The sequence below is a fragment of the Lygodium microphyllum genome, chromosome 18, assembly GCF_053477565.2.
Source record: "Lygodium microphyllum isolate KBCC chromosome 18, Lygodium_microphyllum_v1.1.10, whole genome shotgun sequence".
NCBI classification, from domain to species: domain Eukaryota; kingdom Viridiplantae; phylum Streptophyta; class Polypodiopsida; order Schizaeales; family Lygodiaceae; genus Lygodium; species Lygodium microphyllum.
Genome location: NC_141152.1, coordinates 65,511,811 through 65,655,989, shown reverse-complemented (window position 1 = coordinate 65,655,989; position 144,179 = coordinate 65,511,811). Strand labels below are relative to the sequence as shown.

Below are 144,179 nucleotides of genomic sequence, written 5' to 3'. Positions count from 1 at the left end.
CTGCTCTCCATACATCCTTAGTGGCTTGATCTGAGATTTCTGGACCAATATCTACCAAACTTGACTCTTCCAATAGGCATAATTCGTACCATCAAGCTTAGTGATGTTGAAGATAGTACTGTCAGTGGAAGAAGAAGCCATACTGCAATCCAAAACAGTACAGACAATTCAAAACTGCTTGTTGTTTTCTGTTGTAAAAAATCAAAATATCACTAAAACCAAGGCAAAATGACCACGAACTGATAGCTAATGATGCTACCCACTAAGTACCATCAAAAATACATAAAATCAAGATGATTCAACATGAAAATTTCACGTCAGTCCATGCATAACTGCTTGCTGTAATAAATAACAGCCAAGTACAATGACAACAAACTGTAGGCAAAATGAATGCACCAAGTCAACCACTAACTGTCAAAGCATAACCGATATCAAGCGAGCATAAATAAACATGTGGCAATCATATGAACATCGAGCAAACACCCAAACATGTCAAATGAATCCATCAGTAAGCCGAAACACTCCTTATGTAATAGGACAGAGTGTATACAACATTGGCAAGACCTGACACAAATAGGTGTATGCTCAAGAAGTGCAAAGCCCAAATCAGCCCAAATACATTTGTAAGGACCACGGCATATCAACCATGCAACATCCAGGTGAAGATCCCACTCTCAAGTATCCGAATGCTCAAGTAGCATAAACCCACCTGCTCTATGTCTCTCAAGCGTATCAAGACACTCCCACTGGCACAAAATCCATAAATATCAAGCAAAGAAGCTCAACAAGGGCATATGATAGCACCAGCGCCAGAAGATCCAAGATCAAGCATCAATAAGACCTCATGAGCATATAGGTCGTGTAGCATCCGTACATAGCATCCATAGACATCAAGTACATCCAAACTATAACTCTGACAACCTGAGAAATAACCAAAGTAAGCTCTGTGCAATCAAATGTCAAGCCAAAGCAAGGCTCAGTAGCATCCAACTCCAAACAATGTAATGGGCCTGTAGTAGTGGCATAGGCCAAGCATGTCAAGACCGGTCAGACATAAGCAACGTACATGCCATAAGTGCATCAGAGATGACTATCCAAATGCTATGTGAAGCGAGCTCAGGCTCAACCAATGATTCGAGAACAAATCCAAGCTCTATGTTGATCCCCGAGAGTCACTACATCAATGTATACATCCAAGACATAGCCCGAATCCAATTTTCATATCCAAACATAAGCAAAAGAGCTTCAGCCTTGAACATTCTAGTAGCAAATAAACATCCAAAATTGAGCAAAAAATGGATCAATCCAAGCTCAAAACCATAGACAAACCATAAGCATACTTTCCCATATGTATAGGCACCAACTGGGCATAATCAGGCATCAAATGACTATGTAGCATGAGCAAAAAGTGTAATGACAGGGGGACTGCCCTATTTTGGGTTGCCTATGGATTGTGTAGTAAGATAGTCAATGACTGAGAAAATTCAGCCCCAAAGTATCTCATATCATAGGCATACATTCCCCTAGTATTCAAGGAGCATTCAAGACCAATCGAGCAACCAATGTCAATGCCAAAGTGGTCCAGACATAAAATACTAATGTAGCACTATTGTGGGCAGCCTATAAACTATGTATTATAGTCCCAAACCTGAAGTGAATCACATCAATGCTCAATGTCAAGGCTCGGAATCAAATGCCAAGCATAAACCAAGTATATAGTGCCCAAATGAGGCTGCCAATGACTAGAATGAGCTGGGGAAGATCAAACAATTGATCATGTACTATAAATGCACCTGGAATAATGGTGCAAATCTGCCTGAGATTGTTGCTCACGTTTTTGTACTGGGCAAAGTGGTAGGAAGCTCAAGTGGGTGCCAAAGAATGCACCCAACAAGCCTGAGGTGCCCTAGTAAATCCTATATCAAGATATGGAGCACCGCTTCAATGGTGACTTGTAACCAACATAAAACCCTGAAGCAAATGAATGAATACCTTTGTTGGAATGCCTTGAGAGTGCCCAAAGGAGCCGGGAAGGTGCTCGGGAAGCTGGGGGGTGACGGGAGCTCGAGAGAGTTGGCTATGGCTACCGAGAAGGAGACCCAATGAGTGAAGGGATTCAATAGGAAGCTAAAGATACATGAACCAAGCTCGAGTAATCATGAATCCATGCTCTGATACCAGTTGAAAGGTGAGAAGGAATGAAGCTTTTTTAGAAGAGCTATGGCGGAAGAGCAAGAGGAAAAGAGAGAGAGAGAGATCAAATGAGAAATCCAATAGTCACAATGTGTGACCGGGCCTTCCTTTATTTAAACTGTCACTAAAAGAATAAAGAATAAAGTGACAGTGATGGGTGCCCACCACCTACAATGTACAGTGGCGAGTACTGTCAGTGTAGTAATACACGGGCACCTAAGCAGAGGCACCTTTACCCCCAACACAAACTAGGACAAGGAATTGTATTACTTGACATTTCACAATGCTTATCTTTCCTAGTAAAGTTCCCAGAACTCCTTGATACTTATGCTACACTAGAGTATAATCTTGAGTCCTATATTTGGCTTCTAATATCTCAATATATAGTTGTAAATATGCATATAAAATTGACTATATTCTCAATGATTGTATACAGATCAAACAAAACCTTTTTTTATGTTTTTTATTTATCTTTTTTTTTAAACTCCACATATCCTACAAGCAATGATTGTCAAGAAGAGATAATCACAATCAAGGTCAACACAATTAGACTCAAGCAAGTGGCACTATTTTAATAGAGTCCTATCAATGGATTTTGAAGCACATCGACTACATATACTCTTGTTTTTTTATGAAGTGAATGCAAGATAGTTAGGTGATCATGTGCCCAAATCAAATGTTTGAATCCACCAAGGACTGCATCCCTCGAAAGAATTACAAAGATTACGACCAAGCAATGTAGGCCTACCTGAAACGTATCACCATCAGAAACTACAAAGACCCATCTACAAGGATCATGGTCCATATACAAGTGTGCCTCCATAAGCATCCTCTTAGCTATTCTCTCTACCAACAAAAAAGGCACAATATTGATACGAAGACAAGATTCTATGAATGGCAAAATCTCCTTCATCAATTAAACCATGATTTTAGCAAACCCTGCCTCAAGTCCAGTGAACCACTTCATCACTACTGCTTTGACATAAACTAGGTTATCCCATCTTAATGGCCTTCTTAAGTCTCTTAATCTTATTGTATTCTTCTCATCGAGACTAGAAACTCCTTCTGTACTATATTGTATTTCAACAAAAAAAAGTAAGAAAAAAAATAAAAATATGCACACACAAACATGGCACCACACCTAGGGGTCCTTAAATTAGGTATGCCTAGTGGCCTTGGTTGGCTGACTTCATCCCTAACCCCCTAGCCCCGCTTCCTAGTCCCCCATATAAACTCATGGCACATCAAGGGTGAGACACAACCATGGAACCTCAGCTCGTTGCCTATGGTTAGACTTGTCTCCCTAAGTCATTTGCACAAGTTCTTTCAATATTTTCTATTCCCTCATGGCTACAGAAACAATACAAGAAGCACGACAACTAGCAAGTCATCTCGGCATTGCCCAATGTTGCACTCCTACTGATGAGCATTGTAATTCTATCATTAAAAGAAACTTTTTGGTCACGTCCATGAATGTAAGCCCCATTGGCCACATGATACTTCGAGGTTTTTGATGCCCCATTGATTCCTCTATCCATCATCAATAACAATAATACTTCCCACCATGCCTATCAACAACGTGCTCTACTTCATTGAGGATCGACAAACTAAAGCCATCATGTTGTCTTCTAACTATATAATAGCCTATGTAAACACTACTGACATAATAATTGTATCATAACCTATATACATATTAGGTCCTCAAGTGTGGGACAACACTCTGGCTTTTGCCTTGAGTTCAACCCATCTCCCATTTCATACATACATCATGTGCACACAACCAAACTAGCACTTCCCTAGAAAGAGAGCATGAGAGGTTTGCCCTTGCAGGTACAAGCAAATGTAGTGGCTTGCAACTTCTACCTCGAGCCAACATCCTTTGTGGTGCCTAGTCCCATTGATCCCAAACATCCTCCCACCAGGAGATCCTAATTCCATGAGCTACATTCAAACCACATTACCATTTTTTTATTGGCATCCAAAGCACAAAACAACTCTATTTCCCAAAAAGACCTTCCAACAACTTCAACATCCACACCTCCAGCAACAAGTATCACTCTTCTCCTAATGATCCCCCAATTTTCCCCAACATTCTTCATCTTCAATGCAAGCTAAAGCATGCTACTCTCTAACAAAGAGTGCCATGGAGCTTGCACTCGCCTAGGAAGGGGGTAATGTTAACTGTAGAATGGAAGGCAAAATAATAGCAAAGCAAATAGGAAAAGATGCACAAAGCATTTAAGTTTTTCTCAAATCCTACAATCATATAATTATTTATCATATTATTTTGAAAGCCCCCAGCATATTGTTTGTGCAAGTTGTAATACTTTTCGCCAAATAAAACAACATGTAGCTCAACAAGGGTGTGGGCACTAGATTTCATTCACTTTTGTGAAGGTCAATGTAATCTAATATGTATACATAAATCAAAAAAGGCTAAAGATCCAAATAGGAGAGACATACGCCCAACTTAAGTGGAAGCCCAAACTCAAAACCCCATGTATAAAAACAAAAAAGTGAATGGATAAGCTCATTCTTGTAGTGTGTAAACTTGGGAGCATACTTCTTCTCGCTTCTATTCTATCTACTTGTGCTCCACCCTGAGAGTGAGGGAGAGTGTGAGAGTAAGGGACTTTAGAGGTGAAGCGTTGCACATGTTTTTCTTCATGGGTAAGAGGTAGATTAGAGAAGGGATCTAATTATCTTTCTTCATATTCACATTTTCTCTTGTAGATCAAATCAAGAGCTATGGAGTAGAGGAGGCGGATCAAGTGTGCCACCGCACAAATCATGGAGCCACTTCGAGCCTTTGCTTTGCAATATTGAGGAGAAAGTAAGATGATGAGTTCACTGCACCCTCTTTGGTTTGTTCATTCTTGCTTTCGTGTGGTTTGGGAGAAGAATGGATAGATCGATGAGTTTGGAAGATGTGCATGTTATGTGAGAGGTAGTCATTACCAAATCAAATAAAGTGCTTGCCTCACTGACTCAACAATATGCTACCACTAATAGTGATGCAAAAAGTAATTCAACATTGTTAAGAGTAGGAAAGAAATTACCAGAGCAGAAAACTCAAAACTATGGACTCTGGTAATAAGAATTAACAAATTATTGGTAGGACAAAATAATTAAGGTACCAAAGACCATAAAGGACTATGAATCTCAACCAACTTGGAGAGAGAGTGTCTTAGATGACAACATGGAAGAATGGGTAGCTTTCTACATCTCACTACCTTTTGAGCAAGGGAACTCCACCTATACACCTTACCCTAGGAGGCACAAATTTATTTAGGACTTCCCAAAACATGGAAGGTATGATTTCCCCCTTATTTTCAATGTCAACACAAACATGTAAGAGAATAGCCTTAGGTTCTAAGAAAATGACTTGATTCCAAACAATTCGTGGAGGATTTCTCAACCAGTTTAGACCCCACTTTCATTACACAATGCACTCTTCTTTGATGTGAATACACGCATAGATAGGTATGCTATGGTAAGGTTACTCCATGATACACTATTGCCAACATACTATTTTGAATTGCTAGAGGATATAAATGTCAACTAGTTCACTAGTTGTAGCCACCCCTTCCTCACATCAACACCCATGGCTACAAGACCCAAACTAAAAACCTATATCTTTAGCAAAGCATGCTTGGAAAGATTGTTGGAACCACTTTTCCAACTAACATTGAGAAATAGGGAGCCACAATGAAGTCCTCATCATACACACAATAAAGGAAAAAAGAAAGAACAAAAAGATAGCCTCATACACAATCAAAGCACCTAGGGGACCCTAACCCCTAGACCTTCCCCATCTCGGGGCATCTCAAGGCCAAGACATCTCGAAAACATCAATAGACCTGTCACCCTGAGATTTACATAACACCTCCCCTAGCACCAACTAGGTCCTCAAGTGTGGAACACCACTCTAAGTTTGCTTGGGGCTCTACCCATCTCCCAATTGCACTCACATGTGCACACAGTAGTCACAATACAATAAGGTAGACACACCCTTAGTGAGTACGCATATTTTTCTACAATGAAAACTCAGCTTGAAGATCAGCTCGACTAAACTAGCATCGATGATCCAATCATCTTGTTCCCTCTCTTCTTTCCCTTCATGACAATTCAATCCCTAAACACTAAGCAAGAGCAATCCCATTCCCACCAATGGTGCCTAAAATTGCAATGTTACTAATTGATACCCTCTACACCACCAACCAACACCGACTACACATACATCTCACCAAACTACAAAGTGCCATGGGACTAGTACAACTCTAGGAGGGGGATAATGTTAATCCCTTGTAGAAAGGTGCAACAAAGAAAGCCCACAAAAGAAGGTAAATTTTTTTAAAATGTAAGACAAGAGAAGCAAAAACAAAGTAACTATTCCATGTTTGCAATTTTTTGATGAAAAATTTATTTGCAATTGTTTTTATAAAAAAGATCTAGGCTCACTCATGTAAATTGTAAATTCCAAGTGAGATGTGTGCTCAAAGGGTTTCAACCTAACGTCAAAAATAGTTGTAAAATGTAAAATAGTATGTGTAAGATGAGAAAATGTTAGTCTAAGCTAGTGCAATGGGAGGGTGGGAGGGTACCCAAGAAAACTAAGGCCATCTATAAAAAATGAAAATTGAATGGATAAGCTCATTCTTATAGTGTGCAATCTTAAGAGCTCTCTTCTTGCTTCTTGCTTTTGAGAGAGAGAGAGAGAGAGAGAGAGAGAGAGAGAGAGAGAGAGAGAGAGAGAGAGAGAGTGTGTGTGTGTGTGTGTGTGTGTGTGTGTGTGAGGTAGAGTGAGGAACCAATGTGAAGAAGTTCTTGCTTCTTCTTCTTTGCAAAGCTTACATTGAGGCAAAGGAGGTGAAGCTCATTTGATGCGTTTTGTAAGGATCATGGAGCCATTAACTGCCCTTTTGCAGATAGATTACAAGAAAAGGTAAATCAATGAGCTGTTTGGAAAGTAGAAGAATAAGACTCCCCCTAAAGACACCTAAGGGGATGGTGAAGGAGTGGAAATACTCCATGAAAAAGTAAAAGAAGCCATCAAGATGGAAAGGGGAGTAGAAGGTGCCAAAGGGAAGGAAGGAATCACAAACGAAAATGGAATATCGATAGGTAACTTGGAAGGAAGGGAAGGCGCTAATGGTGGGGCGGATCAATTGATGAGGAGAACCACCTACAATATAAGCATCATCAATTGAAACATCCGAGGCTGCAACTCATCAAATACCACATCCTTGCCCACCTCTATCTTTCGTTTCTTCAAGTCATAGAGCCTATAGCCCTTCGTGGTCATGCTATAACTAGCAAGAGAAGCTTCTTCCATGTTAGATCAAGCTTGCTCCATTTCTTCTTGTCTACAGGGACATATGCATTACAACCAAAGATGCAAAAATGAGACACATAAGGCTTCTTTCTTCCCAAAGAAAATATCATAGGGAGTCGTGTCTTGTAAAATCAAAGTTGAAGACCTATTGCTGATATGCACCATTGTACCAACCGCATTACCCCAAAGAAGACACAATATTCCAACATTGATCATGCCATCTCAAGCATGGTGTTGTTCACATGCTCCATCATCTCATTCACAAATGGTGTGTTGCGAATGGGCATACTCCATCCCAAATGTCGAGCTCCTTACAAAACCTATCAAAAGCCTTGGAGCAAAAACTCCACCATGATCAACTCTTACACTCTAGAAAATAAGGGCATACGTACCTACTAAAACCTTCCCAAAGAAGACCGTACTTATAGGTCTACACATACCAAATATAGCAAAGTAGTAGTCCTACGAGAAGCAATTTGTAGATGAGGCTACCTATGGTACTTGCCATGTAAGCAACTAGGACATAATGTGTAAATGGGTTATCAACTAATAGTCCCTCTAGTACTTCCCAAAAGTCTATTTGATGGAGTCAAAGTTCAAGTGTCCATAATAGGCATGCCAAAGAAGCTGAAGCTCATGAGAAGTCCATGCAACAAGGGTAGTAAGCTTGTAAAGCCCACCCTCCTGTGTATCTATTCAAGAATATACCCTATAGAAGAATCCCCAACAATGACAACATCATGAGTGAAGGCCACACACGTACCTAATTGTGTCAAAACATAGACAAAAAAAAGGTGAAAACCTAAAGCTAGTACATAAAGAACTAGATCTAAAGAAGCATGTCTATCTAGAAAAAGAAGAATAGTCCCCCACTCCATGAATAAGTACCAAAGCATTATCACCGATGATGACAAAACCCCCTGTGGAACAAAGATCTTCAAGGCAATCCTATCAATAGGTCATAAATAAAGAGGGTCCACTCTCAACGTGCCATGGCTTCTCCTCAATGGAAGAAGAAAGTATTGTATCTTTAACTACAAATCAACAAATATTGACTCACTAGTACAAAGGATAGTCTTTGAATCGTTGGAACCTTCCTTTAACTTCAAATGGGGATACTTCTACCAACACTTCTCCAAATGAGTGCCCTTCTTACAATGTGGACGCTTGGGCTTGAACTTCTTCTCATCCTTCTTGTCATCCTACTTCTTAATGTTTGCCTCCTCGTTTCCCCCTCCTACACTTGTGATAAAAGTCTTGGTAAAGCTAGATCCACTAGCTCCTAAGTACTCAAGAGGTATGTAGACTTGTGTAGAAAACATTATACTTTGGAGAAAGCAACTGGGAAAGAACCATTGCCAACAATCACAACATCACGAGTGAAGGCCATACAAGTACCTGACTGTCAAAACATAGACAAAAAGAAGGTGAAAACCTAAAGCTAGTACATAAAGAACTAGATCTAAAGAAGCATGTCTATGTAGGAAAAGAAGAATAGTCCCCCATTCCATGAACAAGTACCAAAGCATTATCACCAATCATGACAAAACCCCCTGTGGAACAAAGATCTTCAAGGAAATCCTATCAATAGGTCATAAATAAAGAGGCTCCACTATCAACATGCCATGGCTTCTCCTCAATGGAAGAACTCTAACTAGGTGAAAGATAGATTGACAATAGCTTTGGAGGAGTCTTTATTTTATAGCCTGGGAAGGCAGTTTGGTCGTGCAATCTGACCATATTATGGACCTTCCTGAGTCGACCAAGAATATTCCATTTACCGTTTGGCTAGGGGCATTGCCCCTGGACTCCCGTCGAGGGGGCCATTGACGCCCTTGAGACTCCCAACCATTTCCATGGCCCTTGGACCCCAAAAATAGGGGTCCTTGATCATTTCCACACCCTACAACTCAATGTATTGTGCCTCGAGTTGCTACCAGCATAAGTACTCTATCTAATTCAATGGTTAGTGACAACACCTAGAAACAATACCTAACATTGCAAAAAAAATTAGCGACATTGTACACAATTGGCACATTGTTACCAACTTTTCACATCAATTTAATGCAAATGCGATCGAGATTTCGTCTTTGGAGGATGTGTCTCTGCAATCCGGCAAGTGGAAAATTCTGGTTTGAATGAGTTTTGTGCTAGAGGGTGGACTTGAGAAATACCAAGTAGAATTCGATAGTTTTATCTAATCAAAAGGGATTGGAATTTTGGCTTGGATGATCATTTGACCTTTCTTCCCATAAAGCTTTGGAGATAGCAACTAGAAAAGACCCCTCATGTGAGTCATCAAACTCATTGAATCAATGGCACTACATCTCTAAAATAGACCTACAATCACACCATGAAATTTGTGCTTTGGTATTGAGATGCCCAAAACAGAGAAGGAAAATCAAGTACACCCTGCAAGAAGTTGTAGATGTTATATACACTTCGTAGAAGGCCCGAAAATAGTAGCAAGCTCCTATTCTTTGAGAAATTCGCTCCAAACAACCTAGATGTGGCTCTTTTAGAATAGTCCACCTTCTCAATTGAGCTATGATATCATGAGAGTGCAAAATGGGATAGGTATGCAAAGGAGAGGAAAGAGAATAGATATGACAAAGTGATTGGTCCATACATGCAACCTAAGACATCAATAAGGACACTCAATCAGACTATGACAAGGGCAACACCAAAGAAGGAGAAGGATTGAACACAAAGTGTGTTAAATCTACAAGAAGATAATGTGATCAACCAAGTGTGGGGAAAGAGGGGGATATACATAGCTAAAATCTATCCAAATTGACCAACCAACCACAATCAACCAATAAAATGCTAGCCAACATGTACAAAATAATAAAATAACACTGGGTAAAAATATGCAAAATAAGCCACCTTATTAAATGCTAGCAACCCCCCCCCCCCCCCCCCCCCCTTGGCCACTTAAAAGGAAATGTTGAGACTAGTATATTAAACTCATTGAAAAGAAAAATACACACAAATAATAGATTGGAACAATTAGAGCTCCTATATCTCTATCAATCTCTAACGAAGTTCACAACCAAAAGATGAAAAATTTAAAAAAATACAATCAAACAATACTTTGGGATGCCTTTGAAACAAATAAAAGAAAACACGAATGTTAAAGAAACAAGTTACTAAATGCAACATGACTATAAAGCAACTTAATGGTTAGGCTCTTCAAACTCGTCTATGATGGCTTTGATGCCTTGATAAATTGCATATTTTCTCTCTTTTCTAGACACCTTCATCTTGGTACTTCACAGCCATGCTTTGAGATGTGATATATCAACTCATCTGTGATCCACATTTTGGTCCCCTTGGAACATTTTGATTGCTTTGATTATATGATACATCACAAACTCAAAGATGCATAATTATTTCCTCCCTTAATGACACATCATGGTACCACCCAATCAAACTTTGCTTTTTCAACATGAACCTTAGTGTGATCTCTAGCCTATTCAACTCTAAACATGCTTGGCAACTCTCATTATCTAGCTCCCTTGTGTTTCTTCTTGACATCCAACTAGAAGGCCTCCTAGATGTGCATGGAAAGCAATCTTATTTTGCAGTTCAACTTCATTGACCACTAAAAGATAGTGCATGTGATACCTTACTTATCTACCTACTTATTTGACTTCATTGACCACTAAAAGATCAAGCATGTGAAACCTTATCTACCTACTTGTTTCAATTTTCTTTTGTACCTCCTTTGTATCTTTAATCTTTCTATTAACAATAGCCGATCGACTTTTCCTCAAGCTTCACATGCCTATGCCCTTTGGCAAATGAGTCCTTCATGTTGCCTCCTTCCAAGTTGCACAGTTCTTGACATGGATACTCATCCCATGGGCTTGACTCTTAGATTGCCTACAACAATGCTACAAAGACTATTGAGAAAGTCTTTGGGTACACCTTACTCTTAGGGTAAGATCTTGCTCAAGTGCAACCCTCTCCCCTAGGTGTTTTGCTTGCACTATAAGAGGAGGTGATAACAAGAGGATTGGAAAAAACTCAAGCTTGTGTGAACACACCCTATAAAGGGACAAAGAACTAGAAATAAGGTTCTACAAAAAGAGACTACTCATAGAGAGAGAGAGAGAGAGAGAGAGAGAGAGAATTGTCTACTGAGGAGATGGGACATGGACTACAGTAGAAATAGGTCATCAAGACTAAACAAAGTTCGACTCAACTTCTCTATCAACACAGCCTTAATCCTAGATCGAACTGTCGCGTGTCCATTTGCTTAATCGCATAACTGCTAACCTTCATGGATTAGATTTTGGCTACAAACTTCCAGGATGTAGCACAGAGCATGTGTGGCTCCAAATAAATCACTAATGTCCATGACGATTCAAAAGCACTCTTAGCAGTACCGTCCTACCTCCAAAAGAATCCAGTAGACAGTCCATTAACAGCAGAAAAGCTGCTCTACTCCACAACACAAACACAAGACCCAATTGCATGCTGCTGTCCTACCTCCAAAAGGATCCAGCAGGCCCTAGATAGCCCTAGCTTTAGAGCATGAGAGCTGTAACCAGTTGGCAACGACTAGCAACACAAATACCTGTAACATTACATGAGGTCCTAGTCCAACATACATGTGGGTAGAAGGCCAACAGCATTCCACGCTACACATTCACAAGTGGATTCCTGGATAAAATATTCTGTTGCTTCATTTACTCCTACCTAGTACTTTGCCATCCTTAACCTGCCCGATCAAAAAGGACTAGACAATGAAAACAGCTAGCAATTTTGGAAATTTGAAAACAATACTTGATGAATACATGACTCTTGATAAAGTTCGTCTATAAACTGCCTTTGGGTGAGCACTATGCCCAAGCTAAGAGCAACAAAATGGTAGTAAGTCATTTTGTTGCTCATTTACAACCATTGACCTGCTGACTTGCACATGCCAATCTCAGTAACTTGGCAGGTCAAGGGTTTTGGGCAGTGATGAGACAGGACATACTAGAAGTTGGGCAGTCACACATGGGAGGCAGCTCAGGCAAGAGTGATAATTAGTACCATCAAGACAGTCACAATGGTTATACAAGTAGTAGTGCAAGCCAGTCGGTTGGTCAGTCAGTGAATATCCAACTTTCCAAATCTTAATAGCTCTAAAGTTACCTTACAATCCTCAGCCTGTGTTCATAATGAAACACTTGTACCAACATACAATATACAATACCAAATTCTCAACCACCCCAAGAACTCAACATCTACTGGACATTCTGATTAGTTTGAAGGAGTCTTACAAAAAGAGAAAGCAAGGCATCCCATTTAATATCAACATAAAAATACCCACTCAAAGCTGTCAACGCTCCTTTTTAGTAACAAAGCAGCAAGTGCAAACTTTTACAGTGCAGTTACAACAAGCTTCTAGATCCACGATCACTGCTGCCTGGTACGTGCTAACTTGTGCAGATAGTGCATATAGCTACAACAAATTCTCTTGTATTACTTTCAAAAATATGATCTAGCACCTGGGACTTCAAACGGCTTGTTGTAGACCCCAACATGCTGATACTGCAATATCATATCACATTCACCCTAATGAGAGCCACACAAAAGCACAGCTGTTCCCTTTGTTCTTTCATAGATGCTTTCAGATGCTGCCCTTTCAAAGTTAAATCCTGAAGAAGCTTGAACAAGATAGCGAGCACAAAATGTGCATACAAAAATCTCCCATTGAAACTTAACCATAAGCCTCATCATGTGCCATGTCCATGTTGACCGAAGTCTGTGCACTCAATCCTGGCATAGCATGCACAATTTGCACCTACAAAAGTCTGCCTTTGATTAACGAGAAGCATTGTGAAGTGGCATGTCCAAGTTTATCAAAGCCTGTGTGCTCAACCCCTGAACCACCTCACTTTTTCTCCCCTCATATCCATGTATATAAAATCTTACAAACATCACCATATGTTAGATACTCATTTCTAACTTCCAAAATACAAGCCTTGGTTAGTAAATGATCATTGCATTGCAGCTTTGAAGAAAATCTAGAGATGGCCACTACAAGCTAGAAAACTGTGTAACAAAATGGGAGCTCTCAAGCTTGAGAATCCAATTTTCTTCCCATGTGATCACTTTCTTCACTTCCTTCTCCTGTTTGATCAAGCAACCTTCCAGCTTCCTCATCAACTTCTGCAGCCTTTTTCTGTGCCTCCCTTGCCTTGAGGGTTTGAAGTTTAGAGTGATTGTAATAGCACACCCCAAGAAAGGCCAATCCATATCCCACTAAATTCACAGGAGTGACCCTATCCTTTATCACAGACCATGAGAAAGCAATAAGCAGCCAGTCTTTCACTACCCCAGCAACATTCATAGTCAAGGCAGATGTCTTGCCAACCAGGAGGAAAACAGCAAGGTTGAGAGCAAAAGCACACGCAGAGTTGGTCCCAAATACCATGTAGTCAGGCTTGAAAGAAGAAGAAACCTTCAGGACAGGGTATTCAACAATGAACCAAGGGACAGAGAGAAAAACCAGGCAGCAGGGAGCTATGTAATACAAGGAGGTGATAGGGTTCAAAGTAATCCCTTTGGAGGTGAGCAGTATCTGGATCAAGACAAGGCGAGTAGCTTCGAATACAACAGCACCAAGTTGGAGAAAGACACCCCATGCATTAAACATGGCCTCGCCGTATGCAGCAATGGCAACACCAACTGATATGCCGACCATGTTGAACATAGTATCTGACTTAAATCCTTCCTTCTTCATGAAGACACCGATGGAGTAGACTGCAACAGGCATCAAGGCCTTCAACATTTGAATGAATGATACAGACAGGTAGATGTATGCAGAATTGGAAAGCCACAGGCTTAGCGAATACAAAGCACCAATGGGAACCACAGACGAGAGGTACATGTCTTTGGTCATGCCAATTGGCTCCACAAACTTGAAGATGCGCACAAGGGCGAAAGCCAGGCTCGAGCAGAACGCCATGTGAATCATTGTGAGACTGATAGGGTAAGGCCAGTCGTACATCTTTCTGTCGAGGATATACTTGTTGAAGATAATAACGGTGAAGCTCAAAAAGATCCAGATCGCCACGTACAGGTAGCTAAGTAAGATCTTCTGGATGAGGCTGGAGTTACCTACCTGCTGAACAAGTCCAACGCCCTTCCCCATGGCTGGCTGGCTTGCTTGATAAGGAAGAAGACGAAGGACGACAGGGAAACAGGCTGTTTCCGTCTTGCCCGTGTTTCGTCCTCTTCCTCTTCTACTTCTTCTTGCTTGTACTTGCTGCTGCTGCTGCTGCTGATTCTTCTTCTTCTTCTTCTTCTTCTTCTCTCTCTCTCTCTCTCTCTCTCTCTCTCTCTCTCTCTCTCTCTCTCTCTCTCTCTCTCTCTCTCTGTGTTGAAGCTTCCCGGTAGAGCGTAGAGCTGTTGACCCTTATCAGAAGAGATTCGGTGCTGCGACTGTTTTTGGGGGCCTTAAATGGCTTCCTTTCACTCTCCACAGACAAAGATCTCTTCTGCCATGGTGAACGATCAAAAATCGTGAGACGGCCGAAGGTGGAAGAAAGGACAAAAGGAAGGGGTGTGAGCCTTGAGGCGAGAGGGCTCACACAGGAAGAACGGATCAACACAAAAGGAAAAGGCCTTCACGCAGCCCGCGCCCCGCTGAAGCTTTTCTTGTCGCCTTTTGTGGGCATGTCGTTAGTATGAACGTGCTTTTGGACAGAAGAGTGGATGTATGGGCTTGGGTGGAAATTTTAAACCTTCGTAGAGCTGTTTACAACACTTTCGGTTTTGGATCTCTTTTTTTATCCCTTTTTTTTTTTTACTGGGGCCTTATTTTCTTTTAAATGGGGTCTCCTTTGCGTATCCTTTTTTTTAAATGGGATCTCTTTTTCTTTTTTTTCAAATGGGGTGAAAAATGGATTAAATCGTCGAATAAACTCACCCAAATGGCAATTCTAAGCAATGCATTAAAAAAAACAAGAAAAGTATTGTATTGATTGGGGCTTCATGATTTGAATTTTTCTTCTCCTTATAAAAAGAAGCTCAAAAGAAACCACATTTTCTTCCCTCAGCAGCCCACATTTGAATGTTTCCATTCTTTCTCTCATGCTCATTGTTGAGTCATACCCAAAAGTCTTTTTTTCAAAATATGACCAATAACATATTACCAAAGATGTAAAAGAAAAAGGACTTACAACATTGTAAAGGACAATGCATCAAGGCAATGCCTAACAACAACTAGCTCTATCAAGCTTTTCACAAAATACATTGTACACCCAAATTGTGGGGATGAGCTTCCCACTAACTAGCAACATGTCTCCATACAAAGCACTAATATGATCCATAGCTACTAGATATATCAATCTACCAAAGGCTGCTGAATTACAAGACTTCCAAACAAACTTAAGTGTTAGGGCTCTCATAGCTTTTCATCCTCTTAATCCTTCTCTTCAATGTAGCCATACTCGCTAACATGAATTGTTTCTTCCAAGTGGATAGTGCATGCCTTAACACTCTAAGCAAGAGTGCCTTCTAGTCCTTTCTTTACTTACAATACTATAATCTTTTGCCACTATATATAGCCAGCACCTCTCGTAAGTACTAAAATGGGCCAAGTCCCTTTAAGTCATTGTGAGACCCTAATAATCCAATCATTTTCTCTATTGTTAAGTCTAAACTACTATTGAAGCCAAGCTAAGTCTTTGAAGCAAAACCCTTAGGGTGTTTCAACCTCACTCGACAATCATTGCCAACCATGTCCTACCATCTAACATTGCACCACCTTCCGCCTTTAGTAGGGGCCTCTTTAGTCCAATGTTAGAATAGCTCAGCCCAAGGTTGGGGGGTCCTTAATCTACTTGTACACATCTACACAAATTCTATTAGATTTCTTGTGCAAGTGCTCAAGACCAACACTCCCATTTGTTTTATCTACAATCAAAGTCATCCGATTGACTTGATGCAACGCCTTCCTTTCATTATGCAACCAAAGAAAATTTCTAAATGATTTTTCGAACTTATCCCATGAGCTTCTATTAAAGCTCAAAATCAAGCCCACAAAAGTCATGACAACCATCAAGATAGTCTTTAGCATCACTATCTCAACAAATGAGAGGGGGGCTAGCCACCTTACCTTGCACTTAGTGAAAAACTAGTCAAAGCACCACTTCATTGAGATACCAATTCCTAGCGGGCAATTGAGGTACCTAAAGACCTCGCTAGACATAACCACTCTGAATCCATATTCCAACACCCATGCCTACAAGTTCTCCCAACTAAATACGGCGATGATAGGCATAGAGCACAATGGGTACAAGCAAGCACCCTTGTCTAATAGGCCTCCTCAGTGCAAAGGAAGATCAAACCAACCCATTGAATTGTACACGAGTGAATGTATTGCTAAAGAGGATCCCTTGTACATGTAAATAGTGATTTGAAGCCATATGCCTGGAGGGCGCCTAGAATAAAGGGCTAGCTTATTATGTGGTGGACCTCATCAAGGTTCATGTCGATCAAAAGCCTAGTAAGCATATGCTTGATTCTTAGGGTTAATGCCTTAGCCAACATTATGTAGGAGAGACCCAACATACTTAACAACCTCCAATGTGCTAGCTTACTTCTATTGACAATTCTAAGCACCAATTTATTAAATCATTTATTAAATTCATCTAGCATGTAACTAGATTTTCTTACCCAATTAAGCATCTCAACTAAGGAGTGAGCACATACTTCCTAGAATTACTAAAAGGCTTTAGGTGCCATGTCATCCAACTGCAAGGGCTTGCCATGCTTAATAGAGTCAATCACCATCTTGGCATGCTCCAATGAAAAGGACTACCCTAAGGTTTCAAAAATAGAGATCAAGTACTCTTTTGAAGACAGCAATTATATCTTCATAAATATTTCCTCTCTCATCTTCTACAAAGGCTACCACCTTTTTTTTGTGCCTAATCTTGCGGACACTAAAATATCACATTTGTGGGGTTGTCTCCAAACATCTCCCAATCTCCTCTTGGTTGGACTTTAGTGGCTTGAATACAAAGCTTTTCTTGATTGTTAAGGAATACTTCAATCTTCTACAGTGGCCCTCAATCACTAGGACAAGCCATAGTTCTCCTCTCTCTCTCTCTCTCTCTCTCTCTCTCTCTCTCTCTCTCTCTCCCTCCCTCCCTCCCTCCCTCCCTCCCTCCCTCCCTCCCTCCCTCCCTCCCTCCCTCCCTCCCTCTCTCTCTCTCTCTCTCTCTCTCTCTCTCTCTCTCTCTCTCTCTCTCTCTCTCTCTCTCTCTCTCTCTCTCTCTCTCTCTCTCTCTCTCTCATGCATGCACTACTCTTTGAGCTATTGCATCTACGCTCCTTGGCATCCTTTTGTGTAGCTCCAATTCCAAGAGGAGAAGAAGAATAAGAAGAGGATGGAGAAAAGCTTCCCTCGATTGGTCCATCTCTCTCTCTCACTCTCCCTCACATGCCTCTAACTCAATCTCTTACCCTTCAAGATATGGAGCAAGAGGAGAAGAAGAGATGGAAGAAATAGATAAAGATAAGCTTCACCCTCGGTCTCTCACTTAATTCATACTCTGTCTCCCTTACTCTCAAGAAATGATTGCAATAAGACAACAAACACAAAGATAGGAGAGTATAAACTCAAAGATTGCATGCGCAAGAATGAGCTCTCTATTCACTTTTACACATTATATACATAAGGGTTAGGGTTCCACTTTAACCTTTTCCATTGGGCTCATAATGAGTCCTCCTCCTTAGTGCATTCACTTTGCCTTTTGTGGACACAATTTATGAGCAATTAGAGATTGCCTACAACCTCCTCATCATTGTGGGTCTTCTAGTTTTACTTTGAGTGATAATACAATTTACATAGGAGTCAACCCTGCTCTCACTTTGTTTCTATGAAAATATAAGAGTCCCATATTTTCAAGTAATGAATGGAAAAAAATTATGTATTCTTCTTGCATATATACTATGTACAAAGTAACATATTAAAGCTCTCAAAAATTAAAACTCTTTCCAAAATTTACTTGCAACACATTGATTGACCTTTTTCACTTGTGGACCTTACACTGCTATATTTAGTAGTTATTATTTTTTGCCATTATAAAAATTATGTTAGCATTTCTCCCCTCACATATGAGAGCCAACCCCCTAGTTCTTTATTGAAGGTAGTATGCTTGGGAGTTAGAAGGTTATTAAAGAAGCAAAGGGTTGTCAATGGTGAAGATTTATATTGCTAGAGGATGAGCAATATGATTGGCCTTGCTCTTGGATGGGTGTGGAATGGTTGATTGGTTTTCAAAGCCATTAAGGAGTATAGGTGTTGTATTCATTGGTATGCTTGGCTAGTACTTCTTCCCTTTTGAGTGAAACTTGAAGGGTTAGGGAGGATTGATTATGAGATGTAGAGTAGAGACAATGGTATAGGGTTCTGCATGAACTTCTATATTAAAAACCCGACATGTGTTTGCTTTTCTAATAGGGGTGTTTGTCATTTGTTGTCATGCACAAGACACAAGGGTTGAACTCCAAGTGAGCTTATAGTGTTGTCTTACACGTGAGGATCCAATCTATGCCTCGAATATGGTGCAAATATTATGTGAGTGCATATGCTTACATATGCTGATACTTAATAAGAAGATAGCTTCAATAGGATTCATCTTGTTGGTGGTGATCAATGTAGCAAGGACATTTTTGTGGTTGAGAGATAGAAAAAACCATTGTTGAGGAAAAGCTTCTATGAAGAAGAACATAGGGGGGCATATGAAGTATGATGGACAAACTTTGAGTCCAATCCAAGTAGTACTTAAAGGATAGGATCTACATTGGACTAACCACCAACTCAAAGGGTAGTTGGTATGAGTAGTATCTCTCTTCTTGTAGTGCCTCCTCCACCTTGCTTTGGATAGATCTGTTGGCACTATAGTCAATGGGTTCAAAAGAAGGAAATGCAAGTGACTTAGGATGACAAGTTTCTAGGTGAGTCAAGACTCCCTAAGTATGTATTTCCCTTAATATGCCTTGAGTATATGAGGGAAATTTTGAAAAGAGGCTAGGGTTTAGAGAAAAAGCCAGTCTCGGTAGAAGCCATTGGGCATACCTAACTTGAGAATCCGTAGGTGCTATGTATCACCCATGGGCAGTTTTTTTCTTCATGTTTCCCCTATTTTTTGTGAATTTGAACAAGTATAAAGCCATACAATCATCTTACATTAGACCTTTTAACCTTGCATGAATAAAGATGGTAGTATAATAGAATATAAGGGTTGATTGAAAATAGTAGACTTGGCTCTTAATCCATAAGGGATCTCGTGATCAATTCACTAGGAGCTTGTTCCCTAGCTCAATTGATGGGATTAATTGCAATTAGGAGGTGTGAGTGTTTTGATTCCACTCTTGATTCAGAAATAGTAGCTATGGGTTCAGTGGATTAGACAATATTAGCAATCAAGGATGATTGCTTGCTTGGATCCTTGGATGCATTTGAGCTAGACATCTATTTAGAAGTCTTGAATGTGGATTTGATAATAATCTTGAATTGAAATTTTGGTATCTCCATTGCTTTCCCTTTAGGATCCAATTTATCAATTTGAGTAATAGTAAGGGGCTATTATTGTTGTGCTTCCTATTTCTACTTTGGTAATGTGGATTTGTTAAATACATGTGGGTGGCTATTCAGATGAACTCACAACTATCATGGGCTATTACTCTTTTGTGTTGAATGGTTTTGCTATTTCTCCTTGTAAAGTGGCCTTTTGAATTTACCAACAACAATCTAATGTTGTTCCATTTCTTGCTTCCAAAATGATGGTGGTGGTTTCATAGGCACCTTTATATTGCTTAATTGGATAGGCATCTACCTTGGACTATTGTGCTTTGATGTTGGGATGTTCTAGCAAATTACTTTTTTGTTCTTAGATTTTGAAGGAGTTTTGATAAGGTTGAGATTAGAATTGGTGTGGATGTCATGTAGTCAATATAGATCTAGGAAACTAGATCCATTGTTTTCAAGCATAGCAACCTTCAATGCACAATAGGGCTTTAGGAACCATCATGGCATGGAGCAGACTATTCGACTTCCAAAATTCTCAGGTGTGCTATTTGGTGTTTCCCTTTGAGAGGCTTGGGAGGTGCCAATTTATTATTAGTGGCCTTAGGGCTCTACTTAGTGCTCACTTTTGCATTGTCTACTAGAAGCCTTGATTGAGTTTCTCCTTTTTCTCCTTCTAAGCCTTGATTAGCTCTTCAAGCACTTTCTTACTTGCCTAACAAAAGTGTCAATCTTGATATAGTTTCCTTGCCTTCCCATCGACGATCCACAATATTACATTTGCTCAAAGTTGTGATGATCCTAGAAGACTAAAATGCATGTATTACATATCAAAATAAATATTACACTTAGCCACTTGCTTGAAGGTTCTTCCAAGTAGCATTTTCTTCCCAATGTCCTCGAGTTTTGAGAGTGAAGGGAATGCAATGGCAGTGGAGAAGGAGAAGAGGAAGATGCGGTAGAGAAGAGCACACACAATGTAGGTGTTGTCAAGAATGATATGACAGCCTTATTGCACTATCTCATATATATGAATAAAGAATATGGGCGGTTACTATACACGGGTAGGCCCAAGGGCCTTTTTCCCCAACAACCTCCTACTAAAAGGCCAATGGGCTAGGGAGTGAAAAAACAAAGAAAAAGGAAAAGAGACAAGGTGAGGAATCAAGACATCTCACCCAACACCCAATCGGAAAGCGAACTGTGCAATAAGCGGGAACCTCTGCGAAAGAAGAGTCAAGCACCCCTGAGTCCATGACATCCAGGAGACAAGCAATCCCGTAGCTCCATATAGCAGAGCAATCCAAGAATGATTCTCATGAAGCAAGCACAACTCATGAGTGCAAGGCTGTAATGCATACACATCAGAGTAGCACATAGCATTAGTGTGGCGCATAGGAGACAGTTGAGAGCACATAGACTCTCCAAATTCAATCATAAAAGAAGGACCAACATCTCGGACACATGTCAGATAGGGTCTCAAGATAGTATGCGGCCTCAGTGAAGCAGAAGACTAACATATGACTATAGCATCAACCATAAAGCGCACTGAACGTGCATCAAGAGGCTTGAGAGATGCCTGCGTCTCATAAAAGATAGCATGAAGGCTGCATATAACCTGCTAGGCATCCAAATCCTAGAACCTATGAGCCTGAAAGTCACCATCTCCATAACCAAGGAGGATACATTTGCGTGACATAGGCATATCTGGCATACATACAAATGCATGGCAGCCAAACATCCTCAAGTAATCATAGGAGGGTCTCATGCCACACCATGCCTCGTGTGGTTTAATACCATCCAAATTCAGACACAGCGTCCTATTAAGCAAGTAGATAAGCAAGTAGACTGCCATCATAAGGGCCTCAACCCAAAAGCCATAAGATAACCCAGGTGTGGTAAGCATAGAAGCAACCTTTGCCTGTAAGGTCAAGCACATGCCATGAGAAATCCCATAATACCGTGGGCACAAGAAATCAATGCCATATTACTATCAAGACATCTGAAAGTTGGGAGAGAGAGCATGACTCTCATAATCCATCTGCAAGCCCCTAGGCCGGCTTACGAGCAGAATCCATAAACTTGTCAAGCATAACTACAGCATCCTCAATCTGCACCAAGGGAAAAGCCCAAACACGGTGGGTAGCATGATCAACAAAGGTCACAAAGTACGGCGCTTCACCAAGTGACTAGGAAGGCATAGGTCCATATACTGCACAATGGACAAGATCTAGAGGAGCATAAGGGGGCTCTGCAGACCAAGAGTACATTCAGGGCAAGCATCAAGATCTGTAAGTGACATAGGAGGCAACAATGAGTCTGAATGAGACAAGATCTCCATCTCTCTGTGGTGCATATGGCCTAAGTGATAATGCCATAACAATGCATGTGGTATCCGGATAATTTCAACCATAGAATCTCCCACATGAGAGACATGCACTAGGTAATGAGAACCAACTCTAGAACCTCTGGCCAAAACTAAGCAACCACGATAGATCTTCGATGACCTATCCTGAAGAGAAATAGAGTAACCTACATCATGCAACTAACTGACAAAAATCAAGTTCTTACTGAGCATGGGAACATGTAAAACATCCCTAAGCATAAGAGAAGTCCCATTAGGTAAAGCTAGGTGTATGTCCCCTATACCAAGAATAGCATAAGTCTGCTCAAGGCCCAAAGAAATGCATCCATCAAACTCCCTGTAAGTAGAGAGACATGCTCTATGTGGAGTAACATGACAAGATGCCATAGAGTCCAAAAGCCAATCAAATGCATAGGCCTGATCACTGAGCAAGTAAGCTGTAGGGAAACAAGATGACAGGAGTACATGCTCAATTGCATCCTCATGGGTAACAACATGTACCTCACCACTAGTAACAGTGGTAACACCCTCTACATCTCCTATATCTCTGACTCTTTGCTCATGTCGAGTCTGTCTCTGTCTCTATTGCTCTCTAATCCATCTAAAACATTTTCTTTTAACATGCCCAAGATTTCCACAATGGAAGCATACAACATCTGCAACTGAAGAACTTGTAGAAGATGACAAGGAATCCAAGTCATCATGAATAGGGCTATCCATAGCATCCACGGAGCTCAAGGAGTCGAGGGCTGTCCCAACAAAGGGAGCCTGCTCATGAAGACAATCATCTGCAAGTACATTAGTGGTAGAAGCATGCTGCAAGGGCTCATGAAACCTCAATGGATGGGAGGACATAAAGGCATCAACCAAGGATGCAAAAGCTCCCACATGAAGAAGAGGCATAACCAATTGCATGACATAACCAACCACAATACGGTCAAGCATAAGATATCTATCATAAGAGCATACAGTATTCAGTCATGAAATCAGCCCATAACCATACGCATACGTATAGCTCTGCAATACATCATGCCACCTAAGAACATCCAAGTCAAGTAAAGACCGACAAGTGGTAAAGCATCCTACAAGAATCAAGCTCCAGGAGAAGCCCAAACATCTGTACAACAACATCCAAATAAGTGGCTTTGTAAGGTATACAACAGTAGACCATGTGCATAGATGGGTAAGCATACATAGCATCTGCTCTCTAACATGGACGGGCAACACTAACCCAACTAGCATAAAAGCTGGACAACAGAGGAGCAAGAAAGCCATAATTGTAGCCCAAGAACTGTAAAGTCCACTAATCAACCAAAATAACCTGCAATAAATCCAAGCACCAATGAGCATACAAAGCTCAATAAAACTCTACCAAGACAATGAAGCAACTCTGCTCAATACATGTCTTCATCAACCAAACATCCAGGGATCCATAACATCGGAGCATAAAGCCAAGTAGCATCCAAGGTCGTAACGGAAAAAGCCAAATAAATGTCCAATTGCTCCACAAAAGTCCTCAAATGCAAGTCTTGTCAAGCCCAAACATCTGCCATACTGCAAAGCCGAACCCAGAAGCATCCACCAAGACATAAATCCACATGGGTAGCCTAAGCATAAGTAGTCATAAGTGGAATGCCAATTGCAAATAAAAAATTGACAATGAACCATATAGTTGAGCTCTACTTCTTGCTAAAAAGCATTCTGGGAGCAAAAAGAACCATGTGGCATCATCCAAATACTTCAGTACATATCGCAAGGAGCACCCCATGACCAATAGGCATAACCAAACTCGAGGTAAAATAATCTGTCAACCAAGGTAGCATAAATCCCAACCAACAATGAAGTGTTCACATCCAAATCAAGTCTCAATAGCTCTCAAATAGCATATCTGGGCATAAACCATGATGACCAAGCATCCATACATCCAACAGGACACTCAAATGTCAACAAAGAGCATTATGCATAAGCCGTCCTTGATAAAACCTTGCTGCCAAAACAACGTACAGCAAGAAATCCTTGCATAAATTGAGCTATGAGAGCTCAAACCAAGACACAAAGCATCTTAAAACATTGGGCAAACATCCCCAAAGCATTTGGGCATCAAATACCAAGCCTCGGGAGCATCACATAAGCTAAGAGCATAACATTTTCTTGTTGTAAATCAACTCATATCTGTTACAAAAAATTTTGTGATCATAATTTGGTAAATTTGACATCACCATTGCATCCGAAGCATGCCAAAAACCCAAGTTAGACTCTTACCTTGCCTAAATCGGGTTCCAAATGCTCGAGATATGAGAAAAAATAGGATTTTTTAGCCAAATTTTGAAATAGGAGCAAAAAACCGTGAGTTGCTACTGTCGGGCCTGTTGGTTATGCCGAGCATAAGGGGGCAAATGGGGGCATACAAGGTGCCCAATGAAACCAAGGAACACCTACAAAGAGCCTATGAGGGCCGAGGAGAGGCAGGAGATGAAATCTTACCTCGTGGGGAAGAAGCCATGGCTGGCATTGAAGCTCCAAGCTCTAGGTCTTCAATCAGGGCTAAAGTAATGCCGGGCCAAGCTCCACGATCAAGCTCGGATCCAAAGCTCTGATACCAGTTGAAGGGGATGCAATGGCAGTGGAGAAGGAGAATAGGAATATGCGGGAGAGAAGAGCACACACAATGTAGGTGCTATCGAGAATGATATGACAGCCTTATTGCACTATCTCATATATATGAATAAAGAATATGGGTGGTCACTATACACGCGCAAGCCCAAGGGCCTTTTACCCCAACAGAGAGTACATGAAATATTATTGGTATGATTTTAGTTTCTATTGACATTAGAATCCTTCAAGTTCCTAGTAAGGAGTATGTAGTTCCCCCATATGGGTTGATAGTTTCATTTGTTGGCACATGTTTAGGTTACAGTCATGGGCAATAAATTGTGAGCAAGCAAACTCACTCTTTGTTAAAAAATTGTGGACTTAAACAATCATCATATCCACCTCTAAGCTCTATTAAATATCTCAAGAAAAATTTCTTTTCTTAAATACTCAATGATTCTTGATCTACTCTAATCTATGCTACTAAACTCTCATGTTTTGAAGTGAGCAAGGATTAAGAGTGAGAGATTAGTTTCTTAGCATTCCATCCCTGTAGAGCACACAATGCCTCCTATTTTGTCACATGGTAAGAACATGCCACCTTTCTTGAAAATGGAACCAAAATGTTAGGCTCTATGAGAGCTCAACAATGGACATTTAATGGAGGCTCTTATTATCTCAAAATCTCGATACACCTATGACTCGACTACTTGACCTAAGAGACTTTCTTGAGGTGATCCAACAAATGGTGAGCAAATATGACACTCAAACCCATTTGAAACACCGCGGCAGACCTATGGAGGACATCATAGCGGATCCTGAGGAGGAGAGGAAGCTAGCATGCAAGGCTTTGCAAGGCATAGTCACGTACAACCAAGATTAGCAAACTAGGAGCTTACGCTAGAGCATGGAAATGTGAGAGATCTAGAGAGCACTAGCCCTAGTAGGCAGAAATTGGACAGAGAGTGGGAGAGTGCTAGATGAAGACCTTACACTAAGCAAGCTTCTGATAAAGCATCTACTAGATAACATGGCAGCGGAGCAGAGTGCTACAGTATTAGCAACATCGCTACTGGCAGGGTTAGGAGTCAAGCAAGGCTCTAAGAGCCAATTGAAAATTCCCATGGTGGTGGAAAAATAGTTGAACAAATAGACAAATACCAAGCGAACGATGACCCTTACAGTTTTTTGGAGTTGTTCGAGCAGGTTTGCGAGGCCAACGGCCTCACTGACCCCACTCAATGCTCACAAGCTTTTGGTCTGTGCTTAGATGACAAGGATTGACCTGGTACATGAGTTTGGATGCTGCGGAGTGAGCCAATTTCAATGGCTTGAAAAATATCTTCATTAAGATTTTTTCCAAACCCAGATACTTTGATACCCTGCTAGTGAGACTTATGAATGTCAAGTAGAGAGAGAAAGAGGACATCCGAGATTACATGACCCGTGTGAGGAACCTCTTCAAGAGAATTCCTATGGGCGAGAGACCAATCGAAAGAGTGGTGTCCATGGTATTCATTAACGGAATATGAAGTGAAGAGCTCTACAAAGCCTTGGCCGGCAACTCGAGCTTCTAGCAAGATGCACTTGCAAGGGTCTTTGAAGAAGCTATTAGAGTGGACAACCAGGTCTAGGAAAGAAGCTCCAAGAGCTTGAATCGAGAAGAGTCCAGCACCAAGAATTTTGAGAGGGCTTCAATGCCAAGTGAGAGATCAGGCCCAAGCGCTCAGGATAAAGGGAAGGGCATTGATCCAGGACAAGAGCTAGCAAAGATGAAGATAAAAATAGCCAAACTGTAGGAGATGATGAGATGACCAATGCGCCCATACATCCAACGCATGCATTGTGGCAAAAACCACCTGCCATTCAAGTGTCAGGACCTTAGGTCATGACCTTGTGCTAATTGTGGTAGGTTCGACAATGATGCCATACATTTTCGACTACCCCAAAGACTTCCATATTCACAGCCTTTTGATCAACCCTACCTTGCGAATAGGCCAACAAACTTCTTTGGAAGGGGAGCCCCATTGGCCCTCCCGGCACCTAATGATGCTAAGCCGACCATCCCTAGGATGGAGATAAATCCTACAGGTATCCCTAGACCACATGGACCCTACGTAACCCATCCACTGAGTGATACTCCAGTCGACTACGTGGAGGAGCCGAATAGCGATGAGCCTTATGTATTGTACGATGACAAAGGCAACACATTCCTTATGGACTAACGACCAGTACCGGTGATGGTGTTAGGTAGAGGGAGAGGCAGAGGCCTAGGGGGGCAGACACAACAGTCAATCGTGTGTTGGACTTGCAGTCACCTAGGACACGTTTCTTCGCGCTACCTCGAGAGGGAGCAAGCAAATAAAGATAAGGCTAACCTAAGATGCATTGAGTGTGGAATCATTAATCTCTTTGTCAATTGCCCTAGACAGAAGCCATCCTCTAGTTTGACAAACAAGCCAGTGGTTCTATTGGGGTTGTTCGGTGTCGAGATGCTCAATGGGGAGACCATGCATATCCCATTGCATGTCATGACCCATGTGCAGACAATGCATGCCAGCATATTGTTGCCAGGGCCTAGCAATCTCGATGCAGCCTCAATCGGAAAGAAGAGTCAGAGATGGAGTAAGAAAAGACCAGACGCTAAGGTCATGCTCAAAACTGAAAGTGCCACGACACTACCTGTTGTAGAAGGTCACTGACGCAAAGGTAGAAATGTCAGATCCGAAGGCGATGAGAAGTGCTAGGGTCGGGGAGTACCCCAACCTGAAGCGCTAGCTCGAAGCCATCAAGAAGGTGAAGGAGTGGGTGAAATAAGCCCAAGAGTACCTCAAAGACGCTGAGCCCATAGTAGAAGACGAGATCGATGATCTCTTAAGCATAAGTATGCTAGTCCCACCCCCACAACTAAAATAGAGGGATGCAACTGTATCATAAGCATTGCCATGCTATAGGCCAGTGAATTAGTCAAGGCCATTGGCTAGGAATTGCGGGGTTAGGAGAGAGGCAAGCAGCTAGCAACCTCCTTAATGCATTGGTGACCACCCCTTGACTCTAAGCTTAAGATACTTGCTTAGGCAGCATCCAATGCTATGGCAAGAACTAAAACAGTGGATCGAAGAATCAAATGAGTAAGCTATCGCAAACTTGCATGAGCATGATGCGGAAATGCAAATACCTAGCTTGACGCTGCACTCCATTGCCTAAGTCTTTGCACGTGAATGCCTTTTGGGAGGGCACAGAGATGCATGCAATCCTGCTCTTGGAGATGTCACAAGAAAGGGAATCGTAGAAATGGGAGCCGGAGTTAGTGTGCTAAGCCATACAGTACTCCAAACTTGGGGTAACCCGCTGGTCGAGACTACTAAGTTTAACATCACGTTGGCCAACGAATGAAGGTGAAACCATTTGGTGTGTTAAAAGATTGGCCAGTGAAGATCTTAGGAGTCCAATTCTCTGTTGACTTTATAGTCATGAAGAGAGTAGACTATGACATCTTGCTAGGCCCGACCCTAGATGTGCAACATAAGAGTCATAGAAGATTGGCAATTGAACGAAGGCTGTAAGAGTAGAGATGGACACCTGGAAGACTACATCGGTTGACCTAGATGCCATCTCCACCATGTTGAAGGGTGATGACTAGATTAGGAAATCTTATGGGGCCTTAACCAAGTATATCTAGCTACCCATGCACTAATATGCAAGAAGGCAAGATGCAAAAGCTAGTTTGACAAGCATGTCAAGCAGCGAGACTTTGAATAGAGTGACTTAGTACTATTGTACTCAATCAAGGGACATAAACAGAAAATGAAGTTTCAGGGGCTAGGTCCTTTCAGAGTTCGAACCATTAGCTGAACTAGTAACGTAGAACTCGAAACCCTAGAAGGTGAGGGCATAGGCTTCTTTAATGGCAGTTGCATAAAGAAGTACTTCCCTCCTAGGCACCCACTACATGAGCCTCCAATGCTAGCATCCTCTATCAAAGTACGAGTAGCCACTACGAGGATGAGGAAGCCGTAGAACCAGCTTACCTAAGCATAATGGTCACTGCCAAGCACACATGCACCATCAATGCATTGATCGATGAGGGAGTTGACTTTAATGTATTAACTCATGATCATTGGACCCAAATTGGCAAACCTCAGGTATATCCCACTAATGCTAAGCTCAGCTCGTATGGGGACCAATCATATGCACACTTGGGAAAGTGCAAGGATGTAGTTTCTATCCAGTCTAAAAGCATGCCAATGATCTTCTATGTGTTGCCCAACACTAAAGATGCAGGCACAGAGTCGTTGTTAGGACAAACCTTTAAAAAGAAAGCTCGTTGCAATGTCGACTACGAGTTGTAGCATATCCACCTAGCCGTGGGCAACGTCCACATAGTTATAGCTTTCAGCAAGGGCAGCGTGACTCCTTCCAAGTTCGCAAAGCCGCCAGTAAAGAAACCCACTGTCAAGTCTAAGGAGGGGGGTCATGACTCGTCACAACTTGCCAAGCCGCCTCGATGCCAGAAACTCGTTGAACCCAATGTTGAAGCCCATGAACCCCAATTCAAATGGGTACCTAAACATCAAAGGTCTACCACCTAGGAATAGAAATCCACAGCCTCACAAGGCTAATGACCCACACTCGAAACCTAGGAAGCCAAGACAAAACTATAAACATCGACGTATGGTTAAGCCACAATGGGTATCCAAGACCTTATTGCAAGTGCAAGGCTACTATGTGGGTAACACCTGGATTTGGCTACCTAAAGCCAAAAAACCAAAGGCCCTACTCAAATGCCACCCTCAATCTTGACCACACGAAACATCAAGCTAGAGACACTCAAACCATAAGAGAATTGGTCCGCTAAGTCCATAAAACCTCCAAAGCCTAGCTCAATAGGGCCTAAACCAATCTATCACCCAAAACTGCAAAGCTTGCCACTAACAAACCACCCAATTCTAGTCTCAATGGTGTCCCTCAGACCTCAGAAGCACTTAGTAGCATGTCAACCATAGCTACAACCAAACCCATCGAACATGAGGCCAAGCTACAACCTCAGGAGCAAACTAAGCAACAAACCATTAGCTATTGAACTCTCTAGTTATGTCAAACCTCAACCACCTATCGGCCTTAGACCCTCTTATGAGTGGCGATCAATTCTAACCTTGGCCATAGACTTAGCTAATAATACAAGGGATGACTTGGTTGCTTGCCTTAGATGCTTGGATGCGACTTTGATGACACTGGCTAAAAGCTATGATCAACTGGACTTAGGTCTCTTGGAGGAACCTATAGCAACAGAAGTACAAACACTCCCTTGCTCTTGAGAGGAGTCGGAATTTGCATTCGTTAAGGCTTTTGAAGTAGGTGAGGAGTTAATTGCAATTGAGATATACAAGGAACATACAATCAAACAATGTCTCATTACATCGTATAGCAAGAATACGATCACAACCACAAACTAAAAAGTCGAGAAGTTGAAACATATTCCTAACAATTACTCCTCCTTCTTGCGAAAATGGTACGCTCTATGATTGCAATGGGAGCTAGAGGGATGCCAAATAATGACCAACACTGAGCAACGATGCACAATCAAGGCATCAAAGTATGACCCAACCTATGTAGCTCCAACTTCATATAGGGTGTTGACTACTCTCCGTAATCGACCCCTCGAAGAACACATTAAGGGACATCCTGATTTAGATTGCATCCTCACTGAGGAGGAGCTGCTTGTTGTTAGCTGAGTGGACTCCAATGACTTCTTGCTTGATGTCCTCACTTATGTTACGCATATAGGCATTTGCCCTTTGGACATGGACAACTATGCTACTTTAGAATATAACCCGAATTTCTATGCTTGGCTCATGCGAAAGTAAAACACTAAGATTATGTGTTGAAGGCCCTTCATCCTCTAACCCTTTAATCCTAGGAAGGATTCTTCTCAATTCAAAATAAGGTGAATCAAACCAAACACATAAGGAAAACAATAAAGGAAAAGCACACATGGGAGACCTCAATGGTAGGATAAAACAACTTGTGGTTGAGGAAAATGTTAATAAAATTTGAAATCAATTGACTACAAAGATATGATGTTATTTATTTGCATGAAGTCATGCATGTTGCTACTAAGGATGGCCTTAGCAAGACTGCACCAAAGGAACAGTATGTCAAAAATGTCGAATAGCAATCCTAGACTAAAGGCAGCAATAACAATATGATTTTTATTTTGTTACTTTTTATTTTTCAACCCTAGGAAAAAGAGTGTTTTGCGGGTTAAAGGTTGCTAACTACAAATCACACACACACACACACACACACACACACACACACACACACACACACACACACACACACACACACACACACACACACACACACACACACACACACACACACACACACACACACACACACACACACACACACACACACACACACATAGAGAGAGACCAGTGCAAGTCCCTCCAACATGAGCAGCATGCTTGCATCAAGAATAGTGGAGCTACCGATGTGCTTGAGGGAGGAGGCAACTCATTCGGGCATCAAGGTAAGCTCACTACACCCTGGTAGGATTGAAGGCATGTCGGCTAGGTGAGAGATAGCCATAGGTGCTCGCTTGAAACACTTGAAGGAATAAGCGGTCTATGGGTCTTGGCGGTTGAGCGTGAGCTCCCTCTACACACAAGAACGAGCTCTCTACTCCCTTTTACATACTATGTATAGTAGGGTTTGAGCTTTCACTTTTGGTTGTACACCCTACACTTTTCCACTATGTATAGTAGGGTTTGGACTTCCACTTTTGGTTGGACACCCTACACTTTTCCATTGGGCTTGTGATAGTCCTCCTCTTTAGTGCATATGCTTTGTAGTTTGTGGATATGTTGTACGCAAAAGCAAATAGAGATTTCCCACAATCTCATCCTTCATTTCAAGTTTTCTAGTTTTATTATGAGTGATAGTATAATTTGCATAGGACTCTTGCATTGCTATATTGGTAGATGTTCTTTTTGGAAGTTCCCAAATTAGTTTAACACACATTATTGTCCCTTCTTTGAACAACCACTTGAACCCTTCCATTCTTCTTAACTACTTTGGTAATGAAAAACATACAAATATGCCACGTAAAGTCAAGAGTTATGTTAACATTTCTTACCATAGTCCATGTCATTTTAAAGGTGCAAACAAACTTGTGGTTTATTTTTCCCCAATGCTTCTTAGCCACTTTGGTAATGTCAAAAATACAAATATGCCACTTAAAGTCAAGAGTTAGATTAATGTTTCTTCCCGTAGCCCATGCCTTTTTAAGGGTGCAAACAAACTCATGGCAGTTCAAAACAAAAACTTGAAACCTAAAAAATTGCAAGCCATTTATGGTCTTACTTAAGACAAGATTCCTAAAGATACCGAGGAAAGCTATATGGTCTGATGCCATGACATCATATAATGCCCTCAACTTCACTCCATCACTTGAGCATTAAGCACTGATTGACATAGCTTCTATCAATTTGGCTTACCCTCCATGTATTTCTTATACTATGCAAGTATAGAACATTCCAACACCATCTTGTCCCATCAAGGCCAACACAAAGAGATCACGTGTGCAAAAAAGGTCATCCCAACCATTTCTTTCCTCAATTAGTATACAACCACCACCATGCAAGTGGTCCCATCCACACATGTCATATTCCAATCATTGGCTAAGATAGTAGGTTGCACTTAGATCTTCCCCATGAGTTTAACCCATTGATCAACTCTGATCATTGATGTGTTGAAGGTATCTCTAATCTTCACCATGAGTTTAACCCATTGATCAACTTTAATCATCGATGTATTGGAGGCATAAATAGAGATGATATTGAGGGCTTCAACATTGTTATTATATTTGCCACAACACAATTTCCATCACCCATCTTCCATGCAAAGTCATGATTATAGTATGCCTTGATCAATAGTAGGGAGCCACCCTTACCTCTTTAGTATGTATCTAAAAACAAAGCATATCTAGTAGAGATATCCCCTTGACAATGTCCTCATCTACCATAATCTCTTATAGTGCTACGATGCCAAAGGCTTGTCTCTAGTAATAATCCCATAGCACATGCTTTCTCATTGCTATACCAAATACCCTATCATTCCAAGTCACAATGTTAATCTTGGGGGACACTTTAGGTCTATCAATAATGATTGATAGTCCCATCCACACCTTTGAGAAAGTCCATCTCCCCATCTATTGATGCATAAAAATTTCAGACCATAAAAGGAGTTCTAGCTAGTTTTTTGTGAGAGATTTTTCCTTAGCATTTTTTTGTTTTTCAATTTTACATGCCACCCTTTGGCTCAAGATTTTCCTAATGCATGTCACTCTTTGAGACAAAGTTTTCTTTGCCTTCACCCTTCTATTGGCTTTACATTCATTGCACCCCTTTTGTCTTACATTTGCTACCTTCATTTTATTATTGCTTGCCCTTTTTCAAGGAAGTCTCCTTAGAATCCTTGTTGTTATTCTACATTTCCTTTGTAACCACCTCTCTCCAAGTCCCTATTTACCTCAGTCTTATTTGGAGTTTTTGATTGAGGGGTTTTCTTTGGGCATGATCTTTACAAAATGGCTATTTTCCCTACAATGATAAAAAGCATCATAAAATAGTGAGAAGAAAACTTCAACAATAATCTCAAATCCATTGGGATCCTTGATCTCGAGTAACATTAGGGACTCATTTTGCTTATCCCACAATATGCATGCTTTGCACTCTAGCTTGAGGATGTCCAATGGAGTAAAGATATCAGGCACATAAAGTACATTGCCAAGAGTCTCAATCAATTTGGCCACCTCTCCATCCATCTATATAGGAAAATTTGTAAATGGAATGCAAATGATGTTTTTGAGTTGCAAAACCCCATCAAGGAGAAAGACAAGCACTAGGGAAAAGTATATATAATATTAGTTCCATGTCCCATTGTAAATGCAAAGATCCAATCACACTTTGCTCTCGAGCCAACCAAGATCTTATAAAATCCTTTCCCAATGAACTTCAATTTCACCTAGGTTGCCTTGCTTTGAAATGTTGCATCTAATTAGTTATTTAACTAGTGATCTAACCTTAAGAAATTTTACAACCTAGATGCCTATATAGAGAACTTGTCCTCCTCTCATTCATTGCGCATAGTCACCACTTTGTCTCTTCTTGCCCCAAAAGCTACAAGCATGCATGCATGAAATAGTGCCACATGTGACACTTCATGCACTTAACTATGCATGTGCCATAGTTAGTGGTAGAAAGGGTGTGCATAGCTAGAGAGTCCACTTGTGCATCACCAACACACCATGTTGCACCCTCCTCTCTCCAAAAGAAAAATGTTTTGCCCACCCAAGAGTGAAGATAGTGGCTTAGCCTTTGGTATTTAAAGTCTTCATATGACAAATATCTCCAAGGGAAAATATCTCGGATTGAGATTTCTAGATTTTAAGTACGAGACCTTTTAGTTCATCAATGAGTGGCTGTTCAATGAACAAGATAACTGCATGATTAATGCAACGTTAAGAGCTCAAAATATGTGATTGGGTAACTCTACAATGCCTTACCCTCAGGGGTACAGAGATTGGGATGAAGTGGGATGGAGTCCAATCACAAATAATTCAAAAACTAATGCATTTAAAAAGAAAATATTTTGATGCACTTAAGTTCTTTATTTTCAAAATCCAACCATTTGAACCCAATAAAAATGATAGCTATAGTCATGCACACTTGAAAATGGTAATGAAGATGGGAAGTTAATGATTACCTTCACAAAATTTATGATGACTTGTATGAGAGATTAGAGCACTTTTGTCCCTTGTAGTTCAACATTTGGGGATGTGAGTAATGTTATAATTCTAGCCTTCAAATTTTTGACACCACAACACTAGTAATAGTTAAGACTCAAAGCCTCACAACCTTAAAGCATCCTTACCCCATGCAAATGTGATATAAGCATAAGTTTTATCATCTAAATGTGAAGGAAATTATACTAAAAAGAAGAAGACTAATCAAAATAATAGTCAAGTGGTGGTGCAATGCCTTGTAGTTACTATACTTTGTTGTTATTCATTAATCTTTATTCTCCATTAAATCTCCATAAGCTTATGCATGTATGGTAGCATACTTGTTATTCATGACCAACCTCATGCTGTCACATGTCCTAGTTAGGGAAAGGGATAGACTCAAGAAAAATACACGGATCATAGGAGGAGGCAAAAATCAAGTAAGTGAAAGAAGCAACAAATTGCACAAGTCTTGCACAAGAAGAGAATCCATAACAAAAAGCCAAGTTGGACCTAGAGTATTCAACAAATTCCCTAGAACCTATCAAGAAGATGTAGCATCTAAGATTGATTGTAAACAAACTAAAGGCCAAACCCTTAGTGTATCCTTGAGATCCTATGAAGTAGAAGGTTGAATGTAGTAGTAAGAAGGTTATATTGAATTCCTCCAGAGTAGATAACAACATCCTTATTCCAACTTTAGATCCATTCAAGTTCTCTTGACAAGTAAGTTCACTCAAACCATTAATATTGTCTAGGATATTGATATTGTGGATCGAATGAATCATGGTGGCCAAGGTTTTCTAAAACCATCAATATTGTCTAGGATATTGATGTTGTAGATCGAATTTGTCATGGTGGCCAAGGTTCCCTAAAACTATCAATATGGTCTAGGATATTGATGTTGTGGATTGAATCTACCATCATGGACAAGGTTCCTTTAAGGTGGCTTTTGTGTAGAGCAATTGCAAAACAAATCATGTCAATGCAACCCATTCAAGTGGGAAGAAATAGGCTTTCTAAGGAATGCTGAGTGTGGGTTGAAGTTATGCATCCTCCTTTATATCTTTATGACATGCTACCTCACATCCAAAGGGGCTTACGAAGGTTGTACAAGCTCCTTGACTTGTTATCCCTAGTAGAAATAAGGTATGTATATTGCAAGTAACATATGAGGCAAGGTCAAAATATGTGACATTGAAGCACTTTACGTTCAAAAGCTACGATACAAACTTAAGTAGAGAAATTTCTTCGGTGCTTGCTTCAATTGCAATGCTTCAATTGCAAGGAATGGGAATGCTAATTTAGAGAATGCATCAAATTCACTACCAATGGAAACCTTGGGTGAGATAGATACTCTTAATGATTGTTGGTGATAGTGTTAATGGAAAACTAGACTCTAAAGGATGATAGGCTACTAAACATGCCAAAGACACAAATGAATTTACCCATGTTAAGTTGAGCTTGCTTACTAGCACTAACAATAAAATTCACTAATTAGAAAACTTTAGGATAAACTGGTAATTTCTAACAAAAGCAAGAACAGAGCAAACCCATTCACATCACTCAAAAAAGAATTAATCAAAAAATTCACTTAGGGAGGAACGAGATGGAGGCTTTGACAACAAAAAATAGGGGTTGATACTTCTCCTAATTCTTAAGATGCTATATCGCATTAAGTTGACTTTGGTCCATATCAAGGATGTATGCCTGAACAACAAAAGGATTTAATCTTCTTTAATGATGGTTTCCACAAAAATCTAGTTCATTAGCACAAGTGACATGGAAAAAATGGTCTAAAGTTCTCACAAGTATCTCTTCAACTATTGTTAAAACCTCTAAGAACCATTAGCTATATCACACCTTTGCTTGATATGCCTCTTATGGGATTGAATATATGCACTTTGCATAGATAATCTAGGATCATAAGGAAGATGTCAAGCTTACAAAGGAATCTATAAGAATGGTCAAAACAAATTGGAAACCTTTACTTGATATAGTCTTAAACATCTCTATTAGCTCCCACCTTTTTCTCTTTCTTCTATTTCTAGATGCCAATTGTCATTTATTATTTTTAGTAGTAGTTACCACTTTTAGTAGATTCTAAAATGGTGCTTTTGATGGATCTTGATGTTGTTTGTAGCTTCTTTAACGTTTTGGACTTCAGTATTTGCTATCTTTTACCATTACTAGTTTTTGTAGTTATCACTTTTTATAGTTATTATTTTTTGCAATTACGGAAAACTTGTTGACATTTATCCCCTCCTAGATGAGGACCACTCCTTAAGCGGTATACGTTGAAGGTAGTGTATCATAGCGTGCACCATAGACATGGAATGTTAGAACTTGAGTGGTTAGTTTGCATGTCTTTCTTTCACTATAGATAGTACAAATTGAAAGGTAGTGGAATTGGAAGTTTGGGGCCATAGACACATCAAGCATAATAATTACTAACCATGATTATGGTTTTGAAGGGTAGTGATGGTATGCATAAGGGCAAGAAAAAGAGGTGAAACATGGATGGCATCTTGCCAAGTTTGAGAGGCTAGCTAGAGACCATCTTCCACCACATGATATAATTATTGTTACATTTCTAACATCATATTGAATGTGCATGACTAAGATGGAGGAATTGGAAGAAGTTAAGAAGGCCATTCGAGAGTAGGATAGGCCCAAATAAAGAAGATTTAGCTAGGAGGGGGAAGAATCTAGGAGGAAGCAATATGCATCTTACTAGGCAGACATGGGTAACATATCACAAAGTAAGTGGCAACACCAAAAATGTCAAATCAGCAATAAATGTGAATGTTATAGTGGTAGGCTAGTATTTTACCTAACTCAAAAAATTTTGAGAAAACACTATATGAATCCTATTGTAGAGGATTTTATGATAAGACAATGTGGTAATGCTGGCATAAATGTTCTCTTTATATTTTTTTCTCATAGCATTCAATTACAACTTGGTGAATTGTAGGAGAGGATAAGTATTTGTAGATTGTTTTGTGTATTGTTGTCTAAGTATTGATATAAAAATGCAATTAACTATAGGTTAGCAAATGTTTTGGAGCACAGCAGGGGATACATGTAATTGCAATTACATAAATTACCTTGTATTAGTAGGCGTGGTAAGAACCACTTTCTCATCTTCACCTCTTTCTACTTGCATTCATGCATCTTTACATGGGCACTCTTCCTACATTTCTTTTTCTACAACTACAACTCTCAAATCATGTCTCATAGATGAAGCTCCACCAATTATATATATACTTGATTGTGGTTTGTGACCTTTGGAAGCTCCAAGAAAATGATGAAAAAACTTGGTTGCACCTTCCCTCTTAGTTCTGCCATGCAACCGGTTTCCCCACATTTGAAATTTTCATTAACTTTAACTACATATTTCCATTCTAAGCCCACTTATTTCTATTGGACCCACCGACTCTATAAAACTAAGGCATATCCACCAAGGTAGGAATACATCAATTATACTGATTTGTAACCTAGCAATGTGAGATAATAGAGAGCTAAAATTTGAAACCTTAAACCGTAAAAGTTAAAAGTTTTACATAAGGAATAGGATCATAAGAACCCTAGATATTACACTTAAAAACATGATCATAGAAATACTTTAAAAGAAAAAACACTATAACTCTAAGAAATAAGTTCGCCCAACCCATAGAATAATTGAATAGTTCATTCTGTACATATATTTCTAAATGTTCTTTCTTACACTTTGTGAGGATAGTGAATTTGCAATTATATCACTTATGAATGAGAACGAGTGTCATTCTCGTATTGGCAATATCAGACTATGGATAAAACAAGGGAGGGTGTCCGACAATGACATGCACTATGAAAAACTGTTCAACACCATGTGTTAACTCATACTTACTAGATGGTACACATAGTTTTTATAATGTGGTGCCTTTCAACATATTTTATTAAGATGTGGGACGTTGCCCACAACCCCAAAGTTAGTATCAACATAGTACCAAAAATTAGTGCCATATTTAGGTATGATCTAGACATTTAAGTGCTCTATTCTAAGTTAATTGATAAGATAAAATTTTACATATTTAAGTCAAAGAATTAGAAAACAATATCAATCTTTAATATTATTGTAGAAAAACAAAACAAGCAATACTATTACACAATGAGCTTTAATATAGCAAGTCCAAGTAGATTGACTTGATTGAAAATAGATCTAAACAAATAAGCATATAAACAAAACAATCAAATAGCAATGATACATGACAAGTTCAATAAAGAAATTGTCCCACTTTTAGATTGTCATTCACCTTTAACAAGCACATCTACTACAAGCATTGTTAGATGACACATCCAATAGCATAACAAGTATGCATGAAATACTTATTTGATAATGCATTTATCTTCAATAAGGAGCTCCATGCCAATAGTCAAACATATCACATGCACTTTGTGTATGACATTTTCCATTGAAATTAATCAAGTAAGTATGTCACTTTTCATTGAAATTAGTCAAGTACCAAACTTTTGTTGTCCTATCCTACACAATTATCTTGATTGATTATTTATTTATATTTTAAATTAATAGAAAACTAAAGTATTCACAAAAATAATAAATTAATTAGTTTATATATTTCTAATAGATTACCTTATATAATAAAAATGTTAGTTAATCATTACAACTTAAAATTTATACATAAGTTTCTTATTAACACTTAAAAACTTAATTCTTAAACTAATTACTTATTTATCCATGACTAATTTGGCTCTAAAGATAGAATGATGTCGCAAATAACCAAGTTTAATATACCTAAGGTATACCAATTAGGGAAAATTTATTCCCTGATGTGTGCTATGGATTATATAATCCTCCACAGTACTCTAAATACACCACTAAGAATTGTAAGTTTCGTGATGATGCCCCAATTAGTACATAAAACCAACCTAATTTAGGAAACTTGGAGTGAGATTAAGTTGGTGTGATTCATCTGATTTCAAGAGTGCCATCATGTCACTAAAAACCTTGCCTATGAAGAATGGACATCACAACATTGGCCCACAACATTCACCTTGTCCAACTTTGCAAAGAAATTTTTAGAGCAAGACAAATCACCCATTTCTCATCATCTAAGTATTATCGTTCCCTTATGACACAAGGGAGAAGGAAAATTTTAACTTTCTCAATCTATATCAATAGCTAGTACAAAAATACCAATTTGTTCTAAGCCTCTTTATCGAGTAAAGTAAAGCTTCATACCTTCTGCAATAAACTTTAGCTATGCATAGGCATGATATCATTTAATGCCTTAATGATTATAAATCCTTAACATTCATCGATTTTCTCATTATAATATTAACAATACTAGCCAAATGGATGGAATGATATATGACCAACAATCTATGGAAAATTGCTAATATGTTTGAATCAATAGATTATAATTGTATTTCCAATGCTTCAAACTATGCATAATGTGACTATAAACAATTAAATCTCTAGAACTTCATGTAGTGCCCAAGAGGGCATGAGAGTGTATAGAACTTGATTTACTTTCAAAATGGTACTCATTATTTCCTCTAATATGCTTTAGACAAATATTTAATTATTAGCAAGCACATTGAAGTTTTAGTATATGCCCCATTGAGCGTCTTAAATGGGCCCTTGATCTCAATTTTGTTAGCAACTAATGAACAAGTGTGCATCTTATAAACATTAGTGGCAAAAGAGACATGGCATTTCAATGGAAGAAATGCAAGTTTGAAGGCATTATTGAATAAGTGGAGAAGAAGGGAACCCTTGTAGCTAACTTAGTGGTGCATCAAAATTTTTTAATAGGAGCGAGTCTCTATGCACCTTGTAGGGTTATCTTAAGCCAACCTAATAAGAGACCTTATCCAACACTAAGGCACTCAACCTCAAGTCATTGCTCTTTAGCTTGTTTTTATCCTTCTTAATTGTTTATAACCTATCTTACTTACTTGCCAATTGACCTACTTCCTCATTCCATTTCTTATACTGCCTCGCTCAAGTTCTGATAGCTTAGTTAAAAGTGGACCCTTCCCCTTTCTTACCTACTACAGGAAGGAAACATGCATTGAGAAAACCATGTTTAACTTGTGTATTAGTGCATGTCCATGTAGATGTGTAGACGTTCATCAATTGAATTAAGCCAAATTACACTCTTCTCACCTATCTTTGGGTAAGGTAGTAAGAAGATCCACTCATACCATCATCTATTAATAATCATCTATGAGATATAGTTGGATCAATCCTCCATGTTAGTAAATGTGTAGTGTGAATAGATCCTTCACAGCCCTCTTATGAATGCATCTACTAAAATTTAAATGAAACTTGCCCCAAAAAGTAAATGCCTACCACGAAGTTCCAATGCAATAGATAATGTTTGTGCAATGAGGCATATGTATACACACAAACAATATGGATGTAGTGAGAAGTGTGCCAAAGATTGAGCTAGCAACTTCAGTTTCCAATGCAAGTGTGAACATAGGTTCCTTGATTAGTTTAGGTTCCTTAGGTAACTAGGCAAATGTGAATAAGAAAAAGGTGCACATGGTATTGAATGCAAATTCTCATCAATGCTTTATGAAATGAAGTGCCTCTTAGAATGATGGATCATCGACTATAGTTTTTATAGTTTCCATCACCCCCCCATTTAGAGACATCTCTAAGAGGGGTGCAAATGTATGCCTTCCAACTTGGTCCTTGATTTGCAAATTTTTGTATACCTTGTGTTAATGATGGTAGTGAATAGACCCGATCAAATGCTAGCACACATGAATTGATGGATGTGATGAGCACTTTATAAACTAGTGATAAAACAAATGAGTGCTCTTGAGTGCAAAGGAAACCTATTAGTGATGTGCATGATAATCCAAATATATGATAATTTAAAAATCATTAGACAATAGTGGCAAAAGTAGGCGGCATGAATAGGGTAATGACTTCAAGTGATGAGGGCTTCAAAGGTGATTCGAAGGCTGCTAGTGGTGGTGCAGTGAATAGGAGAGGTGACAAAAATGGCAATAATTGAGGTAGAGCAGCAGCAGCTACCTAGGCAGCTTCTTCTAGCTATGGTGCCGGAGATGGCAACAACAATTTCAGGTTTCACACAAGCAAGCAATGGAAAAAGGTGGCACACAACAGGGTGATGATCAATTAATGGTGTGCAAAATCTATGAGAGAATGCATGAAATAGCATGAAGGCCATGGCTAGACTGGCATTGACTATGTGTGGAGCTCGACATCAATGGCTACAAGGGCAAAAGTAAGATAGCAATGGCTGGTTGTCATACCACTCTTTGCCTAGATATGGAATAACCATGTGAAAGAAAGAAAGAGAGAAAGCACAAGAATACTCAAATTTCAATGATAAATAAATGTAGTTGGTTGAATGAATTAACTTACCATGAATGAATAATGATCCACATGATGTACTAAAGTGCACCAAATGTCTCTAAATAGAAAACTCTGGGAACAAAGCATCCTTAATAGCTCACTCCAAAAGGAGATTACTATGAGAAATTTAAACAAGTTGAGCTAATAGTCAATAATGTTAAAGAGAGAACACAATATTATAATATTTTGATTAATCAAGTCAAGTTTATGAGATATTTATTATGTGTTTAGATGTTTGTTAGACATGCGTTTTAATGGCTACTAGTGCTAAGGTATGTGTATGGTAGTTTGGATACCACCTTACATGGCATCAAAGCTTTCCTAACTTCAAGGTTTCATGTATAGATAAACCCACTCCTTGTGATGCTAGATAAGATTACAAGCCATATATCAACATTAAAAAAAAATCCACCATTTGGAATCTCTGGTTAACTACTCTTTAATAACAATTAGTTTCAAATAGGTTATTTGAACTACTTTCCTTGGCTTTGGGTTACTTGGCAAACTTCTCTTAGAACTATGGTTAAAGTTAAAGCCTTTATGATTAGATCCTTAAAAAAATCACATTTTAAAGGTTATATTTAGGTTTCTCAAGAAACTAGTTTTAGTCCTTTTCGAAAGAGATACATATTATATTCTCTTTTACCATGATATATCTCCATTCTCATTTTAGAAAAGGTGCTTTATTGGCAAATAGCTTACTAAACATTTTTGGATTTTGGATGGACATTCATGTCAAAATCTAAGACCCAAATAGCTAATTATGATAAACGTTATATGCACCAATGCGATGGAAATCCTTCATAGCTGTATGTAATACATCTATTTTAAACAACTACATGAAGAAAATCCATTAGTTCAAATAATGAAGCCAAATATGGAGCTCTCAAATGTACGCATCACCAACTTTCTCCTCATATGTGTGACTATGAATTCATGGTAACCAAACAAACCTCAATTTGTATTACACATAATCAAAGTCTTTTCATGTTTTCCTCCACTCACATGCAACTCCTCATGAAAGGCAAAGGATTATGAAAAATTTCATGTGGTATTGGAAGTATAAAGTTCTTTACAAATCATTGAACATAAAAAGACATGAGGTCGGAGACTCTAGGCAAAATAAGGTTTGTACACTATTGCATCCAAATCAAAGATATCTGTATGTTTACTCCCACGTGCAATTTAACTTGAATACTATTATTATTTTTAAACAGACAATTCTAATGATAAGTGCATGTGCTGATGACAAGCAATTCATAGACCTTCATGTGCCAAATGTTTAGAGGCTAAACTATGAAGAATTTCAAGTTCATGTTAATGAGAGTGGAGAGGATCAAAATCTTTGATTAAAACCATGATCTCCTTGCTATGTTGGTAACATGTGGTGCATTTAGTAATGCAATGCACTATGATTATCATGTTCACCTTATTGGAAGCCCTTTGGTTAAACAATGTGATTATTGTTTGGAATTTTTCTTAATTATCTAAATAATAATGCAACTTGACAATGGATTTTTGTATCAATTAATATCTTCAAATGAGCATCTTTAAAATATTGTGAAAATATGAGATGTATTAAGCAAGGTGAAAATGATCGAGTATTTTGATTATTATCAAAAGCATTTGCTCGATCATGCTAATGATCTTCTACTGAAAGGTAATGAAGATGTGTGCTTCTTATATTAAATAATCTATTTAAATGAATATATGCAAAATGTTATGAAAAAATGAGATACATTATTCTAAATAAGGTGAAAAATAATTTAGGCATACCAAGGATGAGATAAAGAGAAAAGAGAGGAGCACTAGAAAAGAAAAGGATAACTAAAGAGAGGAGCACTAGGGAAAAAAGGGGAGTACTAGAAAGGAAACGAAAGAGGATAATCAAAAGTATAATTAACATATGCTAAGCACTCATAACAATCCAATTATAAAATTTTTGCATCTTTTCTTAGCCATTAATGCAAAAATGCACACAGAATTTGAATTCTTTAAATCTTACATTTGATACTATAATTTTTATCAAGAAATAATACACGTATGATTTTCCTAAAAATTGGTAGAGATGGTAGAAATATTAAGGGGGCAAATGTTTGTTACACTAATTGATGTGTTGCTCAAGTGAACACGCAAAATTGAGATAACTCTTTCATGGGTATAGTTGTTTGCTTAAGATTGTAAGGAAATGATCTAGAGAGGAGAGATATTGATGGTGTAAGAGAGAGAAATAGGAGAGAGAAAGAGTATAAGAGGTGAGAGAATAGGAGACTAGGAAGGGACTAGGAAAGATAAGCACCCATGAAACTACAAGAGACAACCATATTGCAAGAGTTGAAAATCCAATGTTGTCTTACATATATGTCACTTTGGTCATTACAGCTCCATAGGACATGTTCCATCGAAAATTATAATAGTTGAAATTACTTTGCTACAATCCATCACATTCAAGCTCTATAAAAAGCCTAAGATCCATTTATTGATAGTGACATAGATAAGACACCTTGTACTACCCATGAATGAAGAACTTAAATCTCCAAACACCTAAAAAAGAATAAATGGACTTTAGGTTGAGAAGAAAGTATTATATTAGTTTGCTACAATCCATCACCCTTCAAACTCTAGAAAAAGCTTAAGATCCATTGAGTGTTGATAGTGATATAGATAAGACACCTTCCACTACCCCATAAATGAAGAGCTTGAATCTCCAAACACCTAAAAGATAATTACAAAAATAATTGTTGGACTTAAGGTTGAGAAGAAATTATTATATTAGTATTCTAACTTTGACTTAGGAAGGTGGAAAGCTAATGGATGTTCATTAAAGAAAACATACTTATGACAAAATGTAAGCTTGGCTATATGAAAATCTAAATAACCTTGAATAGCATAAGACAAATGAGATATATGAGTGCTTTAAAAAATTGTTGGATGTAGGATTGCAAAAATGTGCACACACAACTTGGAGAGGAAGAAGTTTAAGAGGCACACAACACAAAGTGTCTTGAGAAGTATCAACTTAGAAAATTCACACAACTAAGTTTGCCTTAGAGTGAATGAGCATATATACAAAGATGGGGGAAATAAACCTCCCATAGGGAAAATAGTTCCCCAATGGTTGTAAATTATCGAAATTGATAATCAATCCCTCTTGAGAGTGATATCGTAATTGAATAAGAGTTGACACTCACGTGTAAGGAAGTGCATGGCCTAATGGACTATGATTAGTAAGCCCAAAATTTTATGAAAAGGTTCCAACTTCTCATGAGGCAAAGCCTTTTTGAAGATATCAGCAAGGTTTCTTGTATTGGCATTGACCAAGCCAATCTCTCTTGTCGAGAGTCTCCTAGACATTAATTATAATGGACTTCAATGTGCTTAGTGTGAGCATGTGATACTTAGTTCTATGAAATTGCCAATGTGCTCTAACTGTTAGGGAAGATGGTCGTGCAAATGGCTATCTAATAGCCAAAATAAACCAAAAGTGGAAGTTGTCCTCATGTACTTAGCTTTACAATTAGAAGTGGCCATAGTGGGATGCTTTTTACTCTACCATGGTATGCAAGATTCGTTGAGTATGAAGCAAAACCATAGGAGTATCATCACAATCAACCTAGTAAGAATTTGTAAAAGCATGCAAATCTAGTGGGAAGGATCCATTCTTTGAGAACATCCCAAAAAGGGAAACAAGAGTTTTCCATGTGTGCAAGAATATGATATTCTTGTCTCCTCTACTTTGGAGATAGTAGAGTCCATTTTGTGGATTTCTCCTCCTTTTTAGCTAAAATTTCTAGAATGTGACATCTTTTGGTACTCCCAAAGCTCATAAAGCTAAAAAAAGATGTAACGAAAACAAGATGCAATTAATGCTATTGGTTTTGTAACTTGTGAGGCATTTGAATATTCTTTTTTGTGCCAATTGTATTTTCATGGTGCTAAGTATTACACAAATAGTGAAATATACTTGTCATTGCCTACCAATGCTTGATGCTTAGGCTATGCATAATCTTGCTTATACTCAAATTGCTAACAACCATCCAATTTTTTGCATTTTGTTTCTTTTTAAAAAAAACCAAGCTCATCCTTATCACATATACTAGAAATAGCTAGTGTATAGTAATTGATGCATAAGATGCACTATGAGAACTAGAACAATTATGACTAGATAAAGATGAATCCAATTTACAATCATGTGCTATCCAGCTCCACCATTTTGACATGATTTTAGAATTCTTGATAACTACTCAAAAATCAATAATTGCATTATTCAAATCTACACCATAAATAAGCTAAACTATGACTTCATTAGAAACCTATGTTGGGTGAAATTTTGTCTCGTTTGATGGTGAATTTGTTTACCCACCACTAAAAATAGATAAAAAAGTGTTGCACATGACTTGTTAGTGCACCTCTATCTCCTTAATACATGAAAGCAAATTTCCCTCCAAGTAGTCACATACAATAATAATTGACCGTGACTTGTAAAATAAATGTCTTCAAGGTATGAATCTTTGCTCTGGCTATGGCATCATTCTTTTGAGTATGTTTAATGAAGTCAATTGCCCACTTTTGAAAGGATTGATGGGCTATCAATATTGTTAATTTTATCTTATGCTTTTGGATTGGCACCTTCGTATGTTGACACTTATCTTAATGTTTTACAGATGTAGCTACATCTTTGGATAAAGTCAACCATCACAACCTAGATTGTAATTGGTCTTGAAATACTTTTCTTATAGTTGTATCTCCATTGAAGTTACTACTTACTATCCCTCTTTGTGCTTCTTGAAGTACATCAAGCATCTCACATTCACATATACATCTTTTCAATTGACCATCTTGTCCAAAAGTTATATCATGCAATCATTTGCTAGGTTGAGTCTTGAATGAGGAGACATGTGACTCTTGCCTCCTCCATTAGGCGACTAAGAAATTCATGCTCCAAGATTTATACAATGTCATGAGTCCAATAAGGGTGAGACTATTATGCCTCTTACAAAATGCAAAACAAGTGGGCATTTGGGAGATGATTTATGATTCCTTGTGTTGGTTCCCGCTTGCAACTCTGACAACTCGTTTACCGTATAATGCATATGTAGCAGTAGAAGTCATCTACCTATGTGTTCTATTGTGCATGGCTTGTTTACTGAATAAAGAAAATCTTGATGGTCTACAAAGAAAGTGAATGGAATTGCCAAATGATAATACCTAAAATTCTTCACAGCATAAACCATCCCGTCGATTGATAGAAATATTCAATGAGTTATCTACTTATGAAGCTAACACAAAACTACTTTTATAGGAAATTTTGAAGCATACGTGTGAACATGAAACTTAACTGTATAGTTTGGTCCATTCAAAGATTACAAGCAATTTCCATAAAGGTCTAGTTATGATTATATAGCTTAGAACAAACCACCTATATCAACTTGTACGACTAAGAAAGCACTAAAGGCCTTGGTATTGGTTGGAGATGAAAGGTTAATAGTAATCTATCTTTAAAATTTCATTGCAATTCTCATTCTTGATACCACATGCCATTGAATATAACCATTTTTACCCAAAGCTACATTTCAAAGAATTCAATTAGAGTCTATATTACTTGCTTCGTTTAAAGGCATACCCTAGTCTATCTAGGATTCAACTAGATATAAGAAATACCTATATTGTGGAAGGGATCCAAAATTGGATGCCAAACTGAGAGCAAATGTGCAAAATACCCAAACTTAAGCCAAAACCTACAAATTTTAGCCAATATCAAAGTCACCAATAAAAATGTAAACTATGTGGAAGTCAAAGGTAGTAGACATTAACTAGCAGGGCTAGAGATAGCAAGAGTAGTTGTTGGTTGAGCAAAAAAACCATTAGACAATACTGGCAAAAGCAAGCAGCATGAATAGGGTAACAACTTTAAGTGATGAGGGCTTCAAAGGTGCTTCAAAGGCTGCTAGTGGCGGTGCAATGAATAGAAGAGGTGACAAAAATAGCAACAATTGAGGTGGAGTTGCAACAGCTACCTAGGGAGCTATGATGCCAGAGATGGCAACAACAATTGTAGGTTTCACACAAGCAAGCCGTGGCAAAAGGTGGCACACAACAAGGTGATGATCAATTAATGGTGTGCACAATCTATGAGAGAGAATGTGTGAACTCGCATGAAGGCCATGGCTAGAATGGCATTGACCATGTGTGGAGCTTGACAATAATAGCTACAAGGGAAAAGGTAAGACAACAATGGCTTTTGGTTGTCATACCACTCTTTGCCTAGATATGAAATAACCATGTGAAAGAAAGAGAGAAAGCATAAGAATACTCAAATCACAATGATAAACAAATGTAGTTGGTTGAACGAATTAACGTATCACGAATGAATAATGATCCACATGATGTACTAAAGTGCACAAAATGTCTTTAAATAGAGAACCCTAGGAGTAAAGCAGGCTAGAAAGTCCTCACCCTAGGCATACTAGGTATATTGTCTTACCTACCAAATAATATGCACAAGGCATACATTGTACATATTCATGACCTTCAATTGGACCAATGCATCGACAATTTTTCAAGGTCAACATATACTATATTGAAGGTAACACCCTACCAGTGAAAGCAACACCCAAGATGTGGTTAGTTCACTTGAGATATTGTGGCAAAGACTCAATCAAAGCATTGTTATGCTAAGTAGTCAAGACTCCAGGTATTTTGTGACTTTGCCAAGGTATTATGTGAAACCTTAATGATGACAAGGGATTCTACTCTTGAGGTATTATCCTCAATCAAGGTATTGATGGTTTGAGAGTCTTGAGTATCATCATGGCATGTAGTCAAGGTATATGATCACAATCAAGGAATCACATTTGAGAGAAACATTGTTGCTAGTTACAATATTATATCTAAAGGAATTGTGAATAACATGTAAAGCTATGCTCAAGGTATTGATGGGCTTCAATCCAAGATGGGCTTAAGGTAATGAGAAAGGTTGAGCATTAAAATATTGCACTTGAAGCACTCTAGGTCACAATTAAGGAATTGGAGGTTGAGAGTCAAAGTATTATGGAGGTTGACAAATTGAGATGGTATGTGACATGCAATCGTAGTATCAAGTCAAGCAAAAAACCCCTAGTCAAGATGGTATCACAACATGTAGTGAAGATGTTATGTAGAGGAAACAAGGCAATGCAAGTTGGTTGAGGTAATGAGCCCTTAGAATCATTGAGCTCCAAAATGCTTGAAATACCAAAAGCTAAAATGCTCTTCCCTATGGCTTCAAATCCTATACTCGAGATATTGGTTCCATCCCCTTCACTTGAGGTATTATTGCATGCGTGTTACCACTAGTATTGGCCCTATGGAGGGCCCTCAAGATACAGTGCCTCCTACACTCAGCCATGGTATTGAGCCTTTAGATAGTCACCTAAGGTTTTAACCTTGTTGTAACTAGTTGAGTTTTTTACGTTGATATTCAAGGTAATGGGCCTTGAGAGACTTAAGTATTAAGCCACATAATACCCTAGTGTGTCTCTTTTGATTATAGGTCTAAAAAGCATGCCAATAGAGGAAATCATTACTTTTTCCACTAGTTCACAAGTGATGTGCAAGCAATTAGTACATTGAGCATTTAAAGTCTCCCAATTTTGCCACAAGCTAAAGCTCCATAAACCTTCCTATAGAAGGTCCAAAAATGCCAAACTTTGCATTGATCATTCTTCACAATCATAAAATGCAATTCATATTATACCAATGATCATGAATCATGGAACCACCATGCCACGAAAGCAAGTATGACTATGTATTATGCTTCCAACATCGCTCTCTAAGAAAATGAATCAAGATTATCCTTTGTTTTTGTTTTTAAGCTATTTCTTCTCAATAAATTATAAACATAAATGACTCTAATTTGCATGAACTCCTTTCTAGTTTCTATTCATCATATTCCGTCAAAACACTTCCATTCAAATTTTACCTTCTAATCTAGATATTATGTTTGGATTAACATTTTTTTTAAAAGGAAGAGCAAGTAATCACTCCCTACTCTTCAAGTACTCATGTCTCTTATTTTGACATTGTGGCACAAATATGAGCAAACTAAGAGAGTATATAGATTTTGAAGCTCAAGGAGCTCAACGTAATGGTTAGGCCAATATGGAACTCGTTCTAGGCAAAGTCTAATTTCTAATACACAGTCCAATAGCCAAAAGTTGATTTATGAAACTTGTAATCAAGCACCAAACCAAGTATGCTCTCTTCACTCTATCCCAAGAATTGAATGAAGTAATATAATAGGACACTTGAAGCTTGGTGTAGTAGAATCACCAAACCTTGTCTCCCTACCATTTTAATTTGATCTATTAAGAGGAGCCCTAATAGTCTCACAATTCAATTGTGTGCGTGTGCGGGGACAAGGATGGCTTTCTATCGGAGACAGCCTCTACACATCACCTGATGGGTTTGTTGTTCGCCTAAGGTACATGGATACACACTTGTCTCATGGTGTACGATGCACCATTGGACAGCTCGATGCACACTAGCTCCAAATTAAGACAGACAGACAACACAAACTCCCTCCCCCTCGAGGATAGGATTTGGCAACTTTGATAGCTCAAGTGAGAGACCAAGAAACACTACTTGTGTAGATACCTAATGTACTACAAGTTCGTAGGGCACTTCCATTGCTTGTTCAAAGAGGGATTTGGGACACTATCCAAGGTTATAGGAAAAGCTACTTGAATCCGATAGGCATAGTGAAAAAAGGGCCTACAACCTCAAGGAAGTTACTATATGTATATCCTCTACATCACATGCGTTCAAGGCCTATTTATAAATATCCTTATCTATGATTTTTTTTGGATAAAACGTAACCCTTTTTTATTCAATCTATAAATAGCTTCTCGGATTAGAGATGTCTTGGGCTCTTCTTACTTGACCTACACCACTACAAAGAGCCCCTCTTACAAACCCAATGTCAAACACATGAAGCCCCACACTAGCATGCACTCATGGAGTTCTACAAAGCATATGGACTACTCCCTCCACTATAGAGTCCTCATTGGTTCGAATGACACCCCCACCACAAGGAACCACCCTAAACATAGCCGTAGAGAGCTACAAAGCCTGTTGCCAATGCCCAACTAGTGCGCACCCTCACAGGAGGTATGCAAGACATCTTGGGATAAGTACCTCCTAAGCAAGCCTACATTGTACCTCACTTAGACATAAATTTGTACTCATCAACTATGTATTGTTTCGTGTTTATTCTCCACTTAGCTAGTCATAGCATTAGATGACAGCTTTTTGGGACATGGAAAATTCTCACACTTCTAAGATGTGACATTTTGGTCTCATAGACCGATTTGGCCTTTTGAAGATGTTAATATAACTTTCTTTCTTCTTTGTTTTCTCTCTCATTGTAGCTTTCCATCCTTCCATCCATTCTCCATCACAATCACAAGCAAAGAAGAAAGAGAAGAATAAAATTTGAAGAGATCTTTCCCCAAGCTCCCACACATAACCTCTCTCTTCACTCTATCAATCAAGCGATTTGCAATGGATCCCATGTAGTATGCATGATTCTTACTTTCAATTATTAACTGCAATGTGGCAAAAATTTGGACTCAGAGTACTTGATTTGGCTTTCAGCATGTAACTATTCGTATCTGCACAGTGCACCAGCACACAATAATATAGCCAAAACAGCCTCCATCACATAAAAGATCACTTTCTTTTCTTGAAGATTGTGATGGCATCATCTCACATTCTCATCATGACATTGGAAGTGCATCTTCTCACACAACAGAATGTTTCTCATGGAGTCATTATCCACCCCTTCATCACTCACCAACTCAAATTGTTTACTATGCTTGCAAAAACTAGGGGTTTTCAAAATAGCAGGACTCAGAGTACTTGATTTGGCTTTCAGCATGTAACTATTCGTATCTGCACAGTGCACCAGCACACAATAATATAGCCAAAACAGCCTCCATCACATAAAAGATCACTTTCTTTTCTTGAAGATTGTGATGGCATCATCTCACATTCTCATCATGACATTGGAAGTGCATCTTCTCACACAACAGAATGTTTCTCATGGAGTCATTATCCACCCCTTCATCACTCACCAACTCAAATTGTTTACTATGCTTGCAAAAACTAGGGGTTTTCAAAATAGCAGTTCTACTAGTTGGGAAAACAAAAATGCTAATAAGAGGTTTATTTAGAGATCGTTCATATGTCATTTTCACAATTATTTTTAACTAAGAATGGATCACAGATCATTTTTGCTCAAATCTCTCAAAACAGTATTACAAATATTAGCAAGCAAATATGAGCTAGATTGTCAATATGTCCAATCATCATTAGAATAGTGACTCCATAATCAAAAGAACAATGAGTCCTGCTCATCAGTATCAGACATTCCCTACATATTGTCAAACTCCAAACATGTTACAAATATAGTTCCACCAATGAAAGGGAGCAGAGCATGAAATGAACAATGAATGTACTAAAAGATCAGGGAATGTGACAATGAGATAAATTCAAGTACAATTCTGTAGTGGTGAGTAGTGTGAAGGGATTAGTAGTGTTGGGATTGAAGGTGATAGTGCATACATGAATAATTCATGTGTTGAGGAGGTTAGAAGAGGCTGCCTAAAATCTGTCAGAACAAATAAAGATCTCCTGTCAACAAAGCAGAGAAAGGAGAAGAGAACTAACCAAAAAGGAGAGAGCTCACCATCAGGTGATGGAAAGAGAAAGTGGGGAAAACTCAAGGTGGTGGGGCAAAGCAGCGGAAAGCACAGAAAGAAGGATCTTGTCTGTTAAAAAAAGGAAAAGCTGCAAGTAGGCTTGAAATAAGCCCACAATATCCCACCCAGAAATCTGCCTATAACTAAATCCTACCCTACTAACAACATAAGCAGCAGTAGAAGACATGAACAGCATGCATGATGAAGCACCTGATAGCATTCTATGGTGTTTAAATCTAAATAAAGCTCTAAGCCACACTGTGTGCAACTGGAAACTGGAATTTTGTGTCCGTGTCTGAAGTCAATGTAACTTGCCAAGCATTTGAGTGTTTCTTCCTCAGGTAAGCAGACACGTTGCACATGCTTCCTGCACTACTCCAAAGGTGATTGAATGATAACAGTAAACAAGACCGACGACATCCAAACAAGTTTAAGTATGTGACAGTACAGTTGATTATTTGAATGGCTGGCGAGTCTGTTCTTAATGATAGAGAGAAGCCAACCAGATTTCAAAGTTTCCACTTGCCATGAAAAATAAAACAACCAAACTTCTTTAAACTGCTTTTTGTTACATCTGGATGTACCTGTTACTGGGCATTCAATGGAAAAAATGGTACACTTGAGCTGATGAGACATGCCTATGTATACACCATATGAGTTACTGTGGCTTCATCCCGAAGGCATCATTACAGTCCCACTTCAGAGCCCAAGTAAAGAATCATGGGTGTGCTGCAGATTTTCCTTCTTTTTCACTTCTTTTCAGTTGACTCTTCTGAGTTCCATTGCATGTACTTACAGCATTGTCTAAACCATTCAGTGTCATATGCCTAATTATATCGATTCCTTGTGCTATTGAAATATCCATCTGCATTCCACTTTCAACATTAAACAAACCCAACAAAATACTATACATCACACTAAACACATATATCTAACATTATAGAATACACGTGCATGTGTGCGCACTATGAATCAATGATTTAAAATATTTACAAAGGACTCTCTCTCTCTCTCTCTCTCTCTCTCTCTCCCCCCCCCCCCCCGCCCGCCCCCTGAGTAAAGGGTAATTGTATTCATGACTGGAAAAGTACAAATGCCACAAATAAACTAAACAGGAAGCCGAGGAACTGAAGAAATTGTCATGTGCCAAGAGACCAAATCATCCCTATGGAGAATGCCCACATACTGCATGATACCAAACTGCCAGTGAAGAGGACCTCTCGGTCAAGCAATGTGACTTTGCACTCCAGAATGGGAATCACAAGGGCATGCATTCCTGGTAGTCCAGTTATACCAACCACCCCAGAAGGGTAGGAAGTGAAACACAATCTTCATCTGTAGCTGCAAAGCATCTGAAAATTTAGGCTTTCCAAATACCCAATCATGGAGAGGCATTTAGTTCCAACCGTATGACACCAGATCTCAGATAAAAGGGACCAAATCTTCTTGCCACCAGGCAGGAGATAAACTGATAATGGCATGTCTCCACAACTCTAGTCCAGAAGCAGCACAAACTATTGGAGATATTGCATCTAGAAAGCGCAAAAGCAAGAGGGAGACCACCCACCAACATTCACCAAATAAATACTTTGTATTTGAAGGGGTTTTGTTGAGCCAACCTGCTGTCACTGTTCATTTCCACCATTTCATGCTTTTATGAAGGCCCCAAATGGAGTTTCCCTTGTATGTTAGCAAATCACGATCCCTAATAAGAAAATGATAAACCTAATTTACCTATGCATGCTCCAAGCGCAACCATCCCTTAATTCTCTAATCTTGCCAGGGACTATTCAGAAGAAGTCTAAGGAATGGTTGTCAACGATGAAATAGTTTCCCATAAATCATGGCATCCTGTGGAAACATGAAATATCCTTCAGAGCAACGAAAAGGACATCAAGTTTTGTCTTGCCATTTGATTTAACATGGGTCTATCTTGTTGCTTCCCTTCCCATGAAACAGTCCTAGAGATAGCTAGCAATTCAGCTTGCATAGAGTTGGCTTGCAAAGGATCATCACTTGGATGCCAATCAAATTTCTGAAGCACCACTTTCCATGAGCGGACCAAGAGTCAGTAAAACAACAAATTTGAGATTAACAAGCTGGTTAGAATGACTATATGCCACCATGAGCTCTGTATTCTGGTATTTCCATGCATGATGCCCCTATCTTCAAGGAACATTCATGCAATGGAGACCCAAGGCTCCTGACCAAGGCATGCAGCTTCAAACAATGACCATCTGAGTGCCACCATGTGAGTTTCCACATCCAAGACTGCACTACCCCCATTCTTTCTGGTGTACAAATGTGATTCCAGGATATCTAAGAAATGCATAAATGCATAGAATCCATTTTCCACAGCATAAAACAAATAGACATTCACCCCCAAAGGATAGCCCGAGTGCCTTGTAATACTTCCTGTAGTTACCATCTCCCCTTGATGCCCCAAAGCCTGCTAGTCTCATTCTGTAATACAACTTGTGAGGGCAGATTTGGTGGTATTAATATGCAGCCCTGAAACTTGTGCGAGCAAATTCCATATGTCTAAAGCTTTGCGAAAGGTAACTCAATCAGCCTTCAAGATCGTAAAGATATCATCAACCAAGGCTTGGCCAATAAATTGTTGGTGTTATATCTTCTCTCTCTCTCTCTCTCTCTCTCTCTCTCTCGTGAAGATAATTGAATTAAGTAGTAAATATTTACATCAGACCATCACGTCAGCATTCTCTCTATATCTCTTACTTTCTGTTACATCAGACCATCAGGTCATCAAACAAACTGACGAAAGACTATCAGGACTTTAATACAAAGAGCGAACAATATCCAGCCAGGGAGCAGCAATGTTAGGAAGAACCAAGTCAGCTGATATCAGAGAAGAAATCTGCCATAGCACTAAACCTCAAACACGGGCCACATGACCATGGATGCCCGAAGCTGAATAAAAAATAAAAGCATTCCGAGTACGCCAAATATGCCATAGGGCCGATCATCTAAGGAAATGGAAAAGGCAAGAATAATCAGAATGCGAAGAAGGCACAGAGGGAAGCTTTCCCATGATCCACGAATAGGGGCTGTTATCCGAAGCTGTCGCCGTGAACCACACGTGAGAGATAAAACTCCAAATCTATCATGCTATCGGAGAAGAGACAAAAAAATGAAGCAGTGTTTCATCACATGTAGTGCAGAATACACAACGACCAGCAAAGATCTTTCGAGCACGCAACACCTCTCCAGTTGGAAGACCACCAATCAACAGTCTCCACAAGAAGACTTTACCCTGATAGGGAACCTTAAACTTCCAAAGCTGAATGAATCTTTCTTGCCACTTCTTTTCGCCATCCCTAATATACCATAATTTATTCACCTTTGTAGTGACCCATCTCTTGGCCTCCACCGTCTGATGATATATTTGATTAGCGGACCTCTTCTCGAAATCATCCGGAAGCACAAACATCCAGTCACGCCATGGATACAATGGCTATAGCATTGGCAAAGGAGAGAACCTTTGAAGTCTGAGATGTATGGATGACCAGATGTCACAATATCCACGGGGTACCCAAAAGTGCTGACGAATATGCCAAAAAGAATAAAGAAGGGACTACCCAAGAATAACACCATCAAAAACTGTCTGCAACCCCAAATGAGCCATCCAGTTAAAGTTGACTTTGCAAATCTTTATTTGGCCAATCCAACAACCTAGAGGATGTCAATACTTCTCCTTGCAACGAATCCACTTCCTTTACGAATATCAGGGGGGTGTTAAATTGAAAAACCTAAGATCTCCTACCAGGATGCAATCAAATAAAAAATGAGAAAAGACTGGGAGATCTTAATAGGCCTCGAGAAATTAAGCACATGTCACCAAGAAACATGAATAACCGTGTTACCATGAGAGATGCCAGTCTTTTCAATGAAAAATTTAGCAATCTCTAACCAAGGATGAGTTTATACACGTAAAGCTTGCAAAAGGGCCAACCTCAAGGCTGTCATATGCAAATAAACATCCAACAAAGCTGCACCTCCCATCCGCTTAGGCGTAGTCACATGCTCCCACGAAATCCAAACCTGTCCCAAACAATTGTCTTTCTTTTTCCACAACATGAATCTGATAGGTTGAACCAATTCCAAGACAGACTTCTTAGTCCAGGAAAGCAGTGGCTGAAAGAACGATATCATACTAATCATAATACATTGAGCAACTTTCAATCTGACATGTAAAGGCCAACCTTGAGATTTCTAGTACATGAACCTATCATGAATCCGGGAGGCCATCCAATCCAGTAAGGCCCGGGGTTCTACCTCCACACCAATAGGATATCCCAAGTGTCTAGTTATATTTCCCTTTGAGATCACAAATCCATACCAGCCCAAAGCTTGCAGATTAGTCTCCGTACAGGAGAGTAGTTTAAAAGTTAATCACATGTGCTAATGTGACTACATATGTGAGCTGCAAGTTAATTATTTCACACTATGGGACCCAGGACTTTAAAATATCAATTGGTGCTAAAGAAAAAAGTTGTAATAAGTTATGTCTAACATGTACTTGGTGGTACCCAATGTCAAATTTTGGCCAAGTCTAGCCACTAATGTTCATGGTGACATTAGAGACTAGGCATTAATTAATTAATCAATGGCCTAAGTATCAATAACTACTCAGGGATACTTGGAAAATAAATTGGCCTAGCCAATTTAATTGTTATCTCGGTATTTTTCAACAATTTGAGCCATAAGAGTAAGAGATTTCAGTCAATCTCTACTATAAACCCTAATTTACAGTAAATTTTAGGGTTTGATATCCACCTCGAGATACGTGTTCAAAATTGAGAGTCTAGGACTAGAATTCCAACAGTTGCAATTGAGGAATTTCAAAGAGATTCAAGAGACCAACTAGCTAGCCAATATCAGATTTGGGGCTGAATTTATCTCTGTAAAGGCCAATCCCCGAGCAAACCAAGGGGCAATTTGGTTTGGAGACTTGCTAGTCAGTTTTGACAACGAAAGACACTTGGATTAGCAGAGGAGATCATAGGATCTCAATTGTACTCCTTTCATTTGCAATAACAGATAAAGAAATATCACAAAGGATACTAGTTTTGAGGTTAACAAGGTGTCCAAGATTAAAGTGGTAAAGTATGCATTTTCAATTTATGTGAATTTTATGCTTATTGTAATTAGTGCTTAATTAGATTATTTACCACCCTATCCAACGAGAAAGACTAGTTTCAACTTTCCTAAAGGGAAGCATGCCATCGGTTCTAAGTAGATATTTAAGCTTAGATGTCATGCAAATAGTAGCATTGATTCCTTCAAAGATAGACTTGTGACAAAGGATTCTATCAGGGCATTGATTACAAAGAGAACTTTGTATCCATGTCATACATGATGATTATCCGTACAGTCATTGCTTTGCCCGCACATCATGGCTAAAATGTACATCAGCTTGGCATTAAGACAGCTTCCACAAGCCGTCATCGAACCACCTTAGCTGTGGCCAATTCTTGTCTATTGAGTTGTTCATTCAATCCAACACCCATGGCAATTACAAAGGCCCTAAAGTTACCCACATCCTTGTCTAGATAGACCATTGTGTCATCAACAAACTCCCCAGTAAAAAACTCTACCCAAACTCAAGGATGGGTAACCTAATGCATTTGATACCTATAGATTCATCTTTCAAGCAGGAGATCGTGGTCTTTACTACAAATAAAACCGAGAAGAAGGCTAGTGGAGAGTCTTGTCTAACTAATCTCTAAATGTTGAATCAATCTCCTCTCACTCCACTGGTTATAAGTTTGCTATATGTTGAGGAGTGGAGAGCCACTATTTCCCTAACAATTTGCTTTGGAAAGCCCATCCTCAATATCGTGCTCTCCAAGAAATCCCAATCCACATGGTCGTATTCCTTCTCAAAGTTGTCCTACTTCCTAGATTGAGCCAAAGTGGTGGACTCCCCAAAAGTGAAGATATTGTCAAGATGCTATGATCTCGGACAAAAAATATTTGGTGGGTTATGTATTCAAGACTTGATTCTTATCTTCTACAAATAACTGTTTTTCCTTAAAAAGTTTCATCCAACTCTCCATATTTCACACAAAGAAAATATTATATTTTTTCTCATCTATGTGGATTATATGATAACCACTACATTAATGGATAGCATATTCAACAAACTAAAGCAGCCTTATCAAAGGAATTTGATATGAAAGATTTAGGTTATTTGCATTATTGCTTGGGTATTGAAATGGAGAGAATGATACTAGTATATTTCTAATGCAAGCAAAGTATATAAAAGAACCTATGTCTACTTCTATTGAGCCTAATCAAAAGATGTAAGTTCTCTCACATGATGTGTGCATTGATGTAACACTTCATAGGCAGCCCAGGGGCAATTTGTGGACAACTTGATACACCTAACCATAACTTCACAATATGGAACTTGTGCAATGAATCCTCTCAAACAATATAGGATTGATTCAAAGACGTCACAGTCAAAGGCAACAAAGCATATAGTTAGATACCTCAAAGGCACCTTCAAATCAGGTATTGAATATCTCCCTGCATATGAGGTAGTATTATCTAGATTTTCTGATGCAGATTATGTAGCAAATATTGATGATAAGATTTCGTACAATACCTTGGAAAAGTAAGAAGCGATCTTCAATGGCATTGTTATCCATAGGGAAAATGTGCAATGCAACAAAGAATGCACTTTATGAATTTGTTTGGTTAAGGAGATTGTTACTTGAGATTGTTGATGTTTCTCAGATCTTGTGTGATAATCAAAGTTGTATTCACTCCTCAGATTTTTCTTGCAAAAATACACAAAGAATCCACATGTGCAAGTACCCATAACTGTTGGCCAAGGTTTTCAATCAGGATTCACAAAATAGAACCAATTATAAGCATATGTAAGATAATAATGTGCACCTCTTCTCTTTCAGGCTTGGTGAACTTCTGAAGAACAAAATACGCTGGATCCATTTTACCTGGCGGTCGACCTATGCCTGAGAATAGCATGAAAGTTTCTTAGATACTCAGCTCCTTATGTGACAAAAGAACAGACAAAGAATGAACTTTAAGCTACCAACCGATCCTAAGCCTTGGAAAGTCTCGACTCCCTTTGAGATGTTGAATAACACTTTTCATTCTGAATCAGTACACTTGAGCACATAATATCAATCAGTGAAATCATACATAAAAGTTCCAAATTTTATAGCAACAAGTCATTTGAATATGAGGAAGAAATGAGGCTCATGTTGCTTACTTGCATAAGCAATTAGAAAGTGAACATATGGATGGATGTTAACTTGATAGATAGTTTTTTCAATAAATGTCAAAGATCTTAAGAAGCAGTTGATTATTGCATATGAGATTTTGCCAAACAATTCACCTATGTAGATTGTTCTCAATGGTCTTCCTAATATTGATAAAAGAAGGCAAACATGCATGTGTATAGAAAGACAGCAATCAATAACAAATAGAGAACCTGAAGAGGAGAGGAGAGATTCCCATTTGATCCTTTAATCCAGCCAGCTTTACATCTTGTTTTTTGATGCATACAAGAAGACCTATAGATGAAAACAGCTCTACAGCAAGGATACTCTGCGCGATTTCATGTCTCATGGACCAGCATCCCCTCCCCATCTCATGGTACAAAGCATTAACTCTGACCAACCTCTTTCTCAGCTCCTTGCTTCCCCATCTCATTCTGAAAGACAAAATACCTAGCGGTGTCACTCCACACATAAAAGAACTAATGAAAGTATCAATATGAATAGCCTGAGCCATACAGATCATTGAAGGATCCCCAGCATTATAGCCCCATTTCTGGCACATCTTTCCATAAGACACAAGTATCACCTCCATTACAAATCCACTGACACCATGGATCCAGGGAACAAACGTTTTGTAGCCAAGATATACAGATCAGAACTGGAGGCAGAGCTTAGCACCCTAGCTGATAAAGCAGATTGTAATGCTAAACCATGTGTGACTCCAAGTAGAAGGTCTCCAAATCCGAAGTACAACGAAAAGTGTCTCCTTCTCTCATGTGTTGCTCAAAGTTTGCATGTCATCTCTTCCATCTCTCAATTCCTAAACAATCTTAGCAATATGTATATGCAAACATATGGCATGACTACATCTCATAGCCTAAATGAGCAAGGTAATATTATGAGCAATTAGCTCCCATCTATGAGAATGTTCCTTGGCCCACTCTTTCTGCGTACTCAAGTATTGACCAGAGATGAGAACTGATTAACTTCCTTGAAAATTCTTAATTCACAAGTTGGGTCTCTATCTGTGGCCCAAGTTACTATCCCCCAAGCCACTATCATCTATCAATTGCCACCCAATCTTGGTATAATGAATCCCTACATTCTCACTCCCTTCACTTCCACTATAATCTTTGTGGAAATCTCCTTTGATAGGTTCAATGTCTCCATGTATCTTGCTCATAATCAAGTCTATGCCTATATATCATCTCTTATCACAATGTTGAGTAAACCACTACTCCAATCCCTGAACAAAAGCAACATGTGAATTTGATTAATCCAAGTCCTCTCATAAGTGAGAATTCTCTCTATATTGGTAGCAATTACTCCAAGAAGAATATCCATTTTTGAAAAGCAAAAGACCAGTCCATGTCTAAGAGGTATTTGTAGCTCTCCTCCACTTGGGAGCATTCCCTTGTACATCAAATTCTTCTTCAATTAAGTTAAATAAATACCGAAAGAGGCGCCAGTTTTGGGGCCAACAAGGTATCCAATGTCCAAGATTATATGGTAAAGTATGCATTTCAGTTTTGTGAATTTGTTAATTGCTGTAAATAGTACTTAATCAGGTTATTTACCACCCTATCCAAGAAGGAGGACTGGTTACATCCACTCTAAAAGCAACCTATGTGGAAAACCTTCCCCAACTAAGATATATCCTTTGTCCTAGGGGCCTAGCCAAGTCGGACTCCAATCTCAAGTGGCCACTAAAGAGAAGCAACTATCTTCTTTTCTCTTCAATTATGGCCAGGGTTCATTGTGAAGGCCAGAGCTACAAATCTCCATGCTCGTATAATGGCAATTGCAAATCTAACCTCAAATTCTCACCCAAAATCCTTGGCCCTAATCAAAAGATCCACTATACCATGGCCCTCTTGGAGCTTTTAATAGCCTTGCTCTCACAATCCATGCCTATTATCCTTAAGGGCCAAGCTACACCTACATATGGATTGAATTATGCTATCCCAAGCTAACTTCGCCCTGGTTGTGCTTCGATCTCCTCATAACCAAATAACATTCCCAATGAGTAGCACCTAGCTAATGCACAATTTGGAGGATGCCCAAAAAGAAGCCATACACCACATGGTCGCTAGCAAGATATGATTAGCCAATACCACCACCTCCACAAGAAAGTCTCATCATACTCGAATCAAGAGTATTCTATCTAATGCTCCAACGGAATGTTGTCATGGCTTGTGAATGCACCAATATTGTCATAACATAGCAGAAAAAAAAATTGTATCATTTTTATTGTTTTGTATATTTAATTTTCTATTAAAAATTTTTCTTTGCACTTACTAGATATTTTAAAAAAGTGCATTAGAGCTGGCCATTGATGAGTGATCACAAGTTATGGTAGACCCATGCAATGGATTAAAGAAAAGATAATACATACTTCCACCTGTATGACCAGATCGGTGTCTGTGACCGGAACTTAAGTATATCAGGGTTAAGCTTGTACGCATACATACACATATATAAAAGGATTAGTGTCTTTAAGTGCGGACTAAATCTGCCAAAATAAACATTTGTAATCAGTAAGATGCCATGATCATGAAATGTTTGTGTGTTGTACATATGTAAAGATTAAAATGCACATATCCTTGCATGGAAAACTCATACAAAGATTTCAACACTATTTCTATAATATACTTGAAAAGAAAATTTCAGATGACATCCATATTGAGGGATCCCTAAATTTTAGGAGCCTCGAATTAGTCTAAAAATCTTAGTCCTAAAAAATAGGGATGCTACTCTAAAAATAGTAAGTTTTGTATTTTAGCAATGCTTACTAAATTTGATTGTTTTTATTCTTGATAGTACTCGACCCAAAAAATAAGGCCATAGAGAAGAGACAAGTGTTATCAACCCTACATCAAATACCTACCTTTTTTTGTTTTCCTCACTCTTGGGAATAGCATTTCACTCCCTACATTGTTGTCCTTCATCTTTCAATATGTACTTTAATATTCTACTGCCCAAAGTATTGCCCTTCACTCCATTCACTGTGCAAACTCCACTCATGTGATACTACCTAATCAACCAAGACATGCAGTCATCTCAAAGCATTGCTTCATTGTATCAGCTTGATTCATTCAGCATGATTCGGTGATTCATTATTCATCATCTTCTTCACTCTTCTTCTTTTGAGTTTCCGAGTTTTTCTTCTCTTAGTGTTTGTCATACACTCTATGTTTCACCCTCCAAAACTTATTCTCTCTCTCATATGGTATGATTGCATTACCTTCTGTCACTTTTCTTAACTTGATCACCTATTGCTTAGGTATTCATAGTCCTCTATAACTGTCATCATTGTATGTACAAGGCTATATGATTCTAGTAGATCATGTTAGCGGTCTAGTCAACTCATGTGTGAGTATAGGCTATGCATGACATTACTAGGATATTTAAGCATTTTATTTTGGTCATCATGATGATTATTTATGCATCTTATATTGGCTGGCCTACTGCCATTTATGGCATTGTTTTGTCCTTTATATTCAAGCTTCTCCTCCTTAGTCAATCATTCATAACCTAAGGTTTTGTTGGAGAGAGGGAGCCGGTGCCAACACCCATGCAACCAATGACTCACTGTTACGCAATTGTCTCATGTTTGGTATATGGATTCCATTTCCCAAGCATTCTTTTGAGTTCTCTTCTTTGCAATATTCTTCTATGTTTTTCTCTTTTGTCCTTGTGTTCAGCAGTTTATTACAGCATCTAATTATGCTTCCATTGCTCCATCCTCTTCTGACATGGTATCAGATTGCACGTCTTCTACTGTTGATTATTGATCCTCTTTGTCTACTGCAAATGCCATTGCTGCCTGCCTTTTTTTAATTTCTGCATTATATTGCTGCTGGCGACTGCATTTAATGTCTCTTCTGTCTATGTTTTGACGTGCAGCCTTTGCATTTTCATCCTCTTGGGCTCTTGAAGGCTTGGCAATACCATTTTCAGCTTCTATCTATATTCTCTTGGCTGATTCTTCCTGGTTTTCGCAGATTTTGTGATCAAACACTGTCTAGTGTAGTCTGTGTTGTGTTTTGGCTATACTCTCTCTCCCTTCCTCTTCTTTCCTTTATTTTCTCTTCGTATTCTCTCCAAATGGCTCCTCCTGCTATTCTACTGATGACAAATTACATGGCCCCGATCACCTAACATGGAGTGTTGTTATGAAAGTATGGTTTGTGCAAAAGCAATTATGGTATGTTGTGTCTGGAGCTTGTGAGTGTCCTAAGCGTCCTACTCCTCTTCCAGCTGATTTTGACAAGGAAATTTATAAAGCAACTATGCTCACAAGGGATACAAATGATGCACGTACATATTCAACTCTTCTTCGATGCATCTCTAAAAAAGTCCTTTTGGTAGTCACCTCTGGTGGGACTTCCCCAACCATTTGGACTAAGCTTCAGATGTTGAACAAGGTTCCTTCGCCTTTCTTTATGGCCAGCTCCAGCAAATGGAGTTCGAGCCAAAGGACACTATCCAGTTTTTCTTACTTCATGTCACACAGGTATAGAATCAGCTTCGACACATACAATTCACCCTTCCATGCTTTGAGGGGCTCAAACGTCATTGATGCCCGTTAGTTTTCTGCAGATGTCCTCGATGCTACTTGAGCATGAGGCATCTTTCCAGTCACAAGGAAGGCTTCCATCACAGCCTGGTGGCTCTAGTGAGGCCTTTACAACTTCAGAGAGGGGTGATAGGAAGAAGAAGTCGCAGACCTAGTATTGTCGTTGTGGTAATAAGGGCCATATGCGCAAGGATTACAAAGAGTTAGTGGCTTCCGAGGAAGAAGGAGGAGATAAAGAAGAAGCAAGATATGGACTCCTCCGCTGAGTCATCCTCTTCCTCAAACTCTGACTTGGATCCTCCAGCCAAGACCAAGACGCGGGATGGATCATCTTCTTTAGATCGAGGGAAGGGCTTGGCAACCCCTCTTGCTTTCTAGTGCAGAGGATGCGGTCATCCCTCACAACTCTCCGATGCCAAAGAGGGAGTGTGAGAGGGTGGTGAGATAGTATATAGATGCACATGTTCCAGAGAGGGACATCCCTGATGCATCAACCGAAGTCTATGGCATGTTCAAATCCTGGAGTTGGGATTGACATCCAGGTTTATGATGCGTTGTTACTTGACAAAGAGCGGGATTGGCCCGTAGTCTTAGCTCACATGAGGGGACACTTTGGCAGTCTTGGCCGAGGCGAAGAATCCATGGTCACGTATGCCCAGAGGCATTTTAGACAAGTGTGAGACATTGTTGACAAACACAGAGATTTGTTATGATTCCCCTCTCTTTTTTTCGACACTCAGGTTCTCTTTGAGGCACCTTGGTGGTAGCTTGATCACCCACTACTTGGTTATCCATGCTTCTATTTTGGTGGTGGTTATTGTATGGACTATGATGAGTCCATATCATCGTATCATTGTATTGTATCAGATCACCCATGATCTAAGAGAGGGTATTAGTAGTCCAATTAGCTCATGTATGAGTCTAGGCTATGCCTAACATTATAGGGTATTTAGGCATTTTATTTTGGTCATCTTGATGATTATTTAGACATTTCAGTGCCCATGCAACCAATGACTCATTGTTGTATGCAATTGTCTCATGTTTGGTTACTAGTATATGGATTCCATTTCTCGAGCATTCTTTGGAGTTCTCTTCTTTGCAGTGTTCTTTTGTGTTTTTCTTTTCTGTCCTTGTGTTCAGCAGTTTACTACAACATCTGATTATACTTCCATTGTTGCATCCATTTCTAATAGATCATTGTTGTTGTATAGGACATGGTGATGGTTCCTAGGGGATTGTTATTCTCCCATCATTGTATACTTCATTGTACTTGTCACCCATGATGTGAAAGAGGGTGTTAGAATTGTACATATCATGGGTTTACGCACTATGTTTATGGGCACATTAGCGGGCAGCTACATGGGCATTTTAGCTAGCATGGGTAGTGCATTTATCTTAGTGAACGGCCTATTTTAGACAAGCTGACCTGACATTTTTAGGTACTTTTATTTGGCCAATTTGATGTCATTCTTGGCTCTCCTTTGCCTCCTCCACTATATTAAATTTAGGATGCATGCATCTTGTTGGAGAGAGGGAGACTAGGAGCACTTTGGTGGTCTTCCACTACCCATGTGGTTTGTACTAATTATACTCACGCTTTCATATATGGATTCCATGGCTTGCTATCTTATTCTCTAAGTTTAGGTGTTCTTGTTTTCTTGTTCATTTCTTTTAGTATTCAGCAGTCCCTTTCTTTTGCTCCCATTGTCTATCTCATCACACAAGCTCAAGGGTCTTGAAGTGTAAATGGCTTCAAGGCACATTAGGTTTTGGGCACAAGGTTCTATAATTTCAATGTAGGGTTCAGTTTGTAGAATACTTTTCGTACAATGGCTCTTGGACCCCAGACCCTAGGTGGTTCCATCCACACACCAAGATGGTGTGGGTTGGTGATATGGGACATCAGCCCTTGAGATGGCTAAAAGGTGAGCTTCATGTCCGGCCTCTATGATTCATGTGTGCTTGTATGGCTCATGTCATTGTGCAAGGTGAAGGCGTATTTGTCTCCGAGCAATTTTTCCATTTCACCAAATACTCAGGATAATGGTCCGACGGGATCATTTAGTCCTAAGGTCAAGAACCAATTCAAATTCAAGTGGAAGATAACAATAGTATCTTCAAGCCACATGACTTCCTCAATCAAAACAATCAATTCACCTTGTCCTAATCATTCTTTCAAACAACTTATGTGGAGCACAAGATGAACTAGGATTTCTGAAGGTAAATCTAGCGGGTAGGATACGCTACTTATCTTCCTAGTATTCTTACTATCTATTGAAAAGTTGTGAGAGCATTGGTCAATCCAAAAAGTAGGACTAACAATTAATAACATCCATACCATGTTCAAAATACAATTGTCATGCCAAAGAAAGTACCTCAATAAGCCAAGGTCCTTGGTGTCAAACTCCTTGTGAAACCTATGCTTTACTTCAGCAATGTCTCTCTCTAGAGTACCTCTAATGATAAGATCATCGACGTAGATGACCACAACCATTCCATCTTCTGTATGTCTAACATAAAGTGAATAATCAGCCATGCTTTGTTGAAATCCCATTGTTGAAATCCCATGCTACATAAGAACTTAGTGATCCCCTCACACCAAGCTCTTGGTGCTTGCTTCAATCCATACAATGTCTTCCTCAACTTGCACATATAATGCGGATTTTTATGGTGTACATACCCTTCTAGCTGATCCATGTATACTTTCTCTTTCAATATACCATTCAAGAAAGTATTCTTCGCATCAATTTGGTACAATTTCCAACCATAGATAGAAGCTAATGCAATGACCGATTTCAGTGCAATCATCTTAACCACTCAACTAAATGTCTCTTCATAATCTAAACCATATATTTGAGCATAACCTTTTGTAACTAACCTTGCATTGTATCTCTCCAATGAACCATCAGATTTGCACTTAGACTCTATACACCCACTTGCAAGCAATTGTCTTCTTGCCAGAAGGCAACTCAACTAAATCCCATGTCTTGTTCTTTTTTAGTGCATCCATTTCTTCATCCATAGCATTTCTCCAATCTTTGTTTTCACTTGCCTCTTCAAAACAAGTAGGCTCAACATGCTAAACATACTATGCATTTATATATAATGCATCTTCATGAAGCCATTATATGTCGATCTATCCACTAAATAACTCACTATATCTTATCTCCTCAATTGAGGTACACTACACAGTGTCTCAATTGTTCTTGCATGTGGTGGAACATATGTTCTTGCACTCTTTATCCCTAGAGTTCTAACATGCAGTAGACCAAACTCATCATCCATAGACTCATCCTCAAAATTTTCACCCATAGGCTTCTTTCCTTGTGCAATTTGTACCCTCTTTTGTGCACTCCTCAACCTACCACTCCATGGACTACAACTACCACTGCTTTCTTCATGGTCTTGAGATCTAGATATATCCTCAACATGCTGATTTATTCGACCATTATTTGCTACAATTTTCTTTACATACCCATCATCATCACTACACTCATAGACATCCATGTCAACTATAACTTTTGGTCAATACCAAGACTCATTGAATCTCACATTCCTACTTATGTAAACTTCTTTAGTGACACGACCATAACATTTGTAACCCTTCTTCTCATCTGGATATCCAAGAAAAATGTATTTAACAACTTTCAGTTCCTTCTTTTTCCTCAAATCACCATGGACATGCACATAACATACACAACCAAACACCCTAAGGTATGCAATTGTAGGTGTCCTGCCATACATCTTCTCATATGGAGACATATGATGAGTCAATGTTATAGGTGTCATGTTCATGATATGGACTGCAATATGCACTGCCTCAATCCAATAGGTCAAGGGCATGTGCATCTGATTCATCATTGTCCTTGCTACTTCCACAATAATCCTATTCTTCCTTTCTGCCACACCATTCTATTGTAATGTATATCTGCAAAAGTAACCTATCTTTTGATCCCATGGTTTCTCAAATGGTAAGAGAACTCATTTGACATATATTCTCCACCATTATCTGATCTCAAGCATTTTATGTACCCCCAAATTGCTTTTCTGTCATAGCCTTAAACTCCAATAACTTTTCAAATGCTTCACTTTATGTTGCAAAAAATACACCCATGTCATCCTGTTAAAGTCATCAATAAAAGTGATATAGAATTTGCATTTCCCCCCTCAAAGAGACGTTTTGACATGAACCCTAAATATCAAAATGTATCATTTCCAAATGATAGTTGCTCACCCTCACTCTCTTGGAGATGGGATCCTAGACTACTTGCCAAACTGACAAGCCTCATATACATGATCATAATTTATATATTCAATTTGCAGAAGTTCACAAGCCACTTGTCTAGACTGCATCTGTTTAAGCCTTTGCAAATTCACATGTCCAACCCTTCTATGTTATAGTTCTACATCTCTATCTTATCCATGCCTTGTTTCAACATACATAGAGCTTTGAAAGATGGGAGTTCTTGTATCCAAAGCAAATAACCTGCTTTTCCTTTTACCACAAGCAGTAAGTCTACCAAGTTTTTCATTCCTAAACTTCTCAATGAAGCAACTATACTTGTTAAATCTCACTTGAAATCCTTAATCGACCACGACCATTTGAACAAATGAAGCCAAATTTTCACTGATAATGGGCACATATAAGACATCCCAAGCTTATTTTCTATTCAATCTCTGGTAACCAAAGATACACTCCCAATATGAGTTATCTTATGCAATGTGTCATCTCTTGTAGCCCCATATTGTTCAGTTTGCATTTGTTATTTTCTATCAAACCATTCTACATGGTGAGAAGTATGGTTTGTAGCACCTGAATCCAAAAACCAATCATCCTCTCTATAAGGGAGAGATGACCTCTAGGTGATGAACCACCTCCAGAACCATAACCACCACCACTATATCCACCTATGTGCCCAAATGGGATCCTTCCTTGACCCCTAAACATAGCATTTTACTTATGAAAGCACTCTCTCTAAAAGTGACCAATTTGCCCACAATAATGACATGTACCATTTCTCTATGGACTACAACATCCTCTACCTCTAGAATAGGATCCCCCCCTCCCTCTAGGCATAAAATCACTACACCCAAAAGTACTATGATATCATGCAAAGTATCTCCACGGCCATAAGATGATCCTCTAGCTCTAGAGGAGCTACCACGGCCTCGCTAATGATAAAACACACTATCCTGATTTGCATTATTTCCACTGCTAGATACATTGAGATCCAACTTAATCTCTTCCATAAGAAGCAAAGCTATCAACTCTTAAAAATTAGACGTAGAGCCTCCTCTCACAAAAATGGAGGTATCAAGGGACTTGTATGCATATCTAAGTCCATTTAGAGTGATAGATACCAAATTATCATCATCAACTGGTGCATTTATTGAAGCAAAATCTTCTACAATCTATTTTATTTCTGCCACATAGTCATTGATGCTTCTATTTCCTCGCCATGCACCATAAAACCTCTGCTTTAGTTATATCTTTCTGGCCTCTATACAAGTATCATACATCTTCTCAATGATTTTCCAAGCATCTTTACATGTATTTGCCTTTTTCTGTTCTTCAGTAGGCTCATCGGGTAGTTCTTATGAAAGTACACAACGGAAAGAGAAAAGTGAACATGGAGAGGAGACAAAGAGAGAATGCAAGAGAGAGAAGAAACAATGTGACTACAATGGCTAAACGTACAAGGCTACAACAATCAGCCCCAATACGCAACTCTACGCATCAGTGTCGGCGCTAGATGGTAGCAGGGGGATGAGAGAATCAGGAGTGCTAGTTGTTCACAAAGGATCAATGATGGATAATGAAAATGGAAGGGCAAGCTATCTATACAATGGCTAAACGTACAAGGCTACAACAATCAGCCCCAATACACAACTCCACACGTCAGTGTCGGCGCTAGATGGTAGTAGGGGGATGAGAGAATCAGGAGTGCTAGTTGTTCACAAAGGATCAATGATGGATGATGAAAATGGAAGGGCAAGCTATCCATATATAGGCGAAAAAGAGAAAAAACCCTAAATGTAGTCAAACCCCTCAAAAATAGCCAAAAGTGTAAAAAAAGGAATCCACTAATATGCCCTCCATCTAAAGTGTCTAAAACATATAAAATGATAGACAAAGACAATGGCAGAGCTCCTAATGTCCTTATCTAACTCAAACTAAGTTTCACAAGCAAGAGATGACCACACAAGACACACGACTGCTAATACCCCCTCTCAAATCTTGGATGTAGCGGAAGGCCAAAGGAGATGCGAATCCAATGCTAATACCCCCTCTCAAATCTTGGGTGTCAATGTTGATCTAGTCCGTCGATGAAGAAATCCAGCCAAGGAGCAAGACCCCCTCTCCAAACAAACATCCAATCAAATGGAAGACCGCCAAAGGGCAGTGGAAACGGAGAGGCCTCGAACACATCACTCCAGAAAACTCCAATTGATGATAGGTGAACCAAGCCCCTAACCCAACAAGGAGACAATAGTGAGGAACTATCGAAGGTACCATAAGCAGCATAGAAACAATAGGGACCAAGGACCAAGTGGCAAGGGATGGTGGCTCAATGACGAAGAAAAGGGGTAGCCGCATTAGCCCAAAGTAGATTGGAAACCCTAAAGAAACTCCTCACGATCCTGGGAAGCCCCCTCTACGACACAAAGGGCCAGGAAATCCACAACTGCATCACCAAGATTGTCCCCCTGTGAAAGGCATGGGAGATATGAGGAAACTACCAAATAAGATAGTGGGGGATGGGAGGGAACCCATGGAATAGATGGTGCACAATTGCGAACACGTGTAGCAAGAGACAACTGTCTCGGACGGCCTCCCTCAATGGAAGGGGAATGGACCATAGATAGCCCCCGCTCCTGCCAACCTATCTCGAACGGCCTCACACAATGGAAGGAGAATGGACCACAGATAGCCCCCGCTCCTGTCAACCTATCATAAAAGGGGCTCCTATAGAAGAATCCTCAACAAAGACGGTCAACTAGATAAAGACAACACAGATCCCAAGTCTAGGAAGACTATGAACTGAGGGAAGAGAGAAGCCAAAGTTTGAAATATATAGAGCCTTAGAAACGGAGCTCGATGGACGATCTGACAATATAGGCAAGGTGCCAACACTACTAATAGGGATCGAAGAAATGTCACCAACGGTGACTTACTCTCTGACGGAGATCCTATAACAAATCACCTTGGGGAGTCGTATGACTCCATGCACCACTGTCAAAGAGCCAAGGCTGCTCAAAAGACGAGACAATTAAAGAAGGCTCCTCCATCTAAGAAATGTGTAGAATTACTAACTCGGTGGTAATAATGGGCAACGAAGAAGAGGCAGATGAAGGCTTCGATATAGATCCACCCTTCACTCCTAGACAAAAGTGAGGGTATATCCTCTAACACTTCTCCTCGGGTCCGAGGTCTTCCAACAATGAGGATACGTGGGATATCCTCAATGCTTTCCCATAAAATATAAACCAAAGTCTGAAGATGACTCCAACTTCAGCCTCTTTTCCTTCTTCTACTTGGCTTGTCTTGTACCTGTAGATTACGAAAAAGCATCGCCATGTGCATGGGCTTTGCAAGAATCTAGCTCCCTGGGCCGCGCATCCTGCTCAAGCACCAATGGAACTAGCTCCTCCCAAGTGCAAGACTCCTAGCTACGAGAAGTGAGAAAATCAGCGTAGAACATATCATACGTAAGTAACGGAAGATGTGAGAGAAGTGTCACAGCTAGGTCCTCCAAAGAAATATCCTACCAAGGAATGAAAGCTAATCCCAAATCTCCTTCATCCTATGGATGTGATCCCTCATCATAGAGGGATCTGCGATAGAGAGTCATCATAGCTTCAACACGAGATAATTGATGCCCAAATGTGGGGATCCGAAAGAGAGAGAGCAATCTCCTCCAAATCTCTGCAACGGTATAGAGATATCTAACATGCAAGAGCACAAAATCTGTACAACTCAAAGGAAAAGAAGAGCGGACTCTGGCATTCAACCAATCCCATAAAGCTCCCAAATCTGTGGTCACACCATCATGAAGATCCACGGTAGGTCGGGATATAGGGACTACAACAAAATCCCAAAGCTCACCATCGTTGAGGAGGCACTCCATGTGGCACAACCATAGAGGGTAGTTCGTCCCATTCAACTTGTCAAATGCACACACACACACACAGAGAGAGAGAGAGAGAGAGAGAGAGAGAGTAGAACTGATACCTACTCAAGAGATGGCAACAATGCCAATCGGGGACTAGAAGCCCCGAAAGAATATAAAGGGAAAGAGTAGTAAGATGGTGGCCGGTCTAACTAATCCTGAACCACAACATCCCCCATAGCATACACATCGGCCATAGATGTCCTTCAATAAAGTACCTGCAATATACATATCGGCCATAGATGTCCTTCAATAAAGTGCCTGTAAGAAAAGAAGATGTTGCCATTAGAATAAAGGCAACCAATAAGAGGTGTCCTCCGGATAATCAGGGTCCATCAAGCCACGGTACAGAAGAACACTGACCGAGGCAAGGTAGATGAGGAGTATCCGATGCCAAACAATGCCAACGGAACACCTAATGCCGAGCAAAGTGAGAGAGCAGTTAATGCAAAGGAAAATAGGTCTTCAACCTATAAACACAACCAATCCAAGGGCTAGCAAAGGACCAAGAGTGCCCGAAAATCAAGTCCCTCCGATCAATGCAAATCTGCCCTAATGTTGGCCCACAATGGAGGCCCCCCTAACGAAATATGATGTCACCCACGCCAAAAGAGCCTATCCAATGTGAAACCCAGCAAAAGAAGGTATGTTCACTCGTTAAAAACAAAACAAGCCTCCAAGTACACAAAAGATGTCACCCATCCTTAAAGCGTGCTCTTCAGCCTCAATAAGTTATCCCGGGGGTGTATGACGCCGCCCAAAGCTACAGATTGCCCTGCAGGAACAAAATGTAAATGTGAAGACAAACAAAACCTTGCTGCCATACATCCTTTTGTAGGCTTCCATGGTTCCTAAAATGCATTCAAGATGAGCTCAATAGCTCCCAAATCCAAGCTGCAATAGCTCTTGAATCCGATGTACCTATTTCAGGTGGATTGGTCAAAGATTAGTACCTAATTTAATGGCAGACAGCAAGCTTTCAATTCGATATAGACCTCCATTCAACACACTCCTCAATCCAAGCTTTCGATCCCGCACTCCCGCTGTGATACCGACTGAAAAGAATAGAATAGAATGTACAACAGAAGGAGCAATGGCATAAGATATGGCGGCTCAAGAGTTTTTCTTCATTCTTCTCTCTCTCTCATTGTCAACTTATACACCACAAAGTATCCTCTGAAGTGATAGATACCTTTTGCCCTTTAAGTCACTTGACACATAGCCTCTATTTTATTTATGCATACATAGACTATAACTTGGCCTATTCATTATTTCTCACCAATATCGGACATGATAAATTCAATCAATGGATACCATATACAGCCACATCCTTTGCACCAAGCGAGAAGAAATAAAGTTATAAGTAGAGCTATTACTGAACAAAACGGTAACCTCTTGGCCATTTATACGCCCAGTGACCTTTAAAAAGTCATGCGAGCCAAAAACAATTTTATTAATGGAACTACTATTGTTATTACTAGCATTAACAAAACAAACCTCGAATAAAATTTTGGGCGATATACCTAGAGCTTCAAGGGTATTTATTGAAGTCTTAGAAGTACACTGCACCTTCTTGTTCTGGGGGCACACGAAAGTGACCCGCTGTTTGATGGCAAGCGAAGCAACGGCCCTTCAAGCAATCCTCACTACAAGTGACCTTGCGCTTACCATCCTCCTTATACAACTCCAAAGATGGCTGATGAGTTGTTGTTGGGGTAGCTAACTTCTTTAACTTAAAGACCAAGGCAACTCAATGGGAACCCCTCGTCGACTAGCTACCCCTACTCGTGCCAAAGTATATCAAAATTCTTTGCATACCTGTAGACATCCTTAAGCGAATGAGGCGAATTGCAAAGCACTTCATTCTAGTATTTTGAGAGCAATCAAAAAAGGTATCACATGTAGAGTAGCACTTGAGAATCATCTAAGCCCTTCAATTTGGGCAACAGATCTTTAAATTTCTATGAACATGCATCCAAGCTCTTTTTCCCCATATCAAGCTCAAATAATTTTCAAAAAATTTCAATCCAGTTATTAATCACAAAACATTTTTGAAAAACAGCTTGAAAATCGACCCATGTCACCGGCTTGGGGCATAGCCCCACCCACCAAGCATACGTCTTCCCCTATAACATGATTTGTATCTGTCCGATACACTGAGCATTATCGAACTAATACAAATCAAAATATGCCATCCCTTTGACCAGCCATGAATCGATGTTCGTCTCATCGCATTCATTCTTTTCCCCTTTAAAGGGATTGGATTAGAATTTAAGTGCAAACCTCTTCATGATTGTGAGCACAAATGGAAAATGGAGAGTGCATAGCTTGGCCAACTGCCATTGCATTTCCTTGACTTGAGCTTGGAGAATCGCCACAAGCAACAAATCTCCATCGGATTTGAAAGAATAGGAAGCTTCAAGATGCTGCATGTGTGTGTATTTGGGTTCGAAAGAAGCCAAACGAGCATCCTCCAATTGTACAAGTTCAGTGGGAACGGGTGCCCTCGAAAGGAGATACACCATGGGAAGCAATGATGGTAAGAGAAAATGTATTAAGCAAGAGAAAAAAAAGAAGATGGAGTGTACGAGAACGTATGCTGATCACATTAGAGAGAGAGAGACACGGCAGAGTAGAATGCATGACTACAAACAGTTTGCATTTAATACAAATCTGTTCAGTCTCTTTTTTTTTTGTGGACAAGCATGGGGCAGCTTTGTTTAGATAGTAGGAAGAACCTGTACTAAAGGCCGTTTAAAAAAAGAAATGAGATATAAATCTCATTCGTTGCTTCTTCCTTGTAAAAAAACATTTGTACATGGCAAAAGGAAAATTGCCCACAACTAACACACGAACAACCTACCTTCCACGTTTGCCCATTAGGAAGGGAATCAACTCCCCTACTCGCATGGCAGAAATTGATACCCTCCCCCAAACTAGTGACCGCCCCACCTTGTCTTGGAACACCATCGACGACAGTCTCTTTTTTTCGTAATCTCTCTCTCTCCACACACACGCACAGAGCAGACACATCATTGACATGCGGCTTGGAGAGAATCATGTCTCTCTTTCTTTCTCTTCATAATCATTTCTCCCTCCCCAACAACAGTTTCTCTCTCCCCAATGTGTTCATAACCATTATTTCTTGATAAACATTCTCCCTTTCCAACATTAAAACCAAAATTAACACTAATGTTTGTCACAATAGTGAAAATAATGTTACCATTAGAAGGAATAATCACACTAATGTAAACATTAAATGTTAAAATGCCATATCATTTATTGGCCAAGTCATATGCATCAGCACCTACTTGTTAATCTTGTTTTTCACTATATATCAGATAATATGTGGGATATATCTGAGATTCAAAAAAAGTTAGATACACTGCCATTTATTGGCCAGACATTACACATAATTGACATTTTTGTTAGCTTATGCATTTAAGGTATCTAAAACTACATAATTGAAACAACAGGAGACACCGCCTAGTTCACTGCCTTTTTCAACTAAATTAAGCGCAGAATTGATGCAATATATGCACTTTTGGCATATGATAATCTGCATTGGAGCTGTTTGTTCATACCAATGGTTTAAAAAAATGTTTTCATGGCACATAATACTTTTAGGTTACTATTTTGCATAATTCTATGCACACGACGCTAAGGTACTAAGCATAAATTGCCTCTTTACTACCTAACCCTGTGCAGACTGAAAAGAAAATGATAGCATCATGAAATTTGATGGAAGCCATAGCCTAAAGTGTATTAACCTATGAAAAAGAAAGAGAAAACCAGAAAATGGTTCTAACTCACGAAGTTTGATTGATCAAAATGATTAAGAACACCTACAATAGCACTTTCTGCCCTATTTATAGTTATTCCCCAAGATTAATTAGTGCATGTTATTTAAAGGATTAACTAGTGCACATTATTTCCCATGAAAAACTATTACCAATCATATGGTAAATATAAAATTACTGTCAACCAAAACTATGATGCTAATCTGAGCCACAAGGCTTCAGCTTCCGACATCGAGCTGCCATCCCTAGAGTGGCAAGTCCTTTGATTCCGATCGTCACAACTACCAAAAAAAATCATTGTGCACAAGCATTGCCTCAACACAATACAAAACAAGAAACATACCTTGCATTCGTACCCACCACTTGCAACATGTGCCCCTCGGGCATGCCCCTCCCACCAGCTGTGTCCCATACCACCCTTAACGAGATAAAGGCATACTTGTCAGGTATGAACCATCACAGTTCCGTGAGCAAAAGTGGTTTTGTGCACATCATTGGATCTCAGGTCCAATTGCACATTGATGTTCTGCTACTAATGAGACGTCCCCCTAGGATCCAATCTGCACACGATACACGACACAAGTGAAAGGGACTAGACATCACACTCACCTCCTAGGCATAGAGCCAAACAAACTCACCCTCAAGCTTGAGAACTAGGATCACTCTAGGTCACAACCACATCCCAAGGGTTGGCATCCCATACCACCAGCCCACACCATCCGAGTGTACGCATGCATCGGCCAGCTGGCCAAGAGTCCAAGAGTGGTGATTACACAACAACCACTAAGTTGGTTCATGACCACTATGACCAATGCTACTAGCGCCCATCCAGATGTCCAAGGACATAACAGTTAGGGCACACTAAGAAGTCGTATATAAATTGACACAGATGAGACATCCCCCTAGGATCCAACTTGCATACGATATACATGACACAAGCCATATCCACAAATAAAAGGAACTAGATATCAAAATCACCTCCCAGTCACACAGCCAGATAGGCTCACCTCTGAGCCTAGGATCTAGCAATACTCCAAGTCATGACCACATCCCAAGGGTTGGCATCCCATACCACCAACCCAAACCATCTCGATGTACGAATGCATCAGCCAACACGCCATGAGTCCAAAAGTGGTGATCACACAATGAATGTGCACAATAGGGCCTTGAGTCCTATAAATAGGACTCAACTACCCTAACACTGAAGTGTCCTTAGTGTGTTCGCACTAAGTCACTTCATGACCACTATGACCAATGCTACTAGCACCCTTTCAGATGTCTAGGGAGGTAACACATTAGGGTTTGGGCACAAGGTTTTATAAATACAGCGTAGGGTTCTATTTTGGGATACTTTTCATGCAATGGTTCTCGGACCCTAGACCCTAAGCAATGGGTGGATAAAATTGTGTGGGCATGAGGGAGGGGATATGACGAAACAAGAGAGGTATGTGTGGCCTACTCCAATAGGTTAGGTCATACTAAGAAGTTGTATACAAACTCCAAGGATCCCAATATGTGTACCCACCTGCCTACAACCTACCTCCTCATCCCATTTGTACAAGAAGATGATACGACAATCCTAGCTCCAATAGCTCGTAACTTCCATGCGCGACTACTACATGGTCCTCCTCTATGGGAGACAATTGTATGGAATCCCCCTCCAGATTGAATGTAGTGCATTGTCTGCTCATAGTCCTCGCATTTAAGTCATCAACCAATACCACCTCTCCTAGTCTCAAATAATGTTAGTAATGGTGATGGAGTTCCTCCTGCCTCCCCTTCTTCCTCTTCATTAGATCATTTTGTATCATCTATGTCTATGCCATATGGCATATCTACAGGTTAAGGTAGGAAGGAGGAGGAGGCAATATATGGCCCTAACCTCTATCGCCTAGAACCTCACCCACACAAAGTAGGCCTCTGGATCTCTACAAAGTACCTACACTCTCCTATGCTCCCTCCAAAGGGTGACTCCGGTAGAACCCTACTTGTGTGGTAGTCCCACTCTCGACTATGGTGTGTCCTATTGCTTTAGTTGTGTACTTGCTTCTCTTTGGGGGCCCATCCCATTCCTCAAAGCATGGAAAGTTGTGCATTCATCTTACAATTTGAAGATGACACCAAGACAGCTGCCTTCCTCAAGAAAAGCATTGCTTTGAAAGGATAGGAGTGCAGATGAGGATCTCATATAAACATAGGAAATAGCAAATGCCAAAAGTAAATGTAGCATGGCTGCAAGGGAATAAGGCATTTAATAGAGATGGACATGCCATGGCAAGATGATCACACAGCATGCGACCTATGATGCTTGGATACAATTTGCAGTTTGGAACTGCAATGCAACACTGTAGTCAGATCTAGGACAGATGCAGGTGATAAGAGGCAGGGATATGATCTTTCCCTACAAAAAGGCATGTGCAGGCTGTTTTGTTTTTGGGGTTTTGGGTTTTTTGGGTTGGGGGGGGAGGGGGAGAGGGAGAGGGAGAGGGAGAGGGAGAGGGAGAGGGGGCCCTTTTTTGCAAAAAAGACAAAAGCAAGAAAACACGAGTAACCCTGCCCTTCTTCAGAGTTTACAATTAAGTATGTTTTGTTATACCTGCCTTAGTCAAACCTAAACCTTCAATTTGGTATGACATAAGTCCTCCCTCACACCAACCACACTTCTGCTGAATACAGAACCAGACAAGAATCAAGATTTCACCCTAATCACTTCAGGATCTGCAACAGGGCTTGTTGTTGCAGGTCCCTTGACCACTGCCAGAGAGAAACATCCCAGAAGCAAGAAGACACTTCTAACAATGCAAAATAGCCCTCATAAATGAGTTATTGACATCCTTGAAAAGAAGCCAACAATGTGAAGTACAAAGGGAGCAGGAAGCAGCTACAAATTGATATCATTGGCAACAACAGACCACCTTTGAGGATCTATAGCTTGACCTTGGCACAAGCAAATCGCAGATTGAACTTGGCAGCACCTCTTTTTTTTCTGAAATCTCTCTTCAAGATGGCCACACCATTGTTTTTTTGCAGAAATCTATCCACTAAGAATGCAACTGAACTATTAGCGACAGGCTAGACAACACAACTGTTTGGAAGAACCATGAGCATGTGCACCATATCATTATTACCACACCACAACCAAAAAATGATTCCACAAGGCTCAAGTTCACAAAGTGAGTCCTCAACTAACACTGCCACACACTCAAATTATCCGTACAGTACAAGCTGCAGTGGTTATGGAATGTAGAATACGAAACTGAATTCTCACCCATTGTGACCTCCGTGTCCACCTTTGGGCAGCAAGCGCATGACAGCAAAGTTCAAATCCATGTCATCAAAGATCTGCAAATGTCATAAATAACAGGAAATTCACACACCATTGACTTGTTTATACTTGACACATCAAAATTTAGGTAATAGTTTCTTGCCTCCACCTCTCAAGTTCAACTACCTTGCACAGCCTCATTCACATTAGATGAGCAGTCAAGCAGGGGGAATTTCCTTTGTTGGATGATTTTAGTCTTTAATGAACACATAAGCAGCCATGTAAATAACCCCTTTAACAAGTTACATTTACACTATGGCAAACGTAGACATTGAGAAGAAAGGAATGCAAAGACAATCAAAATTGAGCAGTAGAGAGAAAATGAGCTGATGATGAAGCCTCAATTATCGTAATCGAATGCCCAAGATACAGACAGAGGCCAAAACCATGTGTACATGTCCCACACTTAAGAAGCTAAAGTCCACTAGATTATCAACAGGGTCCAACCTTCATCCCAAACACCCATAAGCCCCACTCTAGAAGAAGTGGCCTGCTTTAGATCATGCCTCTAATTCATCCTCACATGGTCCACCATTATGTAGCTACCCATCCTTGACACAAATATTTCATAGTTATGGGAGATGGGGAAACAGGAATGGAAACAACCAAGGTCTAAGTTCCAGGAAGTTTCCAGTGATGACAGACATGGAAATGAGAAAACGGACAAAAATGTGAATGAAAATTTGGAAATGCGGACAGCAAAAATTGACAGTTTCAGGGTTCTCCAGTAAGCATATAGTCATTGTAATCCCAATTATGTAAACATTACCATCTCTCCACACCTTTGACAAATTATGACACAACCAGAAGCCATACTTACATCAAAACAATCAATCAGTCCTATAAAATGTGCTTCAGTATGGACAACCATCGAGGGCCCTTAAAAAATAAGAGCCAGCTAGATGGCAAAGAAGGGAGAGAACACAAAAAATTGAGTCTCAACATTTAGGTCTAGAGGACCTCCAACACTCTTAAATGTTGGAAGGTTGTTTGCATAAACCCTTGCAACCAATCTTACCACTACAGATTCTTTGCTCTGCATAAATACCATCAACCTTGATGAGTAAGACCATGGTGGCTCCCAACACCATTTCCAAACAAAGAACTGAAGACATCAATCTACATCTCAATGGCGATTGGCTATAGGGCCTCTCCTAAGGCTTGGGCAGCAATATGTTTCAGGATCGTGATTTTATAAAACACACTTGTGCAAGTTAGACATTTCAAATCATGTCATTATTGTTCATCATTATGTTGGACATGCCCAGGGACCAGGTTAAGCCAAAATGGGCAGCCTTTATGGATGCCAATATCGAGGTGATGGAATAGGTCTTGTCTCACCTTCCACATGGAATGGCCCACCAAATGAGCCCTTCTCACCTCAAGTTAATGAGTTTAATGCTCCATTAACTCTACTCTATAAGTAAATTTGGAAAACGGGCTAGATGTTAGCTAATTGGGATGTTGCAATGCTTTGATTGTTGCTCAGTTTTCCCTCACCTCCGACTCTAAACCAAATGGAGGCCTGTTCCTATCATGGGACCATTATATAAAATCTTCCCTAACATTATCATATATAGACTCTTTTAAATTTGATAAATTCAAGGCAATATGGTTTCATTGAGGGAAGGAACATTATGCACAACAGTCTGAATGTTCACTTGGAAATTAACTACGCCAAGGCATCTAGACAAGAGGTGACTATCATCCAGCCAATATGAAAAAGCCTTTGATCATGTTAGTTGGTCTTTTCTTCGCTAATTAATGTCAACAATGGGTTTTGTTCATATTCAATTAACATTATCAGCTCCAATGATGCATATAGTGCTTAATGGGAGTGTAACTAAAGAGATTGCTCTAAATAGATCCCTTTTTCAAGGCTTCTCCCTTGGTCCTATGTCTTGTGCCCTCACACAATGCTCTCTTGACTAGATATGTTGGCAGTTGATGGATATCTTGTCGGTCTATCCATTCCCAATGGGGCTAAGCTTGTCGAACAATCTCTTGCATATGATTTTTTTATGTTTCCCAAGGCTGAAAAATCAAATGTGGATAGAACAATAGCCATTCGGAGATGGTTTGGCTTGGCTTTGAGGCTCTATATCTATTGAAACCAGCCTTCCTCCTTGACGAGGATGGTAATTATCTAATTTAACTATAATTACAACAAGTAAATAAATCACATAAACTGAAATGCACACTTTACCACTTTAATCTTGGACAATTGACAACCTATTGGCCCCAAAACTGATGCCCCTTGCGGTATTTATTTATCTTCAATTGCAAATGGATGGAGTGCAACTGAGATTCACTAATCTCCTCCGCTAATTCAAGTGTCTCTTGCTATCATAAATGACCAACAAGCCTTCAAACCAATTTGCCCCTTGGTTTGCTTGGCAATTGGCCTTCACCCTACTCCTTGCAAAACAAATTTAGTCCCAAATTTGATATTGGCAGGCTTGGCCTCTTGAATCTCCTTGAAATTCTTCAAATTCAGCTACTAGAATTCAAGTTCTAGGCCCTCAATTTCAAGCACACTTCATGAGGCATCTGTCAAACCCTAATTCCTATTGCTGTAAATTAGGGTTTACAGCAAAGATTAACCAAATTCTCTATCTTTGATGATTCAAATGGCTGGAATTTACTGAGATAACTTAAGAGATGGTTCGAGGATGAGAAAGAATGCTGAAGAGAGAGAAAATTCAGAGTTCCATCACACAAGAACATAGAAGAAATCTGCTGCTGCTCTATCTAGATAGCCACGAAAGCTGTCTCCACTAATGAAACACCCCGCATGATGTTGCTGGCTAAAAGTGCCCTTAAACTATTGTCACCTACTGTTGTAGTCTCTTTTAGGCATGTCACCAGCTCCTAGAGAGTCTCCAACATCCTGTTGGCTGAAAATGGCATGTCAACTATTGCAATAGCATTGGCAACCTTCTCTCTCTCTCTCTCTCTCTCTCTCTCTCTCTCTCTCTCTCTCTCTCTGTGACAAACCACTTCTACAAAGCCGACCCTATTGACACTACCAGCCTAGCAAAGACAGAGTCACCCCGCCAGACACCTTACAGGCCACACCGTGGAGTCACATTGGATAAAGCCATTTCCCTTCGTCGAGCATGACGACCCCGTCTACCATGACCACGTCCGAGGAGGCCACACCACAATCAAATTAGAGCCATTATCACGAGACATCAAAGACTAACCACCAAGCATATCATGAAGCAGCTAGGGACCGCATCATAGCTGAGATCATGTGCAGATCTTGTGATCAGCTATAGCCCATAGTCTCCACCACACTTTTGTACATGGTTCTATCAAATCTGGTTCTCCTTTCCTTTTCTTTCCTTTCCTTTTCTTTCCTATCGATGGAACAACACTATACATGGTTCAACCCTAGTATAGTCCCATTGTATAGTTATTTTCAGTATTGTTTCATAGGCCACCCACTTATTTGTAATGTTATCTTTACCTTACTGATGAGATGACATTAGACATGGATGTGGTCTAGATTTTGTCTCATAGGCCACATTGACCTTATGTAGACGTTAATATATCTTTCTCTGTGTCTGTGTGTGTGTGTGTGTGTGTGTGTGTGTGTGTGTGTGTGTGTGTGTGTGTGTGCAAGGCTAGAATGACCCTCTCTCTCTCTCTTTGTGCTTGCACAAGGCTGGAATGACCCTCTCTCTCTCTCTTCCCGACCTCAAAAACATTTTTTCCGCTTACATGCGCAAATTTTGCCAAGGATCTTCAAATCCCATTTTCCAGTATTATCCATCTTATTAATTTAAATTTTAGATTATTAATTTTAAAAATTAATTGAATAATTATTTTAGTATCCATAAAAATAATTTCACCAAGCAATAACTAAAATGGCTAAGCCAATTTGTATCCCAAGTATACCTAAGCAATTATTGATCTTTACACGGGTATTAATCAATGCCTAGTCTCTAACAAATTGGTCTAGACCCAAATCTAACACTGGGTACCACCTAGTATCCATCAAGCATAACTTATTATAACTTTTCCTTAATATCTCCGAGTTTTAGGTTCCACATGATGAAATAATTAACTTGCACCTCACATGTGCAAGTCACCTTTTTTATACATTTGACTTTTAATCAAATCCTAAACAAAGCATTAAAATTTCATATCCTCATGAGTGACAAACCTCCCCCTTGAGATCCTTGCAATTGTCCTCGATTGCACTGCAATGTGTCAAAGCAAAATATACTGCACTTGAATTTCTGAAAGATATACTAGTGTAAACAACATTAGCCACTGCTACTTAACCAAGCTAATGCCAACACTTGCCAAACATTTCCAGCCAGCATAAATATAACATAAGACTCGTAAAAATCCAAAACTACTACCAAAAATTCATAGAATGCATTTCCCATTAGTATATCTCAACTGTTCTAACCAAACAACCATAGCAAAGCATAAACTAAGCATAAACCGTGGCTAAACTATCAATGGCATTCATAAAACATGTTGTCCACAAAACCAACTGAATATCACTGAAAATTTATGATTATCCACTGAAAACCAACAACCGATAATCAATCTCTAATTATCATAGATTGATGCATATTGATATAAATATATAGTTTCAGAGCTATAGTGAAAACCATATCCATTTCCATTTGCATATCAACTACAATGACTAATACACTCAATTGTGACCTCATGGCCAACATAATGTGAGCATAGTACCCTGGATGCACAATGAATACATCCAAGATCCACTATACATGAGAGCTATTCGTCACTAGAGAAGTGGAGGTGCTACCTTCCCCTTGAGCATCAGACAATACTCCGGATCCCTACTCTACTGAACCTGACTGAGCCGGACGAGATCCACAGTCAGCCCTAACTAAAAAGCCTCAAGATAAAACTACAACAACCGAGGATTGTCTACCAAGTCATCCACTTAGCATTCATTGGTGAATAGTTATGAAACTTCTCCAAATACCTTCTAAAAACTTTACCTCTTGTCTTTCTCTTTTTATATGACAAAAGCCGCTTAAGTACCAAAATCTCATCCAACTCCTCAACCTCTGGCTAAATTTCAACAAATACATCCTCAACCACATCATCATGAAAAGACCTTGACAAGCTTACATGAAAGGTATTATGTATCCACCAATGTGGAGGCAATTCAACCTATAACCTATAAACAACATCATTGATCCTCTCCAACACCTAAAAGGGCCCTTTCATCTTTTTCAACCTTACCTTTTCAAAGTACAGCAAAACATAGTCGCCCTCTACAAACTGCAAAACACGTCTATAGCTATCAGCTGCCTTTTTTTTCTTCACTTAAGACCTTTGAAGAGCAAACTTAACCTTTGCATAGATTGTATCCATGTTTCTACATATCGGTCAACCTCAAAGAACTTATCCTTTGTGTGTAAAATAGGAGGCACGTTCTTGCCACCTTCCACAACCTCAAAAGGAGCCTTGCCGATGGAACTATGCACTGTATTATTGTATACAAACTCTACCAAAGGAAAATATTGCTCTCACTGTGACTTATGCTCAAATACATAGAATCTCGGGAGATCAAGTACTGTAGAATTTGCCTCTTTTGACAGATCATCTATTTGCAAATGAAAGGACGAAGAAAATTTTAGTGCGGTACTCATATTTTCAAACAATCCCTTCCAAAACAAACTGGTCCAAGGGTCTCAATCACTAATAATCGACTTTAGCATACCATGATACTAAAACACATACAGCAAAAATAAGCATACTATATGATCAGCACCATATGAAGCATACATATAATCAACACTCATTCCTTTAGCCCCAAATATACCAGGGGCTACAAATGCATTACTATAAATGCAACTTTGTGTCCCAAGCATCATGCCAATGCTGCCATACATGGGGTTATGCATATTACCAGCCTGACCCAAATACATTGGGCCTTGCACACCATACATTGGTTGCTCCATACCACAGGCAATAGTGCCAAACATTCTCGTATACAGTCCCTTGTTGAGCTAAAAATGCATTAGCTTCACTTAAACAATCCCAAAACATGCTTAATTAAGGAAGAAACCTTGTTTATTTAAAAAGAAATGCATTCCTAGAGAGTGTTTGTATCCCATAAGCACAAACCCACTTGGGAGGGTCCAAATTTTCTATAAATAGGTCTGCTACCCTCCATTCAGTCTTAACCTCGTTTTACAGATTTCAAGTGTTTCAGCTTGCTGCCCACACCCCGAACGCGGAGAATATTGGGGTCCAAGATAGCCATTGATGTCTACAACAATCTAGCACCTGTTTCCAATCTACCAGACACTGCTCGGAGCTGATTTCAGAATACTAACTACTGTTGCTGGTTTTTCCTGCGTTTTTAGTCTTTCTCTCTCCTGCAACCAGCATTTTTAGTATTTCTCTTGAAACTAGCCTTCCTTCTTGGAATGGGTGGTGATAACCTGATTTGAGAGTTAATTACAGCAATAAATAAATGCACATAAAATAAAATACACACTTTACCATAACATTCTTGGACAGTAGACTCCCTGTTGGCCCCAAAACTGGCGCCCCTTGCGCTATTTCTTTAGCTTTCATTCAATTGGAAGGAGTACAATTTGAGATTCTTCAATCTCCTCCTGCTAACCAATTGCTCTTGCTGTCATAAATGACCAGCAAGCCTTTTGGGTCATTTGCCCCTTGATTCATCCAAGACTTCTTCTCCAATTTGACCCTTGGCTGGCCAAATGCTGCCCCAAATCAATTCGGGATGGGCTGGCTCCTGGAATCCCTTGATAATCTTCAATTATCAGCTGCTGATTTCAGTCCCTTGAGCCTTCAATCTTTGGCACGGATCCCAAGGTGGCTGCTAAACCCTAATTTCTGCTGTAAATTAGGGTTTACTGCAGAAATTACAAATCAGCCCACCAAAAATGGCTGAGATCTCCTCCGAATGGCTAAGAATTGCTGAGAATGGCTGAGCATAGGCTGAAGGAGATGAGAGAATGCTATAGAGAGACAAAATTCTGAGATTTGTCGCGAAGAACTGATCAAAATCTGCTGCTGCCCTGCTGGCTCCTGGAATCCCTTGATAATCTTCAATTATCAACTGCTGATTTCGGTCCCTTGAGCCTTCAATCTCTAGCACGCATCCCAAGGTGACTGCTAAACCCTAATTTCTACTGTAAATTAGGGTTTACTGCAGAAATTACAAATCAGACCACCAAAAATGGCTGAGATCTCCTCCGAATGGCTAAGAATTGCTGAGAATGGCTGAGCATAGGCTGAAGGAGATGAGAGAATGCTATAGAGAGAGAAAATTCTGAGATTTGTCGCGAAGAACTGATCAAAATCTGCTGCTGCCCTGCTGGCTCCTAGAATCCCTTGATAATCTTCAATTATCAGCTGCTGATGTCCCTTGAGCCTTCAATCTCTGGCACGGATCCCAAGGTGGCTGCTAAACCCTAATTTCTGCTGTAAATTAGGGTTTACTGCAGAAATTACAAATCAGCCCACCAAAAATGGCTGAGATCTCCTCCGAATGGCTAAGAATTGCTGAGAATGGCTGAGCATAGGCTGAAGGAGATGAGAGAATGCTATAGAGAGAGAAAATTCTAAGATTTGTCGCGAAGAACTGATCAAAATCTGCTGCTGCCCTGCTGTACCAGCCCCAAACGGATGCACCAACAACAATAGGAGCATCAGAGACTGTGATCTTCAGCAGCAATTGCCAGCTTCCCAAGGTCAAGAATATGCAATCTCCATCACCAAAATGGTCTCCATGGCTAGGAAATGGCCCCAAAAGCTGGCAGCAACAGTCCAACACCTCTTCCCAATAGCTCCAAAATGAAAAAACGAGATTTCCCTCTCCCTTCAGCCCTACTTAGCCTTTCCCCCACTTGCATGGGAAAGTTTTGCCAAGTGGCAGCTTTCTTAATCCATTTTCAGCAATTTCCAGCCATTTAATTAATTTTCAGAATTAATTAATTCTGAAAATTAATTCAGCCCTTAATCCATGCCCAGAAAATTGACCTTGCCCATCCAAAAATTAATTGGCTAGGCCATTTGCAACCCAAAGTGGTCCCATGCATTAATTGATCCTTGGACAAGCATAAATCCATTAATTAATGCCTAGTCCCTAGTGTCACCACTGACACTTAATGGCCAATTAATGATCCTAGGGGCAAACTCACACCAAAATTCACCTAGAATCTAACAAGTGTAACTTGTTACAACTTTTGCCTTTGACACCCAACTTTTTCATAGGGTCCTTCGGCCTTCAACTGTGAAAAAGTAGCTTGCACCTCACATGTGCAGCACATGTGCATCTTTTAATTGCACATTTGATTAATCCTTTAATCAAATGTCAATTAAATATAAGCAAAGCATCAAATTTTCACATTCTCGTGACATCTCTCTCCTCACCTTCGTTTTTAGTCTTTCTCTCTCCTACACTACCATATGCATCAGATTTAGCCTTCCTTAGCTGCGTTTGCTGGTGTTCGACATCCAGAGGCTGCCTTGCTGCGATTCGGAATCCATTCAGAGTACAACACATTCTCTAGCTCATTACCCCTACCCTAATCCTTGAGATACAAGAGTTCGAGGTACAGTAAACATTTGCTACATAGTGTGTTTGTTGCATGAGCATTGTATATTCAATAGTCATATCATACGGTATTATTTGTGTTTCTATGTTAGGGTATTTCTTCACATGGTATCAGAGCCAACTTCTCTAAGAGAAACTCAAGCCTTGATCTAAAAGCTCTACACAAGAAGCAGGAACAATAGAAGGGAAAATAACTTCAAACACTACTTCCGCACCACTTCTCACATAAATTCATCTAGGAACGAGTCAGAGTGGGCCTCACAACTTGCTTCACAAGCTCCCGACTAAGAGCTAAGAATGCATTAGCTTTACTTAAACAACCCCAAAACTTGCTTAATTAATAAAGAAACCCTGTTTATTTAAAAGAAACGCAATCCTAGAGAGTTTCTATATCCCATAAGCACAAACCCACTTGGGAGGGCCCAAACTTTCTATAAATACGTATGCTGCCCTCCATTCAGCCCTAAATCTCGTTTTTGCAGATTTTAGGTGTTTCAGCTTACTACCCACACCCCGATCACAGAGAACATCTCAGACGAAGCTGTCCATTGCTGTCTGCATCAGTTGGTGCCTGATTTCCAGCCCTCTACTCGCAATTTGGAGCTGATCCCAGCCAAGCGACTGTTGTTCCTGCACAAACCTGCTGCCATACTGCCTGCCACATCATCTGCAGCCTGCGTTTGGCAGCTTTCTCTCTCCTCCAGCTGTCGCCCAGCTTCTGCAAGCTATCGTCAAGCTGTCCAACCTGTGTTTGGCAGCTTTCTCTCTCCTACAAGCTGTCTTGCCTGCTTTTGTAGTTTTTTTTTTTATTTTTTGAGCCGGGTGCCTAATCGGACTCAAAGGCGGAACCCTGTGCCACTAGCTTATGATTTCGCTACTTCCTTCAAGACCAAGGTCCTTGGAAGACTCCTCCCAATGGACAATGCGTGGGTAGGCACCTAGCACCCCGGTTCAGGGGTCCGGGTAGTGCTAGACTCTCACCAGCTAAAACCGCCAATCCCGATAGGTTCCCTCAAAGGGATGCCATACTCCAAGGTCGGGCATCGGCCTGAAGGTGGTGTCTTTCACTCTCCTGCAGCCTGCATTTTAAGCTTGCGTTTTTAGTCTTTCACTCTCTTGCAGCTTGCATTTTAAGCCTTTCTCTCTCCTCACTGCCATCTACATTAGATCCAGCTTCTCACTGCTGCATTTGCTGGTTGTTGACATCGAAGGCTGCCTTGCTGCGATTCGGGATCCGTTCAGAGTACGACACACTCTCCAGCTCATTACCCCTACCCTGATCCTTGAGATACAGGAGCTTCAGGATCAGTATTCATTCACTGCATAGTGTGTTTGCTGCATGAACATTGTATATTCAACAATTATATCACTTCAATTATTTTCTATGTTCATTGTCTCTGGGTTACCCTAACTGAACTGAGTTCTTTTGTCAGTCTGTGCTTTCTCATAGGATTGTTATTTGTGTTTCTAAGTCAGAGTATTTATTCACATGGTATCAAAGCCTAGTACTCTCTAAGAAACCTAGGCCTTTGATCGGAAAGCTCTCTGCAAGAAATAAGAACAACAGTAGGTTCAAATGACTTCGAACACATCAACACCAATTCAGTCTCCAGAACAACCTATGCTGAGAACCAAGCAAGAGTGGGCAGAATAGCTTGCTCCACAAAATTCCGACATGGTGGAAGATACTTCTGATAACATGAAAGAAAAGCTATACAAGCTTTCCACTGAAGAATAAAATGTGATCATGGACTTTAGACGAAAGAAGATTGAGGAGCTCAATCGAAGGATTGCCCTTCAGGAGAAGCTACTCAATGAAGGTATGCATGAATTTCTCTCTTCAAATGTTGCGCATAAATCTAATGATATTGCAAGGCCATCGAGACCTCCCTCAAGGATGGGCCCCCCTGTTGGAAAAAGAGATCCAGAGTATGTTCCATTCTTTCATCCTCTTCCGTCAACTCCAATGCAAGGTACTTTAGATTCATCTTTTGTTCCTTCATCTTTATCTCTTTTGCTTTGCAATATACTCGTAGAAATCATGAGGAAGACAGAGTATAATCAGTTGACTACGGAAAAGGTTCTCACTGGACACTCCCAGCCTATTTCTGCCTATCCACCTTTTTCCACTCATTCTTCCTATCAAACACACCCACCACCACCATATTACCCTCCACCTCCATTTTATCCCACTTTCCCAACACCTCATGGTTCCACCTCATCTTCTACCAAGCATGCTTTCAATAATAAGGCTCGTTTTAACGGATCAAACTTTACCACTTAATCGAACTTGATAAGACATGTCCTTGACTCCCAGAACCTATGGGATCTTGTGCAGGAGTTGAAACCCCAACCCGATCCCGCACTTGTTCCATACAAGGTTGTCTGCTCATGGAAGGCTAGGAATGGGTCCGCTATCGTCGCTGATGCAAGGCTTAATGCCTGAGTTTCATTCTCAACTTCAACATTTTGACTTAGCATCAAAACGATGGGCGCACTTGATTGACCAGTATGCGGCTAGGGACAAGACCCGTCGTATAAATCTTGACCATGGGCTCCAACTCTTTAAAATCACTAACTGGGATGACTTGAAAGTCAAGTTGGCTGAGTATCAGTGACTTCTTGCCGAATTCTCCACTACAGGGACTCCCAAGTCCTCTGACGATCAAGTCACATTGTTTCTAAATAAACTCCCCAAGAAATACTTCAATTTTGTGGAAGGTATAGTTTCAAAGCCTACCATGCCTACTTTCTATGAATTTGAGTGTCAACTATTGCGTTATGCACGGTTATTCGATCAATTTCATATGAATTCTTCCTCAAAGGGGGCTCTTGTTGCTCATTCTCAGAAGGGACAACAAGGAAAGGGCAAACAAAATCAAACCTCCACTCAAAATCAAAAACAAAATCAATCCAAGGAATCACAAGGAAACTCCCAGTCACAACTCAAACAAGGGTGACAGAATGTACCTAAAAAGAATAGGTGTTGTCAACATTGTCAAAAGGCTGGTCATTTTGACGACAAGTGCCGCTGAAAGACCAGAGGCACAACACCCAAATCTAAATCTCAGACCCCCGCCCCTCGGTCAAGCAACCCCCAACTGGGGAGGCAGGGTGATGGCAAGGGGCAGTTTAAAGGTCAAACTCATACTGTCACCACTCAACCATCTCAATCGACAACATTCTGAACTTCAAAGTGCTTGTCTGACTGGTTTGCAAAGGCCCACATCGTCTCCATAGAGACATTGGATGCAAATCTTGTCCACATCTGTAAGTTGCCTCCTGACGAGGTTACTGCAGAGGCCCACTCGTCACAGTCGAGCACTTCAACTCCTGTTTGGATTGTGAACAATGGAGCTACACATCACATGACTCCTATACATGAAATTTTCTGTACCCGAGCCCCTGCAGCCAGGCGGCTCCGTGTAGGAAACAACTCCTCAATCAAGATTCAAGCTCAAGGTAGCATCAGTTTTGTCACTGACAAGGGTCCGAATCTAGCTTCGTTGGACAATGTATATCATGTCCCCCAACTTGGGGTAAACCGGTTATCTGTTCAACAACTTTGCCGATTGAGGCAAGCAGTTTTCTTTACAGCGACCACAGTCAAGATCTTTGACTCTTAGATTGGTTTAGTGATTGCTCGCGGTGAGGCACAGGCTAATGGCCTTTACCACATGACTCACTTTCTGACTGAGCCAACAACCGAGGGCTCCGTGTTCCATAGCTTCCATGCATTAGACACATCTCAAGAGCCTACAAACAATGAGCGTCTTTGGCAATTTCGCTTAGGGCATATTGGTTATGACTCTCTTTATGAGTTATCCTGCCATCAACTAGTTGAGGGCCTTCCCCATCTAAAACTAGCTCGCGATGTCTGTAAAGCTTGTCAACTCCGAAAGCAACACCGTACCCCATTCCCTCAGCAATCCACACATCGTGCTCAGGAGCCTCTTAGATTGATTCATGTTGATCTTTGTGGGCCGACATCCACTACCGCCTTAAATGGCGCACTATACTTCTTTTTTTATAGTGGATGATCATTCTAGATACATGTAGGTGTACTTTCTCAAGCATAAGTCTGATGCTTTTACCTATTTTTCTGCTTGGGTACTGCTGGCCGGACCGGTAGTCATATTGGTTGCATGAGGAGTAATAGCAGTGGTGAGTTTATCTCCCACAAGTTTTCCAAGTTTCGACTGAAGCATGGCATCTCTCGCCAGCTCACCTTTACTAACTCCCCCTCTCATAATGGAGTCGTACAGCGTAGGTGTACTTTCTCAAACATAAGTCTGATGCTTTTACCTATTTTTCTGCTTGGGTACTGCTGGTTCATAACCGGACCGGTAGTCGTGTTGGTTGCATGAGGAGTAATAGCAGTGGTAAGTTTATCTCCCACAAGTTTTCGAAGTTTCGACTGAAGCATGGCATCCAGCTCACCTCTACTAACTCCCCCTCTCATAATGGAGTCGTATAGCGTAGGAACCGGACAGTCATGGAAATGACACGCTCTATGATGTTCGCAGCAAAGTTTCTTAAGCACCTTTGGGTCGAGGCCGTTAACACTTCGATGTACATCCTCACCCGATGCCCGACTGCGGCTCTTCCTAAGAAGAACCCATGTGAGGCATTTTTTGGCTCTCGGCCTGTCATTTCCCACTTTAGAGTCTTCGGGTGTCGTGCCTACACACACGCCTAATGATAAGATAGCAAAGCTCACTCCCCGAGCTGATCTCCTTATTTTTATTGAATATTCCTCTAAAGCGAAAGCCTATTGTTTGTTCAATCCTCGAACAAACGAGGTGATCGTTAGGAGAGACGTCGTTTTTCACGAGAGGGATATTGTGCAATCCTCTGCACAAGATTCCACTCATAATTCCTCCTTCCACGTCATCAGAGATCGTGCCTACTGAGCATGGTCTACTTTTCGCTCCTGACATTACTGCAGATTCTTTATCTCCCAGGTCCCCCTTTGCAAGATCCGTTACCTCGCTAGTACCAACAGACCATGCGAGATTCAGGGATCCTACCACCGGATTCCACTCCAAAGGGACCTAGAAGATCTGCCCGGTTTGCTCCTCAAGCTTCATTTGCATCGCTATTTACAGTCAATTACATAGCACATTCTGAGCCAGATACATAGTGCAAGGGTTTCGACAGAAGTATGGCATTGATTATGAAGAGATCTTTGCTCCCACCACGTGGTTGACTCTTTTCGGTTGCTTCTTGCACTAACCGCTCACCATGGTTGGCCAATATATCAGATGGATGTCAAGAGTGCCTTCCTAAATGGTTATTTAAAGAAGTAAGTCTATGTGGAGCAGCCACCGGGCTTTCCTTCCAAGGAACCCGAGGGATAAGGTATTCCGCTTGCAAAAAGCTCTTTATGGGTTGAAGCAAGCACCGCGATCTTGGTTCCATAGGATGGATGAGTTCTTACGGACTCATGGATACCATTCTACCCCTTATCACCCGAACTTATATTATTGATCTACTGCAGAGGGAGTCAACTATATCCTGCTATATGTTGACGACTTACTCATCACAGGCTTAGATTCTGCTGCCATAGCAGACATCAAGGCAAAGCTTAGTGCTAGTTTGAGATGACAGACCTTGGTTTGTTGTCTTATTTTTTGGGGATGGAGGTAGATTGTTCTAGGGGATGCATTTTTATGTCACAACAGAAGTACGCACTTCAGCTCTAGTGGAACATTACACTTCGGATCAAACACGGCTAGTGGCCACGCCTCTTGATCCTACTGTCCACTTGTCAAAGGATATCCTAGGACAGCCCTTCGATGCATATACCTATCACTCTGTTATAGGAAAACTTCTTTGGTTAATTCACACCAGGCCAGATTTAGCTTTCCTCAGTCAGCATACTGTGTCAGTATTTCACAACACCTAGGATGTCACATTGGATTGCATGTCTTCGTGTGTTGCATTATTTACAGTGTACTTATTCTTATGGCCTAACCTATGGTTCTGGTTTATGTTTGCAAGGGTACACAGATTCTGATTGGGCAGGAGATCCCGACACCCGATGTTCTCATGGCAGCTACCTCTTTCCCTCAGGCACGGCTCCCATTTCTTGGTCAAGCCATAAGCAGGAGACGGTGGCGCTTCCACGACCGAGGCTGAGTACCGAGCTCTCTTCGATGGCAGACTGAGGCCGTCTACCTGAGGAGTTTACTAGCAGCACTTCATTTCCCATGCGACTCTCCCATCGTTGTCTACTGTGACAACTAGAGTGTCATTGCCCTTGCAGGAAATCCAATCATTACACCACGGACACGGCATGTGGGAGTCCACTTCCATTTTTCCAGAGAGCAGGTTGAGCTAGGCACTATCCGCCTAGAGTTTATGCCTACATCCGACAATTTGCAGATATTTTGACCAAAGTGGTCAATCGACTGGTTCTTCAGTACATGTTACCCAATATCAGTTTGGGTACACCCTCCCCTACTTCTTCAACTTGACACGGAGAGGGTGCTTCTCTCTTGCTTTCCCTTCCACTTTGAGAGGGGGCGGCTTCTACTCTTGATAGTGACAGTGATGCTGCTTACAATTTTTCGACATTCATTCATTTATTCTTTTGTATTGTATTATGGACATTTGTAACTTCATCCACACTGTCACGATGATATGATTGTAAAAGGGCACTTGGGCAAGTGAACAATTCCCCTGCGAGGGCACTGTCCAAGTGACACCATTGCATTGCATCTTGTGTGAGCATGACATCTTGCATCGCCCTTTGCATTACCCCATGCATTGGCCTTCTATTCATGTACACATGCATCTCTGCGCATTTATCTCTTTTCGGTCTTTTGGAGTAGTCGACTCTGGATCCACTATATTCATGGCATCTCCCATAGCAATCTCCAAGGCAGTTTTTTTCCTTAGCTTGCTTGCTTGCTTTGCGTGTCTTGCTTACTTCACTTATTTGCTATATCCACACCTTAGCCTTATTCTTCTTCACCGACACCCAATAATGGTAGGGATAGTATATTTGTTTTGTGAAGGTCTTGGGTCTGACCATCCTTTATCATTCTCTCGTTTAAGGAACGAATACTCAATAGGACGAAAACTGATTTGAACCCCCACTAATTGCTACATCTATCAAATTCAACCAAAAAAAAAACAAAAAAACAAAAAAAACAGACACAGTCCATAGCTGATTCCATCCGCCTTTGTAGGGCTTGGTAGGCCACTGAGCAGCCGACGTGCACCCTTTGTCCGATGCCATGTCCTCTCTGGGGTGATCACTTGGACTCCCTTAGTAAGATAACCATCGCCTCTGTAGTCTTAGTAGGCCGCTGGGCAACTGATGCGCAACCTTTGTCCGATACTCTAGCTGCTTTGGGATGGGACGCCTTGGGGTAAAAGATCTTTCTTGTGGCACCGTTGTTGGGCCTGAGAGAGGATGCTGAGCTAAAAATGCATTAGCTTTACTTAAACAGCCATAAAACTTGCTTAATTAATGAAGAAACCTTGTTTATTTAAAAGAAACGCGATCCTAGAGAGTTTCTGTGTCCCATAAGCACAAACCCACTTGGGAGGGCCCAAACTTTCTATAAATACATATGCTGCCCTCCATTCAGCCCTAAATCTCGTTTTTGCAAATTTCGAGTGTTTCAGCTTGCTGTCCACACCCCGTTCGCGGAGGACATCTCAGCCAAAGCTGTCCATTGATGTCTACATCAGTTTGCGCCTGACTTCCAGCCCTCTTCTCACAATTTGGAGCTGAACCCAGCCAGGCGACTGCTGTTCTTGCACAGACCTGCTGCCATACTGCCTACTACGTTATCTGCAGCCTGCGTTTGGCAGTTTTCTCTCTCCTCGAGCTATCGCCTAGCTTTTGCAAGCTGTCGCCAAGCTGTCCAGCCTGCATTTGGCAGCTTTCTCTCTCATGCAGGTTGTCCTGCCTGCGTTTTTAGTCTTTCTCTCTCCTCACTGCTGTCTGCATTAAATCCAGCTTCTCACTGCTGCGTTTGCCGGTGTTCGACATCCGGAGGCTGCCTTACTGCACTTTGGAATCTGTTCAGAGGACAACACACTCTCCAACTCATTACCCCTACCCTGATCCTTGGGATATAAGAGTTTGAGGTTCAGTATTCATTCACTATATAGTATATTTGTTGCATGAGCATTGTATATTCAGCAATTATATCACTTCACTTATTTTCTGTGTTCAATGTCTCTAAGTTACCCTAACCCTAACTGAGTTCTTTTATCAGTCTGTGCTTTGTCGTACAATTGTTATTTGTGTTTCTGTGTCGGAGTATTTCTTTACATCAACATGGTCGGACAAACATTGGACTACCATGGAGTTCCACGACCTTACGAGATCGCAGCAGCTGGGTACGATTTCATTTTGACGCATAGGACCCAGCAGCAGATAGAAGGTAAGTCTGAATTTCACCCTTTAGATTCGGTCCACCGATCTATTGACCATGCAAGAAGGGCGAAATCTCCACTTAGGACTGGCCATCCGTAAGGGGAAACTGGTATAGAGTACACTCCATTGCCTTCATACTTATTCTCTCCGATGCCAAGTATGTCTATCATTTCAGATTCTGTTAATGATGATTCTCCTTCTCCTATTGGTATGGATGATTCTCCTTCTCCTATTTCTTTATGAAGTCAAGACTAGGTAAGCAATTGAAACAAGAAACTATTGAGTACTTTTTTCCGTTCATTTCCTTCAAATTTGTTGCCTCTCGTGTAGGATCACGTGTTTTCATTTACCATACAAGGAGGTTCTTCAAACTTAGGCACAACCGTTAGGACCTCATCTCTTCCTCAACCGAGTGGTGTTCCACTTTTTCCTCACACACTTTCGGGATTATTGTAACCTGGGTATTCCCCCCAGTCTCTCTCAAGAGTGGATCAGTTGGTGCCATAGTTTGTATCCATGGCATTATCGAGTGGACCCTCTGGTCATTATGCTGTGTCCCAACCGACATTTAGACAGGGCTTACGTGTCCCAATGCCTCCACCTCCACTGGCACCTTATGGAAACATTCATGTTCCAATGCCTCCACATCAATCAATGCTCATTGGACACTCATTGTCTATTTCGACCTATCCATCTCTTTCCCCTCCTCCTTATCAGACACCTCCACCACCACCACCACCACCACCATCTTATCCTCCACATCCACTTACCCCACATTCCCAACACCTCATGGTTCTACCTCATCTTTCGCCAAGCATGCATTCAATGACAAGACTCGTTTTAACAGGTCAAACCTTACAACTTGGATGAACTTGATGAGATATGTCCTTGACTCACAAAACCTATGGGATCTTATGCAAGGGTTGGAACCCCAACCCGATCAAGCACTTGTTCCATACGAGGTCATCCACTCATGGAAGGCTAGAAATGCCTCCACTATTGTAGCTTATACAACGCTTATTGCCCTTAGCTTTAGCATTTTGACATAGAGTCAAAGCAATGGCACACTTGACTAACCGCTATGCAGCTCGGGATAGAACCCGTCGAATAAATCTGCACGATGAGCTTCAAAACTTCAAAATATCTGACCGGGATGACTTGAAAGTCAACTTGGCTGAGTATCGACGTCTCCTTACTAAATTCTCCACTATAAGGACTCCTAAGTTCTCTGATAATCAGGTCACATTGTTTCTTAACAAGTACTTCAATTTTATGCAACAAGTGGTTTCTCTATCAATTTACCTACATTCTATGAATTTGAATGTTAGCTATTGCGTTATGCACGGCTATTCGATCAGTTTCATATGAATAATCCCTCAAAGGGCTCTTATTGCTCATTCTCAGAAGGGGTAGCAAGGGAAGGGTAAACCAAATTAAACTTCAAATCAAAATCAAAATCAAGAAGGGAATCACAAGGAAACTCCCGATCTCAAATCAAATCTCGGTGGCCGAATGTACCTAAGAAGAATAGGTATTGTCAACATTATTAGAAGACTGGCCATTTTGACGGGGAGTGTCAATCAAAGGCAAGAGGGGCAACACCAAAAACCAAGTCACAAACCCCTGCCCGTCAGTCAGGCAACCCCCATCAAGGGGAGGCAGGGTGATGGCAATGGGCAATGGAAAGGTCAAACTCACACTACCACCAATCAACCATCTTAATCAACAACATTCTCAACTCTAGAGGGCTTGTCTGACTGGTCCATTGAGGCCCACATCATCTCCGTAGACATCCAATGCGAGTCTCGTCCATGTCTATGAGTTGCCTCCCAACGAGGTTACTGCAGAGGCCCAATCATCATAGTCGAGAATATCAATACATGTTTGGATTGTGGACAATGCAACTACGCATCACATGACTTCTACAAAGGATATCTTCTGTACACCCAAGCCCCTGCAATCGAGCAGGTCCACGTAGGAAACAACTCCTTGGTCAAGATCTAGGCTCATGGTTGTGTCAGTTTTTCCATTGATGAGGGTTTGGATCTGGCTTCACCAGACAATGTATACTATGTCCCTCAGCTTGGGGTGAACTTGTTATCTATTCAACAGTTTTGCCAGTTGGGGCGAGCAATTTTCTTTACAGCGAGCAATTTTCTTTAGAACGACCATAGTCAAGGTCCTTGACTCTCAGACTAGTTTAGTGATTGCTTGCAATGAGGCACAACCTAATGGCCTATACCACATGACCCATTTTCTTACCGAGTCAACAATCCAAGGCTCCGTATTCCATAGCTTCCAAGCATTAACATCTCGGGAGCTTATGAACAATGAGCACCTTTGGCATTTCCACCTAGGGCATCTTGGCTATGACTCTCTTTATGAGTTGTCTCACCGTGAGATGGTTAAGGGCCTTCCTCGCCAAAAGCTAGCTTGAGATATCTATAGAGTATGTCAACTCGGGAAGCAATTCCACAACAAGCTATATATAGAGCTAAGGCGTCTCTTAGATTGATTCATGTTGATCTTTATGGGCCCACATCCACTGCTACCTTGAACGCCGCGATGTACTTTTTTATAGTGCATGATCATTCGAGATACATGTGGGCGTACTTCCTCAAGCATAAGTTTCACATATTTCTTTGCTTGGGTGCTGCTGATTCATAACCAGACGGGTCATCGTGTTGGTTGAATGAGGAGTGATAGTAGTGGTGAGTTCATCTCCCACGAGTTTTCCGAGTTTTTACAACAACATGGCATCTCTTGCCAACTCCCCCTCTCAGAATGGAGTCGTAGAGCGTCGGAACAAGACAGTCATGGAAATGGCACGCTCTATGCTGTTCACAACATAGCTCTCTGAGTGCCTTTGGATTGAGGCTACTAACACTACGGTGTACATCCTCACTGATTGCAGCTCTTCCTCAAAAGACCTTGTACGATGCATTCTTTGGCTCTCGGCCTATCATATCCCATTTCAGAGTCTTCGAGTCTCATGCATACACACACGCACCTGATGATAAAATAGGAAAACTTCTTTGGTTAATTCATACTAGGCCAGACTTAGCTTACTCAGTCAACATTCTTCGTCAATATTTCACAGCACCTAGGATGTCACGTTGGATTGCATGTCTTCGTTTATTCCATTATTTACGGTATACTTATTCTTATGGCCTCACTTATGAATATGGTTTATATTTGCAGGGGTACACTAATTCTGATTGGGCAAGAGATCCTGACACCCAACATTCCCATGGCGGCTATCTCTTCACCTTGGGCACGACTCTCATTTCTTGGTCCAACCATAAGCAAGAGACAATGGTGGCTTTCACGGCTGAGGCGAGTATAGGGCCCTCTTTGATAGCACCACTGATGTCATCTATTTGAGGAGCTTACTAGCAGCGCTTCACTTCCCTTGTGACTCTCCCCTTGTTGTCTATTGTGACAACCAGAGTCCCATTGCCCTTGCGGACAATCCGATCATCACACCACGGACGTGGCATATGGGAGTCCACTTTCACTTTTCCAAAGAGCAAGTTGAATAGGCACCATCCACCTAGAGTTTGTGCCTTCATCAAACAATTTTGCAGACATTTTGACCAAAGTGGTCAATGAACCGGTTCTTCAGTACCTTCTACCCGAGATCGGCTTGGGTACATCCTCCCCTACTTCTTCAAATTGATGGGGCGGCGGCTACTTCTCTTGACAGTGACACAGCTGATGCTTACAGTTTTTAGACATTCATTCATTCATTTATTCATTTATTCTTTTGTATTGTACTTATGGACATTTATAACTTCATCCGCACTGTCAGGATGACATGATTGTAAAAGGGCACTTGGGCAAGGGAACAATTCCCCTACGAGGGCATTGTCCTGGCACCGTTGCATTGCATTTTGCGTGAGTATGACATCTTGCATCTTCCTTTGCATTACCATGCATTGACATTCTGTTCATGTAAACATGCATCTGTACGCATTTATTTCTTTTTGGTCTTTTGGAGTGATTGACTCTAGATTCACCATATTCATGGCATTGCACATGGTAGTCTCCAAAGGCAATTCTCCCTAGCTTGCTTGCTTTACATATTTGTTATATTTGTGTCACCCATGCCTTTCACCAACACCTAGTAATGGTAGGGATAGTATCCTTGTTTTATAGGCATCTTGGGTCTAATCATCACTTATCACTTTCCCGTTTGGAACACGGATACTCAATAGGACGAAAACTTATTTGAAACCCTCACTTACTATTAAATCTATCAAAACTACAAAGCCCTCCAAAAAAAAAGAGAAAAAAAACCCCATAACTGACTCCATCCGCCTTTGCAAGACTTGGTAGGCCACTGGGCAGCCGACGTGCACCCTTTGTCCGATGCCCTGGCCTCTCTAGGGTGATCACTTGGGCTCCCTTGGTAAGATAACCATCGCCTCTATAGTCTTATTGGGCCACTGGACAACCAACGCGTACCCTTTTTTTTAAGGGCTTGACTGGTCTACTTCTTGTGGCACCGTTGTTAGGCCTAAGAGAGGATGTTGAGCTAAAAATGCATTAGCTTCACTTAACAACCCCAAAACGTGCCTAATTAAGGAAGAAACCTTGTTTATTTAAAAAGAAATACATTCCTAGAGAGTGTCTGTATCCTATAAGCACAAACCCACTTGGGAAGGCCAAAACTTTCTATAAATAGATATGCTTCCCTCCATTCACCCTTAATCTCATTTTTGCGGATTTTTCACCTTGCTGCCCACACCCCAAACACAGAGCACATCTTGATCCAAGCTTAGCATTGTTATCTACAACAGTCTAACGTCTATTTCCAACCTACCACACAATGTTCAAAGCTGATTTTAGCATGCTGACTGCTACTGCTAGTTTTTCCCGCGTTTTTAGTCTTTCTCTCTCCTGCAACCAGCGTTTTTTGTCTCTCCTTACCTATGTTTTTAGTCTTTCTCTCTCCTACACTACCGTCTACATCAGATTCAACCTTCCTTGGCTGCGTTTGCTAGTGTTCGACATCCGGAGCTTGCCTTGCTGCGATTCGGGATCCATTCAAAGTACGAAACGCTCTCTAGCTCATTACCTCTACCCTGATCCTTGAGATACAGGAGTTCAAGGTACAATATTCATTCACTACATAGTGTATTTGCTATATGAGTATTGTATATTTAATAGTCATATCATTTCATTCATTCTCTGTGTTCATTGTCTCTAAGTTACCCTAACTATAGCCAGTCTTCCTTCCGTGGATGGGTGGTAAATCCCTGATTACAACTTAATTACAGCAGCAAACAATTAATGCAAATCTGAAAATACAAATTTAACTATTGATCTTGGACAATGCACACCCGATTGGCCCCAAAATTGGCACCCCTTTCGGTATTTCTTTAGCTTTATTGAAGAAGAAGTTGATTTACAATGGGATTCTCCCAATCCCTTCACAATCCAAACTCCCGTTGCTGTCCAAAGTGACCAACAAGTCTTCAATCTATTTTGCCCCTTGATTCGGGCACTTAATTGGCCTTCAGACACTTCATAGACGATGGAAATGCCCCAAATTCAATGGCTTGCTAGTCCTCCACCTAAATCTAGCTGAAATTCACCTTCAGCCCTATTGAATCCAAGTCTTGTAGCTTCCAATTTCTGGCACACTTCCTGAGGATGTTGTTAAACCCTAATTTTTGCTGTAAATTAGAGTTTACAACAGAGAAATTTGCAATTTCTCAACCTCCAAGGGTCCAAATGCTGAGATCTTCGGAGCAAGGTTGTGAAATGGCTAGGAGATAAGAGAGAAAGCTGTAGAGAGAAAAAATTCAGAGTTTTGTCACGAAGAATGACTGAAAATCAATCAAATGCAACTGCTGCCCTACCACAACAGCTTGTAGATACAAAGAACTGAAGAAAATCAACCATTTACTACTACTGCCCTGTCTCAACAGCCTGTAGGTATTGTCACCTGTTGTTGATTAGTCTTCTCCTGCCCTTGGCTGCCTCAGAAGGTCCTCCAATGGCTACAAATCAAACCAGTAGCATCTCCTCCCTTTCTCTTGCAGGCTGAATACACTAAAAATGCCTCTCTCCAGCCTCTAAAGACGTTTTTCAATCTTGCATAGGCATTTTTGACAAGTGGCAGCCTTCCCAAATGGTTTTTCCAGTATTTTTCATAATTAAATATTAATTCTCAGTCTTTAAATACTGAAATTAATCTAATAATTATTTCAATGCCCTGAAAAATAATCTGATTAGCCAATAATTAAATTGGCTAGGCATCTTCCACTCTCGAGTATCTATGCGCTATCTTTGACCATCAGATTGGTGTTAGGTACCATTAAACCCAACTTCTCTAGTGTTACCAACTGACACTTATGGCCAAATGAATGACCTAGGCCAACAACTAGCACCAGATACCACCAAGTACCTGTGCGGCATAACTTATAGCAATTTTTGCCTTTGACATCCCATGATTTCCTCAGATCCTTAGCTCATAAATTTACTCTAACCCCAGTTACACCTCACATGTGCAACATTTACTTAACCATGTGATTAAAAATTAATCCACATGTTAAGTGAGGTTTCAAAAATACATGTCCTCGTGATACTAACCATAATTGTGTTCTTCTATCAATCTATGCTTTGTCGTACAATGTTATTTGTGTTTCTGTGTTAGGGTATTTCTTCACATTCCTAACCCACCATAGCATGAAAAATAGTGCCACCACCAAAGTGTCCTAGCTGCCCCATCATTACATGCATGCTCGGATGTGCAAAACCCATTGGATTGGCTAATAGCCTTGCATGCGCGTATCCAATCCCACTAGTACCATTTGCTTTTGCTCATCCCTAACCTTAGGTGTATCATTAGACTACAGTAGCTATCCTTGGGAAGCTTCTTGCTACCCAAAGGCCTATGAAGATAACATCTTCTTGCCCTTGGTGTCATTTTTGGGAGAATCCAAAATCTCTCAAACTGTGGATCTTTGGCCAATTGAACAAAGATGTCACCTGCTACCTTCAGCCAAGCCATGAACTAGTCATCACATTCTTTACCTCCTTACTGATCATTAGCATCTTGTGGCCCTAAAGGACCCGCTTCCTGGTCAACAACCACATTTTCTCCTTGCTGTCCATGTTGTAAGCTTGTTCCAATATTAGGCATTGCATGTTCACAATCATTATGTGCATTTTCAGAATGAGATACATCATTACAACTTGACCCCATCTCACTCTAAGAAGATATACTTGCTGTAAATGCTTAGGTAAACACAATTTCAGCACTTAAAGCAACAATTCTGACTTTCAATCAGATGCCTCCGGCCCACCAAGTCAAAGGTTTTGATGGTATCCCGGCAATGGAACCATGAAACTAGCCTTCCTCCTCAAAGAATGTGGTCATAACCTGATTTAACTAAAATCATAGCAAGTAAATAAGTCACATAAACTGAAATGCACACTTTACTACTTAAATCTTGCACAATTGTTAGCTTGTTGGCCCCAAAACTAGCACCACTTGTGGGTTTCTTTGTCTTCAATTGCAAATGGATAGAGTACAATTGAGATTCACTTATCTCCTTTGCTAGTCCAAGTGCCTCTTGTTGTCATAAATGACCAGCAAGCCTTCAAACCAATTTGCCCCTTGGTTTACTTGGATTGTTAGCTTGTTGGCCCCAAAACTAGCACCCCTTGCGGTATTTCTTTATCTTCAATTGCAAATGGATAGAGTACAATTGAGATTCACCTATCTCCTTGCTAATCCAAGTGCCTTTTGCTGTCATGAATGACCAGCAAGCCTTCAAACCAATTTGCCCCTTGGTTTACTTGGAGATTGGCCTTTACCCTCCTCCCTGCGATATAAATTTAGCCCTAAATTTGATATTGATGGGCTAGCCTCTTGAATCTTCCTGAAATTCTTGAATTTCAGCCACTGAAATTCAAGTCCTATGCCCTCAATTTTTTTAGCATGCATCCTAAGGTAAATGTCAAACCCTAATTTTTATTATAAATTATGTTTTACAGCAAAGATTAACCAAAATCTCCACCTCTAATGACTCAAATGGTTGGATTTTGCTGAGATAACTTGAGAGATGGTTGGAGCATGAGAGAGTGCTACAGAAAGAAAATTTAGACTTCCATCGCAAGAAAATGGAAAAAATCAATTGTTGCCCTATCTAGATAGCCATGAAAGCTGAGATAACTTGAGAGATGTTTGGAGTATGAGAGAATGCTACAGAAAGAAAATTCATACTGAAATCACAAGAAAATGGAAAAAATCAATTGTTGCCCTATCTAGATAGCGATGAAAGCTGTCTCCATACTAATAAAACACCCCGCATATGATGTGTAGCTAAAATAGCCCTCAAAACTGCTACTGTAGTCTCTTCTCGGCATGTCACCAGCTCTTGAAGGGTCTCCTGCTAGTTGGAAATGGCCTGTCGACTATTGCAACAACAATGTCAACCTTCTTTCTCTCTCACACACAGCTTGCACAAGGCTAGAATGACTCTTTTTTTTTGTGAATAAGTGTATATTAATATTGGAATATTTACATCCGGCCTTCAAGCCAACCAAACAGAAAGGATACAAGTCTCACATTTTTTACATCAGACCATCAAGTCAGAAAAGACAAAAAAAACACAGATACAACTAAAAGTCTACAACAACTTTAACAGTCTAACACAGAAATGTCACTCAGAACGGACAACTGGAGTGGAGCGAACAATATCCAACCAGGAAGCAGCAATGTCAAGAAGAACCACATCAGCTGAGACCATAGAGGAGATCTTCCATAACACTAAACCATGAACACAGGCCACATAACCATGGATACCCGATACTAAATCAAAAATAAAGGCATTCCGAGTACGCCAAATATGCCATAGGGCTGTTCATCTAGGGAAATGGAAAAGACATGAATCATTTGAATGCAAAGAAAACAAGGAAATCATATTTCCCATAATCCACGAATGAATTAATATCCGGTGTTGAGTTGCTACGCACCACACAGGGGAAACAAAACTCCAAATTTGTCTAGCAACAGGATAAGAGACAAAAAGATGAAGCATTGTTTTATCGCATGTAGTACAGAACACCCAACAACCAGCAGAGATCTTGCGGGCACGCAGCACATCACCAGTTGGAAGACCCCCAATAAGTAGCCTCCACATGAACACTTTCCCCTGATAGGGAACCTTAGACTTCCAGAGTTGGATAAATCTTTCCTGCCACTTCTTTTTGCTATCCCGAATATGCCATACTTTATTAGCCTTTTCCGTGACCCATCTCTTGGCCTCCACCATTTGATTTTAAACCTAGTTAGCTGACCTTTTCTCAAAATCATCAGGAATCACAAACTTTCAATCATGCCAGGGAGACAACGGCTATAATTTGGCAAAGGGGAGAACCTCAAAAGCCTGTCCTGTCTAGACAAACAAATGTCATGATAACCTTGAGGTACCCGGAAGTGCTGACGAATGCACCGAAAAGAATAAAGACGAGCCTATCCAGGAATGACACCATCAAGGACTGTCTGTAACCCCAAACGAGACATCCGATTAAACTTATCTCTGTGTAAATCTTTATGAGGCCAATCCAACAACCTGGAAGTAGCCAGCACTTCACCTTGCAACGAATTCTCCTCCTTACGAGAATCAAGAGGATGCCAAACTGCAAAACATAATATCGCCTGCCAAGAGGCGATCAAATGAGAAAGGAGAAAAGACTGAGAGACCTTTATAGGTCTTGCGGAATTAAGCACATGCCACCAAGAAGCATGAATAGAATGACTCTCGCTCTCTCTCTCTCTCTCTCTCTCTCTCTCTCTCTCTCTCTCTCTCTCTCTCTCTCTCTCTCTCTGTCTCTCTCTCTCTCTCTCTCTCTCTCTCTCTCAACCTCAAAAACATTTTTCCCACTTGCATAGGCAAGTTTTGCCATGTGGTAGCCTTCGAATCCCATTTTTCAGCATTATCCAACTTATTTTAATAATTACTTTAGTGCCCAAAAATTAATTTCACCATCCAATAATTAAATTAGATAGGCCAATTTGCCTTCCAAGTATCCCTGAGTGGTAATTGACCCTTAGACCAACATTAATTAATTAATCAATGCATAGTCTCTAATGTAACCACTGACATTAGTGGCCAATAAATTAGTCTAGACCTAAATTTAACAAGAAGTACCAGCTAGTATCTATCAAGCATAACTTATTACATGTTTCGTCTTTAGCACCAACTGATATCTCGGGGTTCTAGGTCCCACATGATGGAATAATTACTTACACTTCACATGTGCAAGTCACCTTTACACATTTGATTAACTTGTAATGAAATGCTAAGCAAAGTATTAAAATTTCACGTCCTAGTAAAATCTATATGTGTAGAAGTCCATTCTAATCAATTGATCAAGAAGAGATCTGCATGCTTTGGATTAGCAAGGAGGGATTGTTCAAGTCACTAGGCAATTGGTATATCTCGTTGGAGTGGCTGTGGCCTCTAGAGCACTTCTTAATTGGGCATTTTCACATTATAAAAAAAGAGAGTAGGGTTTGCAATGCAAATAACAAAGTGTGCGACAAACACTATTATACGCCCACATGGATCTCCAACCTAGACAAATGACACGACACAAGGCCATACAAGCACAATAAGAAAACAAAGAGAATGGACATCAAGCGCACCTCCCAACCGTAGGGCCTAACTAGCTCAACTCCAAGCTTGGAAACCAACAATATGTCAAGCCACACTCCATTGCAAGCATTGATGTCCCATACCACACCATCCTAGTTTATGGCCGAAGCTATCTAGGATCTAAGAGTCCATTAGCCATCGCAAAAAAAGTGTATGACAACTAAACCCTAAGTTCTATTCACAAAACATAGTCCCTTAAAGTGCCATGAACGTGTTCATTGTAGGAGCCTTTAACTAACCCTAAAGTGCCCTTATAGCACAATCACACCTAATGACCCCTAGTGGTCAATGTTGCAAGCGCTCATCCATGATGTCCACAGATGTAATACATTAACAATGAATGAACTCAAAACCTAGGAGGATGAATGATTGATAAATGAAATACACTAGAGAGGAGATGAAGGTCCAAGGCCAAGCACTTCAAGGTAGTGTATATGCTACAAGAGTGTCTACATAAGATCAAGTTTAAACCATAGTCAAAAAGAGCCTCCAAAGTCTCCAAAGTATTCCTCAAAATTTAAACGAGTGCATATCTTGATTCATAACCTTGGCCCAATTTGCGCATCCTCTTTCACTATTGGAGGACTCATTCCATATCAAACCTCAAGCCCAAAATGGGCCCCACATGCAACAAGGGCTTTTTATTCTTAAGAACCATCACTAAATTTGCCCCTAAGTGACCATTTACAATGATTGTTGACAAAGACCATGTAAATTACCAAACATGTGTAACTTCAACGAGAGAGAGAGAGAGAGAGAGAGAGAGAGAGAGAGAGAGAGAGCATACCACAAGAACTTGTTGGATGGGTATTCTATAGTAATTTGCAAGTGGCCCAACCTATCACCAAGCACATATAAATGAGTGCACATATTGAGGACCTCCACTTGCATTTATTCAGCAACTTTAAGAAATAAAATACTTGTGAACATATTTTGCAACTTGCAAAAACATTGTAGATTTGTGCTGCTTGTGTTTGATAAAAAGATGAGGTAATACTTGCCATAAGTTATCTATCTAGTTCTAAAGCATATATCAATCTTTCTGCACAGCATACCAAATGTATAAGCTATCTTATCGCTACCCTGCATGTTGCACTAGAAGTAAGGCAGCAGGCTTGGACAAAAAGTGGAGCTTCCTCTAAATTTTACCATGTGTTGCATTTATGATCTCATATCAAAACCACAATGCCAAATCAAAACATGACCATATCATATTGTGACAAAGACAATTTCAAAGTATCAAGACAGCTTATGGTTCACACCTTCATGTAGCTAACATAAATCAGTGAATTTTTTTATAAAAAGCAAGATTTTTATGCATCATAGTTAAGCCACTCACCCTCTCCACTCTCATACTTTGTCTCTTGATGGTCCTACCCACAGCAATGCAACATAGGATGTTATATCATAAGAGCTGACAGTCAACAAGTGAGTTTAATTTGTTTTCTCCAGCTCCATTTTTTCATCCAAAGCTTCTGGGTTGTCCACCCTGGCCAACCATCTAACCATCTTTTATGGCCAGCCTGGTCAAACCATATATGGTTGGACCTATTTGTGCAATGCACATGGTAAAATTGATTTCATCTCTCATTGTGGTATCAACCATTGTCACTGCATGTGTATTTTTATTGCTTAGCTTTGGCATAATTAAGTTGTGCACATGTGAGGTGCACGTGTGAAGTGCAAGTTAAATTTGGCATGGTAACACATCCAAAACCCAAGTTGGGCAATAGCACACAATGGCAAACGTTGTGACAAGTTATACTAAACAAGTACTTGTGGATGTTGAGCTAAGAAATGCATTCCATGCTGACTAGCCTCTTAAACAGCCCCAAAACATGCTTATTTAATGAAAACGCAAAATCGGTGCACAAATTGAGAGTTTCTATAAAATCCTAATTTGGGAGGGTCCATCCACATCTATAAAAAGACAGGCTGCCCCCATTCAGTCTTTCATCCCTTCTATGCACGTTTTTTGCATTCACGTGAAGCTCTTCGCCATTAGTCTTCCTCCACGTGGCTATCCAGCCTTTGTGACTGCTGCCACCACTCCATCTACTGCTCCAGCCCGTAGCAACTACCCCTCTGAAAGATGATCCGGCAAAGACAGAAAACGATGAAGCCAGAAGAGAAAATTTTTACAGTCCCAATCGGTGAGCACGAGTCCTTCTTCTCCTCCCAACCACGCCTACATAAGTGCTGGCACCTCTCTCTCCGTTTCCTCTGCCAGCCGTCTACTTTTGGTGAGTCCTACTATTCTTGGACTCTCTTACTCTCTAGGCTCCCCTTAACCCCGTTCGGGCGCCCAAGAGCCCGGACGGTCATTCTCGTGCATGTTCCCCTAGATTTACCTTAATATCACATTAAATGTCACTTTAATGTCACATTCAATATTTGTGACCTTAACGTTACGTTAAATGTCACTTTTAATGTCACATTAATGTCACATTTCCTTCCCCTTAAGAATCGGTTTCGTCCTCGAAAACGATACTTGGAAGGTCTAACTGTAAATCGGGAAACCTTTTCTTTAAAGTACTTACTCGCTCCCATGTTGAACTTTCTTCTGAACAATCTTTCCACTTAACCAAACATTCTTGATAAATAGTATTCCTTGTTCGTCTATTACGAACATTTAATATTTTTTCTGGTTCATGTGGATTAGATTGGTCATTGAATAACTGCTCAATATCATCATTTAAGATTTCCAAATCACCCAGCTTCTTCCTTAATTTACTTACATGAAAAACTGGATGTATTTTACTACCAGCAGGTAGTTGGAGCTTGTAAGCCAATTCTCCCACCTTTTTAAGTATTATGAAAGGACCACAATACCTTGGTGAAAGCTTTGGACATTGTCCCTTTTTCATAGTTTTAGTTTGTTCAGGCACCTTAAGATAGACCAATTCTCCTTCTTCAAAGGAGATGTCTCTTCGGTGAGGATCTGCATATGCTCTAGCTCGATTTTGAGCTTTTTTAATATTTTCTTGAGAAAACTTTAACATACTATTCATATCCTCCAAAAAGTCTTTAGCTGCCTGAACCTTTTCCTTATGCAGTCCTACTGCAAAAGGAGCTCTGGGCTGAAACCCATACATTAACATAAATGGACTATATCCAGTGGAAGAGTGCTTGGCACTGTTATATGCAAACTCTGCTATCGGTAAATACTCTTCCCAATTAGTTTGCCTTTTACTTACATATGCCCTAAGCATATCTTCAAGAATTTGGTTAACCCTTTCAGTTTGCCCATCTGTTTGCGGATGATCCGCCGTACTCATGCTAAGTTTAGTATCCAATTTCCTAAATACCGCACGCCAAAAATGGCTATCAAATTTTCTATCCCGATCAGAAACTATATTTGCCGGAAGGCCATACAATCGGTATATGTTCTCTACGAACAATCTAGCCAATTCTGGTGTTTTAACATCAGTTGAAGTTGGAATGAACCTAGCCATTTTGGTTAACCTATCTACAATCACCCACACAGAGTCGTGCCCCCTCTGTGTTCTAGGTAAAGCAACAATAAAGTCCATGGAGATACTCTCCCATTTTCCCGAAGGAATTTCTAATGGATGGAAAAGTCCTCCCATTTTTAATCTTTCAGCTTTATTAACCTGGCATTTATTACATTTGACCACATAGTCAAGGACGTCCTTATTCATTCCAGGCCAATAGAACTGCCTTTTAATAAGACTATAAGTCTTATTAACTCCTGGATGTCCCGCACTAGGGGTATCATGACACTCAAAGAGTATCTGGCGCCTTATTTCTGTATCTTTCGGGACACATACCCTACCCTTGTAGAGTAAATAACCATTATCAATGGTAAAATTCTTCCACTTGAATCCAGTTTGAGCAACCCCTGATGCTCCATTTCCTTGTTGAACATCCTCAGATATTCCTTCCTCAATAGAAGCACTTTCATTTGGATCCCCATTTTTTATTGCTTCCCATATGTTGGAATATGCCGGATCAACCTGGCATTTCCCTTTTAAAGATTCAAGCAAATTGGAAGTGAACTGAGTAAAACTCAATTCATTAATGATGGGCATTCTGCTGAGTGCATCAGCTACTATATTATACTTTCCTTTTCTATATCTTATTTCATAGTCGAACTCTTGGAGGAGTTCGGCCCATCTGGCTTTACGCCCGTGTAAATCCGGTTGATCATTAAGCCACTTAATGCTTTCATGATCCGATAAAATCAAAAGTTTGGCACCATACAAATAGTGCCTCCATTTCTTCATTGCATGTACTATTGCATACAGCTCCCTCTCATAAACAGAATAATTCTGTTTTGCACGATCTAATTTCTTGCTTTCAAAAGCAACTGGTCGACCTTCTTGTAATAAGACCGCGCCTATTGCCTTATCACTGGCATCAGCTTCAACCACAAATGGTTTATTGGGATCCACTATTAATAATACTGGAGCTGTAGCAATAGCTACCTTAAGTTTTTGAAAACTTTCATTTTGGTCTGTTCCCCAATTAAAACTTTTTCCTTTCCCTTTAAGTTGGTCTGTCATTGGAACAGCTATTTTGGCATAATCTCGAATGAATCTACGATAAAATCCAGATAAACCTAGGAAGATCTGCAGCTCTTCCAGGTTCCTTGGAGGTGGCCATTCAATAATTGCCCTTACTTTTTCTGGATCCATGTTGATTCCCTCTTTCGAGATAATATGCCCCAAATATTTGACCTCTTGTGCAAAGAATTCACATTTAGTTTTCTTTGCATAAAGGGAATGCGTTCTTAACAGTTGGAATACTAATTGTAAGTGTTCCAAATGTTCTTTTCTTGATTTACTAAAGATTAAGATATCATCCAAGAAGACTACTACAAAATGTCCTAGATAGGGCCGTAAAACACTATTCATCAGCTTCATAAAGGTAGCTGGTGCATTAGTGAGGCCAAAAGGCATCACCAAAAAATCATAATGCCCGTATCTAGTACGAAATGCTGTCTTGGAAACATCTTGTGCTTTAATTCTTACTTGGTGATAACCTGATCTTAAATCTATCTTTGTGAAGAATTTTGCCCCTTGTAATTGATCAAAAAGATCTTCCATTCTGGGCATAGGAAATTTATTGCTGGGTTGAATAAACCCTTTATCCAGGTAATCCTTAATTTGTCTTTCAACTTCTTGATGCTGTGTTTCACTTAACCTATACGGTGGTTTAGAAATAGGGTGTGTATCCTTATTTATATCAATTGGGTGATTTATATCACCCCTATCTGGTGGAAGGCCACTTGGTAAATCAGAAGGAAACACATCTTTAAAATCATCTAACAAACTACTTAATTCATTATTAACATTCAACTCACAAACATAAGAAAATTGTTGCTTTATATTACAGAAAGTAAAAGTGTTCTGTGCAGGAAGAGACCATAACATATATACCTCACAAACTTCCTTCTTTATCAGCTTCTGAACTTCAGTAGAACACAGCAAAGGATTATCAAATACTTCATGTTCACCTTGAATGACAAAAGTCTTACCATCCCTTTCAAATTCCAATGTATTATGATGGTAACTACGTTTTAAGGATGGTTCCAATCCCCATAGCCACTCCCTCCCTAGAGCAATATCAGCTCTTTCCATGTTCATTATTTGGAAATCAAGTTTATCTTTATATCCTTGAATTTCAATTTCCAAATTGGATACCATTGTATCCCATATTTTATTGTCTTGACCTTGCATCATACGAACAACATATTGATGCCCACTCTTTTGTTGGGGAAGCTTCAATTTTTTGACAAGTGCATAATTTATAAAATTATGTGTGGAAGAGTCATCAATCATGACTCTAACCCTCTTTCCAACTATCAATCCATGTACTCTAAGTAAATCATGTGGCCCAAAAGTAGGCTGCCACATAGAAGTTGACATACAACACTTATGTTGTACATCCATGTGCAAGACCTCTAAAGATTTGTACTTTTCATGCCCCTTTAATTCTAAGGTCTGCACTACATGGATTTGTTTTTCTTTTCCCTTGCCCTTGTCCTTATCCTTTCCTTTGTCTTCCCCCTTTTTCTTTTGAGGGCAATTCCAAGCAGCATGGTTAGGGGATAGGCAATTGAAATACAACTTTTCTTTTTTGGCCTTATCAAAGTCATCAGGACTTAACTTTGGCCTCATATATGGTTTCTTTTCAAAGGGTTGTTTTTTACCCTTAAAAAATGGCATTTTCCTTTTAAATTTGCCCACAAATTTTGAGGTTTCCAATTCCTTAGACTTGGGCTCCGTACCAGTGAGACTAGTGAGTGTACCTGGACGCATACTATCTTCATGAATTAATGCAAATTTAATTGCCTCTTCCAGCGTCTTAGGTAAACTCCGTTTTACTTCCTTTTTACAGGCTTTATCTAGTCCCCTAATGAATCCTCTTGTTTTTTGGAATTCATCTATTCCTTCTAGTTTGAGGATTATCTCACGATATTCCTCCAGATATGTCAGCAGGGGTCGTCCCTTTTGTCTGACATAATCCCAATCTTCCCAATTTCTTTCCATTTCATTTTCAGGAAGAAATTCTTTCAAAAAGACGGATTCAAATTGAGCCCAGGTTTCAGGTATTTTATTCGCCTCCTTTAAAGTTCGCCACCACTTATATGCTTTGGGCCCCAAAGTTAAACTAGCCTCCAGTGCTTGGAGATGTGGTGGGGTATTTTTTAGTTTATGTAAATCTTCCCATTTTTGGAGGAAATTAAAGATTGTGTCTTTATTCCTATCTTTTTCCTCCCCTAAAATTGAGGTGGTTTCATATCCTTTAGAACTAGATTATCCCTCAATTTATGGTAAGGTTGGGGTTCCTTAGGATCTCGCATAGTCACATCTAAATCTTTCAATGAAGATGGGACATCCGAGGTTTCTATCTTATTTTTATCTCTTTCCAACAATAAAGTTAATTGAGATTTTATTTCAGTGAGTGTTTGAGTTAAAAATTCCATTTGAACCCCCTGAGCTTGCACACGAGCAGTAAGATCATCAAATTGCTCTCGTGTAGCAAAAAATTCTTCCCATTGTTCTTCTTGTATTTCTGGTTCATGGGGATCTACCTTAGGTTGGTCCCCAGAACTAGAGCTTTCCATTACTCTTTCTTTCCCTTTTTCTGCCATTAATACACTGGAATTGGAAAGCAAAGATAAGAAATTTGCATACAAAGTAAAGTACTTCCCTGATTTTAATGGCAGGCGGTGGTTGCTGGTTTGGAAAGAAACCCGAAGAGTAAGGAACAAATTTTATCTTCCCAGACTAGAGCAATGAAGCAGTCATGCTGGAAATTCAATTTCCTGACTTCAGTCGTGGATGACATTTTTCCGTCCATTCCATGACATTTTTCTGTCCCTCTCACAGCAGTCGTGACAAAGTCGTGTCATGTCCGTCTCACAGCAGTCGTGACAACAATCGTGTCACGTTTCACGTTTTGCCTCCGTCTCACAGCAGTCGTGTCACGTTTCCTCGCGACCCCACGCCTGGTCGTTTCGCCTGAACCTTTCTTCTGCCCGTAACGTGTCACATTTACGTGACGTGGCACGTCTCACTTTTTTTTTTCACGGCCCGTCACGCTTTCACGGCGTCTCTTTTCGGCCAGTACTCATTTATGACGAGTGACACGCGACCTTGCGAAGGACTGACGACCTGGCGGACGACGGATCTGGCCGTTGAACCATAGGCTCTGATACCAATGAAAGATGATCCGGCAAAGACAGAAAACGATGAGGCCAGAAGAGAAAATTTTTACAGTCCCAATCGGTGAGCACGAGTCCTTCTTCTCCTCCCAACCACGCCTAGATAAGTGCTGGCACCTCTCTCTCTGTTTCCTCTGCCAGCCGTCTACTTTTGGTGAGTCCTACTATTCTTGGACTCTCTTACTCTCTAGGCTCCCCTTAACCCCGTTCGGGCGCCCAAGAGCCCGGACGGTCATTCTCGTGCATGTTCCCCTAGATTTACCTTAATATCACATTAAATGTCACTTTAATGTCAAATTCAATATTTGTGACCTTAACGTTACATTAAATGTCACTTTTAATGTCACATTAATGTCACACCCTCCAACTGCCGCTTGCTGCCTGGCACTTCTTCCACTGCTGTGTTTGGCCCCAGACAGCCATCACCAGCCCTAGTCAACACCTCTTCTGCTGCATTTGGCAGTTTCAGCCATCATAGGTATCCTCGTGCATCTCCACCGTTGTTGCCAGGCACCCTACTACTTCTGGTGATCTGCATTTTGGTCTTCTACACCCTAACACACTCCAGATTTCAATCTTGTGATAGAGGAGTTTAAAGAGTACTTGTGCATCACGATCTTACACCCCTCCTACTAGTGTTGCTATATCATCCGGACCAGTTGGCAAGGCTGTTGCCAGGCATCCTACTGCTTCTGGTGATTTGCGTTTTGGTCTTCTATACCCTCTAACACGCTCCAGATTTCAATCTTATGATAGAGGAGGAGTTTGAAGAGTACTTGTGGATCATGATCTTACACCCCTCCTACTAGTGTTGCTACACCATCTGGACCGGTTGGCAAGGTTGGCCACCTCTTCGATCATGAAGGACATACACCATTTGGAACGACTGGCAACCCATCTTCTTTATTTGAGATAGGCCTAGTATCAAGTTCGTACAACCCCTTTGAGTCGCATGAATCAAAACCCTCTCTTGTTTCTCCTTTTGTTGTTGCAAGTCCCAGATGATATTCTATAAGTAAACATCAATAGAGGGGGCTCCCGAAGCAAGCATCCTTCATCGGGTATATCTACATCTTTTGTTTTATTTGAGCATGTAAGCCACTCTTCTCAAATCCCTCCCATCCCACCCACCTCTTCTAGCCCACGCATGGATTTCCTTGCTTCTTCACTCCAAAACCTTGGATTACACTCCACATCTGCATCCTCCACACTGGGAGTTGGAATCTCTGTTTCCACTCCTAGCACCACAGCCGCATTCTCCGTTCCATACTCACACTTTCCTACCCCTTCACATCACGGTAGATTGTTAGGGGAAATGCCACCCTCTAACATTGTATTCTCCACTTAACCTCAAGCCACTTTGCACCATGGGGCCTTGTTACAAGGTATTCCACCCTTTACCACAGTTTCCACCACCTTTCCGTCAGTAAGCGCATAATTTTCCACTTCGACAGCTACGATGGGCATCCCCCTCACTACCCCTAGTTAGCCACCTCCTTTAACCTATTAGATGCAAGGATTTCCATCCTCTACTTATGGTGTGTCATCTCACATTCCTCGGGTCTTAAGAAACCACGTCATTCCGTACAATTTCTCTTCTTCATTCCCACTTTCGATTTCTATTTCCAACCCCAAAAAGGCTTTCTAGGGTCTTTCAAGAGTGTTGGAGCACCGTATGAGAGACTTCAATGAGTGAGACTCAAGACTATTCGTGTGTCATGAGGACATGTATTTTTTAAGCCTCACTTAACATGTGGATTAATTTTTAATCACATGGTTAAGTAAATGTTGCACATATGAGATGTAACTAGGGTTAGAGTAAATTTACAAGCCCGAGACCCGAGAAAATCACAGGATGTCAAAGGAAAAAGTTGCTACAAGTTATGCTGCACAGGTACTTAGTGAAATCCCAGGCCAATTGTTCGCCTAGGTCATTCATTTAGCCATAAGTGCCAATTTGGTGACATTAGAGAAGTGGTGTTTAATGGTACCTAACATCAATCTGATGGTCAAAGATGGCATAGAGACACTCATGAATGGAAGTTACCTAGCCAATTTAATTATTGGCCAGTCAAATTATTTTTGTGGGCATTGAAATAATTATCAGATTAATTTTCAATATTTAAGACTAAAAGTCAATATTTAATCATGAATAATGTTGGAAAAACCATTTGGGAAGGCTACCATTTGGCAAACTTCCCCATGCAAGTGGAAAAAACGTTTTTAAGGGCTGGTGGAGTCTATTCTAGCCATTGTGAGAGAGAAGGGGGCTATTAGAGAGCAAGAAGAGGCTGCTCGTGATTTGCAACCACTATTGATCAGTCCTACAACTTGTGACCATAGTTTGGAGCCCTCCAGGAGCAGGTGACAATAACCCACGCTCCTTCTGGTGCAAATGATAGCATATAGGATAGGGCAATAGTCTGTCTAGTGGGCCTAAGCTATAGGTGATATCTTCCATGGCTATTGGACAAGGCAACAGCAATAAATGACTGATTTTCTTCAATTCTTCACAAAGAAAGTCCGAATTTTCTCCCTCCTCAACATTCTCTCTCATCTCCCAATCTTTCTACCAACCTTTCTCCAAAGACTACAAAATTGAGATCACCAGAGGCTGAGAAATTTCAGACTTTCTCTTCTACAAACCCTAATTTGCAACAGAAATTAGGGTTTAGTAGTGACCTTGAGACACATGTCGGAAATTGGAAGCTCCAAGACTTGGATTCAACAGGGCTAAAGCAACTTTCAGTCAAATTCAAGTGGAGGGACCAACAAATCAATGAATTTGAGGTATTTTCAATCTCCATCAAAGCAGATGAAGGCCATATGACTACCCAAATCAAGGGGCAAATCAGATTGAAGACTTACAAGTCATTTTGAACAGCAAGGGGAGTTGGAATACCAAAAGGGATTGGGAAAATCCCATTATACATCAACTCCTTCTTTAATTATGTTAAAGAAATACCAAAAGGGGGACCAGTTTTGGGGCCAACACGATGTCCATTGTCCAAGATTGTGAGTTAATTTACATTTCTCAGTTTTGTAATAAATGTTCCTACTGTAACTAAGTTGTAATCAAGGAATTACCACCCATCCCCACAGAAGGAAGGCTGGTTTCATCATGCCTATATATACAGCACCTCCCATTCATTCTTCACCCACTTTACCACACTCTATGTTCCTCCCTACAAACCCTATTGTCTCTATGGTTTCTTTCTTGACATGGTATCAGAGCTAGAGGCACTCGGTGAGCTGCGAATATCCTGTGCATCAGTGAAGGCAAAGACAGGTTGCAAGTTCAACATTAACATCCAATTTCCTTACCATTTTTGTTGCATCACTCGGAGATATCCTTCTCCTCCCTCCCATCCTCCCTTTTACAAGTTGACCCTACGGTATCATGGCATCTCCACTATCAGATTTCCCATCTCCTAGGTGCTCCTACTATGGCAAGAATGGTTACACCCCAGGAGATTGTTAACATCGACCATTGCTCCCTACCCCACCGGAGTATATGCATCTTCCACCAAGTACTCCTTGTGCTACCTCTCCTTTCTAGGCCACACAGATTGTTCTACATCAGCTCTCAACCTACTATGCTCAAGGCAATGAGCCACATCCAATATACATAAAGTCCTCACAAGCAAACGGAGGCTTTAAGACCTCACAAGGCGATAAGTCCTCCTAGGGACCACCCCACAATGTGGGGGTTTCCGCCACCCATTTTCGGGTCCATTGGCTACCACGGCCCACATCCCCTCCACAGTCCACTCCATTGAGAGCTTGTGACTATTCCCTGTCCTTGGCTCACCCTAAACCTTCTCTCCCACCCTCTTCTCCTCGAGTTCAAGAAAACACCTCTAGGCACTCTCCAACTTCTGCTCCTTTCAAGCCCCAAATACCTCCTTCGGCACGACCGACAGTACTTCCTTCCTCCTCAAACACCTCAAAGTCCATGATCCATGAGTTGGAGTCCCTCTCTCTCTCTCAAAGGGGGATTCAAAGAGGGATCTTTTTTCTTTGCCCTCCGAGGGGGCATCTCCTTTTTAGTCGGCTTCAAAGGGGGCTCCTACTCCTCCAATTTCCAAGGGGGGCCCTACTACTCTCATCGTTCCTCACCCACCATCGTTTACTTTAGTAGAGAGGCTTTCTTTTGAGTAATCCCTTCCTCTACTTCTACCCAATCTTTAAAGAATCTATCTTCAATCGAGATCCTTGGATTATTAGTCGTGACTCTGTGACTAGGCCGTTGTATTCCTTCCAGCATAGTGTAATGGAGCTAGTGGCTTCTCACCTGAGGTTGTGTTTCAAGTTCTACTGCTTATCCGGTCTCCTGACTATCTTCACAAGTCTCCTTTCAAGTGGCATTCTCGAATTACAGGGTGGATCTTCTTCTCTTCCCCTCACTCCTCTCTTGTGCTTCTTTTTGGGCCTGAGAGGGGGTGTTGAGAAACCACATCATTCCGTATAATTTTTCTTCTTCATTCCCACTTTCAGTTTCCGTTTCTAGCCCCCAAATAGGCTTTCTAGGGTCTTTCAAGAGTGTCGGAGCACTGTACGAGAGACTTCAATGTGTGAGACTCCATACTATTCATGCCTATGTATACAGCACCTCCCACTCATTCTTCACCCACTTCACCACACTGTGTTCCTCCTTGCAAACCCTACTCTCTTTGGTTGCTCAATCATTTTCCTTGGCATTGGTTAGATCACTCCTACGCAAGGATTCCCATCCTCTGCTCCACATGTCCCTATCCTCCACCATATGGTCTCCTCATGCAGTTACCATGCCCATACCCAAGCAGCCCATGCCCACATTTGAATCCACTATGCATACTTCTCACATGCATGGTGGGCACTCTGGCATTACTTCCCAAGTGTACTTCCCCTCCCATCCACCCTTCTCCCATTACACCTTATCCATCTCCTAGCACTACCACTCCTGTTGCAACAGCCAAGAATGCCTTCACAAATAAGACTTGTTTTAATGAGTCAAATTTCACCACTTGGTCGAACTTCATGCAAGAAGTGCTTGAATCTCACGGACTTTGGAACCTTGTCATTAATCTAGAGACTATGCCGAATGAGTGCCGAACCCTCCGTTAGCTCACCTTGATCTCATCCATCAATGGAGAGCCCACAATGCCACAACCAATATTGAGTTAATGCAAGGGTTGCTTCCTGAGTTCCACTTCAGTTACAGCATTTTCCCCTCGCATATAAGCATTGGCATCGTCTCATTGACCACTATGCGGTGCGAAATCGCACTGTATGTATCAATCTCGATTTTGAGCTTCACGTGTTTTCCTTTAAGGAAGGGGATGATTTGAAAGTCAAGTTGGCTGAATATCGGCACTTGCTCATTGAGTTTGCCACTAGTGGCTCCTTGAAGCCAAGCGATGATCAATCACGTTCCTCTTGAACAAGCTGCCCAACAAATACTTCCATTTTATCCAACACATTATCTCACTACCTAGATTGCCAACCTTTTGCAAGATTTGAGTGTCAATTCTTGCATTATGTACAACTAAACAATCAAGTCCACAAGAAAGCCTCCACACAGCCTTACTCTGAGCAGAGGGGATTAGTTGCCTCTTCTTCAGGAGGATAACCAACAGTGGCAAGAACTCACAAGATACAAAGGCAAGACAATCAAAGGGTGACACATCTTTCTCAAACGAAACCAATCTGGCAACAACTCCCTAAGAGAAAAAAAATTGTAGATATTGTTAGAGGTCGAGCCATGTAGATAAGGAGTGTCGTGCCAAGGCCCAATGTTAGATAACGGGAACAGATTTTCTTCAGACTTATGGAAGCACGAGAGTTCTTCACCTCCCAGCCACGCCTAGATAAGTGCTGGCCTTCAAGCTTATCTCTTTGCCAGCCGTCAACTTGCTGGAGTCCTACTATTTCTGGACTCCCTTACTCTCTAGGCTCCCCTTGACCCCGTTCGGGCGCCCAAGAGCCCGGACGGTCATTCTCGTGCATGTTCCCCTAAATTTACCTTAATGTAACATTAAATATTCCTTTTAATGTCACATTCTCCACTTATGACCTTAATGTGACATTAAATATCCCTTTTAATGTCACATTAATGTCACATTTCCTTCCCCTTAAGAATCGTTTTCGTCCTCGAAAACGATATTTGGAAGGTCTAACTGTAAATCGGGAAACCTTTTCTTTAAAGTACTTACTCGCTCCCATGTTGAGCTTTCTTCTGAACAATCTTTCCACTTAACCAAACATTCTTGATAAATAGTATTCCTCGTTCGTCTATTACGAACATTTAATATTTTTTCTGGTTCATGTGGATTAGATTGGTCATAGAATAACTCCTCAATATCATCATTTAAGATTAGATTATCCAAATCACCCAGCTTCTTCCTTAATTTGCTTACATGAAAAACTGGATGTATTTTACTACCAACAGGTAGTTGGAGCTTGTAAGCCAATTCTCCCACCCTTTTAAGTATTATGAAAGGACCACAATACCTTGGTGAAAGCTTTGGACAATGTCCCTTTTTCATAGTTTTAGTTTGTTCAGGCACCTTAAGATAGACCAATTCTCCTTCTTCAAAGGAGATGTCTCTTCGGTGAGGATCTACATAAGCTCTAGCTCGATTTTGAGCTTTTTTAATATTTTCTTGAGCAAATTTTAACATATTATTCATATCCTCCAAAAAGTCTTTAGCTGCCTGAACCTTTTCCTTATGCAGTCCTACTGCAAAAGGAGCTCTGGGCTGAAACCCATACATCAACATAAATGGACTATATCCAGTGGAAGAGTGTTTGGCACTGTTATATGCAAACTCTGCTATCGGTAAATACTCTTCCCAATTAGTTTGCCTTTTGCTTACATATGCCCTAAGCATATCTTCAAGAATTTGGTTAACCCTTTCAGTTTGCCCATCTGTTTGCGAATGATCCGCCGTACTCATGCTAAGTTTAGTATCCAATTTCTTAAATACCGCACGCCAAAAATGGCTATCAAATTTTCTATCCCAATCAGAAACTATATTTGCCGGAAGGCCATACAATCGGTATATGTTCTCTACGAACAATCTAGCCAATTCTGGTGTTTTAACATCAGTTGAAGTTGGAATAAACCTAGCCATTTTGGTTAACCTATCCACAATTACCCACACAGAGTCGTGCCCCCTCTGTGTTCTAGGTAAAGCAATAATAAAATCCATGGAGATACTCTCCCATTTTCCCGAAGGAATTTCTAATGGATGGAAAAGTCCTCCCATTTTTAATTTTTCAGCTTTATTAACCTGGCATTTATTACATTTGACCACATAGTCAAGGACGTCCTTATTCATTCCAGGCCAATAGAACTGCCTTTTAATAAGACTATAAGTCTTATTAACTCCTGGATGTCCCGCACTAGGGGTATCATGACACTCAAAGAGTATCTGGCGCCTTATTTCTATATCTTTCGGGACACATACCCTACCCTTGTAGAGTAAATAACCATTATCAATGGTAAAATTCTTCCACTTGAATCCAGTTTGAGCAGTTTGAGCAACCCCTGATGCTCCATATCCTAGTTGAACATCCTCAGATATTCCTTCCTCAATAGAAGCACTTTCATTTGGATCCCCATTTTTTATTGCTTCCCATATGTTGGAATATGCCGGATCAACCTGGCATTTCCCTTTTAAAGATTCAAGCAAGCTGGAAGTGAACTGAGTAAAACTCAATTCATTAATGATGGGCATTCTGCTGAGTGCATCAGCTACTATATTATACTTTCCTTTTCTATATCTTATTTCATAGTCGAACTCTTGGAGGAGTTCGGCCCATCTGGCTTTACGCCCATGTAAATCTGGTTGATCATTAAGCCACTTAATGCTTTCATGATCCGATAAGATCAAAAGTTTGGCACCATACAAATAGTGCCTCCATTTCTTCATTGCATGTATTATTGCATACAGCTCCCTCTCATAAACAGAATAATTCTGTTTTGCACGATCTAATTTCTTGCTTTCAAAAGCAATTGGTCGACCTTCTTGTAATAAGACCGCGCCTATTGCCTTATCACTGGCATCAGCTTCAACCACAAATGGTTTATTGGGATCCACTATTAATAATACTGGAGCTATAGCAATAGCTACCTTAAGTTTTTGAAAACTTTCATTTTGGTCTGTTCCCCAATTAAAACTTTTCCCTTTCCCTTTAAGTTGGTCTGTCATTGGAACAGCTATTTTGGCATAATCTCGAATGAATCTACGATAAAATCCAGATAAACCTAGGAAGATCTGCAGCTCTTCCAGGTTCCGTGGAGGTGGCCATTCAATAATTGCCCTTACTTTTTCTGGATCCATGTTGATTCCCTCTTTCGAGATTATATGCCCTAAATATTTGACCTCTTGTGCAAAGAATTCACATTTAGTTTTCTTCGCATAAAGGGAATGTGTTCTTAACAGTTGGAATACTAATTGTAAGTGTTCCAAATGTTCTTCTCTTGATTTACTAAAGATCAAGATATCATCCAAAAAGACTACTACAAAATGCCCTAGATAGGGCCGTAAAACACTATTCATCAGCTTCATAAAAGTAGCTGGTGCATTAGTGAGACCAAAAGGCATCACTAAAAAATCATAATGCCCATATCTAGTACGAAATGCCGTTTTGGAAATATCTTGTGCCTTAATTCTTATTTGGTGATAACCTGATCTTAAGTCTATCTTTGTGAAGAATTTTGCCCCTTGCAATTGATCAAAAAGATCTTCCATTCTGGGCATAGGAAATTTATTCTTCACCGTTATTTTATTAAGTGCTCTATAGTCAACACAAAGTCGCATAGAACCATCTTTTTTCTTTACCAATAAAATTGGTGAAGCCCAAGGTGAATTACTAGGTTGAATAAATCCTTTATCCAGGTAATCTTTAATTTGTCTTTCAACTTCTTGATGCTGTGTTTCACTTAACCTATATGGTGGTTTTGAAATTGGGTGTGTATCCTTATTTATATCAATTGGATGATTTATTTCACCCCTATCTGGTGGAAGGCCACTAGGTAAATCAGAAGGAAACACATCTTTAAAATCATCTAACAAACTGTTCAATTCATTATTTACATTCAATTCGCAAACATAAGAAAATTGTTGCTTTATATTACAGGAAGTAAAAGTATTTTGTACAGGAAAAGACCATAGCATATATACCTCACAAACTTCCTTCTTTATCAGCTTCTGAACTTCAGTAGAACACAGCAAAGGATTATCAGATACTTCATGTTCACCTTGAATGACAAAAATCTTACCATCCCTTTCAAATTCCAGTGTATTATGGTGATAGCTACGTTTTAAGGATGGTTCCAATCCCCATAGCCACTCCCTCCCTAGAGCAATGTCAGCTCTTTCCATGTTCATTATTTGGAAATCAAGCTTATCTTTATATCCTTGAATCTCGATTTCCAAATTGGATACCATTGTATCCCATATTTTATTGTCTTGACCTTGCATCATACGCACAACGTATTGATGCTCACTGTTTTGTTGGGGAAGTTTCAATTTTTTGACAAGTGCATAATTTATAAAATTATGTGTGGCAGAGTCATCAATCATGACTCTAACCCGTTTTCCAGCTATCAATCCATGTACTCTAAGTAAATCATGTGGCCCAAAGGTAGGCTGCCACAAAGAAGTTGACATACAACACTTATGTTGTACATCCATGTGCAAGACCTCTAAAGATTTATACTTTTCATGGCCCGTTAATTCTAAGGTCTGCACTACATGGATTTGTTTTTCTTTTCCCTTGCCCTTGTCCTTTTCTTTGTCTTCCCCCTTTTTCTTTTGAGGGCAATTCCAAGCAGCATGGTTAGGGGATAGGCAATTAAAACACAATTTTTGTTTTTTGGCCTTATCAAAGTCATCAGGACTTAGCTTTGGCCTCATATATGGTTTCTTTTCAAAAGGTTGTTTTTTACCTTTGAAAAATGGCATTTTTCTTTTAAATTTGCCCACAAATTTTGAGGTTTCTAATTCCTTAGACTTGGGCTCCATATCAGTGAGACTGGTGAGTGTACCTGGACGCGTACTATCTTCATAAATTAATGCAAATTTAATTGCCTCTTCAAGCGTCTTAGGTAAACTCCGTTTTACTTCCTTTTTACAGGCTTTATCCAGTCCCCTAATGAATCCTCTTGTTTTTTGGAATTCATCAATTCCTTCTAGTTTAAGGATTATCTCACGATATTCCTCCAGATATGTCAGTAGGGACCGTCCCTTTTGTCTGACATAATCCCAATCTTCCCAATTTCTTTCCATTTCATTTTCAGGAAGAAATTCTTTTAAAAATACGGATTCAAATTGAGCCCAAGTTTCAGGTATTTTATTCGCCTCCTTTAAAGTTCGCCACCACTTATATGCTTTGGGCCCCAAAGTTAAACTGGCCTCCAATGCTTGGAGATGTGGTGGGGTGTTTTTTAATTTATGTAAATCTTCCCATTTTTGGAGGAAATTAAAGATTGTATCTTTATTCCTATCTTTTTCCTCCCCGTAAAATTGAGGTGGTTTCATATCCTTTAAAACCGGATTATCCCTCAATTTATGGTAGGTTTGGGGTTCCTTAGGATCTCGCATAGTCACATCTAAATCTTTCGATGAAGATGGGACATCCGAGATTTCTATCTTATTCTTATCTCTTTCCAACAATAAAGTTAGTTGAGATTTTATTTCAGTAAGTGTTTGAGTTAAAAACTCCATTTGAACCCCCTGAGTTTGCACACGAGCAGAGAGATCATCAAATTGTTCTCTCGTGGCAAAAAATTCTTCCCATTGTTCTTCTTGTATGTCTGGTTCATGGGGATCTACCATAGGTTGATCCCCGGAACTAGGACTTTCCATTACCCTTTCTTTCCCTTTTTCTACCATTAATACACTGGAATTGGAAAGCAAAAATAAGAAATTTGCATACAAGATAAAATACTTCCCTGATTTCTTATGGCAGGCTGTGGCTTCAGTTATGTATGAAGGCTGTAGCTTCAGTTGAATATGAAGTTTTCTGCCTGTCTCACAGCAGTCGCAGTTTTATCCGCCTCAGGAGCAGTCTTATCCGTCAACAGCAATCTGATACTGGCAGCTCCACTTCTGATCTGTTTCTCGCGGCTGCTGGCAGCTTCACATCTAAGCTGGTTCGTCCTCGCGAATGCTGGCGACTCCACTCCTGGTTCTCGCGGATGCTGGTGGCTACTCGCCTGGTCCTCGCGACCCACGTTTTTTATTATTTCTTTTCTTTTTCTTGCCCGTCACTAAACGGGTCACCATAATATGACATATCGTTTTCTGCCCGCAACGAAATGAGTCATTAATGTATGTAATGTGACGTGGCTACTCCCCTTTTACTTTTCCTTTACGGCCCGTTAATCCTCACGCGACGGACGGAAGAAGTAACGGCCCGTTTACTGACGCGACGGGGCAGGGCGGGGGTACTCCGTCAAATCGCGTGACGGTCAGGAATTAAGTGCCGTGAAGACGCGACGGGACGGAACGCTTCTGACTGATGGCCCGCTTCTTGACTGACGACCTCTCAGATTCTTGTTTTATCAGGAACATAGGCTCTGATACCAATGTTAGATAACGGGAACAGATTTTCTTCAGACTTATGGAAGCACGAGAGTTCATCTCCCAGCCACGCCTAGATAAGTGCTGGTCTTCAAGCTTATCTCTTTGCCAGCCGTCAACTTGCTGGAGTCCTACTATTTCTGGACTCCCTTACTCTCTAGGCTCCCCTTGACCCCGTTCGGGCGCCCAAGAGCCCGGACGGTCATTCTCGTGCATGTTCCCCTAAATTTACCTTAATGTAACATTAAATATTCCTTTTAATGTCACATTCTCCACTTATGACCTTAATGTGACATTAAATATCCCTTTTAATGTCACATTAATGTCACACCCAAGGTCTTCCACCTAGAAAACCACAACAAACTATTGCAATTGCCTCCACTCCAGCTAGCCAATCCAATGGAGCTACGCCTCCCGCTACTGCACTATCTACTCTACCTGCCCCAGTGGCTATTGGACATATCGCATACGAACAGCCTCAACATCCCATATCTTTCATCACTACTCCTGAAGGATTAGTTGATTGGTTTGCTAGTACCAATGCCATTGCACTTTACACATCCACTTCACATGCACCTCCATCTAGGACCACCTCATCTGACGTTTCATTGGCAAAGCCCTCCTAGTGGGCATACGTAATGGTGGCCACATCCTTAGATTCACTCCATCTTCGTACTCTTAGCTCTTTAGGCTATTGAGTTGGGCCCATAGGATTTTGTCCTTAGATCTTCATTTTTTAAGCCTTTCACTGCATTTACTCACCCACACATACACACTAGCATCTTTGCATTGTTCATTCACTAAGCTTTTCATTTCAATTTTGTTTTGTTTTTTAGAGCATCTCACTATTGACCTCTGTACTTGCTGATCTTCATCTCTTTTGCAAGGTTGTGTTTTCAATATAGGGCAAACAGCAAGTTTGCACTAGTCCTATCTAGGCTAGAGACTTGGGATGTGCGTCATTCCATTCATGGTTTCATCATTCTAGGAGTTTTGCTCTACTACAAGCATGGAGGCTTCCCCTCCCGAGATGGATCGTGCAACATCTCTCTTGATGCTCTCATGGCTGTGACTTCTATCTTGTTCTAGTTGGGATGATTCCTCATATCATGGTTCTCAACACTACACGAAGTTCAACATCCGGCTCCTCTTTTTCCTTTGGCATCGACATCCAAGATTGACAGGGGGTTGCTACCCTTCTTGGTATTCTCTAGGATTTGGTACTTATCTTCCACATCAACCTTCCCTCCCCCCCCCCCTTTGTTGTACCTTCTCCTTTGCATTGCATGATTTCCTCATCTTTATAAAGGGCACTTGAGCAAGCAAACAATTTCCCCACAAGGGATACTATCCAAGTGACACCTGTTACATGAGCATTCTTAGCATGTAGCATACTATGGATCTCGTTGTGCACAGCACCCCGGGCGGATCCTGAGCTGTCTCCACCAATGGTTCTTATATCACACCACCACTCCAACCCTTCCCTCGTCATCGATTCCCTGGAGTGGATGGGTAGCTTGTCTATTTTGTGATGGGTTGGACCTAACCATCCCTTCTAATTCTCCCGAATCATGCAGGTTCTTAATCAACCACCAACCATCTCTCCAAACACCTTCATATTTATTTATTAAACCCCCCCATCTCAAAAGAATGTGCACTTGCCACAACAAAAGAAAAAGAAGAATTATGATGAAGGAAGAAAATAGCTTGAGTAAATGGAAGAAGAACAAGTCAATATGTATTACCCCATACGTAAAAAGGCTTAGATGAATCATTGATGCACAAATGGATTGGTTTGTATCAAGTACTTAAGAAAATATGAAGCACAATGTATCTACTGCAACATCAACAAAAAAAGACAAAAAATATACATGAAAACTAACACAATTGAAGCTCCCACTGTCGCCATCAAACTCTGACCAAGGCTCGCAAGCCAAAGATGACAAGCAAAAACACAACGAATGCACTAGATGGTTTGAACAACACAATGATGTGATGGACCTACAATCCTACCTCCACTTAGAACCTCCCACCCCCCAAAAAAACTTTTTGTGTTTCAAACACTAGATTCTATTCCGCAAAGTCATTCAAATGAGAAACATCTCGTCCTCCATATCTTAAGTGCCCCTGCAATGAGCAAAGAGGGTTGCAATTGTTCAATAAATTAAAGTTTTTAAACCCAGATACTTCTCTTCATTATAACAGAGAATTTAAAGACTTTTCAAGGATTTGAATCAAGAGCTAATTGTGTGACAGTTGCAGGCACATCAACTGCACTCCTGCAGACCCCTAACCAACATGCAATACTGTGTGCCACGTTCGCTTTACTGTCTACTTCGTACTTACCTGTTGCACACAGTCCCACAACTCTGTACCTCTGCACCACTCAAATATCTATCGTGAGGACCTTATTCCTGTGTGAAAAGGCCTGAACTATGCCATGATGAACACCATCCAGCATAAATATGAAACTCACCTTAATTTTCAATAAAATGGGGTTGGAACTTGCACACAAACTGAGTAATAGACATCTGCCGTAGTAAAATTGAGCAATCCATTCCATGAATTAACATCAAATAAAGTCAAAATTTCAAGTGGCACCAAGACAAAGGTAAGGCAAGTAAGAACATTGGAACAGGCAGCATACAGATTCCCCAGAGAGGTTCACATAGGTTTGTGGCTTGGCAAGGAACACTTGTGCAGGACCCATCTCACCTGCATGCAAAATGTTTATCAACAAAGACTGATTTGACCTCCTCAACAAGCAATTTGAAAATCCAAAAATGAGATTGAATAACAACCCTTTCCAATTAGTGCCTTGTGTTGTAGTGTGCTGAGTCTGATACCTTCGGCCTCAGCAATTGCATCAATCATCTCAAAACCAATCTGCAAACGTTGCAGCATGAATGGCACTAATTCCAGCATCTTATTATCGGCTGTTTTAAGTGACCAATCAAAAACTCTTTTTACCACAACCTTCGTATACAGTGATGCTCACTAGGTATGCACTCATGCCATTATCGTGGCATAGATGTAATCCATTGAAAGTCACTCAAAAAAATGCGTAAACAAATATAACGAAATGCATCTTGCCTGCCTTGTTTGAGTATTGTGAAGCTCGACTCCTACTCATGTTTAGAAGGAAGAAAGACTTACTGTGTATGCAAAATTCAGGCCATGAACGTGGCATAGGTGCAATCCGCCGACCATCACACGCAAAATGCGCTATGCAAGTACTACGAAATGCACCGTACCTCCCTTATTGCGCCGTGCGCATCATCGTGCATTTTTGTGAGGCTCACCTTCCTGATTCACGGTTAGACAAAACGAGAAAGGGCAGAGATGAGGCATACGTTGTGGCGAGTGCCTTCGAATCTTTGCCCGGGGTTGCCGAGTCCTACAAGAAGCCATGGCGGCTGCTTCTTGGGAACGTCCATGACGCCGCTGCTGGCGTTCATGATATGGCCGGTGGCGTGGGACGACGCTAACGGTGGTAAGCGCACCTTTGGAACTCGACAAGCTGCAGGCGACAACATCTTTCTGCCGAGTCCAACCAGAAGGAGCTTTCCCTGCTTTCTTTTATTTCTTACGTAGTTGAATACAAATAATAGTTTATTTTATTTTATTTTCATATCTTTTCTAAAACTTTCGGAGCCTATGTGGCACAAAGAGGTAGCTTTGGAATGCAGGGTAAGTGATCTCTCTCTCTCTCTCTCTCTCTCTCAAAGGAGGTCGAAATATCATCATTGTAATGCCAACCATTACATGCATTTACCTTTTCTCAAGCTGTCATGACAACCACCAACTCTCTCTCTATAGATCCATCCATCCTCTCCCCTCTCTCACACACCTAGCCACACACACACACACTCTCTCTCTACCATGTTAGTGGGTCTGGGAGGAAAACGTGCGCAAGAACATGGCATGGGCAAGAGCAAAAGTGTGGATAGAGCAACAATAGATGGAGCAACATCGAAGACAAAGAAAGTGCTTTCGCTCTATCTTGATGACAACAATATCCTTCTCCATCTCTATATCAATCTCCATGCCTACAATACTATTATAGTCTACTACTTATCCCAAACTGGTCCTTCTCTTTCTTTACTGCTATTGCTCTTGTGAAGACATGTGAAGCAGGGTAGGTGGCCATTTGCATTCTTAGAGTGATAAGCTTGCATGAGGAAGTTGGGCTAGATGGATACAGAGGTAGCAAATGAGTAGATGTGAAAACAATGGCGTGGGTGGCCACTTCTGTGGCAGTGATGGACACAAAGGAGATCTCTCTCTCTCTCTCTCTCTCTCTCTCTCTCTCTCTCTCTCTTTTCAAGTAGCAGAGCATTATAGCATGGATGGCAGGCTAGGCATAGTGGGATTTGACATGTGGTGATAGGTGGCTTATAGACATGCCAATGGCTTGCTATGTGAGTAAAGAGAGAGAGCAACCCGTCGATTGCACAGAGAGAGAGAGAGAGAGAGAGCATGCTTAAAGAAATAAAGACCAATCTCATTGGCCAAGGGTTGTGTGTTTGTAGGATTTGCAATAGTGTTGAGGATCCACAATCTTGCACCTAACATAACTACAAGCAATCATCCTTGTATGAACTATGCAGTAATTATATATATGTTATCTATGTGGGAGAAGCCCATGAAAATAAGAAGACCTAGTCAAAGGCCTAAGGGACACTTCCTGTTTCTCCAATTGGGACCCCCCTCCTACATCGGCCCTCGTCCTTCAAGCAAGTAATAGATGTCATGCCACAATGGTGGGGTGCTAGCCCACAACCAATTTGCAAACCAAAGGTTGTGGTAAGGATCTATGACTATATATATATATATATATATATATATAGTTCCTCCCTCCCTCCTCTCGAGCCACTCTCAACACCTCATCTCATCTTCAAAGAGGCATATTATGTATGCATTAGAAATACATATGTTCATAGTAGCTTCCTTCTTTGGCTATGAGTGGTTGGGTATCCTAGGCCACATGAAGGATATAAAGTATCCTAACTATTACTAACACAATTGCAAAGAATGAAGAGAATCTAGGTATGGAGTGCTTGGTTGTATTTATTTTCGATGTAATGAATGCAATTAATATTCTTGATTTTCATCTAAACTATTTTCAAGGAAAATTGCCCCTGCATGCTTTTATATTTTGGAAATTCTCACATGTTTTTGAATTTTGGAAATTCTCAAAATATTATTCCTACTCTCTAATCCCTTGTTTTCCCAACCAAGAATTCACTCTCACTGCCTTAACTATGAAAGAGCTTAAGAAATTTGTGAAGGGTGTATTGGAAATTATCACTAAAAAATGAGGGGTGTTTTTTAAATTTCAAGGGGTATTTGAAGATTTCCACAAAAAGGAAGGCGTTTTGTAATTTTCTCAAGATTTAAACAAGGTGATTGGCTACTTAGGTTCCTCGTTAGTTTCTTCTCCTCCACTTAGAGGGGTTTCCCACAACCCCTTTTGAAATGCACAACAAGCATTGCAAGGCAAAAATAGGAAAGACATTGCTTTGTGAGTTTCATAATTTTTGACAATTGACAAAAGTTTGGAGCATGTACATGTTTATTTAAGAGATTCACAACTTACATGCAAGAGGACTTGACATGCCTACATTTACTCCATATTTTACATTGAACATCCCATACATTGCATAGATGGGAAATGCACAATAGAACTTGTTCAATGTGTTTAAATAGTTCGAGGCAAGATTGTAAATTCATTACATGAAACCACTCTTCTTGAGTTATATGCTTAGGAAGCCTTTTGAAGTCCCACTTGACTTTTGAGACAACCATTGCTTTACCCTTTAACTTTGTGTCATGTAGATGATACAACTCTACATAAACCTTTGTAGATGGAAATCTTACAATGTCATCAAGAAATGGAGTTAACGTGAGTCTCTATAAGCAATCATTGACTTGTTAAAAAGTTTAGTAAATCATATAATGAAGAGGCTAGGATTTCATTGATAAAGTTATTGTTGGATTATGCTAGATTCGATGTTTTACAGTCAATAAAAAGAAAAGTACTCACCCAGATACACGAAGGGGTAGATAGTTTATGCTAGAATTCAATGTATTACACACAATAAAAAGAAAAGCACTCACCAAGCTTTATCTTACTACTATATTATTTTAGCTATAGGTTTGGAAAGCCCCGAACCTCCAGAGGGCTTCCCAAACATACCCCCTTTTCCAAACCTCCTTTCTTTAAACAAAACCCCCTCCCCTCCTCTCTTTCTCACTTGTAATATCTCATTTTCTCTTCCCCTTCCCTTTTTTCATTAAAGCCTCCCCTCCTCACCTCCCTTTTTTAAATTAAAACCCCCTTCCCTTTTTAATTAAATTCACCCCCCTTCCCTCTCTCTCATGTGTAGGGACTAGGTTCTCTCTCTCTCTCTCTCTCTCTCTCTCTCTCTCTCTCTCTCTCTCTCTCTCTCTCTCTCTCAATTAAATCAAACTTCTTTTTAAATCAAAAGTTTTTAATTAAACAGTTTAAAAGTTTTTTTTAATTTAAAAATTTTTGAATATAGTTTTTCACACACTTTGAGAAGGAGATAGAATAAAAGAGATAGAGATAAGAAGAAGAAGAAGAAGAAGGATAAAAAAAAGAAGACGGAGAGAGAAGGGGGAGAAAGAGGAAAGAGAATAGTCTTTTTTTCTTTTTAAATCAAAAGTTTTTAATTAAACAGTTTAAAAGCTTTTTTTAATTTAAATTTTTTTGAGCATAGTTTTTCACACACTTTGAGAAGGAGATAGAATAAAAGAGAGAGAGATAAGAAGAAGAAGAAGAATGATAAAAAGAAGAAGACGGAGAGAGAAGGGGGAGAAAGAGGAAAGAGAATAGTCTTTTTTTAATTAAACATTTTTCTTCTCCCCCTCCCCCCGTCTCTCTCATGAGTAGGGCCTAGGTTGGTTCTCTCTCTCTCTCTCTCTCTCTCTCTCCTTATTTTAATTAAACAAAAAGTTTACATTAAAAAGTTTAATCAGAGCTCCTTATTTTAATTAAACAAAAAGTTTACGTTAAAAAGTTTAATCAGAGAGAGAGAGAGAGAGAGAATTTGAACACATAGTGAATTATAGAGAGAGGAAAGATAAAATTTAAAAGAAAGAGAAAAGAAAAAAATTTAAAGAGATAAGAAAAAGAAAAGAAAAAAGAGGAGAGAGAAGGAAAGGAGAGGAGAGGGGGGGAGAGAGAGAGAGAGAGAGAGAGAGAAGAAGAAGAATACGAAGAATAGAGAGGGAAAAAGGAAGAGAGATGGGAAAAAAGAGAAAAGAGAAAAGTATTTTTAAAATTTAAATATTTTTTGAGAGAGAGAGAGGAAGGGAGAGAGAATGAGAGAGGGGGAAGAGAGAGAGAGAGAGAGAATATAAAATTTAAAAGAGATGAGAGAAGAAAAAGATAAAATTTAAAAGAGAGAGAGAGAGAAGAGAAAGGGGAGAAGAAGAAAAGGGGACGGAGAGAGAGAGAGAGAGAGAGGAGAAGAGAGAGAATATAAACATAAAGAGAGAATTATATATAAGGAAAAGATAAAATTTACATACTTTAAGAGAGACTGGGGGGGAAGAAAGTGAAAGAAGAAGAAGAAGAGAGAGAGAACATGTAGAGAGAGAAAAGATAAATTTAAAAAGAGAGAGAGAGAGAGAATTAAAAATAGAGGAGAAAGAGAGAAGGAAGAGAGAGAGAGAGAGAGAATAAAAATTTTAGAAAGAGAATGAAGAGAGAGAGGAGCGAAGAAGAAGAAAGCCCCGAACCTCCAGAGGGCTTCCCAAACATACCCCCTTTTCCAAACCTCCTTTCTTTAATCAAAACCCCCTCCTCTCCTCTCTTTCTCACTTGTAATATCTCATTTTCTCTTCCCCTTCCCTTTTTTCATTAAAGCCTCCCCTCCTCACCTCCCTTTTTTAAATTAAAACCCCCTTCCCTTTTTATTTAAATTCACCCCCCTTCCCTCTCTCTCATGTGTAGGGCCTAGGTTCTCTCTCTCTCTCTCTCTCTTTCTCTCTCTCTCTCTCAATTAAATCAAACTTCTTTTTAAATCAAAAGTTTTTAATTAAACAGTTTAAAAGTTTTTTTTAATTAAAAAATTTTTGAATATAGTTTTTCACACACTTTGAGAAGGAGATATAATAAAAGAGATAGAGATAAGAAGAAGAAGAAGAAGAAGGATAAAAAAAAGAAGACGGAGAGAGAAGGGGGAGAAAGAGGAAAGAGAATAGTCTTTTTTTCTTTTTAAATCAAAAGTTTTTAATTAAACAATTTAAAAGCTTTTTTTAATTTAAATTTTTTTGAACATAGTTTTTCACACACTTTGAGAAGGAGATAGAATAAAAGAGAGAGAGATAAGAAGAAGAAGAAGAATGATAAAAAGAAGAAGACGGAGAGAGAAGGGGGAGAAAGAGGAAAGAGAATAGTCTTTTTTTAATTAAACATTTTTCTTCTCCCCCTCCCCCCCTCTCTCTCATGCGTAGGGCCTAGGTTCTCTCTCTCTCTCTCTCTCTCCTTATTTTAATTAAACAAAAAGTTTACATTAAAAAGTTTAATCAGAGCTCCTTATTTTAATTAAACAAAAAGTTTACATTAAAAAGTTTAATCAAAGAGAGAGAGAGAGAGAGAGAGAGAGAGAGAGAGAGAGAGAGAGAGAGAGAATTTGAACACATAGTGAATTATAGAGAGAGGAAAGATAAAATTTAAAAGAAAGAGAAAAGAAAAAAAATTTAAAGAGATAAGAAAAAGAAAAGAAAAAAGAGGAGAGAGAAGGAAAGGAGAGGAGAGGGGGGAGAGAGAGAGAGAGAGAAGAAGAATACGAAGAATAGAGAGGGAAAAAGGAAGAGAGATGGGAAAAAAGAGAAAAGAGAAAAGTATTTTTAAAATTTAAATATTTTTTGAGAGAGAGAGAGGAAGGGAGAGAGAATGAGAGAGGGGGAAGAGAGAGAGAGAGAGAATATAAAATTTAAAAGAGATGAGAGAAGAAAAAGATAAAATTTAAAAGAGAGAGGGAGAGAAGAGAAAGGGGAGAAGAAGAAAAGGGGACGGAGAGAGAGAGAGAGAGAGAGAGAGAGAGGAGAAGAGAGAGAATATAAACATAAAGAGAGAATTATATATAAGGAAAAGATAAAATTTACATACTTTAAGAGAGACTGGGGGGGAAGAAAGTGAAAGAAGAAGAAGAAGAGAGAGAGAACATGTAGAGAGAGAAAAGATAAATTTAAAAAGAGAGAGAGAGAGAGAATAAAAAATAGAGGAGAAAGAGAGAAGGAAAAGAGAGAGAGAGAGAATAAAAATTTTAGAAAGAGAATGAAGAGAGAGAGGAGCGAAGAAGAAGAAAAAAAAGAAAAAAGAGGAGAGTGAGAGAGAAGGAAAAGAGAGGAGAGGGGGGGAGAATAAAAGGAGAGAGAGAGAAGAAAAGGAGAGTGAGAGAGAAGAAAAGCGGGGACAGAAAAAAAGGAGAGAGAGAGAACCAAGAGAGGAAAAAAATAAACTAAAATAGAAGGCAAAGAAAGAGAGAGAGAAAGGAAAAAGAGGAGAGAGAAAGATGAGAAATGGATTGTTGAGCGAAGTTGCCATGCGAACTTCGCTTGCTGCTTCGAGGCACGCTAGTGAAGAGTATACAAAGGGGTAGATGGTGTTAATGGTTGAGTTTGAAATTGAGACACACACATACACACCTCTCTCTCTCTCTCTCTCTCTCTCTCTCTCTCTCTCTCATATTATTCTTTAGTCATATTGTTCTTGCATAGGTATTTGGGATGGGGAAGGAGTAGCAACAAGTGAGCTTATGGAGAGCCAACACATGACCAGTCGCTCACAACTTCTTGTGTGTATATGTGTGTTGAAGATTCTACTTGCTAGCATTGAAACTTGAGGGTGATATGGCTTCCATTCCTACTATGATCATTGCATATATATTATTGTTGCTTTCAATGTTATGCAAAGCACTAATGCTTCCACTAGCCATTATAACTAACAAGTAATGCCTCGAAGTATTTATTGTGGCAAAACAATATGAATAATTGTGAGATCAAAAGTTCCAGGCTTTCGATATACTAGCAAACACCTCAACTATGAATTATGTGCATAGAATTTTTTGGCACAATCATAATTTCACCAAATGATGGGGATCTCCAATTAACAATGTGAAAATATCTCATTTCATAAAGCCATTAGGCATGGTTAAATCCATATAAGGGGGGAGAGAGAGAGAGAGAGAGAGAGAAAATCTAAGCCTACATCTTGAGGAGTAGAATATCATCAATGTAAGCTAATTATTGGAATGGTTGTACATGGGTTTCAAACATTAGGAGAGAGAGAGAGAGAGAGAGAGAGAGAGAGAGAGAGAGAGAGAGAGAGAGAGAGAGAGAGAGTCTAAGCCTACATCTCGAGGAGTAGAATATCATCAATGTAAGCTAATTATTGGAATGGTTGTACACGGGTTTCAAACATTAGGAGAGAGAGAGAGAGAGATCCTCGACATGTAACATTGACCTAGCCATGGGGGGGTTTCATGGTGCCTATAGTACTGATATTTAATACCCTCACATAGATGTGTGTGGGGAGAGACACTACAAGATATGGGCCATATATCAGCATTCAAAATGATGGATTTATTTGTCCAAAAAATTATCCCTATTGTCACTAAAATCATCGGTATACATGTCTCAATATATCCATCACTATTCATGTCGTTATGTGTGATGCAAATAAAGATGCATGCATGTTTATTTGCAACACTAATAGCGATGATTGTAGAGGAGTAAAAAAAGGGGTGGTAGGGCTGCATATCTTACCACCCTTCCAACCACATGTATTGAACAATGTTCCATAAATCATTTATAAATTGAGTATACAACTATTATCGAAACACATACATCATGAGATGCTAGAAAGAAAGAATTTATTGATTCAATTTTCAAATAAGTACAATATCGAAAATGACATCTTATTAAAGTATATGAACTAATATGTAAGAGAATTCAAAGTAGACACATGTATCCATAAATATCACAAAATGTGAGTCCATACATAGGATGAGAAACATATATTAGGAAGCCTACATAGAAAGGCCCTGCATGGACCATTGGCCAAAAAAGGAAGGGATGCGTACTCCACGAATCCAAGCGACTACTATAGCTCATCACTATTTGAGAGCTCGTCCCCATATGCAATGGAGCATCAAACAAACTCTCCAATATAAAACAACCAAATATTAATCCATAGTACATAATGTATTACAAAAAAACTAAAAACTAAAAATAGGAAAGATGTATGACTTATTAGATCGTCGCACGCATATAATATATTGATGAGTGCAGTGAGACTGTGCCTCTTTGCATACCGAGTCTCCAAACCTATGTGATCTCGGTTTTTGATTGAGTGCAGTAAGGAAAACAAAGTAGCATTATTAGAATTAAGATTATTAGTACATATAGTATACCAAATAAGAAAGTTAACATAACCAAAAGAAAACTTATGAAATCCTGCAAATAAGTTCTATATCTGCCACTCCCAAGATGATGTATGATCCCCTACCTCTTGAAGGGAAAAGCCCAAGTGGAAGCATGAGCAAGCAGAAGCAAGAGAGGTGTGAGCTATGGCGGACGGAGCAAGAGAGAAAGAGAGAGAGAGACTCAAGATCTGGAAACTCTAATAGTCATAATGTGTGATCGACCTTCCCTTTATTCAAATATCATTGAAAGAATAAAGAATGAGGTGACAGTGATGAGCTCTTGCCCCATGTAGTGTGTAGTTGAGGGTATTGTCAGTGTAGTAATACACTGATGGCTAGATATAGGTGCCTTTACCCCCAACAACCTCCCACTTAAAGGTGAATGTGCCTCGAGTGAAGATGGAACAAGAAAAAAAAAGGCAAAGCACAATGTGTATATAGAGTACGACAGGATGAGGAATAGAGATCCTCTCATCCAACACCCATCAACTTCCTAAGGAAGGCAAAATATTCTGCTGAGAGACTTTTTGTGAGCAGATTTGCAGGATTTTGGTCAGTTGATATCTTGACAAGGTCAATAGACTTATCCTCAACGACCTCTTTGATAAAGTGGTACCGCACCTCAATGTGCTTCGTCGTCTTCGCATGGAAGATCGGATTTTTAGCTAACTAGATAGTACTCATAGAATTTGAATGCAATGTAGGGACCATGTTAGTCATACCAAGGTCTGCCACACTAGACGGCCTAACCAGAGAGCCTCCTTGCAAGCCTCAGTGGGGCTGCAATATATACTCAGCCTCTATGGTGGTAGAGAGGGCCGTGTATTTTTGCACCCTGGACATCCAAGAAACATCACCCCCAACAAAGGTAAACACATAGCGAGAGGTGGATTTCCTACTATCTGCATGTCTAGCATAATCAGAGTCAGTGTAACCCACGACTCCTATATCTTGGCCACCATGACATATACACATATATGCTATGCCCTTCAGGTACCTCATGATACCCTTCACAACATCCCAATGCCACCTGCTAGGTGTAGCCATATAGCGTGCCACAACTCCCAGTGCAAAAGCTATGTTAGGACGAGTGGCTATCATGGCATGCATCAAACTGCCCATTCTGGATAGATAAGGAATCTTGGCCATCTTAGCCTTCTGTTGATCAATTGGCCCGACTCATCTTCACATGAGAAGATAAAGGACATCCAATAGGCTTAACATCTTGCATATGAAATTGCTCAAGGACCTTCTGGATATACTCCTTCTGTGACATGTAAAGGAGCCCTTGAGAGCGGTCATGTGTAATACACATCCCAAGAATATGTGAGGCCTATCCTATGTCTTTCATCTCAAAGCTCTTATTGAGATGACTTTTTAGAGCATCCAGCTCATCAGCAACTCTCCCAGCAATCAACATGTCATCCACATAGATTGCCAAAATCAAAAGGCTACCATCACGAGCCTTCTTTGTGTATAAACATGGATTCATATCACTGTGTGTATAGCCCTGTGAATGCATAAAAGCATCAAACTTGTGGTACCATTCCCCATGTGCTTGCTTAAGGCCATAAAGGCTCTTTCTCAATCTGCACACTAGGTGTTCCTTGCCTTTTTCCTCAAGGCCCTTAGGCTACTACATATAAATCTCCTCATGCAAATCCACATGTAAGAAAGCCATTTGAACATCCATTTGATTAATATCCAGATCTAACTGAGCAACCAAGGCTAGTTACCAAGCGTAGGATAGTCATCTTGACTACAAGAGAAAAGACTTCTTTGAAGTCAGCACTATGCTCCTGTTTAAAACCCTTTGCAACCAATCTGGCCTTATAGGTAGGCTTGGGGCATCTAAGAGTACTCTTTAACTTGTACACCCACTTGCATAGCAATGTACGCTTTCCATTTGGCAAAGGAACCAACTCCTATGTATGATTTTTCTGTAAAGAGTCAACAAACTCTGACTACATGGCCCTCTTCTAAGAGTGACTATCATCATGGCACATGGCCTTATCATAAGTGAGAGGCTCAAATTGCTCAGGATGGCTCAAACGGAGGGTTCAAACCGCTCAGGAGGACGTTTAGCTCTAGCAGAGCATCTCAAGGCAAGCTGAGGAGACTGCACATTTTATCTAACATCATGGTCATGGGCCACTAGAGCATTAGTTGCTACTGCAGGCTATCTAGCTGGCTGTACGAAAGCAAGAGGCCCCTCTTGAAATATAACCCTATGTATCTTAACTATCTGCTCAAGCTACTTATGCATATTTTCCTCATGGAAAACTACATCATGGTGGCTGTGGATGACTTTTCGAGTCTGTGGATCCCGTAGGCGATAATCCATCTCACCTGCATCCCCATAACCAAGAAAGATGCATTTCATGAACTTAGGATCCACCAGCTTTGTGCGCTTGTCATTGGGTACATGGTAGAAAGCCTCACGACCAAAGACACGCAAATGAGCATACGAGGGAGGTTTTCCAGACCACACTACCTCTTCAACCTGAAAGTTAATAATATTGCAAGGAGATCGATTGATCAAGTATATAGTAGTAGTCACTGTCTTAGCCCAAAATTGTTGTAGTAAGCCTACCTGGCTAAGTATACTATAGACCCTTTCCTGTATTATCTAGTTCATGCACTCAGTCATACCATTCTAGGGTGGGGTGCATGGGGCGGTCAACCGATGCTTAATACCCCTCTCATTGCAAAACTACTCAAATGCTTTAGAGACATACTCACTCCCATTATCTGACCACAGACATTTTAGGCTATACCTAGAAACCAATGCAAGCCAATGCTAAAAGGTAGCCAAAACATCATATTTCAATTTTATGGGATATGCCCAAACCTTATGTGAGTAATCAACAATGAACGGGACAAAGTACTTTGTGTCTCCTAACGATTGACAAGGCATAGGTCCATAGACATCAGAATGAACAAGAGCCAAAGGCTCACCCATGTGTAGAGTGCTAGACTTCTTATGCATACAATGTGTCTGTCTGCCATACAAAATATGATCAGATGACTCAAAACACTTATAGTCAAGGGGCGGAATACATTACAAAATGAGTAAGCATTTTCATTCCCTTTAAGGACATGTGTCCAAGGCAATGATGTCAAAGAGATACATGTGGAACTGCAACCACAGATAAAACATGATCTATAGATCTAGATATAATCAAGGATATAAAGTGCCAGACTTGGCACCACATGCCATAGCAAGGTTCCCATGGGTGATCTTCCAAGAAGAATCCCCAAAGGAAACAGAGTAACCCTCATTATCCAGTATGCCAATAGAGATAAGACTCCTTCCAAGAGCTGGTACATGTCTAACATGATACAAAGTAAACATACTGCCTGAACCAAACTGTAGCTGAATATCACCAATACCAACTATCTACAATGCCAAGTCATTCCCCAAATGGACTATGAGGGGTCATATGAAAGGAAGCCCCTGAATCCATCAGCCAACATTGAGTAAAACCAAGTGAGGCATCAGTCAGTTGTGACTCATCCAAAGAAGAAGTTGCAAGTATGTAATCATTATCAAAGTCAGGTTGCTACACTACATTGATCTCTTCAATCTTAACATGGGACTTAACAAGGACAATGTTGAGATCATCAAACGTGTCCTATGCTTTCCATTTGCCCTTTTCCTTGTGCTTGTTAGCGCACATTTTATGGCATTGCGGCTTGATATGTCCTACTTTCCCACAATAATGGCATGTCAAATTGGACTTATGTCCACCATGAGACTACTGCCCACCACACAACTTAGAATGAGACTTCTACGAGTCTCTACCACGACAATTATTCCTGATCTTGCCATCATGGTGACCCCAAACAGTCAAAGCATGAGCAATATGAGAAGCATTCACATTCTTCCTATTAATCTCCTATGTCAAGAGTCCACCCTCTACATTAGACAATTTCAACCCATTCTTAGGCATATTTGCACACGTAGCAGTACAAAATGTATCCCAAGACTCAGGTAGTGTGATCAACAATAAAAAACGTGAAATATTTTTCTTAAAGTCAATACCCTGCGATGACAGCTAGCTAATGATAGCAAGAAACTCACTCAAATGCCGAGAAACACTGGTACCTTCCTTCATATGAAGGTCCATAAGCTACTTTAGCCAATAAATCTGAGAAGTAGGGCTTTGCTTATTATAGAGATTACGGATTTTCTCCCAAAGATCCCATGTAGACTGCCCATCCATGACAACATTATAATAAACTTGCTCGTTGAGGGATTGGATAATCATGGATCTACAAAGCTCATCTAAGTCATCCCATACATCCTAATCTTGACCTTCAACCTTAATGCTCTTGCATTTCATTGACCTAATTTGAGATTTTTGCACCAAAACTTGCCAAATTTGGGTCTTCCAATAGACATAATTGTTGCCATCCAACTTTTCAATATTGAAGATGACACTCTCATTTGAATGACCAGCCATATTTCACGAAAAAGAGGCACATTACAGACCAAACAAGTTGTTGTAATACTTGCAAACAACCCCAAAACCATTGCCAAAACAAGCTGAGAACAAGAGATACGGACCAAATAATGAGTTGTCCACAAACTATGACCAAAATAGCATCAAATGGAGGGGATTGCTCTCATACTGCACGAAAAGAGGCACATTACAAACCAAATAGGCTGTTGTAATACTTGCAAATAGCCCTAAAAACACAGCCAAAACAAGCTTAAAACAAGAGATATGGACTGAATAATGAGTCATCTACAAACTATGTCCAAAATAGCATCAAATGGAGGGGGCTGCTCTCATAAATTATGCAATAGTCAACAGCATACAAGCAAAAGTTGAAGTAGCTCAAGCTCAATTGTAAATCCAAAGCTCAATGTAACATCCAAGTGTCAGGGCTTCCATTGGAACAAAATTTAGATGCTAGACAAGTAAACACAGCTCAAATCCTCATGTGAGTGGCATCCAAGCATCCAAGTTACATCAAGTACATAGTCGAGAGCATAAGGCCCAATAAAAGCTTCAAGCATGTAAGGTCATAGACCTTTGAAGCATCCAATGAAATAACTAACAACCAATGTCAAATGTCCTAAGCTCAAATCAAAGCTCAAATTCTTTTAATAGCATAATGAAGCATAGAGCTTCAATGTCATGTACCAATACATCTGATAGAATGCCCGAATAGCATGAAAGAGCATTAGGTATAGATTGTCCTTCTTAAAGGCTTGCTGTCAACTATATGTATAGCAGTAAAATGACAATCAAGACTGAGCAAAAATGAGCTCAATTGAAGCCCAAAAGCATTCTGGGAGCATGGCCAAGCATGTGGCATCAACCATGGATATCAATGTATCATCCCAAGTAGCCAGGAAGCATCAACAAGCAATAGGCATATACTTTCAATATCCTTCAGGCCTGGTTATTACAATAGTAAAAATAACAATAAAACTGAGCCAAATATGGGCTTAAATAAGTCGAAAATCATTCTAATACATTGGCCAAACATTTTCCAAGTGTCCAGCATCAAATGAGCATCTTGGGAGCATCACATAAGCCAAGAGCATGGCATTTCCTAGACAAATAACATTTAGTCCTATTGTGATAGAAGTGATATCTATGAGAAAACTGAGCTAAAAGAATGCCCAAATTAGTCCAATAGCATCTCAAACCAATGACATATGATCCCCCAAG

General features: G+C 40.2%; 2 protein-coding genes across 7 annotated transcripts; both read right to left on the bottom strand.

The window, feature by feature from the left end:
- Window positions 1-12,797: 12,797 nt before the first annotated feature.
- On the bottom strand, window positions 12,798-15,200 carry LOC148020971 (putative sugar phosphate/phosphate translocator At5g25400). Its single transcript, XM_087698808.1, has one exon. It carries the CDS (start codon window positions 14,676-14,678, stop codon window positions 13,599-13,601), a length of 1,080 nt encoding a protein of 359 aa, XP_087554934.1. The 5' UTR covers window positions 14,679-15,200; the 3' UTR covers window positions 12,798-13,598.
- A 38,289-nt stretch (window positions 15,201-53,489) lies between these two features.
- LOC148020970 (peptidyl-tRNA hydrolase, mitochondrial-like) lies at window positions 53,490-130,635 on the bottom strand. 6 transcript variants are annotated; one of them, XM_087698802.1, is made up of 10 exons: window positions 130,387-130,631; window positions 129,835-129,919; window positions 129,681-129,748; window positions 108,555-108,605; window positions 80,044-80,117; window positions 62,621-62,737; window positions 60,438-60,659; window positions 60,040-60,098; window positions 59,879-59,955; window positions 53,490-53,819 (listed from the first exon to the last, which is right to left on the bottom strand). In XM_087698802.1, exons 1-10 carry the CDS (start codon window positions 130,567-130,569, stop codon window positions 53,673-53,675), a joined length of 1,083 nt encoding a protein of 360 aa, XP_087554928.1. In that variant the 5' UTR covers window positions 130,570-130,631; the 3' UTR covers window positions 53,490-53,672. The 6 variants fall into 6 exon arrangements, 5 of the variants coding, with proteins under 5 accessions (XP_087554928.1, XP_087554929.1, XP_087554930.1 ...); XR_015694657.1 differs by having other exon boundaries at window positions 53,758-53,819; window positions 60,040-60,111; window positions 130,387-130,635; XM_087698803.1 differs by lacking the exon at window positions 108,555-108,605 and having other exon boundaries at window positions 130,387-130,633.
- Window positions 130,636-144,179: the final 13,544 nt, after the last annotated feature.

Bases quoted from the DNA above. Each gene is read 5' to 3' on its own strand.
- LOC148020971 (XM_087698808.1), bottom strand. From the start codon at position 14,678: ATGGGGAAGGGCGTTGGACTTGTTCAGCAGGTAGGTAACTCCAGCCTC.
- LOC148020970 (XM_087698802.1), bottom strand. From the start codon at position 130,569: ATGTTGTCGCCTGCAGCTTGTCGAGTTCCAAAGGTGCGCTTACCACCG. The intron at 129,749-129,834 runs GTTGTTATTCAA...TTTTGCATGCAG, and splicing joins CAAGGCACTAATTGGAAAGG to GTGAGATGGGTCCTGCACAA. The intron at 62,738-80,043 runs GTGAGAATTCAG...TTATTTTGGCAG, and splicing joins GGACACGGAGGTCACAATGG to ATTTAGTCCGCACTTAAAGA.